Source organism: Catharus ustulatus, chromosome 3 (genome assembly GCF_009819885.2).
Source record: "Catharus ustulatus isolate bCatUst1 chromosome 3, bCatUst1.pri.v2, whole genome shotgun sequence".
NCBI classification, from domain to species: Eukaryota; Metazoa; Chordata; class Aves; order Passeriformes; family Turdidae; genus Catharus; species Catharus ustulatus.
The window spans coordinates 19,021,875-19,129,509 of NC_046223.1; the positions used below are offsets into that span (position 1 = coordinate 19,021,875).

Below are 107,635 nucleotides of genomic sequence, written 5' to 3' on the forward strand. Positions count from 1 at the left end.
AACATTGTGTTGCATTCATTAGTATTTCTGATAATATATGTCTGTATTCAGACATGTAATTAGGAAAATAAAAAAAAAAAAAGAGAAGTAATACAAAAATCCAATCTATTCCATTATAATAATTTTATTAAATGTGCCTGGTGTTGCTCTATGCTGTTTAAAAAATGGAATCAAATGAAATGAAAATAAGTATTTCCTTGTGACATTATGAAGACTCTTCATTAATACTGAAGTGATAATTATGCTATAGATAGCATGACTTACTGAATTACAGCAGTGTGGAATTTTCTATACTGTGTTTAAGACTGCATCAGATCTCTCCATGGTAGATTTCTATTTTGAGAAACTACAGAATATTCCATGAAAGACTGATTCATAAGCTCCTCCATGAATATGCTTGCCTGAAATTTCTTCCACCAAATTAGTCGTGTGTTGTGCCTGTGTGTGCTATTACAGAAATACACCATTTTCTCAGCTTCTTCTAAGTGAAATAAGTGAGAAAATAAGAAAACACCATTAAAAAGAAAATCTCACCAACAAAACCAGCTTCTAAGTAGTAAGGGATTAAAATAGCAACAGGCAGAGAACCTGTGAAATAGATGCTGAAATCTTACATCTGCCTGGTTCTCCCAGCCTGCCCCTTCTCATAAAAATCTTTGTGCTTCACACCCGATTCGTGCAATTGGTTCATTCTCAGCTTCTGTGGCAGGGAGTGTCCTGCAGCCTTCCTGCTACATCAGGGAAGCATCAGCAGGGGTCAGGAATGTGATTTATGGTCATGAAAAATAAATCTAATTTGATGTCACTTCAGTCGGACAGGATACATGTTTGTCACTGGGTTTGGATAACTGCTGTAGTTGCAGGCCTCATCATGCTGGGACAATTCATATTTAATAGTAACATCAAAGTCTACAAGATTTTGTAATCCAAAATAAAAAAAAAAGGATGACCAAAATGTTCATATTTTACAGAAAATAGGCATAAGGGTGAGAACAATTGCTGTCAGTACCTGGATGATGAAGAGGTATTGTTCATACAGACATGTACATTAAAATATCTTTTCAGTGGAAAAAGAGCAGCAACAGCTCCTGCTGAAGATTTTTGCTTCCTAAACAGAATTAATAGGTGTGTATGGAATTTAACAGTGGGCCCCATTGTCCGGCTCTTGGCCAAGGTAGCATGTATGGATTAAGTGATGAATTGCAAAAAGGGCCTAAAAGCCAAGCTGTAACTTCACAAAAAGGCCATTAAAGCTTATATCTAACTAAATATTTATTTTAAATGAATCATGATATAAAAGCATTAATTCAGGCTTCTAATTAATTTTCCAAAGAAACTGTAATATACTCCCAAAAATCAGCTGCTTCGACCCTGTGGAGCATCTCTCATGAACCAGGTGAGCAGGACTTTGTCTGAATCTCTCTTTGCATTTCCAGATGTTCACATGAATTATTTACTGAGGTCCTGAGACAGCACCCTTGGGGCCTGGCCTGCTCCCCAAATACCTTGCAGGGCCGGCCTGGGATGCTGTTTCATGTAGAACAGAAAGATATTAGAGGCTCTTTCTCCCAGGGTTGGTATTCTGCTTTATTCTTAGGCTTCCATGTGGTCAGAGCAGGAGAAGGGGATAAAGAGAGCGAGTCCACACGTGGGCTCAGGGTTTTCTCTGGGTCAGGAAAGGGGAGGGGTCAGCCTTGGCTTCAGGCCAATCCCACCGCAGGGGTCAGTCCATTGGTCTTGCAGGGGTTACAGGGTTAAAGGCATGTACCATTCTTAAAGCAGTAGGGTATTGGGTTACAACAAGGTCCCACCTTTCCATTGGAAATAAACCAGATCTGGAGCTGTGTTGAAAACAACTTTTCACTTTTACACTCTTTCTTTTCCAACAGTTTCACTTTTTGGGAGGTTTTACCTCTCTAGCTGGTCAGCCCCAGATCCCAGCACACTGACAGGGATGTTCTGTTCCAGCTGGTCCGCAAGTACCGCATGCTGGCCGCGGACAGGGAGCCGGTGGAGACGCTGCACTCGGAATCCTCATCCCCAGCCGGGCGCTGCCCATCGCCTTCCAGCCTCGAGCAGGGTGGTGCAGCTGCTTTGGGACCTGCTCTGGGGTTTTTATTCTTAGGGGGAGTGTAAGACAACACATGTTTATCTGCTCTTGGTTCTCATCGTGGGTCTCCAGCAGCGACTGGGACACACAGGGGGTCACCACGGTGTCCCGCAGGCTGCCACGCGACCGCCACGCGAGCCCCCCCCACAAGCCCCCCCCAACGCGAGCCCCCTAAAATAAAACTGATAAAAGACACCGAAACAACCAATCAATCAAACTACAAAAATAAAAATAGCACAAATAAACCTAACTTAACAACACAAAACTAAAATTACTCCTAACTCAATGAACTCGTTACGCCTCAAACCATCAAAACAAAAATACCACTGATATATAAACACAACATCAAAAGATAAATTTAACCATAAAGAGTATCTCCCAAATTATCCATAACTATAAAACATGTATTACAATCAAACAAACCAAATAAATAAAACCCCTATGATATAATAATAACCAACATCAACATACAATAACATCCCATACATAATGTTCCAATTATATTATCAAAAAAAGCCTAATAAATTAGCTATTGCATGACCTCAAACCCACCAAAACAAACCACTACATACTCACAATAATAAAAGCTGTCACAAAATAATTAAAAACCCATCCTCCGCCTTATGCTACAGCCCATCACACCATCATAAACCTTATAAACATATCCTTTAAAAACAACACCCCACCAAAAAAACACCAACAGTAAAACACAATTCAAAGAAAACCTTATCAACACCAAAACTAAGACCTTACCATACACCATGTATAAACAAAACAAAACTATACATTATATTATGGAAAACCATCTTAAAAGCACTACATTAAAAAAAACTTTCAAATATTAAAAACTGCACCTAACAAAAGCAGTCTAATAAATTCACAGCCAAAACTCCACCCGCAGAGCCAGTCCTACCCAAAATCCCCATCATACATATCAAAAGTCTATTTTAAAAACCTACTTCAATTCATCCTACCTCAAATACAAAGCCATCCATAAAGTGACCTTCATTCAAACCCAAAATTGCACATAGTCAATAACACCAAAAAATAAAACAACACACTATATACCACCAAAAAATAAAAACACTGAATTAAAACCAAATATAAATACCACTATTTATTAAAGAGCACAGTCACCATCTATACTTCACTGGAACTAAAACTAAATGTATATATACAATTAAAATGCATTACTTTCGGCATATACCTGATTATATAAAATAAGAAAGTGTACTAGAAGGATATTATAATATAATATCCTCTAGCATCCTACAATAAACTCTCTCTCAACTATATAGGCTAACACACACACAAAAAAAAAAACTGAAAAAAAATCTCGTCTTTACTTCTCATTCATTAGCTGTTACAGATAACAACCAAATCAAGCCGAATTAAATAAATTGTCTTTGCTGCCCGCCCCCCCCGCTCTGGAAGTGGAGGACACAGGGGACTCGCAGCTGTCCAACCCTCTTCTCCAAATCTCTATGCAATAATGGATTAATTTTTCTTTAGACTTATTTCTCTTATTGGGACTCCCCTCCCCGTGTTCTATCATTTAACCCAGTGGGCTGTCCCTTGTTGTTTCGGGCAACTTACCTTTTTTTTAAATCTTTTTCGGTTTCTCCGGGGTTTTCCTGGGGTTTGTTTTTTTTCTGTATTATTTCTTCAAAAAAAAAAAAAAAATCCCAAGCTACTGTTATAGATAATAACCAAATCAAGCCGAATTAAATAGTAAATAGCAACCAAAAATACGGTCTTGGGAAACCACAAACTAAACAGGACAGCACCGAGGCCGGGAATTCGGTGCCGGCTGGTCACACAGGCTGGCATCAGATCACCCTGTGTTCTTACTGCCATCCCAGGGAGTCCAGTTTTTATACAGATTTTTCTGGCCTGAGGCGAGAGTTCCCTTTGTTTCTGCTGAGGATTCTCATATCAGATTAAACCTTTTCTTGGTGCTACCCGGGACAAAAGTCCTTCCTGCGCCTTGATGAGGGCTATGTCTGCTCCCTATTCATGTGTAATTTCCTTGGCAGTGCTGGTTTCTCGCTTTCGGGTGGAGGTGATCGGCTCTGATATGGGGTACTTGACGAGTCCTTTATCGATTATCTTTCCCCGTCTGGTTGTTTCAGGATCCTTGAGCTAGGTTTGTTGAGATGCTAATTAAGGTCTTTGTCTATGGCTTCGGGTGTGGGTGGCAGTGGCTGAAAAGTTCTCTTACTTTATTTATTTTATACAACTTTCTTATATATAAACACGAATTATAACAACATATATCACAATCCCTGCCCTTCCATATAACCAAATTAATTTGTGTTCCCTTTTTAATTTTCTTCGGATTTATCACTGCTATTCCATCCCTTCATTGACTCTTCTTGATAATTTATGTAAGGGAGATTATTTTTTCCTATTTGTTCTTCAAATTTTGTAAGTGCCTTTACTGCACTGGTATTTACCTTTCCTTCTCCCGATTTCAGTAATTTGGATGCTTTACTATTCACTCTTCCAGATGTAAGTTCTGGGTCCATGGGCATAGCGGCTATTTGCATGCCCTGCGCCACTAAGTGTATTAATTTGATGAAACAAGGTATCAAGCATGGTAGGAAGATGACTTCAGGACAAAGAATACAATTTTTTTCCACTATGCTCCCGAGAATAACTGTTCTCACCAAGATGCCTGGAGAATGGAATTCCACTTTTAGACTGGGACATGTGCCACCCTTTTTATTTCTGTAGTAAGATCCCTTATAGTTTTTCTATAATCAATTTCAACACAACATTCTGTTCTAAGGCTATTTGTTCTATTTTACTTTCAGGATCCATGCCTTCCTTGTTTCTGGAGAAACAAAAAGTGTTATTGAATTGGGCACAAACCCGTTTGTAATTTTCTTCAAGTAGGTCGATGATGATTGGTTTACCATCCGAGATTAACCCATTCTCAAACTTAAGATTTTTGCCCACCCAATATATTTTTCCTTCTATGACACACATATTTAATCGGGTATTGTCATAACATAACTCATTCACCTGAAAATAAGCTACATATACCGACTTTTGTTTTCCCCCTACCCACACCGAGCGATTGCATTGTCCACAAGTGGGAAGAGGTGTGCGATTGGCATTTCTCTTCTGGATATTGAGAGCAAATGTCTCTGACTGCCCTTTCTCGTGTCTTGCCTCGAGATCATAGTATATCATTTTCTTTCCCCATTTACACCTCACATACTGAGTGCCGTTAAATGTTCAGTACTCCTCCTTTTCTTTAGGGTACAGTTGGCCAGGACAGAGTGAGTCAGGGTGCTGATTAATGGGCATCCCCCACACACATTGTTACGGCTTTGTGCCGCAGAGCTTGGCAGAATTCCTTGGGTGTGCGTTAATGGGTGGGAACATGGCTAGGCTCAGGCTCACCAGGATTACCCACAGGCGTACCTCTCTGCCTCTGCCTACACCCACTAGTTTGCTGCTAGCGGCAAGGGAAACTTCTTGGCAGCAGAGGTATTCTTCAGGGGACCAGCGCAAAGTCCGAGCTGCATATCGTCTCTTAAAGATCCCACCTCGATATTTTTATCGTGTCCGTCCAACAAGGTACTTTATTTGTTCTCTGGCACTCTACTCTTAAAATTTCAGCCCTGCAATTTAGTTTCCCACTAACCCCGTGTTGATATAAGAGAAAGTCATAGTAAGCAGGGAAAGCACATACCTAATTCACACATCTTAAAAACCACCCCTAGGAGCAAACCACAACTTCAAAACTCAAATAACCCAGGCTGTTACACCTGAGACAGAAGACGTTCTGAACAAGAACAAAGAATGATGATGGAAGTGGAGGAGGCAGAGCAGCTTAATGACTGTTCCTGAGATGTTATAAATGTTATAAATGTTATAAATGTTATACCCAAAAAACAAGTGACACAGGAAAATCCATGCCATCCATCAACCTCAATGACCAAATTAACTGCACCTGAAGTTGTTAGAAGAATGTTGATATGATGGAGCAGTAAACAAAGAAAACTTGTAAAACCTTGTATTTCTTTCCCGATCTGATTCTTGTTAGAGGGGTAAAAGAATTGCTTCTAGCAAGGCTGCAGATGGTGTTGTTTTTATTTTAGACTAAGTGGAAATATACAGAGGTCTTAGATTCTATTTAAAATACCCAACATTCCTAAAAATAATAAAACTCTTTTTAAAAGTACACATTAATTCCTATGAATTTCAAAACGGAGGAACTTCAGCTATTTCATCTTTGCCAGCTTTTCAGAAAAATGGTGTCAGGAAGAGCTGAACAACAGAAATGCCAGGAGATCTTAGTTTTCACACACAGGGCTTCCTGCAGTACTATTTTTGACAGAAGTTAACTTCCTCTGTAATAACAAGTCTTGACTTCACCTTCAATATCATTTCAATATTATGGAAAATTTTAAAGTGAAACCTTAGGAGAATCTCAATTGATAAAATCATGTCTTGTTTGAAAGAAAATAATTTGATATTTCTATTTGTACTGATTATTTTCTTATTAGCAGGTGGTTTTTTTTTTTCCCCTAAAGAACTCCCTTCACTCTTTTTTATTTTTGTTTGTAGGACTTTGTTCCATTTGTCAAGCTCTTTCTGAAATCTGGAAGCAGTTGTCTTCTGTTTTTGAAAAAGGGGTCTTGTCACAGTAATGTGAATTTTTCTGGTTAAGTTCCCATTAACAGAGGACTCGGTGAACCAGCTCAGAAGTGAGAATAGTATCCAATGGTTAAAGATTTTTTTGTCAGATTTCTGACAGTAGCCTTGCAAGTAGGCAGACTGCTATGAAACACTGTTTAATAGAAATACAGTTTAATAGAAATACAGTTTAATAAAAATACAGTTTTCTTGTGTTTATTCATCTGAATTATGTTCCTTGTAGAATAATCCCTCTTGGTTAACAAGGGAGGAAGAAACATGGTCAGCAAAACAGAGTTTAGCACTGATTCCATAGAAAAGAACAAATGCTGAGATGGAGCAGAGTGAGGCTGATTGTGGCACTACAGGGGCACAGTGACCAATTAAGGGCTGGAAATGCCCAGTTATGAACTGGAGCAGTCACTATAAATAACAGCACTCTGCTAATCACCTGTGGGGAGATTATAAAGGCTGAAACGACTCTCCCCACATTTTTTAAGAAGAACAGTCAGAGGCAAGAGAGCTCTGAGATCCCAAAGGATGTCCTGGTGGCTTTTATCATCAGCTGCTAAAGGGTCCTTGGTGAGCTGCCCTTCACATCAGCCAGGCCAGAGGAGATTTACAGACCTTGAACATGAAAGGCAGCAAGGGAGATGGCTGGAACACCAGCACTGCTTTGCTTTTGACATCCCTGATTTACTTTGTTGTCTAAAGGTTTTAATTTTTTAAAATTTTTTTTAAAGTGAAGGACAGTTTCTTAATGCTTATGAAAATCCTTAAGGAGTTAAATATAGAACTTTTTCCTAGAGGCACAGTCTTATGTTCTATCTTAGCAAGTCCAGTTAACTGCTAAGTATTTGGTCTTTCCTGGAATATTTGTTTTCTTTTAATTTTACATAAGATTCCTTTAAACTCTCTTTGCTCTTTGAAAATAATTTATGTAAATCTCAGACAATTTTGTCTGTATTAATATAACCACTTGTTCAATGGCATAAAATAACTGGAACCAACAGTAATCCAAAAGCTGAGAATTTAGGACAACTGAAACAATGGCAGAAATTCCTGTGTTTTACAGATAATTCCTTTAAAATAACACCATTAAAATGTGTCACACTAAGTGGCAGGAGGGACTAAGATGATGAGGTTTTGTGCCTTTGCTAGTGGCACTGGGGTATCCAGAGGGAGATTTTCCCCTCAGGAGATGCTCTGCTAACTAAATCTTCAGCTCAGGTTCTGTGGGGGAATGTACACCATAAAAATACAAGTGGGTTAAGACCACAACCTCTTGGTTTTTATTACAAAGCCATGACATGGTCTCCAAACCAAAACACTCCTTTTGGGGTTGTGATTTGTGTGTGCACCTTGGTGGAGGAGAGAGAAGACAGTAAACAGCCAACATCCAATTCAAATGTGTTTGCCTTGAATTACCTGTGTTTGAAGTGGTCTTGTTAATGACTTTAAAATGAGGATTAGCACAACCAAACGTTATTTATTGCATAAATTAACTTCAAAGAGCTCACCTCAACATGACATTTAAGAAATATAAAGAACAAGTCCAATGAAAAAAACGTTAAAATTGCTTTCCTTAACACATAGAGATATAGAAGGGTTAACATCTAAGGTCACATGATTTCAGGACATTAAAACATTTCAAAAGACAAGTCTGGTTTTGATTGAACATCCTAAAAATATCCTGCAGTCAGATCATTTAAAGTGCCCCAACTAAATTTTGATGAACTTGTCACCAGCAAAAAATCTGTTATTAGGGAAAACACTTTGTACCTGCTAAGCATTAATGCATGAATTAATAAAAATGGCTCTGACTAATGCCAAGCAAAGACAAAAAATTATTTTTTTCAGAAGCTGACACATCATCTATTACTTTTAATGATACATTCCATAAATGTCAGGTTTTCAGACTTTATGCAATTAAAAGCTCTGTTTACTCAAATACTTTTCATATTTCACTAACTTTAAAATCAGGCAGACAGAGCCTGACAGTTTATACCTTTTCCTCTTGTCTGTTCAAGTGGAAGAAGAAGTCCAGCAGCCTTTTCCAGTCCCTTACCCCTAGATACAAGTGGAATCTAACCCATATTCTGTCAGCACAACCCAAACCCACAGCAAGGAATCTCTTCCCAACACAAGGACTAATTAAAAACGTATCAGAATGATATCAACTACAGGACACATTTCCACTAAAGGGGAAAGCAGACTCTTGTGAAAAGTTAAAAGTGTCTTTTTCATCATCAAACCTACACAACATAAATACTATTTACATGCTAATAAAGAATGATCCTAATAGCTGAAGTGTGATGGGACTTTGTTAACTCATTTCAAAATATTGATTTTATTCCATCTTCTCATTCTGCCCATATTCATCCTGGATTTAGTGCAACCACTCTCATTTTACAGTGGGACACTGTATTAATTATTATTTTCATCTTATTCACAGCAAAAATCCCTAGTCATAAATCAGAATCTATGTGTTTGGCACTAGACAAACATAAAAATAAAACTCAGGCTTCCCCAGATTAAAATTCTAGGCTCCTACACAGCAAGATGACAGGACCTTAAAAATTCATCAAAGTAAGTCTTCCATGCTGCTATCAACAGGTAGTACTCTGGCATTTGTATGATGGTCATTGTTGGTTTATAAAGGGAAATAAGACAAAAACTGATAAAGTGTACAGCAGAAGATCAAGCAATCTTTGATTGTTTACCCAGGAAAAAGCTACATTCAAAGTGATTTGGTGTTGTTCATCTTGCTCCCCCTAACTTTGGTTTTCCAGACTAGAAAGTATTTTTTCATCCCAGGTGTAGCAGGAACAATTATCTATGCATGTCATAAATAATCTTATTTGATTGTTCAGTAAGATGCAGTTCACATCCAGAGGGCAGGGGTTTGACTGAGGTGGGTGTGAATTAAGTATAGTTAAAGAATGAGAGTCAAATAAAATTTTGTTTAAAAGTTTAAAATTGGCTTATCTGTCTTCTAAACATTCCCATCACAGCAATCATTAATTCCCTAATTGACACATATACACACATACTCAGTAACAACAAATGTTCCCAGAACTTTGTGGAGCAATGTAATGAAACAAGATCATGATTTCTTCTGCTAATTTTTATAAAGTGGAGCATGGAACTGGGGAACATAAAGTACAGTTTCAAATATGTGTGAAATTCGAACCAGATTCAGCCAGAAAGAAGCAGCTCCCTCTAAAAAGTAATGAAAAAATATTGAAATGAATGTGTAGGAGAATACTGTTGTATATTTATCTAAGCAAGAGGTCAAACTTCAGCTACCAAGTTGTTACTGATGTTTCCAAAACAGCCAGAAGGATGTGATAAATTCACCACTAAATATTTCCTTCTGTTTATCACTACATAATTTTCTGGAATGCATTCTATATAATTTGAGCAGTAATAGCTATTTCATGCAGTCTTGGTAGCAAGAAAAAGAAAAAATTGAAGAATTAATTTGCCTCCTAAAATTCAGTGCATAGGAAGGTAGTAAGAAGATGGAACAAGAGATAGTTTTACTTTTTCTAAGGTTAAATAAATGAGAAGAAACAAAAAATATCAGAAGAAAAGAAGAAGATTTTTCGTTCCTTTAGTAATTTAGACATAAGAAAAAACACTTTTGTGTTATCTTTAGATTTTGTAATTCTCTAAATTCTTGAATGCCTGTGCAGGAGTCAACACAGTATTAAGATGGCATTTTATCAAATAGAGGTATTGAAAAATTATTACTCTGATTGGTAATTTCAATTAATTTTTCATTTCCTTACATGAAATTGGAAAATAAATTAAAATTGAGTAACTTATAATGCAGCTGTCTTTCACACAGCCATTTTGGCACCAGCATTAATTCCATTTCTCCTAAATTATGGCCTGCAGAAAACTAGTGAAAGAATCAAGAAAAAAAATAGCAATCACTTTCAAAAAGAATTTGTCAAGCATTTCCAAACCTTCATTACCAAAGACTAAAAATATGAATACTGATGGCCTCAGTGGTGGCAAAAAATCACTGTTTTATTTTGTCTGCCAATGCAGTTTTTGTTTAATTTTGAACAAGCTTACAGCTGCTACACCCAGAGGGTGGTCACCTTAACACCTTCTGGCAGCAGACTCCAAAAAACCTTTTCTTGAACCTCTGCCAGATCTTGCAAGGCAGGCAAACAGCATCTGAGAACAAAATCAACAACAGGGTAAGCAAATCGAGTTTAATTATCCAAAGGGAATCTTCACACCTTCCTGTTCCTGTGAAAGGAGATTAAAATGACAAATTGAAGTAGCATAATTTTCAAATTATGGACTGGAGCTTGCCTGGCAAGAATACAGTAAAGCAGCAATGGGTAGATGGACTTTTGTAGAAATCTTTCTTCTCTTTCGTGGCAGAATGAGAGAAGACTGGATACTAAGCACTAATTTATTATTTTGTATGAACTATTCTGTTGTTTGGCCAAAACAAATAGCAGATATTTTATTGCAGACATTTTGGAAGCACAGCCCTTTGTACTTAAATTAAGGCTGTACATAAAATTCCTGTATTACAGTAAGCATTCTTAAGGCAAAGAAACAAGACTGTAGTCTTTTTCCACTCCCCCCATTCAAATCCCCAACTTTTATTCATTTTTACCCATTCAGTTTTATAAAAGCTTAGTATCTCCACTGGTGGAAATTAAGCTTTCTCCTTTCTAACAACAGTAATTGCAGGGATTTCTAAGCTATACTTGTGATTTTCTGACTTTTAAATCAAGTATCTTGTACATACCAAGAAGTTTAGCATCCAGCAACAATGCAGTTGTGTAAATGATGCAATTATCACTTAATCCATGCAAGTTTAGTGTCATGCTAATTCCAAAATACATTGATGGACTTCAAAGTTGACTTGTCCTCAAAGACATGAGATCTGATGAAATATCATGGAATGTGGTGTTCATATTCTCAACAGGCATTATTTTTATTGGTTTTTTTAGGACTATCACGACTCTGAGCTTCTGGTGAGATGCCTTAGCTCTCTAATCTGACTGAAAATTAACCTGACAAGGAGATAAATACACTCATAAAGTATTTTAATTAATTTTCAGCTAAATTACTGAGATGGTCTAAGATGCTCGCCATGACAGAGAGGGTGTCTTACAGTCTGTTGTGTTCAAGGTATAGAAATTTGTCAGACCTGAAATCCCCCTGTGCTCCAGCTGGTTTTCAGAGATCAGTGAGTTGTGATTTCTGATCACAGCCAATTCAGCACCAAAACCCTGCTCAGTAAGGACCTCCACAAGCCAGATTCACAAACAGCTCAGATTATTGAAGGAACAGAAAAGCATGCTCAGAATTGCTGCTGATAAATGCACTGACCACAGAGATTGCTAGAGAAAGTATGGTAACAGAGATCTACTAGCAAAATAAATATAAAAATCAGTATTTCCACCTCTGCTCCAATGCAGTTGGAAGGGCAAAGTTCACCTAAAAGTGTCCCTTCAGGAGAGGAAGAAGGGCACCGTCTGTCAACTAATCCCAAGCAAAGGTGTTTTCCCCCTCTCTTCTTTTTGCCCCAAATTCCCCCTTTTATACAATAAATTTTGACTCTTGCCAGTGAGGTGGAACAATCACATCTGACAGCTGGAGTTTTGAGGACTTTGGTCGCACAAGTGTCACATGTCCCTTTTTTTTCACTTGTACTCTTAGGGGTGTGAAACTTAGTATGGAAACAGAGCTTTAAGGAGGGTCTTGGTTAATTTCTGTCAGAATTGATACTTGACAGAGAGGGTAGAATGAACATTTTGGCCCTCTTCCACATGCTGAGGTGGCAGTAAAAGCTGTCTGACCTTCACCAGAGAGCCTTTGTGCACATCCTTATCTCCTTGTTGGACCAGATTTACAAAAGTGAAGGGCTTGGTACAGATGTGCAGGTGCTCTCCTGTGCCTCACATTCCAGGCATCCTGCAGTCCTCAGCCTTTGCTCAAGCCCTGCCAAGATAAGGAAGGGGCTCAGCTCAATTTCCCTCAACCAGTCTCCTCAATTCTTCACCAACTTAGAGTAGACAGTAGAATTCTGCCCATTTAGCACAGCAGGAAAAGCTGAAGGTCCTTATGCAGCCACTGTCCCATGCAGCCATTCATCCATCCATGCATGCATCCATCAATTCATCCATCATCCATCCATCATCCATCCATCCATCCATCCATCCATCCATCTATCCATCCATCCATCCATCCATCATCCATCATCCATCCATTCATGCATCCATCCATCATCAATCCATTCATCCATCCATCCATCCATCCATCCATCCATCCATCCATCCATCCATCCATCATCCATCCATCTATCCATCATCCATCATCCATCATCCATCCATCCATCATCATCCATCCATTCATGCATGCATGCATGCATCCATCTATCCATCTATCCATCCATCCATCCATCCATCCATCCATCCATCCATCCATCCATCCATCATCTATCCATCCATCCACCATCCATCCATCCATCCATCCATCCATCCATCCATCCATCCATCCATCTCCATCCATCCATCATCCATCCATGTATCCATCCATCCATCCATCCATCCATCCATCCATCCATCCATCCATCCATCCATCCATCCTCCTTGCACACTGGTTTGGGGCAGTTTCTTCAGAGCCTTCTAACTCATGGTAGTGGAAATTATTACCTTTCACTCAGAGCAGTGGAAATGTGTCAGCTCACTCGAAAAGCTTTTGAAACAGCTCCAACAGCAGCCAGAGTGCTCAGGCTTTGTGCCTGCCAGTGGGACGCAGGGGATGCCCACAGTCTGAGGGAGGAGAGAGGAAGGATGAGCAATCTCACAGCTGCTTTGCTCAGAGGGGCACGAGTTACAGACCATGGGCTGAGAGTTATGAATTAGAGAACTTCTCACTTAGAAAGAGGATGAACTAAGTGGTGAATTCACTTGCAAAGAGCCTTTGTTGTGTTCTTCTTTTCCAGCGAGCTGATGAGAAAAGTTCAGTTTACAGAGTATCTTGCCCTGCAGATCTGAGAGCTCCAAAGGGATCATGACATATGGGCCTTTAATCTTTTCTGTTGGAAAAGGAGGCTTCATTTTGCTGTGTAACAGAGGATCTGTTGGGGAACAACCTCTGTGTCACAGCCATGAAGAGCTAAATTAATGCAACCTGAGCAGTGTCACTGCCATTAATGTGAAAGCATGCCAGCATGCTGCACCAGGCTGCACTCCCGACAGGAAAAGAACCACCTGGAAAAAAGCAAAGCCAGAGAACATGGCATTCAGAGGGCACAGGTGTGGCATGTGAAGATTCAGCAAGATGTGAAGGTGTAGAGGTGCAGCCATGTAGCAAACCCAAGGGGTGTTTGGGCTGGGACACTCACAGAGGCTGCAGGAAAACAAAATCATCCATCACTTCTGTCCTGAAAATCAGTGTACACTTGTTATTGCTAATGTCTCTGCAACAACCACTCACAAAGGTTTCTTCAAGAAATCTCTTCACTGGAGAAGAGAGGCACTGGAGAAGGAGTTTTGGAATGCCTTCGCCTCAGAAGTCAGGCCTGTGCTTGCACAGCCTTTGCTGTTCAGGACCATACTTTGGTACTTATCACCACTACTGGCTTTGCTGTAAACACACACAGGATTTTAGAAATATCTTCATTTTGTGACAGTGAGGAAAACTTTGCTCCATCAGTTCCTATAGTAGCTGGCTCATAACTCATATAAATCCATAGATGTTTATCTGTGCTATTCTTGGGATTACCAACACAATGGGATGTTCATGAGTTACAGATATTCCTTCACATGAGCACAATACAAAAAATTCAGTGAAAATCTGTAGGATTCAGGTCAATCAAACAGATTTGTAACTAAGTGTGTTTTAGTTTTTGTTCTAGCAGTGCATTCAGTGTAAAGACTTTTATTTAAATATATTTGAACTTATATTTCCAGACATACTGGAAAACTGTCATTCCTCTTGACATTCCCCAGCCAGTTCAGAGTGGCCTAAGATTAGATTTGCAATGTTCTAGGGTCAAAATTCTTTTAGAGACATTACTTTATGTGCCCTTACACAATACATTACTTTAGGAAACTGTGCATGTGTCCTAGAATAATACTGAAAGTCTCAGTTTTCAGGAGCCATCCTTTGTACATGTTTCATAAACCCAAAACTATCATAAGCATAAAAATCTGCAGGTCTAATTTAAGACATAGATCTTAATGGCTGGAAAATGCTGCTTTTTTCCCCCTAGCATTTCAATTTTCTGTGTTTTTGTAAGTGTTTAATGTTAATTACAAGCAGCTTCAATTCAAGCTTTGCATGTAAATTTCCTCTGGGTAAGTGGGAAAACAGATGAGGTTCCTGCAAGGACTTAATTATTTTTATGTCACTTGAGATTCCATTTTCTTAGTATGGCACTTGCAACTGATTCACCAAGACAGATTTAGACATATTAATGTGTTTGAAGAAATAATATTTTATTTGAGTGTAAGAATTTCAGATTAACAAATAAAGGTTTAGTCACCATTTGCATCTTCAGGGAAAGCCGTCCATGTTCAAATTAAGCACAGATGAGTTAGTCTTGAGCAAAGTTTTATTTTCCTTTTCAGATTTCTGGCAGTCTGGCAGTTCTGATAAAATAACCCCCATTCCTTAAAGTACATTATGTTCTTTTAATGATGAAAAAATATGATGATTAATAAGAAACAAGTTGAAGGCTATAAACTATATACACTGCTGACTCAAGAAAATGAATTAACAGATTGACTTGAAGACACTCAAGTACCAAATATTTACCTTTAAAAAATCCACTTTAGTGGATCATCACTTAGGTGAGGGGGTAGTAACATCTGATTATTGCAACTTAGTTCTTGCTTTATTAATGGCATCTTGAACTTCCTGTGGCTTGAAGAGTCTCCCCACAAGGGAGACACATACTACAGACATTTTTGAAAGAAGTTAATGGACTCATTTACTGTTGACTTTACTCAGCATTGCTATGGAACAGTTTTCACAAAAAATTTACATTTACCTCTCAACTGCAAGGTTACAATGCTGCAATGATCACCCTCCAGTCATGAGCCCAGGAAATAACAAGAATTTGATGTCTTTGATGTCATGTCCCGCTTCATTACAGCTCCAAAGGTGCATGTTTGATTATGCTTATTTTTAAATTTTGACCTGCACAAAAACCAAGGTATTTACAATGCAGGTAGAGACTAACAAATCATACATTTTTCAAGCAGACATGCATTTTATTAGTGTCTCCATATTTTTTTGTTGGCAATTAAAAATTGAAGCGTTTTGATTGACCATCGGCTGGATTTCTTATAGTGATTCCTTATAGTAGTTGGTCAGTTAAGTCCTCAATAAATTATTGATTGTTTTCTAGACTTTGGCCAGTCACTTTTGATCCTTGTGCCTAAACAATAGGCAGGTTTTAATGATGTTTCTAGTCAAGAAAAATGAATGGTGTCTTCAGTCTTCTTTGGTTTTCCTTCCTATTTAACTCTCCCATCTTGCTACGCTCTCAAAGTTAATGAAACGAGCGAGTCAGAGTCATCCCCTTTGTATTTCCCAATGATGTTGCACCTCAGGTTTTAGCAGAATGGGCTTGGGGTGTAGCTGGAATCTGTCCAGATCTGTAATAACTGATTCTTAGCAGAGACGTGAGCTATCACTGTTAGAAGTACTAATTACTTCTGCATGGCTACTGACACTAGAGCTGCTTCTGTACAAGAATTTGTTTTACACATTCAAAATTATTAGTGAATTTACCCCCGCTCAGTACGACTGAAGTATTTTTTGATCTGGCTGGTGTGGGAAAAGAGTTCATTACTTCTCATTTGGATCTTGACACTTTCCCAGCTGAGCTAACTCTCCCCTGATCAATTCTAGTTGGTTGTTGGATTGGTTTGAACCATCTGTTCTGTACTAAACAGAGTGAAGAAGATGCAGGTGATGTCTGAAACGGTGTTGATTGTGGGAATATTACTCCTGTTGGAGTGGCAAGAAGTGGCGAGGAAAGAGCAGCACATTGGTCTCTCAGGATGTGAATGGATCAAGGAGAGGTTTGAAGGGTCGGCACTGCTCCCAGCTGTCTCAACAGCCAATTCTCAAAGCACTTCCCTGCAGAAGCTGCTTCAGACTGTTAGAAACTCAGTTTATGAAGTAATACTACAGGAAGGGAATGTGCCTCTAAACAGGACATGGGTGTCAAAAAAAGTAATGTTACCAACCCTTCAGAAACAGGCCAAACTTCCACATCAATGCTAGACCAGGATTCAGCAAAACTAAACTTCCACGTTAATGCTGCATCAGGATTTAGCAAACCTCTTCAGCACAGCGTGAAATTTAAGGTAAGGGTGTGCTTGTGTATCTTGCACTTCATCTTTAATCCAGTGAGCACAGGGACCTGCTGCCACTGTGGGTATACCCACATCTGAAGAAGACTCTGTGGGTTTGGAAGACACCCCAGCCACTGGGAGAAGACAAGTCCTGTCTCCTTCCATTTGCTAATTCCAAGTGCACAAATTGTGGATCCTAGGGAAATAGGATAAGGAAACTGAGCTCAAGGGATCAGCTAAGTTTACAGCCTCATAAAATTATATTCAGCTGTTGTTTCCTTAACTCACACAGGAATGAGAATGAGTACACTGAGTTCCAAATCCCAGACAAAAGACTGCAGCCAGTGATTAAGCCTTTTGCAATCTGAATGTGACACAAGGTAAGGTCTTCACCCCTATTTTCTCTACATCATACTTTCTTTTTACATAATATACAATAACATATACAAAATACATACATACACAATATACAATAACAATAGCAACTAACACATCAGGTAGATTTATTCTTCTACATATTTTGTTAACATTACTGAAAATGTAATATGCAACACAATTTCAGTGGTCCATTCTGAATTTAAGTTTGTCTTGGTTTGAAAGACAGGAATCTTTCAAAAGAAAGGCAGAAGCCTTAAAATGGACAGTGTAAACTCCCTCCCTCCAAATTATTAAAAATTTGAAATTAAGGAGCTCTTAGGCAAAGATATAGGAACAGGAATAACAGTTTTTTACTAGGAAAAAATTAAAATAAAAGTACAGTAACACAAAAGAAAAAAAACAAACAAACCACAAAACACTGACAGAGCCAGAGTACAACCTGACACCTCATCAATCAGGGTGTTGGTAGCAGTCCTATTAAATGGTGTCTGCATCCTCCTGCAGTGACAGATGTGGTTCAGTTGAAGCAGTGATCCTGTAGAAGGTGCAGTTTCCCTCCAAATGTCCAGTGATGATGTACAAGGGTCTGGTTTTCCTCTGGAATCCAGTGGAAAAAGGCTGTTCTGACGTTCCAAATCTCAGATTTTATCTAGGTAGGAAATGTTCGGCTTCTCCCCCTGGCTGGAGCATCTCCCAATGGGATGCAGTAATTTTATCAGTCATGCAGTGGGACTCAATGGCCATGAGCAGAAGATACGTCCCTGGAGGAAGGATGGGTTGTGGGAAAGATAAGGATCATTGCCCCACCTGGTTTAACAGATGGTGATAGAATACAGACTTTTGGTTACATCCTGCTTTGCAAGCCAAGACAAAGTTTTTGCCTTCAATAGCCCCTAAGATTTAGAATGGAAAGCAAATGAATATTTTTTCCTTTTTCCCTAGAGAGAAGCTACTGGGACATCAGTCCCTTTTTTAGTAGGAAGTGGGAATATTTAATTTCTTGAGACATGGGCTGGAAGCGGGTAAGGTGAAATGAAGATGATGGAGCTGGAAATCCTGTCAGGCCACTTTTTCCTATTTCACATCTGTCTCTTGTCCACCACAGAGACCAAATCAGAGGAAGGAGAGAGAAGGGCTTCCTTGACACTTTTAACCAGATGTCAGCAGAGAGCAGCATTTGCAAGTGGTGGATACAGAACAGGCTGGGTTTTGCACTGAGGTAGCACATACTGAGCCAGGTCCTACCCCTACTTTTGCACATGCTGATTTGCAGTAATCCATTTTGATCTATTGTTTAAAATATTATATATATTTTCAGTTCATAATGAAGTACATAACACTTGACAGTTTAACCAGGTTATCCATTATCATGGCTGGGTGGGCTTAGGTGATGCTGTGATTTTGAAGCATGTTAAGGAAATGGAAAAGGGGAACCTAAACAGGGAAACTAAGCAAATCTTATAGCTCAGTGATACTTGCAAATCAGGATTGAAAACCTCTGCTCTTTCTTGGCTTTCAATGCTTTTTCCCCTCTGTATTAATATTCTGGTGGTTAAAAAATACAATGGTCTTGCTAAACTGGATTTTTTAGATTACTATTTTTGTCTGGATTTAGGGTTTTAAAAAATCATCAAAATATCTTTTCAGACTCCTTTATACTTTCCACAGGTACTGTATATAAAATACAAGGATTAAAATACTCAGAAATTCTTGGTTTTTTTCTTGTTTGACCTCCTTACAAAAATGTATGTTCTTTTATCTGAATTGTGCTTATTACAGTAAGTGCACTTGCCCTTATATTTCCCACTATTAATTTTTTCAGAGCAGATAAATGCTTAATTTGCCACTTAGTGCACAATTAACTGTTTCTAATTTGTCAACTACTTTTAATTTGCAACGCTGCAGAAGCAGATACCCAGACACCACCTGATTTCTAATGAGACATGCTGATCTCGAGGATGCAGCTCACACTGGGGGCATAGTGGGGACACATTGCTGCAGATTTAATTCAAGAATTACTTTTTACTGTTAGGATGTCACAAATTAAAGGAAGTGCTGGTGCAGTTCAGGGCAGATCTCTGGGCCTGGGCAGCTGTGGCTGTTGGAAATGCAGTACCAGTGAGAGGTTAGAGACTTCTCTTTTGGGTTTTGTCCATACCCAGAATACTGCAGTAGAATATAGGAGCTTATAGAGACTCTCTTCAAGTGTTTATGTTAAAGTAGTTTTTGCATAACTTTCTTTTTTGCCAGTGAGGCTTTGTGGAAATTGGGATATTTTGTAAGACTGAGAAGTTCATGTTGGCCTTACATGCAGGCAGGCAACCTCTGGTTGGATGACTTTGGTATATATATAGGATAATCCTAGATTTACAGTATTTTTATGTAGGGCATTTTAATTTTTTGTTGGTTTTTTTTTAGGCTGGCTTCTGCCTGGAAAAGTGTTATATGTGTACATTTTGATTACATATTTAATGCTTGTTGTGGGAGTGAAAGTCTTCCTCCTAGGAACCTTGTAAGTCCTGGATTTTTTAGATTGGGTTAAAAACCACATGTAGGGTATTTTAGTCTAAATACTTCATTTAAATGTTTGAGGTTTCTGCTTAATGAATTTTGAACTAATTGATCCCTTGCATCTAAACTTATATGAAATCTGCGGATGTGAATTTCTCAGCTTGTGAAAAGTCAGGTTTTGTGTAATGGAACCTCAATTTTTACCTGTCCTGAGCCATGAGAATGGTCTGCATCCCATATACCATAAAGTATTTGACCAGTAAGGACCTGCATTCCAGCTTGCAGCACAATACTTGTTGCTAATAGTCTTGTTTAATTAATAGGTGACTTCAGAGGAAGCTGAGAGGAGGAATTCAAGCATGGAAATTGAAGATGGAAGTATTTCTGAGGAGTGATTAAGGAGTATTTAAGCACAGTTTAGGAAACTGACAGTCTTCATTAGTATCAATACAACTTACTTTGCATTTGTGTATTTTGCTCTCTCACCTCTTTTCAGACAGCAAAGCTCGTTTTAGCACAGAACTGTACCATCCACTTTTACAGTCTCATTCTCCACTCCTTTTTTAGATTTTTCTGACAAGTTTCTGTATGAACTCTAACTGTGAGACTGTGAAGAAAGGGTTTATGGAATAGTTAGCTCCTACTCCCAAAACCAACCTACATATTTGAAGATAAAGTCTCCATTCATAGACTCAAATACAAGATAATTGTTAAATACCACAGTCCTTCTTTCCAGGTTTGCAGCTGTATTATATTTTGGAATATGTTTTCATATTGGATTACATGTTATCACACAGGAAATATAATTCATAGTGAATGAGGGCTGTTACTGAGGAAGAGTCTACTGATCTGCTGGGCTAAGAAAGATGACAGCAATTGTGCAGTGCTATGTTTGAGGCTGAGAATAGATTAGTTAAATAAAAGCAAAAAAAGCAGTCCAGTCTTGACCCAGGGAAGGGTAAACATGCAAACATCAAGCTTTATTCTAGTGCAAAAAATTGTAATATATAGGACCACGTTAACATTTGGAAAATTTATATTTCCTCCAAGAATTCCAGATTTGAGTTTCTCAATGTGACAGATGGAGATGAGGACTTGCTTGTCTATTCTGGGCCATGTTGTTTCCTGCATCTATGAACTGTTGTGGGACAAATTTGTCCCAGATATGTGCAAGGAAATTACTGTGGTGTCTGCCAGATAATCAGTAAAGGTATTGATATTTAGATAATAATTGTACATTGTTATCTAGGCAGTGGGTAATCACTGCTCTGTTATCAGCTCCTCTCTCACTTTCTCTCATCTTCCTGAAAAGTGGCTGCTGGTCCTGTTCTTTCTGATTAGACCCTGAATAAAAACATGGAACATTCATGGAGAGCTTTGATGCTGAAGGTCTCTGAAAGAGCCGTCCTGAGAATGCTGAGGTTGCTGTGACATCTGGCTCAGACTACGGGCATGTCAGGAAAACTGCTTTTGTTTTGGTCAAAGACCTGAAATCACCCTTCAAGGAACAGGCTGCTAAATGTGCATGTATCAGGAGAAAAAAGTTATGGCAAATAAATGCCAGGAGAAGAAGGAAGAAGGACGATAAGGAATAGAGTGACTTTTCTATAACCGGGGCTCCCCCTGTCCTTCCTTTTGTGCAATGAAGTTCTGGCCTGGAAGAGAGACTTCATGAATTGTCTATTGATCTTTCCTGCTCCTGTAGGAAGTGCATTCATACCCTGTGTCTGCTGCTAGAGCAAAAAGAGGGTGGCAGAGATACAGAAACTTGTGAACAAAACTCTAAACCTGCATCAGAACTCACAAGACAGCATATCAGGCTGTTTCCTGATCAAAGTATTTGCCCTTATGGAAGTTTGGCAGTACTGTTGTGCATTCTTTTTCATTTTCACTAAATGCCATTATCATTCCTTTATTAAAGCTTTAGTCAAATTTCAGTGTGTCAGTGTGAAACTCATATAAATTAATTTATTTCTCAGTTTGCAGGTGCCAGCAGCACAGAAAATGCTCTCAGAACTGGGCAACCTTGTCAACCTTGTGGTCAGCTGGCAGACCATTCTCCATGGGGGAAGCCATGTAGACTGTGATTTTCAAATAAGCAGCATTAAGTGATGTTAAAAATTTATATTACAATTTTCTATTTTATGAGAGTTGAGCTTTTGCCCTAAAAGGCAAAAAATCCCAGTTCTTTTAAAATAAACTGTTATGGCTGTTGATGGCCTTGCCTCGTGCAGGATTAATTTTGTCTTCTGAGTTTTGTTTAAGATGTACCCACAAATGCTGATGTGCATCAGCTCTACAGAAACTGAATTTCTGCTGATCTGCAGGGCTAATCTAGAAGACACACAGGGAAGTCTTAGGATATACTTCAAACAGTACTAATAGAAGATGAGTTTTATTTTGTTCAAAAGCATGGATTCCACATACTTTGTTACACAAGCTACTGATGTTGGACTCCACTGAAATGTTCTGTGTTGGAATTTTTGAAAAAGCCAGAAGAAGCACATACTGGCAACAAATCTGCAGTCAGGTCCCTGGTACAGCTCTTGAGATTTTTTGCTTCAGAAAATGAATGTGTTCCATGTAACACGCTGAAATTCTTCACGGGAAAGTGTTTTGCCAACATATTGGGAAAATGTTGTTGGTCCACAGCTGACTAGGGCTATCTTTAATACTGAAGCATGCTTAAAAGAGCAAATAAAACCGGACAGCTTTCTTTCCACAGAACTTCAAGAGGTTCTGAAAGAGCAAAACTAGGAAAAATATTCCTAGAGAAGAGGAAAATTTAATAAGTTGTTATCCCAAGATTTTATTTTGACAAGACAGTATTGTAATCCTCCCATGGATGGTTATGGAGCTATTTGCCTCTATCTCTCAGCAACTCCAGGGAAATCAATAGCTGTCAGAAAATGCCCTTTGCCATCTGTCATTACAGGTTATTCATAAACCTGATGCTATGCTGAAGAAGAGTCTGGGCAATCAGATTACTAAATGCCTGGTGCCTTGAATAGAAATATTAAAGAATAATTAAAACTGTCAGCCATTGATGCATAAATACAAACATGCTCACAGAATTTTTTTTTCTCATTTTCATTTCCAGATTGCTGAAAAAATATTGAGCTGACAAAGATATATACCACTGATTGATTATTCATGCCCATCAATGTCCTCATTTCTCTGGGCTGGAAGACTCAAGCTGAAAGCAATATCATGAATAATTTTTATATTCATAGAGCAAACTGTGTATTTGCAATCCAGTAAAAGGTTGCTGCTGTTGGCATAGATCATCCATAGAAAAAGGGAAGGACCCAAGTCTATCTTGCTTTTATCATCCACACATTTGCCTCAGCTCTGGTTCCTCTCCCCCACAGTACCCAGGGGAGCTGACAAACAGGAAAGTTCACCTTAAGAGTAGCTGGGAGATACCAGCAACTTTTCTCACGCAGGGTGATGACAAATAAACACCCACATAAGTTCCCTCAGACAGAAACACTCATGGCATGCACAGGATAGCACCAGCAGCCTCACCCTGCTCCCCTCTCTGGATGGTCAGGAGGAAGATCCATTAAAAACATGCAAGTACATCATGGCCCTTTGATCTTTCCAGTCCTGTTTTCCCCAGAGACAGAGAAACAAACTGGTGTCAGTCAAGCCCCTTGCCCTACTTGATAGCTGTTGGTGACCACACCTGGCACATGCACCCAGACAGTAGCCATGGACCCCTGTCCATCGTGTCATTGTGGCCCCTGCTGTGACCCACGGTCCCTACCTCAGCCTCTGGCACTGAAACACACACACAAACACAGAACGAAGTGCCCTCCTTCAGGACAACAGTCAGAAATGGAGTTTAGTGTCTGCAATATGTCACACACTCCCAGGCAATAATCCCTGAGTTCTCTGGGCTTCCCCCATCTGCCATGGTGCTTTGTTGTGCCATGGAGATGAGCCTTGGACCACATAACTTAAGACAACATGTTTAAAAACACCTCAAAAGTTAATTATGATTAATGTATTGAGTAAACTCTTATTAGATAGTAAATGATTTATAGCTGCTTCCTCTAGAAGATGTATATAAAGGTCACTGTCTGAGATACAGCTATTTTTATGTAGAAATCTGACAGGTTCTCACTAATATTACAGGTATATTCTTAGAGGATTTCACCATTTGAAACCATATAGAGGACAAGGAAAGAGGGATTTTAATTTTAATATCAGGAAATAATCCTTGAAATAGCATGACAGACCAGTTCTGCATAAAATCACCCAGTGAGAGATCAGGGACTCACTTTTCTCCCAGGAACACTGAATGGTAATTTAATTTATTTTGCTGCAATTTTTTAGTTAAATCCTGTCTGGGTTGCTTCTTTTCCAGTCTTGATAATTACTATGGGCATTTCTAATATACATTACATCCCAAATTGTTGAATGCAATGCCAAACTGTTGCTAATTAAGGAGCTTCAGACTCACAAAACATTAATTAATCATGAAGTATCTGGGCAGTGTGTGTGTGTGTGCGTGTGTTCATGCTCAAAACAAAGCAGCTAGAAAATCTTCCCTTGGTAGCTGAACATTTTAGGCAATTCATTATAAACATCACTAGTTCCTGAGTGTTTTCCTGGCAAGTTTGCCCAGACAAAAAAACACACCCAAGTGCTCTGCAGCATCTCCTTCACATTGCCAAGAGCCAGCAGGAGAGTAGCTTTGTTAGGTGGGAGAGCTTTGTTCCTCACCCACTGCATGGCTTCACACACACACACATGGTGTCAAACACAGCAGGACGTGCTGTGCCTGTCCTCTTCCCCTTCTTCAGCAGAACAACAACTCTCATCTCCCTGCAATCCTGGGAATATGGGAATTCTTTGCTCTGACTGCATCACAGCACCCTGCAAGTACAAATTTCTCCAAAGACTAAGGGTTGTCTCGTCAGCAGCATACACCAGAAAAAGCAAAATGGCAAGAAAAATTATGAACTATAATGCTGGGGGAAAATAGATTGGGTATGGAAAACTGCCTCTGGGCTAAGTTAAGCAGAAAAACAGGAGTGCTTTTTGGGAATTAGAAATAGAAAAGTAAATTTTCTAGGCTTGACCTGGACACATTTAACAAAGCCACAGTGCTAACTGGAGAAGAGTACAGGAGATGTGGCCAAGCTGAGAGGGAAGTTAGAGATAAAACTGAACTTGTGCCTAATTTTGTCATTTAGTGTTGTTATTCATTGAAAATGATAGGTTTCTTATCCAAAATCTCACCCTTGTTTTATTGTGATTTTGCTCACGAAGACGACAACATATTACTGCAATTATGCAATTAATCTTCATTATAAGATGATTAAACGGGTTCAACAGCATGTTTTTCTTTAAAAACAAGAAAGTTGAGTCCAAGCTATAACAAATACTTTGTTTTATGAACACTAGCTAGACAGACTACATTAATTAAAACAATGCAGAGTCCTGTACTCACATCTTATCTATAAACTGGTTTTAGCCAACTGAAATTGATACCTCAGTGCAGTTAAATTATTATTAAATCTCAGTGCCAATTAAAATATGAACATGTAGAGCTGTAGCAGAGGTGTGACAGTCTCTGTGCTTCCGGGTGTTAATGAATTCCAAGAACAAAGGTTATTTTTACTTGAAGGACCCTTTGTAGTTAAGAGAGAATGTATCAAATGAAACCCATAAAATATGCCAGACCACTGTGAAACCACTGTGTATTTCTCACAGACCATCATAAATTCTTACCAGCCTTTCTCCAATCAAACAGCTTTTGATAACAAACAGTACCAAATTCAGGGTAAGGAATTGCAGACCTGGACTTAGGAACAGGACAAGGGGGAATGTTTTTAAACTGAAAGAAGGTAGGTTTAGGTGAGATATCAGGATGAAATTCTTTGCTGTGAGGGTGGTGAGGCCCTGGCACAGGCTTCCCAGAGGAGCTGTGGATGCCCCATCCCTAGAAGTGTTCAGGGCCAGGTTGGATGGGGCTTTGAGCAATCTGGTCTGGTAAAAATGCTCCTGCCCGTGGCAGGGGGATTGGAACTGGATGATCTTAAGGGTTCATTTCAATACAAACCATCCTATGATTAATATTAGGAAACAGTTTTTACCACAAATGATCATTATGTAAAACTAATTTCAATTATTTGATGTGTCAGTATATATTTTGCTGGTAAAAGAAAAAAAAGGGAGTTTTATGAAGCTATGTAAACATCATCAGTTGATAGTTTGCATTTCGTGTTAGGGAAAAAAGATGTCAAAACTATAAGAAGAATAAAACAATTCTAAGTCAGTCTGGGCAAAAGAACAATAACTTGCAAAAGGTGCATTTATTATTTTAAAGAAAAATGTTGGCTGAACACTGCCTCTAGGGACATAATTTTGGATTTTTAACAAAAGGGAAATCTGGGATGCTAAGGCTTCTCCTCAAGAAGGTAAGAAATCTAGTGGTCACTGATGTATGGAAGCCCAAACCCCTCAAAGAAGTGACCACTGTTGAGTCCCTTCAATTCTCTATGTAAAATTCAGGCCATGTTGAAGTTAATGAACATGAAAACAAAGGGAGGAAAAAGGGAATTCCAAAAAAACCCCAGAGGCCCAAGTCTGAGCAGTGGCAGAGCTGAGCCTAATTCAGTTCTCTGAACTGTTCTTCTGCCCCAAATTTCCATCTACAGATCTTTCTCAAGCAGGGAAATTTGTGAGGTGCTTGTACATGCACGATTTCTCTACAGCCTCTGAGCTGTTAAATCTGAAATCAGAAATACAATCCCCTAAGGCTGGAAATCCTGATAATTTTGGTACTGTTGCAGGTATTCAGATGCTCTGCACCACTGGCTGTATGATTGCCTCCATAAATAGCTAATCAGACCCATTACACTTAATAAAAACAAGTCAAAGTTTAAGTCACCATGGAATACTCAGCCTTTGGCTTCAATGCATGAATGAGTTTGAAAGGAGCAGGCTGTTGCATTAAAAATAACAGATTTAGCTACTAGCTGGTTTTTCCAGGGAAGAAAGCATGACGGAGCAGTTTGGGCCTGGAAGTTTGGATGGATTAAAAGAACAACTTTGGGTCTTATCTTCAATGTCACATAATGTGGATTTTATAAGCAAATTCAATTAAATAACAGATACAGAATGATCAGACTTCAGTCGTGACAGCAACAAGCTCATGCAGTGCTTATAATTATCATTTATTCTATGCCATGCACAGGTCTGATTAGAAATTGAAATGAGCAAGCTCCAATTCAGGATTATACTTGTAACGATTATTTCGCCCTGTGCTCTGAATAATTGCATTTTTCCCAGTCTCCACAATTGGAATTGTGTTTTCTCGGAACTCAGATGAGCAGCAAGAAACATATAATGGACAGTCAGAACAGATTTATTTATAATTTCAAATTCCCCTTGCTATCAGTCAGTCCTTCTCCATTGTCAAGTGGCGTTTTGCCTCTCTTCCATCAATTAATTTTGCCTGATTACCTGCCTGCTTCTCTCACCACCTTTATTCTTTCCTCCTGATTCCAGAGCACAGATGCTGAATAAATGCCTTTATCACCAGGTCCTTCTGGTTCAGTGAGACAATATGAAGACCCACCAAATATTTATGGGTTCTACTCAGCTCTGGTGGTAATACATAAGTGTGACAGCAGCTCTTGGAAGCAGCAGCTGCTGACCCTTGCCAGGCAACTCCAAATTCCACTTACATGGTTTTACATGCCAAGAAATAAGCCACAGTCTGGTGCACACGTTGGTTTGTGAACAGATTTTGCCATTCACACAAGTGTTTTATCAAACACTTAACTCCCTGTATCCATCACTGTGCAGCTGCATTAAGGTACCCACTTAATATAGATCACAAACTTAAATTTCATCTTTGGTGTTTCCTAAATAACAAAAAAACCCCGACAAACTCTGATGTTTTGTTAAACATGTTTCCTCTTATTTGATTTACATTATAATAAAGCTGTCAGTGTTAGTGCAGCACTTAAAAGGTTTTCTGATCCCTCCTCCTCCTGGAAGCCTCAGCCAGGAATATGAAACACAGGATCTGCATTAGTATTCACCGCGTGCATGGCAACATTGACCTTGTGCCTCAAGTGGTTTTAATATTTCAGAGACATGAGGATTAAACTCCATGGGAACACAGAATGGAATAGTGGCAGGGCAAGAAGTGATGAATTAAAAGAGGAAAAAAAAAATTTAAAAAAAAAAATCATGTCCTATGTAATCAGACATCTAAATGAAAGTAATTTTACTGTCAAAACAATCAGTTAGCTACGCAACAAGTAATTAGGCAAATAGTGTTCATTATTCTTTAAGTCTCTCTGAGAATGTTTGATGTGCTTAGTGGATAGCTGATAGTGGCAGAGTGATAGTGATAGCTCAGGGGATAGCTGATGGCTTTGTTTAGCTCCTGCACTACCCGCTGTTTAATGCACCGTGTGCCAAATGTCACAGTCCTCAAGCAGGCAACAAATATCTAATCAGCAAGGTGGAACTTTTAAAGAAGTTGGAGTGTCATATTTTGAAGTCCAGAGTTTGTCCTTCACCCCTCTGACTTCTTGAATCTCCATCCTGACACAGGGGTAAGACTCAATGTGGTGTGGCAGAGACCAGCACTGCTCCTGGGTGTCACATCTCTGGTGCAGCACCAACCCAAGCTGGAAGGCCCTGAGATTCTATGAAGTCATGTACATAGCATGGTGTGTTCTGGTGTTGTAAGCAACTTTTTATGTTTTAGTGGGTTTTAGCATGTTTTATCAGGTTTATCAGAGCATCTATAGCTTTGTTGTGTTTGGGGGTTCTTTTGTCCGTATGTGGTTTTCCACCTTTTTTCCCATTTTTCAGTGGTTTTAGCAGTACAGTTTCTTCCTTTTGCCTTTTCCAAGCTTCTCAGAGGCAATAAAAACAGCAGGGAAGTGAAACTGTCCTCTGGCTGCATCAGGCTAATCATCAATTAATTCCTATGTGAAAATGAGCCAGCGTATTTTCCCCAAGATACGACCAAAGCAACAGAAAATAGTACAGAAAACATTTTTAAGAACAGCGTATTTTTTAAATTTATAAACAGAAATTAACATTTGTTTTGTATTTTTCACCTCTTGTCTCTAGCAAGTGTTTATAAACCTTTCCCTCTTCAAACAACTGGAAGGAACTTGGAAACAAGAAAGCCAAATTAGGACCTAGGTAGGATATACTCAAATTACAAATAACCCAATGAAGAGTTTGATCTCATTGTGAAACCAAATTTGTTTTCTCTGAGAACAGAGATATAAAATTGAGTTGTTTGTGATCCATCACAGCTTAGGTTCAGACAGTAAATTTAATGTAGAAAATTAAGAGTAATTCTACACTTACAACTGTGTCAGAGAACAAGATAAGTTAAAATTCATAGATATTGCTTTTGAAATACTTGCTGCTATGGAGACAGGGACTTGCAATTCCTACAATAAATGAAATCCAAACCAAATCAACTTTAACTCAATTATGTTCTTTACCCCAGGATTTTAAAGAGTTCTGGAAATTCATGCCTGAGCACATCACTGGTGAGAATCACCCAGTCCTACCCTGGGAGCTGAGGTTCAAAATTCAGAGAACAGAATTAGAACATCTTATGGACTTGTCAAGAGTTAAGCCAAACTTTCTGACAGCATAATAAATAGCCAGTATGTCATGGGCATTTTGTTTTTAACTGCAATTTTTAAAGTGAGAAATATAATGGAATTGCTATCCCAGTGTGCAAGCCCAACTTGTCTAATAAATTAAATACTCCAAATGAAAATTAATGGATTTTTGATCCACTATAAAAAATTGTTTATGTAAGTCACAACTCAACCTGCTGTGCTGCTGAGAGCAAAAAGTGCACTTTGGTAATTGAGATGAGTGATCACTTGTCAGACTCCAATATTGGATATGTGAGTTTTCATTCTCAGATTCTCCAGGGAATTGATTCCACCAACCTGAATTACAGGATTACACAAGCACTATTTTGCAGAGGGTCTTTGTCTCCCCCTTCACTTGATGAACATGAATAAAACTAGGTAATTCTGAGAACAGTCAGCTGAATATTATAACCCTGGAGCCATCCTGCAGTCAGACCTGGAAATCTTCCACACTCTGTGTCACAACCCATGTGTCTGTGGATTGCTCAGAGAGCCAAAAAAATGCATTGGTTTTCTTGCAAGCAGGATCTGAACAGATGAACTTGCTGGGCTATTATGCAAATAAGGACTTACAATTTCTTAAAAACAATGCCATCATTTTCACAGTGTCATTTTTAAAACTTCTGCTGCCAAGGCAGTTTTCATAAGAAGACATGCAATTTGTTAACCATTCAAAATCCTTTGAAGGGTACACAGCACTTATGAGCTGTGATAATGTGCTTTCCTCGCTGGTATTTTCCATCTGGAAATTTCCTTGTGCATTACAAAACAGGATGTTTGAACATTCAATCAAATTTGGAGAGAAGGGGAAATCAGTGCTCTTAAAAATGAAGTGATGCCTCATTGACAATAAGTCATTAGGGTAATCAGAAATAAACCGAGCCTGCCCTGTCAAGTATTTGAAATATTAAAATATGCTGCCTCTCTTCATTAGAAAAGGATTTCTTTTACTAGTGAAATGTGTCAGACCTGATGCATTCAAATTATTTTACAAGCTATAGCTAAACCTGACAATGTGGTGTCGAGACAGTATTTTAATCTCCATGGCAGGGATGAAATAACAGCAGCGTAGAAATTTCAGGCCAGTTGTCCATGATCACACACTGAGCCTGTGTCAGAGTACAATAGTTCATCTGCTTCTCATGTTTGCAGCAATGACACAAAAAAAATTACCCCAAAAAAAGGTCTGGTGGGCCTGCTCAGATGATCACCTACCCATAACACTGATTATTAAAACAAAGGAGCCTCCTAGACTGGAGGAACAGAACTGGCTGTTCCAGAAGAACAGATGTTTTGTTTTTGTCATACCGCCCTGCTTCCCTTCAAGGCTAATTTTCTTCATCCACTTCTCTCTTCCCTCTCTCCTCTCCCTCTTACAAATCTGCTTGAGAAATTGGGATGAACAATATTTCCATTTGGGAGTGTTCTAGTCTGCTTCTGCAGAATCACAGGCCAGAGCAGAAGCTGTAAGGTATTTCAGTTTTAGAAGTAGCTGGTTTGGATTCCACATTCGAGTAAGGAATTGGTCCAACTGGACATCTCAGCTCAATCTGCCCAGCTGGATATCTGCCCAGCTGGAGTTGGAGAGCTCAGGCAACACTCCTGCATGGCAGCTGCAATTTAAACATAAAAAAAGAGAAAACCACACACAGTTGCATGTGAAGTAGAACAATGAATGACACAGAGAATACAAAAATGTTGTTCATATCACCCCAGCTAAAAATATACGCAGCTATGGCATCTCAGAAAGGGAGATGAGGCATAGAAAAATAGGTGTATAAGCACACAGAATTCTGGTATTACTCACAAAGAAGAGATGTTGTTGTTCATCACAGAATTTGATAATGGATATTGTAAAGGTGATACATCAGGATCTTCTGTTTTGCCAATCTCATAGCCAGATTCCAAAGACCAACTGTGAGAGTTTTCTGAACATTCTGGAGAAACTGCAGACTCAAAGTCTGGCTTAAAAGAGAACAAAACACTTCCAGTATCATTTGGTCACCTCTTGCACCCACTACTGATGAAGAAGTTTCCCCAATATATTAACTTCTGCCCATACAGCCTTGTTAATTCACCAATGACTGAAACCGAAATATTCTTATTTGGGCAGAATAGATGAATACCTGTCTGCCCTGAGAGGATTGAAGGAGTCTTTAGGCTCCCCACCAACCAGCAGAGACCCACTAAACAACCTGTGTATTTTTGTTGCCCCTCTCCAGTGTTATTCTATCCCTTTGATGTATAGCTGAACGGAAACACTGGAGAAACAGAGCTAGAACTGGCAGAGTAGCCCATCATTTAACACGCCTGGGCCAGCAGCTCCACTTGGGAACCACTCCAGCAGTCAGGATCAGCAAGGCAGGATGGAGCCTATCAAAAGCACATTGCCCTCAGCCATTGGCAAGGACATGACAAAACAGCTCCGCTCCGTTAGGGCTATGCAGAGTGCCAGGAATCTTTTGTAGATTGGTTGCTCTGTCTTTTTGAAAGGCTTGGAATGTGGCAGCCACACAGATGTGCCTTAATTCACGAGTTTCTGCAAGTCAAAAAGTTCCAGGACAAGTTTCTTTTAAAAGGACAAGTTATTTTTGTAGCCAACAATACTGGTGACTGCAAAGGTTGTGTTAACAGTAAACAAATTTCCAGGTCTTTGAGTGCTCAGTAGTTCCGACTCTAGCCTCTAGCACAGCAAGGCACAAAAACAGGATGACAAAACAAGAAATGACAAAAGTAATGTCCTCATTTGAGAGCACACTGTTTATCTCTGATAAAATCTGTACCCTTATCTGCTGGAGATGGAAGCTGTTTCATGGGTGTCAAAACATGCTGCAGAGAGAAAACAGAGCCCTACAATCGAATGAAAAGAATCATCATCAATTCATAATTGCACCCAGTGCTCCAGGATAAGAGATTGTCTATAGATACTGTCAGTAGATTTACTAAATATATATGTATATATATATATATGTATATTTAAAAGGATCTCTGTGGTCTGGCAGCTTTTATTGGGATTTCTCTGGAAGATAAACTTGTAATATATGGTACATAGGTTTTCATTTACCCCAGAAACACAGGGATGAGACTTTCTAACCCAGTGATGTATCAGTTCTGGGCTGAGTGCTCACAGATTCTAAAAAAGTAGATACAGTCTTAGCAAACTACTTCTGAACTTCTCTGAAGCTTATAAAACTGCTATTACAACTGGAAGGAAGCATGACAAGGTTCATCAAAGATTCATCGCTTGTTGTTGTAGACTTCAAATGATGAATGAGAGAGGGCACATTAAAATTCTGCTGCTGCCACTACCACTTCAGGAAGCTCTTGAAGGATAAATACTGCTTCTATTTAAAGGCAACAGGTTTTGAAAGAGTGAATCACATTTTCCAATACAATTAACAATCTTATTTAATAATTAACATAAAGGGGCACTGGTTGGTCTCATAAGGAAAACACACGCAAGAAAATACAACAGATTCCTCCACAGAATATTCAAAGCCAAAGCACTGCATGCTGCTGGGATTATGACAGTGCTCTGGGTGACAGGCAGGACTGATAAGCTTTTGTTTCCTCCTGCAGACCTTGCTAACTGCATCTTGGTTTTCAAGGCCAAAGAGTCAGAGAAGGAGCACATTCATGGAATATCTTTGACATCCCTTGAAAAAAGGCTCTCAAATGACCTGAGGTGGCATGGCTTACAATGACCCCACAGCAGCAACTCTGAACCAGCCAGCAGCACTTGTCAAAAATGTACTCTCAATTAACATCCTAGAAATACAGCTTCCTTTTCTTGTTCAGTATAACCCCATAAGAAATGTTATTGTTTGGACCTGCTTCATGTGGCAGATAAGACACAAAGATAACAGAAGAGCACTTCCTTTGTTCATTATATTAACAGACAAGAATTTATTTAGCTATTAGATGGCCTGTGTGGGTATGTGCATATCAAGGAGGACATAATTAAATACGGAAATATTTAAAAGCCTATAAACAGATAATAAAGGGGATATAAAATCCACTTTGTATTCCTTTAAAGTTCATCTCATGCAACGTCTCAGACAATATAAATATGTATCAATATGCATTAAAAAAAGTCTGCTTCAGGGTTGAACTTGAGATCTAGAATCAAAATGTTAGGTGGCAAAATTCAAGGGTGATCTAATCTGTAGTGGAGGAAACAAGGGTTAAAAGAGGCCAAATGCCCCCCAGCAACCTGCAGGACTCCACACCATGGAAGTTTACACCAGTGCCTGTAAATGGGACATGCTCCCCTCTGCGAGCACAGCTCTGCTGCTCTGCAGCTGGGTTATGCCTACAAAAATACATCATCCTTTGCCAGACTGAGGCAACTTCTGTGCTGTTGATCTAGGCTAATAACAAATTTGTGTTAATGCACATTTAAACATACAACTGCTGCATGAATGTGGCTTTATTCACTTTCCAGGATGGAAAGGATGTCTATCAAAACAGCTAATTTCCATTCGCACCTAGTTACAAACCAAACTAGGATAATTCTATTCTCAAATAAATGTCCACATGTAGATGAAGAATTTGGACTAGAACCAGTGCCACTGCTTTAGTCTGAGCTTGCACTGGGTTTGCTTTAAATGCAGCACTGAAAGATGAGTGAAATAGGATCCACTGTGTGATAAAGGAAGAGGATAAATGGGTAAAGTCAAAACAAATTAGAAAGGTGCGAAATACTAAAATGGGGAGCAGTTCTGATCACTATTCTTTACATTTTAGTGCTTTCTGGCAGCATCAAATTACAGCACATAGGCATTCAGAGGCTGAAGCACACTGCAGTTTGTCAGGAGGCCCTGAGGCACAGCAACAGCCCTGGTCAGGTACTCATCTTGGTGGCAGTGGAAAAAATGCATTCTGACTAATTTCACTGAATTCTCCACTCCCATGAGAGAAAATATACATTATTTAGGATTATAATATCACCTAGAGGTGTAATTCCCAATTTCAGCTGTGCAGTACCAGGGAGAAGTGCCTCCATCTCATAAGAACTCATCGAACACAGAGAGAAATCCTGCTTTGCCTGTTCTACAAGACTTGTACTATGCATTACCTTTAATATTAAGTGCTTGGTACTTATATAACTATAAAAGTAATATAGCAATATAAGTAATAAAAGTAATAGTTTACAGGTGAGAGGTATTCCATAAGACTGGATGACTTCTGTGTTATTTAAGATGTTTCCATAAATCTTGGGGTGGTCTGTAAAAGTTGTTCTTTCCAGTCAGTGCTTCCCATTAATGATCAAGTGCTTCCCATTAATGATCAGTGGCTGCAAATCTGTTTAAAAAGACTGAAACTGGCAGAACAGTGCGATAGGCAGATTTCTTCAGGTCTGTCAGAAGACTGGTGATATTAGGAATGATTTATAGGAAAAAAAAGGAGTAACATCTCTTCAAGATTTAGACTAAACAGATATTTTGGCTTTTAATGCTTTATTCCATTGCCATAATATATTACTTACATATGGCGGTCTCATAATTAGAAAAAAAAATTAAAAGCACTTTACATTCCTCAGACTTTTACTGAGAGTTTGACTATGCAGAAAGTAATGGAGTTGGGCCACAGAAGTGTATTTTCTCTTACATGGGATGTTGGCCAGCAAGTAGAGGTAGTAAAATAACTACTTCAAGTGTGCAGGCACTAAAAAATATTTCTAGACCTGTGGTTTATTAAATTGCATCAGAATATTGTCTGCAGCAAAGAACTTCATTCTTTGGTTGAGGTGTACCACTGAAACACATCAGAATTTTGTTACAGCATGTTCACATGTTTGCTGGGAGAAAAGAGGAGGAATATGGTATTTCATGGGAGAAATTTCCCTCCTTCCCACCTACAACCGTGTTACTGAGCAGAACAAAAATAAATCAGAACAATGTGTTCATGAGCAATGGATGATCAAAAAACTCACCAGAGCAGGAATCTGGACTGAGATCACCAATGTAAAGTTCAGTGCAGCATGGATGGCAGCCCAATATTCATTGCTTCCAAAGAATAAAAAACCCAGTTTTTGGTTTATTTTGACCTTTTCATCTCCTGCTCTATTTGTAGCAACCCAAACTTTATCTAACATCCAATAACATCTTTAATGAACTAAACTTATTGTATTTGTTTGGGTTTTTTTCTATTTTAAATTTTTCACCAACCTCATGGTAGAAATTGTGATTATTAAGTGGGGTTCACATGAAACAAAAGGTATGATTTCCATCAACTTCCATGTAGCCAGATTTTTACCAAGTTGGTATAACTTTCTGTTGCAGTTTGACATGAACATTGAAATGTTACCCTTATCCCTCAAAAATGCAGGTTCTCTTTCCATTAACATAATTCAGTTAAATGGATGTGGTATCAAGATCTAAAGGATGGAATCCCTACCAATAAAAGTCTAGAGACTTTACAGTGTGAACCTATTCCAATTGTAGAGGGAATGGGCCTTAAATGGAAACATTTTGTTTGTTTCCTATTGGAAACAAATAACCTGCAGTAAATTCAAGGATTTTGGATCGTGCGCTGTGATTTTAAATTTTTTTTTTTGTCAGAAGTATCTGTGTGGAGATGGAACGGAGAAAGGAAGAGCAATAGATTGGTAATACCCTTGCTAATAATGTGGGACTACTCAAGACCCCAACAGCAGTGCCAGATGATAACAACCTCAGAGCAGTTTCTGTAAGGTGTAGGTTGAAGAACTTTTTCTTTCTTTTTCAGGGGCTTAGTGCAAAAGGAAGAGTATGGCTCAAGGAAGCAGATGGAAAAACACTTCTGACAGCTTAAGTACAGTTAATTATTTGTAGGCGAAGCATTCTGCTATCAGCACTGATTTGCTGTACTTGAAACTGAAACAGTCAGAGCAGCAACAATTTTATTCAGCATCACTGCAATTACCTGACTATAAATAGGAGACTTTGCCTTTCATCCCTTCCAGGAACAAGCAGCTAAAGGTCAGCATGCTGTGTAGATGCCTCTTTGGTAAGCAGCTCATGCAGGTCTCATCCTCTCCCACCTTTTTCCACCTCTTACCTTTTTCCTTTAAGCAGATTCAAGTTACTGGGAAAAAAAAAAAAAGGTACAACATGTATGGGAAGAGTTCAAAAGGTAAGTATCGCCTCTTTCATATCACAGAAGGTGCAAACTAATCAGTTTGAGGAAATTATTTAAGAATGTGCTTATTTCACACCTGCTTCTGAAGGAGCAAAGAGTGATGATGTGTTTTCTTATGTCTTCTGGGATTTGTCTATAGCATCAGACATGTAAGAGAAGAGAACTCTGCTCCTAAATAATGACATTCGCCTTTCTGGGAAAAGAGACAGGAAGAAAGCAGGAAATTGCAGAGGAAATCTCCAGTCTCCACTAACCAACAGAGGAACTGGAGACAGAAAGGATAGCATAGGTTATTTCTCCCTCAAAAGTGTGACATGGGGAAGACACTCCTTGTGACCAAAGATCACAGTATTTTTTTCTATTCTTCAGCAAAACTACACAGTTTACCTCTCTTGCTTTGGTTAAAGCAGAATCTCCTGAGCTGGAAGAGACCCACAAGGATTGAGTCCAACTCCTGGACCTGCAGACTAAATTCAATGAAAGGGAAAGTACCCTAATATTAATCAGTTTTTCCATCAACTTTAAGATTGATTTCGAAGAGAAACAAAATGCTATTCAGAGCTGTGTGGTTGCTTTTTTGAATAAGTACTATTGGACAGAACTGAGACTGTTAGCTGTCATTGTCCATCCACAGCAAGGACTAATTAGAGCAAGATATTCTCCAGAATACTCTGAACAGCTGTGATTATCCACTCTTAAGAAAGATTAATTTGACGGGAAAGAATGGAGAAACCCTTTAAAGAAGACATGGGGAACAGTTTTCTATGGGAGGACACAAGACAGCTCACTTTTAACAGGATGGAGGGTGAAAAGGACTTCTTTCTCTACATATTGAAATCTTAAGTGGCCTGAGAGAAAGAGTACTTAGGCAAGTGGAATAAATTACCTAAGAATAAATTTACTCTGGAAATACAAAAAAAAAAAAAAAAAAAAAAAATCTAGTACCAGAGCAGTGAAATCCTGGAAACACTAGCTCAAAGCAGCAGTAGGATCAAATGGAGTGTTCTGCTTTCCAGTGGAGTTTGGGAAGTGTATCGATAAAGTTGCCTGAAATAGAGAACTTCTTTCAAATGACCAAGTCCTTGAAGTCCCCTGAGGATGCATTCAGAAGACCCACATACACAATTGCTTTTTGTGCAAAGTCAGGAATTACAGACCAGTGCCAGTTACAAAAACTCAGAGTTTCTACTCATCCCTGCAGGCAAACAATTGACCTGCTAGCAGTCCAGCTCACCCCTAAACCTTAGCATTTGAAAACTGTGTGTTTTCAGGTGAGAAGCGATCATACTTTTACCCATTCAACCTCACAAAATTCCAAGCCTTTCAATGAAACTGACTTTAAAGCATGTATTTGGAATACAGGGAACCTGAATTAATTTCTTTTCATCTCCTACAAAATCCTAGAAGATGCATGGAAAGATTCAGTCACCTGCTCAGAGATGAAGGTTTTATGAGGTAGCAAGGCATCTAGAAGTTATTCACTGTGATTTGTTCCTGTGAATCTAGTTCCTACACTGTTGTAGAACTAGATGCTTTAGTTAGGATGCAGAGAAGAAATTCAGTTACAGACAATCACCAGCTTTTCATGGGTTGTGCATTACTTATTCCACTGCAGCAGAGCTTTATCAGTTAGGTTTGCAATGATCCAGTGAAGTTTCTTAGCTCAGGCTCACTCCAAGGGAACATATCTGTACTGTCTGCAAGGCCAGTGTAATTTCAAGAACACTTCAGCCACCTCTGTGGCATGTGCAATCAAAACCCACAAATCATCAGAGTCCAGATCATCTTCCCAACATCTGATTTAGCAGTCTGATGCTTCTAGAACTGGGTGTACTACATTGTATGAAGACAAAATGCATCCAATAAAAACTACTGAAAATGAATGAAACTTGTGTAAATTAAAGAATGTCAACCCTTGGGACAACTTCATATAAATGTTGTTAGGCCAGCTAGTCCCATTCCAAGCAATGCCCAGGCAGGATTTGGGAGCCAAGGCACGGGCAGAGTGTTAGCATGCAGCCACCGTGCTTTGCTGGTTAACAGGATTTAATGTCCATGTAGCCAGACCAAAGCAGAGTCCTGGCACTGCAGGCACACAGCAACTCCAGCTCCATAAGGAACCAGGGATGGGGTGACTCAGCAGCCATTGTGAGACTGCATCTCTCCTGCTGGAGTGCTGTGCCCAGCCTAACACCACCTCAGAGCCTGGTACAGGATCCGTCTGGAGCCAGACCAAACGTGGTGAGCAGCGAGCTCGTGCTACCAGGACCAGCTGAGAACAAGCCAGGGCACAGATGGGCCTCTCCACGCTCTTCTCTGCCAATCTCTGGTAGAAACACACCTTATTAGCTCATTCCAATGCAAGAGCCAAGCAGTGCCTGTGAAGGCTCCGGTGTTAGTCTCGAGTTTACAGCCTTGCTGCTACCCACAGCACCAGTGACTTTGAGGGAATGAGTCTGGGTTCAGCACTGAAATATATTTATTTCAGAAGCAGCAGTTCTGGACACTTCATACCTTTGCCCTGTCAAACTGATTAACCTAAAATGTAAATAGATTGTGGGTATTTATGTAGATGTGTATTTGTATATACATACATATGTATAAAGATATGCACCCCATATAAATGAATCTGAATGAAAACCCTATGACAAAATTTTAAAACTTTTAAATTATAAAAAACTGAACATCTTTCAAGAGGAACCTCATACAAGACAAAGACATTTTTTGTATTTGTTCCAGCTTAAATTTTACAGCAGAAGTAAAACTGCAAAGCAGAATTACAAACCACAATCAGCTGGTCCAGTATTTGCTATCCAGCACTGTGAGGAATATAATAGCTACATTAAAATCCTCTTTAAATATATGCAAGTTTTTACCTGGTTTGGTTTTTTTTCAGTCAGAGGAACACTATTCTGATAAGCTTGATTAGGTTAAACCCACTGTATTTCTACATCTCACTGTATGGTGATATTTGGTGCATCACAAATGAAGTACAGAAATATACTGGATGTTCACCTGCAGGAAGAGCATATAGTTAGAATACAGACCACTGAAACTGCAAACTCTTTTGTTAATGTTGTTTTGGTTGGATTAAAAGAACCCAACAAACCAAAACCACTGAAGCAGTTCCATGATATTTGACATCCCTGTTTGACTAGTGTCATGAGAACAGCCCTGCAGGACAGTCACACATCTGTTCTGAAGTCCACTCAGTGCTCATTTTCAGCTCTTCCTCCTGTGTAAGATCATCTTGTCCTGTGCTTCCTCAGTCCAGAATAGTCCTTAAGAAAAGAAATGCTGCTTCCTGGAAGACAGCAGGGACTACAGGGATTGCAGTTTTAATGAGTCCACTAAACCAAGCAGCATTATCCCTGCAGAGGTGAAAAGTTGTATAATTTGGCCCATGTTGTTGCAATTTTTTTTGTTTGCTTGGGTTTTGAAAATCATTTGTTGCAATACATTGAGAAACAGGAGACAAACACAATTAACTCAGCCATTCTCCCATGGTATTCTGCTTCTCTTTGCTGGATCTCTCTTTCATGTACCGTATTTACTGCTTGGGTTCAAAGTTCTTCTCTTTGCTTTTTTTTAATCATGCATCCCTTGGTTCACTCGTCCTTGCACCTCCAGCCTTTGCTGTTTTCAGTCTTTAGCGATGATCTTTCAGTTAAGAGCTCACCAGAGTGTAGATCATGCTGAATGTAAAAGAAAGACACAAAATGAAAGCATCCCTTTGAAGCATGCAGAGCACTTTGATTTTTATAACCCTTTGCTGTCTGTTCCTCAGGTCTGACTGTATGGCCTGTGCTTCCCTTTGCATTCTTTCTATCTCTCTCAAGCATCTTAATTATGGTGTATTCAAGATGGGTATCAAAAGGCACTCGAGAAATAACAAATTCATTATCGACATCCTACTGCACCACAAGCTGTGTTTGAGCTTTTTAAAGCTCAGTCTGATGTCTGGATTTGAACACTGAAGAAACAAAACCATTTTGCTTTAGCGTGTTTGATCTTTTAAACTTCAACCAGCAACTCTCGGCAAGGCAGGCAAGGTTTTTCCCATGAAATTGCATTGTTTTGATTCCTTTGGAAAAAACTCTGTGCACTAGAAGAAAGATAAAATGCAGCCACCAGCTGGACTGAATGCATACATTAAATGCATCTCTGGAAAGCAGAGAAAACAGAGTATATTGCCACAGCTCCATTTTGCTGCAATTCTAAGTCTGCCAATACCCAGGAAAGCATTGAAAAAATGTCTGTAATTTATACCATTTTATCTAGCACCAGGCAGTGGGTTTTGGATGGTGGCCATGTCTCAGAATGAAGAGCTCAGAGGAAGCTGCACAGCAGTAAAGTCTCAGGAGAAATGCTACACCACACTACAGACCTGACTCTGATCCCAATACAAAAATGCAGAGATAAAAAATGCTATTCACCACAAACCTCAATAGCATTTAAAAGGAATATTGAGAAACAGGAATGTGCAGCAGTGACTCCTCAAGGTGTGGGGAACAGCAGAACTGGTAAGACAGCAGTCAACAGAGGACACCAGAGGACAAAAACACACTTTTCTTCCACCAGCACACAAAACCTGCCTTGCAGAGGCATGACTACATGCAGGATTGGCTTGAAGAGGCAACTCTCTGCCAGTGCATCACGGAGGAAGGAGTAGAAGAAAGACAGCTGAAGCATCAGCTCCATTTAAAGTGTGTTAGAGTTTGCTGTCCACTGGTTTTATGGTGTGATTACAGGGGTGACTAAAAGCACTGGGATCCTGGCAAGGCCTTATCTTAAATGATCCTACATATTTTTGCACTTGGCATTTGTGCCCGTGCACTGAGAACATATGACAGCTGAAAGGGGCAGGGGGACAATGCCCAATCAGTGTGCATATCTTCACAAAATGTACTTTAATTAGGGGTTTGGATCATGCACATGTGAAAGGGAGCCTGTAGGAATGACTGCAGGCATGGTGCATCCCATGTTCCCACCCCACACCTACCTACCCATTTATTTACCATCTTGGCAATTACTACACCAGGGGTATTGTATTTTTCTTATGATTCTCTTGAATCATAAGGAATTACAGTTTTTTATTTAATGTAATGCCACTAGCATAACATTCACTATTTCATCCATCCTAATAGACCATACAGAGAAGAAGCTAAAGTAATTTCCTTTGGTTGGTGCTGGGGCCTGGCTCAGGCCTTAGGTAAACCCCAAATATTCTGTACTCAAGTGCCAGCAGTCAGTGGGAGTGATCCCCTAAATCAACATCAACAACAGAAAAAGCAGGATTTTATGAGACTAAGGAAATCGTCCAACTGGTTCCAAGCATTCCTAAATGCAATTTCACAAGTGAAATGAAAAGCAGCTACTATTCGCTTAGTGAAATGCCAGACTTACCAGTAGAGATAGTAGAAGAAGGAAAGGAGGTAGAAGGCCAGCTTACACCAGGCCTCTTTTTGGCAGTAACTCAAGGTATCTGCGTTCATGACTGCAGGTGGATCATACGCCAGCTCTGAGCTATCTGCTGGGCAGCGAAAATACCTGAAAGAGCAGGAGAAGACACCTGGAATTACTCTGTAATAATCTGTATTAAGTATGTGCAGATATACACCTGACTATCACCTTCCATGATATAGGAGGAGTTCCCCTTTCTTTCTCATGCCTCTGTCTCCAGACATTGTAAAAATGAGGATGCTAGTCTAAGCACTTCTTCCTTACAGAACCAAGAAATTAGTGAATGTGGATTTTCTATGTTCTATCAAGTCTTCAGATCAAAACATTTCCCCTTCCTACAGAGTTATTTCTGGCCTATCCACTAGTAACTTACACATTGTGAGTGACAGTACACGGTGGTTTGCGATCACAGACTGCAGGAAGGATCACTGGGCTTTTACTGCACCTACACAACTGATTTCAGACATGATCAAAGGTGACAGTCCCAACCAACTGCTAACTAAGTTCCTCCAACTCTGAAAAGGGAAAATGCCAACATGGAGTAATGTAAGAAGTGGCTGACTAATGTTTTCTACATGTGGCACTGCTCAAGAATTTATCATCAAAATAATTTTCTTCAGAAAATATTTTCCTTCTTGCATAGGATAAATTTATAATTATTGTCAGCAAATGACTGAATGTTTGAGAAAATATTTTTATGAAAAGTTTTGTCATGTGACAAAAGATCTTCTTTGGCAAAGGAGTTTTTGTCTCAGTTACTTTGCAGTCAAAAGAAAAAGTCCTCAACAAAGTTAAGTTAATAAACTGCTCTAAGACCAGTACAAATTAGAGGAAATATTATTTCTGCTGCATTGACAAAGTAAGCAGAAGATTGCTGATTTCTTACATATGGATAAACAGATATATAGAAAGATATAAAAACACCAAGCAAGTGACCAGTAGCAAACTTTGAAAGGAGATGTTCTCAAAATAACTTTGCCTTTCTCCCTTCCAGCATCAGTCATAGCCACTTACAATCTCTAATAAGATCACAAGTTCTTTTATGGAGAACCACAGGTGAAATCTTGTTTAATTCTCTTGGATGGAGACATTACACAGTGTCTTCCTGTGGTTCTGGGCAGACCTTTGCACAATGAACCCAAACCTGCCTGTGGTTAAGGCAGGAGTAATTATGGAGTACTTAAAGTAAAGCATATGAAGAATCAAAGAAGATAAAAAAAGAATCAAAATTTCTCTCCAAAGGTAGATATCATTACTTAGAATCTGACCATTTTTCTCTTGAATATATTTGTTTCTAGAAATTTTTAAAATGGGTCTCATTGTCATACTAAGGACTGTTAACTCTTAGCAAAAGAGCAGCATAAAACATCATTTTTATTGCAGCAGAACAGTGGGGAGCAAAGCACTTGTAGCTTCACTTCATTTAGCTTTCTGAGAACTATACCGGCACTCTAACTTCTGAATAATACACTTTATCATATGACTCTGCATTACTACCAAGCTTTTGCAGAAAAAAATGTGTTAAAAAGCTACTGCTTTTTAGTTCCTGGTTGAGATGATGATTTTGACTTCTTTACAGAATTATTCTTCTGCTACCATATGTACCTTTGTAACACAAAGAGACCCTGACAGACAAAAATCATCTGTGCTTTTACAAACATTGTGAAAATGCAAAACTAGGGAAGTCTCCAGACTGACAACCACTGATGTCTCTTGGTTATTTTCAGAAGCAACAGAAGGCTGATCCTCCACTAAAATGCAGAGGAAGATGCAGCAGCAGCAGCAGCACTGCCTGTCTGGAAAACAACAGCAGGTTTTATGTGATCAGTGCTGGAAGCCCCTTGGTGAATATAAACACAATTCAGAGATCCAGAGTGGGAACACACCCACTTTTTCATATGGGCAGCGTGCAGAAACAGCTCCTCACCTACTCCAATCCCTACTCCACGAGTCTCTAAAAGAGAATTCCCTTACAGAACAGAAATTCCCTAATGTACTACTGTAAAAAAAAAACTTACTTTACACTGCAAAATAAAAAGCCAAAAAAATGTTGCCAAAGAAGATGAGACACAAAAATCCATCAACCTTCCCAGACTCTATTTCACAACTACAATGGAAACATTTCCTTGTTAGAACTGAATGAAGAGATCCAAGCTCTTTCAGATATGAACTGTCTTACAACTCCCCATCTGTGAAGTATTTAGAGCCTCACCAAGTTCCACATTCAGATTCCAGCCTATTTCACTTCCACATTTCCATTCACTTGCAGTGAGTGCATCCTGACACCCTTCAGAATATTCATCTAAGTAACTGAAAGCCATAGTTGTATTGTTATATGTTTTCCTTAGCCATTCTAAATCATGAAAAAATTTCCTTTTTCTCTGGAAATAAAATTTTCAGCTGCTTACAGGCAAGAGCCTCGAGGCAAGAGATACTCATCTACACTGTCCTTCATTTTTATACAATCTGCATGTGTGCTGAGCTGGCAGTCAGCATATAAAAGAAGGACTTACCTCCATAAGTGATAAAAAAGCAAAGGAACATTCAGCCCCAGTGTGAGCCACTCCTGAGCACATAAAAACATTATGCAGAAAAGACTGTGGATGGAGTACTCCGGCAGCACCAGCTAAAAGGAAAGGAACAGAAATAACAAAAGTCAGTAAAACAAACATTTCTTTGATTTTAGTCACCTAGGTAGTTTTTCAGAGAACAAATCAACTCTGCAAGTCTTGCAAGTGTCTCGTGTGTCTGTCCCTAGACACACCTCAGCTGGCAGACAGTGTGGCTGTGAGCAAGAAGCACAAGACCCAGGGCCAGGTTTGTTGAGGTCCTACCCAAGTTTGTACTCCAAGGGCTTGTTGAGAAACATGGGACAAATCACTTGCTGTCTTATCTGGTGTTCCAGATTTATGTCTACAAAACACACATTATATTCATGCCTCCCTCACAAAAACATTTTGAGACTAAATGAATGTCAGTAAAAGAGCTTTCAAAGAACTAAGTTTTATTACTGAATCATTCAGAAAGGAAACCAAGCTTTGCTTCTATATTGGAGGAGTGTCTTTGGAAAAACAAAGTGCTGTTTCTACCATTTTGATATGTTATATACACCATAAAGAGATCAAATCTATTACCAAGTCAGTCTTGCAAGCACAAACCCACTAAGACAGGAAACTCACTTCCTAAGAAAATCCATAGCTCCCTACACTACTTGTTTCAGAACCATGATGATTCTTTCTATTAAAAGAGAAAATGAGTGGGCAGCTGGCAGAAGCAGAAATTTATGTGATGTTGATTCAGAGCAGTTATTTCAAAAGGCACTTTGCTTTCTTCACTGCTTTCCCATTTCTTAGCTGTCTTTCTTCTCTTGTTTTCTTCTCGTGTCTTTTCTGAGCAATCTCTGTTTCTTTTCTTCAAGTCATAGAAAAGACTAATTTCCAGCAGTGCATATTTTTCAAAGCTAGACAAACTCATACACAACTCATCTGCATCCACTGCTTCATCTTGGAGATACATCAAGCAAAATTAAATCACAAAAGGCATTTGGGGGCTTTTTTTGATGTCAATTCATTACCATCTGTCAAAATGAGCCCTATTTTTTTTTAAACAAGGTAAAATTTACTGTACAGCTTCTCCAAATACCTACTGCCATACAGTTGTGCTCCAAGGAATTCCATCATCTTGGTTCTAGGAGACTTTCCACCTCACATGGAACATACTGTTTTAATTCATTTCACCTCAGTACTTGAAGAAGTCAACAGATTTGGGTACCTCTGTGACAGTGCCTTCAACTTCAACATTCTCAAGGGCTTCTCTTACGTGGATGACAAATCATAATACAATTATATAGTTCAGATTCCAGATGGTACTTATTTATCACTGCTGGATCTTTTTTTTTCAGTTTTAGAATGCGATTTACAACATGACTATAACCTTTTCCCAAAGAATGATTCATCTTCATAACAAATCGTAGACAAGAAAGGTCTTCATGATGTACGTCTGCCCACTAAACACCACAATGCTTAACAGCATATTACATTCATTTTCACAGATTTGATTTCTGATTCCAACACAATACACAAACTTAGCGAGACTGCAAGCCTGATGCCTGATCAGTGGGCTGGCTGGTAATAACAGGGAAGGAAACCCACAGTGAATATTTATGCAGAGCTTGAAAAACAACACAAAAATCTGCAGTGAAACTAGAAAGGAAACAAAGGAAGCAGAGGACTCTCAGAAGCAGGCTCACTTTCCAGTCACAATTTCTGGTGTAAATTAAATCTATCTGCACTTTTAGTAGAACTGCAAATGGGTAATTTATGTCTCTTCACCCTTTTTGTGGAATGGTATTTTCCTGCAAACATAAATAAAGGATCATTGCTGATCACTGCTTCTGGAGGGAATTCATGCAAAGAAGCAAACAAAGCCCAGCCTGCAAAGCCAGTTACATTCAGCTGATGTACTTCAGAGACCAAATCTAAAAGGAGGTGAGAGACTTTGAAGCATAAAGTACAGAAAGGCACTAACTAACAGCAAGGCTTATGAGGTCAAGTAAACAACAAAAATAAAACACTGCCTCAGTTCTTGGCTGTAAGAATCATCTTGCAATTTGACACTACATCCTCTGGGAACAATGGAAACTTGAAATCAACTTTAGCAAACATGGGATTCAGCTCCTGGAGAGAAGAAATTTGGCTGAGAAACAAGCAGCAGTCAATCCTTGTTGTTCCCACTGAGGTACTCAACTGAAGAGCAACTTCAGTGATACAGATAACTGCAACAGGAATTAAACCAACGTCTTTAATTCATTCCTGTGAGAGCATAGGAAGCTGTCAGATGGTAAACATGTTAGGATATAAATAGTACACTTCTATTTTGAACCAGGAACATCCTGATTCAAATAACGACCTCTGCTTTCTGACACAGCTCAAGATGAAGCCTGTAATGGTTACGAAACATGGAGAAGGAGAAACTGGCATAGCAGCAGAATTCTTAAGGGACACAGTTTGGTCACTTTGAGTCCCAAACTCAAATGGCACTACAAATTTACCACCAGAAATTCAGCTGGCTGATATTTCTCTGTGGAAAACCACAGGAAAGCCTGAAAAGGAAGTTAGCTTCTAGACAAAAAATATTGCTGCTAATAAAAAATGTGTTTTGCTACAACATAAGCAAGGGAAAAAGAAACCACTGTAGCTTTCTTAGTTTTGCTCTGATATAACTGTGTAGTTAAGTAAATGTCCACATCAGTAAACCCTTATTCACAAGTCATCATTCACATTTAAAATGTAAAACCTTAGGTGGGTATCATACTCATGACCATCTCACCACAAGAATTCATTCTTATACAAAGTAGTACACACACACTGCACATGTAGACTGATCCTTCTCTAATTCCAAAGAAAATCAGGCAGGCTTTGCTATGGATAGACATCCAGATTTGGCTGAACTAAGGAGCAGGGAAACAAGCACTGAATTTAAGCACCTATCAGCAGCTTCTTTCTGTTTATAGGAATACGAAGATCTCTTTAGAGAAGCTCAGTACTAAATAATGTTATTCTGTTTCCTATTTCCTAAATCCATTCTGTTGTTCTTATACAAAAGATAAATATGTCTTTTTCTGTCTTTATCTTCCCTCCTTATTCTGTTTATTATATATGGATTCCTCCTTCTCAAATGCAATTTTGATTTTACAGGACACTGCATCATTTTTACATGGAATGGCTCTGACAGTTTGTCTCACCAGTGAACAGGGCACATAAAATACCTCACAGAAAACAGAACTGGGAAAATATTACAGTAGGAATAATAACATCCCTTCATCAGTGCTATTAAGTTCTCACAGTTAGAAAATCAATTGCAACAAGTGAATCAAACAGATTTCCCACTCTGAAGCCACTGAAATGTCAAGATGCTTCTTTCCAGCATTTTGCTTAGACCAGTGCTCCTGAGTGCTACACAATAATAATAATAATTCTCACAGAATTGCTTCTCCTTCCCCCAAAACACTCTAGAGTCTACATCAGTCTCCATCTGTGCATGTCAACCTCCGCACTGCAACCGCGAATTTTACACTGTACCCTGAAATTGCCAGCCATTACACACTCTACCCTACCAGAGCTTCTGAGAGTTCATTACACTGCTAGAGGCTGAAACAACTTCTTAATGCATGCCTTCTCCTCCTACAGATGGCAGGAAAATCCTTGAGGGAAGTGGGGGTTGAATCTCCTTCACGTAACTTGAAGAACTCTGGTCATTACCGCAGAGGAAACAAGTTGTTCACCTTAAAAACACACAAAGCCCTTTCCATCCACCTGAAAGCAACAAAAAACCTGAAAGCATCGTGCATGTGTGGAATCGCTCCCAGGTCCCACACTAGGTCTGGTCTAAGTGCACGCTGCTTTATTGCAGTGGTTATTGCCACTGCATCTGCTTGCACTAGAGGATGACTGCAGCTTGTCACTACAGCGCTCATTTGCTGCGTTTTCCAGCTCATCCCTCAAAAAAGCTGACAGAAAAAAATCCTCCTCAGTAGCAGGGAAAGAGGGGGTGGAGGTGTGCCCAAGGTTTTCAGGACACAGGAGTTATTTCAATAACACTTTAAAGCCCATCCCTACAGAGCCTGCCAGAGCTACCCTGGGTTGCTGGGGAGTGTCAGCTGAGTTAAAGACATTGTGAGATCAAAGGGAGATTATTTCATTACTCCAAAATTCCCCTAACTGAACAGAAGTGTAGTGCAACCAAATGGAAAAAAGAAAGCAAAACCACAGAAAAAATAGTAGTAGCATGTGCCTTAGACTGAATGTGTATGTGGAATGTACATACTCTGAAACAAATAATCTGTTTCCTCCTGCTGGGGCACGAACCAAAGAAGGAGGGTCAACTGTGTGTAATTTAAACAGTTTTAAACATACTCTTTGCACTGATCAAACACACAAAACACTAAATTTACTCTTGAAATACACTTTTCTAGTGTATCTTTCTAATCTACTTTAAATTATTTGGGTTACTTGACTTCCAAAACCTCTTCTGAAAGGCTGCCCTAGAGCCCAATACAATGCTGTCACAGTAAATAAACTAAGGTTTTCTGTCCAAATATTCAGGTCCAATTTATTTCAATTCTCCCATTAAAATCCACACTTGCTTGTGTCTCCACAGACTGTTTGCTAGTTGCTAATTCAGTAGCATCAAATTCTTGTAACACAAACATGTAACAAAACCATTTCAAGTAATTCAAAATCGTGTTATCCAAACCTCTAGAAGTATTTAGCAGTTTGGTAGGTAGATTTGTGCAATTCAAAAGAAAATGCCTGGGAAATGGATTCCAGATCATCAAAAGGACAATGTGCAGTTGAACCTACTAAGTTCATATATACAACTTTATATTTTATCTGGGGGAGAGCAGCAGCACACACATGCAAGACTTAATGTTACAAACCAAATGCAGGGCACAAATTTAAAAATAAAGGGATATAACATCTGTGTTTTCACCCCTTCACCCACTGCTCAGGGTCACAATGAAAGCAGCAAAAAGCTTTGTGAAGGTAATTTAATTATTCTAAAGAGCTATTGGAATTTCTTTACACATTTCTTTTAAGTGGATGTGAACGTAAGTCACTCCACAGCACAAATACCAGACAATGAAATGACTAACAAAAAGAGCCTAATTACTATTCTCACTCCATATCCATCTGTGACACAGTAGCAGATCTAATATTAAAATACAGGATTTCTGGATGCTCTTTCCATCTCAGCTACTAAACACATTTATATTTAGGCCTATCATTTCACTTCTCATTGTCTCTTTCTCTCTTCTGCAACATGGGGATAATTATATTCCATTCTATATATTCCACTGGAGCTAGTTTATGACTGGAATATTTAAGCTTTTTCTTAAGATCAGTAATAACTTCAACAGGAGTGACAGATGAGAATCAGGTCTTTACAGGACACTCATCAGGAATATCTATAAATATTTCGGTATTGCAGAGCCCATGGGAGGTCACAGCAGCCAACAGGTAAAAAGGTTATGAAACAGATTTAAAAAAAGACTGAAAGGTCTGCAGGGCACTGGCACAATTCAAGAAGTGCCCCATCCTTGGAAGGCACGTCATTAGGGCAGATGTGCTGTGATCTTACAAGTGTATCTCCTCTGCAAACTGTTCTTTTCCACTCAGCAGGGATCAGGAGACATCTCTACGACCTTCCTTTTTCTAAGCTAATTCCGAACCAGTAACAGAAGCTGGGTTAGCAACCCTGGAGTGCCAACTCCTCTAATTTCCACAGCACTGGCAGAAAACAGGGTAATAAACCCCTTCTTGCCCTGCCTCACTTTAGCATTTCAGGCACAACCAGCCAGGACACCCCACAGCTGGGCTGTTCCAAGAGCTCCTGCTGCCTTTGTCTGCTCTCCCAACGCCGGGGAGAGCGGCAATTAGCGCAGCAGCTGTTCATTAGGAGCTACAAAACCAGCCCCCAGTTCACAGGCAGGGCTATGAATGCAGAAACCTCAGGGATGATCAAAATGAGCTTCAGCCATCTGCACGGCTCAGGAAGGGCCCTCAGGCCTTCTCCTGGGGGTCTGCCCAAGACTGACACTTCCATAAATGCTGAAAACCAAGGGTTCGCTGCAGGGCTGTTTCCGTGTCGGGTGTGCAGTCCGAGGAAGCGGATTTGGTGCAGTGCAGACGTGGCAAAGACATTTCCTTCCCTGGCACTACAACTAGAAATTTCTATGATTTCTTTATAGAAAATATCAGCAATGAGAGGCAAGGTAGGACATTTAACTCGCAGCAGAAAAAAATGGCATCCATAAACAGATACGGTGTAAAATAATCGTGCTCTACATTTAGGAATGATATTGCTTTTTGTAATTGCACAGTAGCTTTATAGGGTGTGATCCCAACTTAAACACGGAACATTCTGCCAAACATAACAGTGACCTTTGGTTTAACTTCCTTTGTTTTATTAAAATGCAAGTACTTTATTGCATACTGAATTAGAGCAAATATAGGCCATTAGCAAGTCAAATTCTGTCAATATTTCAACACAGCTCTGAGGAACAGATGCATAAATCGCATCACCCCAAGTGGCTGAGAAGTACACTGCTCTCAGGAGCACAGCACAGACAACATTACTCATCTACATTTTTGCTGCTGCATTTTCAGCTTATTCCACTGCTACTTGCGATGTTCTCCCACTGTAAGGAGTTATATTTAAAAATCCTCCAGGACAGCATTGGGAGAAGCTGAATTGTAGAGCAAGAGGTCATCAGTTAGAGAGTGACACTTTGTTTGGCACTTTGATTATTGACTAAACACTCAGAGATGAGGCTAGCGGCAAAATACACTCAGTTAAGCTGAAATAGTTTTATACATAAATATTTTCATGAGTAATAACACTATGAATATCTCCCTTCAAAGGATATTCCAGTTTTCATCAGGCATCACTCTGGTAAATTCTACTTCTCCCCCACCCCAGAGTAAAAGAGGGATAAAGACCAAACCGTGTCTGAGTCACAAGTCTGAACTCTTGCAATAGTTTTCATGACTTCTCCCCTTAGAAGCTCCCCCTGCTAAGAGCACCTGGCAGACACAGCAGGATCTATCTTCTCATTATCCCTACGTAAGCACACAGACATCCTTAGGCAATTATTCCTAAAAATAACAATTGTTATGTTCAAACTTTTTAAAAGTTTCAGGAACTTGTAAAATTGACTAAAAATAGCCTTGGCACAATTCGCTTAATCAATGAGTGTCAGCAGTGAATGAATTGCCTGCCAGAAATACTACACTTACCCTCAGTTCTTTAGTCCTATTTTAAAGACTTTCTTTCCAGATTTGATACTGTACCCAAAGAAAGGACAAAAGGGATTCTATTCAGTATTTTTGCTGCAATAGCAATACTTTATTAGTAAATATTCATGCAATCTCTTTAAAATAAAACAGAAAGTGTGAAGAAATGCACTACGTCTAGTCAAGCACCATTTATGGGATAATTTGTGTACAAATAGTGCCATCTCTTTGATCCCAATTCTATTATTAGTTCTGCAAAATAGTTCCTGTGCCAAGTTCTACTCTTTCTGATGAAATTCAAACTATGTGAGCGCCCAAAAGACTGTCTGAATAGGGAATGCCCCATTTATCCCATTCCACATTTCACAGACACCAGATGTAACAAAGCAGGCAGAAAATACTTAAGAGAGGGAGAGAGAGAAGCTTTTAGATGATCTGTACTGAATTTCCTGTCAGAGTGCAGAATTGAAAAAGGCAGCTCGGTAACAAAGGTACTGAAGGCCCAGGTTTTGTCTGCACTGGAAATCTATTACAAGATTCAAGGAAAATCATTATGTCCTTCATCCTTCTGGTGCAAACAAAACCTCTACCAAGTGTGAATCACTGTGAATATATTAACTCCCTCCTCATTTAGGCACTCTGCAAAAACAATTAAACCAACACAGAGCTAGTGAAAGTGTGTCATATTTCAGTTACAAATATTTTACTTCCTTTTCTTGTATCTGCACTTCTCCAGTCATCATTCTTTTTTCTTCCCCTTGTCAAACCTAAGGATAGCCCCATTATTTACATGAACAGGAGATTCAGAATTTATCTCCTGTCTCTTTTGACTAACGAGGGATGCTGTGTGAAAGTTGTCTCAAAGAACTCCGCCATAAGCAATGGTTTTCATAAACTTTAAATGGTGTACTAATATATTCTTAGCTAACTTCAAATTTTATCCCTGCAATGTTAAAAGTACTCTTTCCTAATGTAAAAATATCTTGTCAGAGCCACTCTGAAGGCCAGAATAAAGTTGGCATTATCATGCAATAGAAGTTTAGCAGTACCTTTCACGTAAGGATGGAGTACTGAAATAGAGACCAGTTTTGGGTTTCTCACATGTGCTCAGAGTCTAATGTATTTTAAAAACTTTTGGGGTTCTTCAAACAAAGGAGAACTTCATTGAATTTAGTTTTATGAAGCTTGATGCAATCAAGTCCAAATCCTAATTGCACAGGATGGCAAGCTTACATCCTCCAAAATCTGCAGGTATAATTAATGCCTTGGAAACAGCAACATCTTTTATTCCAGTGGCTGCATGCAAACTCTGGAATTTCTTCTGAGTCAGTTTGGAAGCTAATTTTGTGTGTGGATGTATAGCAGAAGGGTGTAGCTCATACTCAGTGTGATGCTGACAGTGATCTATCTCACCTTATTGCCTCTGTTTATCATTATTTCTGCAGAGCAAACATCCCAAGCCTCTAAGCACACAATACCAGATAATTTCACTCCCAGCAACCATCAATGTGACCACGGCCTTTTGAGTCTGACTCCAAACTGGGCTGGATTTGAACAGCTGCTGTAGAGATTCAAGATCCCATGCAATTATTTCACACAACAAAACATCAGATCCCTCAAAAACAGCAAACAAATTTTTTACCTTCAGTTAAAAATAAAAGATTCAAGCTCTGCCTGCTAACAACAAGCTAACACAAAACTAAGCAGGTCTCCAAAAACAAGATTTCTATCATCAGAACAACTGTGCAACCTTTCCTTTCCTGTTGTGTACGTCTTGCGAGTGTAAACAAATGTTCTTCATATTTATTACCATGTGGTTTTTGCAGTATCTGGCACAACAAGGCTTTATTCCTTACCTGAGACCAAAAGGGCTGCTGTAACACAAACACCAAAGCAAACATTATGGAAAAGGAGAGCCAAGTCTTGCTGAAAGTCATCTTGGCTGAAGCACAACACAACCTTTAAAAGATCACAGTATCCAACTAAGAGAACAGAATGCAAAATTCAAAAAGTGGCAAAATGTGAGACAACAGAACATCCACCTAAAGACAACAAAGGAGAATTGCTTCTCTATTATATTTTCTTCCAGAAAGACAGATGAAACAGCCTAAAGCTATCCTTTTGACTTAATACAGTTTTAAAACATGAAGTTTTCATTGATAATGTTAATTCAGAATATCACTGTAGTCCCAATAACAGATCCTATGTTTAAACCTCTACAAAAAAGGATTAATGAACACCTGTTTCAGATTCACTTTGCTTATCAGGCCAGTTAATAGCAAGTTCAGATCTTGACAAAACTCTCTAATGTGATCCAATCAAAAGGATTCAACTCTGTTCTGAAATTGCAGTGCAAAGACTGAGGAGAAAAAAAAATAAAGGCATTTGAGATGATAAAAATAAACTTTAAAATATATAGGATTTATTTAAATAGTTTTATGCACTGCCTGGGTATAACCTTCTGTATTGCACTGAGTCACAGGGAGACACTGAATAGCAGCCTTGGTATCTGCAGTATTTTTTCTACACACAGAATTTTATATTCACTCTTCAGAAGAAATCCACATTGCCTCTTGCTTGGGGTTTATGCTCCCAGTCACTCTGTGGGAAGGGTCTCCTGACAATTTTCCTACTGCCCAGAAGCTCAAAGCTCAGCAGTTTCATCACACTGATGAGGTGTGAAGAGAGAGAGATTAGATACATCAAGAAACATGACATGTACTGAGAAGCCAGTAACAATGATGAACTCTTTGGTCTCTAACGAGAGTGGACAAAGTTCATGTGCTCCATCATTGTAACAATCACTATTAACAGGAAAAATGTCACACAATGCCATTTTTTGTTCCCTTTAGTGAGCTTTGTTTGAGCAGCAGTTTATCAGAACTCTGGAAGCATCAGCCTCTTTCTCCTGCAAGGCAGAACATCACTGCCATTTCCACAGCCCAAAAATGCCTTATGATTAGACTGCAAATTCTGTTTTCCTCTTAGATAGCATAAACACCTAAGCTTCAAAGGCTAAGTGTCCACTACCAGTTAAGAGGAAACCTGGGATATATAAACCCTGCAGACTTAACCCTCCAAGTGTGGCCATGCTGCAACATTATCTTTTTCTGTTAAGTCCAACTTAATGAGGAATTAAACCATTTTTATTACGGTTGTAAAAACTGTATAACACTACCAAGGTAAAACCATTGCTTCCATTCCCAGTTTAACAACAAACTAATTGTCTTGCTGCTGTATCTTCCACCTGGGAGAATTCTCAGCCCCAGGGAGAAAGTACGATTCCTTACAATACGGATGGTTGTACACCACTTTCAAAATTCCTTGTGATTATGCATCACATTTGCTAATTTGCTTATATAACCTCACATTAAGCATTTTAATGAGCCATGCTATAGGCTTACAGAAGTGCTCTGCTAATGACTATCAGCCTGCAGACTGGGTAAAAGAATGTCACACATCCATAAATCCCTAAATGCCCGATGAAGCAATCAACAGACAGACCCAAAGCCACACTCCTAAAATCCATCACATCATCTCAGTCTTGCCAGTGACTATGAAGCAGAACAGCAGAGAGAGTGATACCTGCAATAACCAGCAAATCTATCAGGAAGGAAAGAATATGATCACTCAGTTGAAATGAGCTATGGGGACACCTGACACTCCTCAAAGGAGAGTGGCCACTGTAGCTGCTGCAAGCCGGGAATGGTAGGAGCCACTGGAAGCTGAAGGTCTGGAGCCTATCCAGGTCCCAGTTTCATATGGCAATTACCGTAGTGCATATTGGTCAGTCTCCTTCATCCAAAATATAGGAGAAAAAAAAAAGTCAGCTGGATAAGGGTAAACAAGGAAAGATAAGGCTTTTTAACAAGGTTGGTTTCACACAGTATTTAGATACATATAAAGAAAAAGAACCTCCATACTCATATAATTGTCTTCTGCTATTAAGCAAAAGCCTAAAAGCTAACTCGTTCCCTGTTAGCTGATCCAACGAGCTCAGTAGTGTTTCACTGAACATATTGTGAAGTTCTGTTCAAACTTTGAGAGTTTCTATTCAGTGCTGGCAAACAGGCATGACACAGACACGGGATCAAGATTTATCTTCATCCTCAGACTGTTCTGTCCACAGCTGAACCTGTGGTGTTAACCCATAACCCTTCAAGCTCCTGTTTGCTCATGTCTCTGGATTACTGTTACTTGCACACATGTGAGTAATATTAACTTTGTTCACATTGAAATGTACCAAAACAAAACTGTACAGACACTCTGTGTCTGGAATTCTGTATTACGCTCACTAGGTTTTACATTTTATTTACACTATCTCAGTCTGAATGGAATGGCTTCTACAATCACTCTTTGAGCTAGTATGAATTTTTGTTATTTACCAAAACCTGTAAATACAGTAAAACATAACTATCACGGGTATAAGGGCATACATAATGAAATATAAATTTTAAATAGACACTTATTTTACTTCTGTAAAGTGGTAAAAAGCAGAATTGAACTTTGTAAACACCAGAATTACTGAATACAGAATAAATTTCCACCATTACTACAGCTGATCCAGCTCCATTGGAAACCACAGTCACAGAGGTACAAGACCAGACCAAGCACTGGCACTGCCCAACTACCTACCTAAAACATTAAAACTTAAAAAAATATTAGGTGAAGAGGCTTTTAGGTTTTTTGTTTTGTTTTAAACACCCCAGCTCCTGATTCACTATCTACTATACTACTGCTAGCACTGGAGTGCTGAACTGGCTGAGTTTGGTTACTCAAATACAATCTCTGCAGGGGTTTTCGTCTGCATATTTGTTTGCATTTTTCAAGACAGTTCAAGTTCATCTGGAACATCTTTGAGATTAATGTCACCTTGCCTGTGGTTAGAATTCTTGCTGAATTTACTCTCTTCCCATCATCCCCTCAGGAGTTGTTTAAAAAAAATAAAGAGCCAAAAACCTCAAACAAAATCAAGAAAAAGGATTGAGTTCTGGTACAGTGTTTTTTTACATTTGCAGTTTCAGGAATTTTAGGTATAACTTAACTAAAATGCTGCACTACATTAGAAAAATGAGTAAAAGCCCATCTTGTATTTACCTCAACTCCCTCTCAGTTATGTTTCAGTTGTGATGTTCAGAAATCACTCTTACTTTAGCTTAATGGGCTTTGTAAACAAATATTTGCTGATAATTGGAGAAGGGTTACTTAAATTGTTGAGCAGTGTCTGGCATGAGCAAACTGAAAACTGAAATGTGTTCACTGAGCAAGAAGTTCAATCAACTCTCCTCCTTTGTAAGGATTTATTGAATTAATTCAAAAATTATGATGAATAATCTAATCAAAATTTAATTTAAATTTGCTCCAAGGTAAAGTAATAATATTACAGTGCTTGATTAATGAATTTGACTGTATTTTAATCTAGGAAATTCCTAATTGTCCTTAGTGTTAATGTAAGTATCAATTAGGTATTAAAAAATAAGGAATCAGTCAGATAGATTTCTTGAAATACAACTGCAATTACAATTAAATAATATTGCTGTCATCAGTAACTGAATCTATTTTAACACCCCCACCAAAATATTTGACTGTAAAAATCCTGGTAGACCTCACAGGCACATCTTGCCTATTGCACCCCTCAGCAGGGCTGGTAAGCACAAAAAGCCTGAGCTGCTCTGTGCTGCTCTGCTCCCACCCACCTCTAGTTTGTGTCCAGCACTGCAGTGAGCCATGGAATCACATCCTCAGGGAAACAAAGGCAATCTATAGCAAAAAAGGCTCCACAGCATTTGCTCATACTGGTGTGTTCTGTGTGAATCAGCTGGCACCTGTGTGGCACTTGTATGTCTGCATGACGGGATGTGTGACAGCACATGGACACAAATCCATCCTGGAAAGCCCCACAGCCCTGAATGAAATGAGGCACCTCTAGCTGGAGAGGACCTCACATGGTGCTGGGTTCAAAAAAGAGGCTTTCTCTCTTTTACTTCAGGGCAGGAGAGATCTGATTGTGGCCATAAAATGTTCACAGCTTTTTTATGCCGAATCGATCATTCTCCAGCAACCAGAAAATTTGGGTTTATCTAATCCTACAGCACCATAGAAACAAGGACTGATGTGTTCCTGCATGCCAGGATCATATATATCCATCTCACACAAACCCTGCTTGTTTCAATGATATAGAAACATTTTCCCCAAACCAAACATCAGAAAATGCCTGGCTGCACAACAGTTGCATCCTCCATTCTATCTTGGAAATAAGTTAGAGAAGTTATATAATATCTGGTGAAATATCACACACCTGGTCACAGTTTCTCAATAAACTTCCCTGGGTATTTTGGAGATAAACTCAAAAATACATCCTTAAAAAAGTCTTTGTTCACTGGGATCAGATTTCTATGACATATTTAACAATTTAACAATTCCCAAGAACTCCTTCTAAACCCCGCATATAATGAAATTGAGCATTCTTTTATAGCCCGCCTATAACCTCTTCAAAATAACAAATTTACATCAGCTCTTAAGCATTAAGTTCTAATGTCATAAATAGCAAGATATCTCTGTTTTCAAAGCCCTATAAAAGAACTTCCTGACTTCAAAACAGGTATGATGTTGTTTCAGAGAAATAGAAACAGGCCCTAAAGCCACACAATATTGAAGGATATATTTAGTACTTGCTGGAAGAATCTCAACAGCTATTTTCCTGTATCAATATAGCTGGCACTCAATTCTTTACTGTTTTTTCCTCAATTTTCCTCTACACTACAAAAAAACCCAGCTATTTTTAGTGGTTGTCAGATTTGAAGGCTACAAATCTCTGTAGTTATTGCACCCTCCTCTTCTTGCATATAATCTCTCAATTAAAACAAATGTGTCCCCAAAGAACTTTGAAGAAGAGGCTGAATTAACAAACCATTTAAGTGAACCAGAAGCAAGCCAATCCCTTATGAATACAGAGTCTGCAATTAGCCAAAACACTCCATTTTACCATTCACAACAAGGCTGAGGCGCAATAAAAATTAAACATTGATGCAGGCAAGGCATTCCCACGGGGCTCACACATATTAAACCATTACCACTCAAGAGCTGCTTTATGTCCAAGAAACTGGGGCACAGTTCGAGACTGGCTGGCTGCCTATTTGATAAACTGGGAAGCTATTGGTGGTAAGAATTTCCCCTTATTTTTGTATCCCAAGTGGCATGAGCAGGCTCAGGAAGAACTTAAATGTGGCTCCTGGCAGTCACATGCTCACAGTGGTGACTCAGGTTCTGACTGAGCAGAGGATGGCAGCCCATAGGTTCTGCATGAAGTCGCAGCCCTGCCTTTGGGTCAGCCCAAAGTGATAATCCCCAGCCCTGGCTTTCCCAAAACCTCTGAGGATGATGCCACCAGTTTCTTAAAACCTCATCTGAATTTAGGTCTTAGCTTGATTAGGGTGTGTTCAGCAGCCCACACCGCAGTGATGACCTTTTCAAGGAAAAATGCAGGATTTAGGTGGCTTTGTTACCACTCTGCAGAACACAATGTATAGAAACTTGAACACAGAATAAAATAATTTGGAACCATGATTATTTTTACTTCAACGAGACACAGTCAGGAAAAACAAAGATTGCTTATGAAAATCCTATTTGAAGCCACAAACAAGTAACCCACAATCTATCAGCTCCTTTGAATCTCTCAGAAGCTGAGGCACTCAGCATCTCACCTGTGCCAAGCTAAAATGTATACTGTTATCAACTTGAATCAACCATAAACCTTGAACATTAGATATGTAACTAATAAAAATGTTCAGCATGTCAAATAGTAAGCCACTGTTTAAAAAAAGGGTATTTTAAAAGCCTATACTACAACAATAACAGCAATTTTATAGGACTATAAAAGAACCTCCAGCTGCAACTGTAAAAGGACTCACCATCTTGGAAAAGCTTGTTCCTAAATAAATGGGCTGATGTTCTGAAGTTCACTTTTTATCCAGACACCCTCTATTAAGTCAACCTTTTATAATTTGTCTTACTCTGTCCTTACAAGGTCATCCTGACTTTCACTTCTCAGTAGAATCCAGCTTTCCATCAACAGAGTATATGAGGATCACAGAGAAAATAAATGCACATTGCCACTGGATGGCTTTAATTCCCATAAACTGCACAAATCCTTGGCTGGTTCACACTCACCTTTCGCAGGAGGAAGCAAATCCTCTCAATATTCCTCAGCCGCTCCCTCTGTCAAGAGAAAGTGGGGGAAAGGCAGGAGATTAGCTGGTGTTACAAATGAAGACAATAAATTACAATTACAAGGGGTCAATGTTTTAATTAATGGCTGCAGTGAAGCAGCCCATATCATTAATCTGAATCGACACCATTCACTTCTCACCTACTGCTTGCAAACCCAATAATTCTCCCATTTTTTATTTCCCAATAAGTTATTTTTCATTTGTTACTGGGCATAACAATATCAGTTGGGTATTCAAGTCTGTGTTAGCCTTCAGCCAGAGGCTGCAACTCTTTTTTAAGTCAGCATTTGTGGCTCTATTCAATTGTGCCAATTTATACCACAGAGACTTGGTCTTGCATTTTCAGGTACCCAACCTCTGGCTTCAAGATAAATCTGAATGGGAAAAACAACAATGAAGTTTACGTGGCAGCTCTTCCTCTATCACTAAGATGGTGCCTGAACATGTGATACTAAAATTTAGCACATTAGTGAAAAATATCTGAGATGGCCTAGAAATGCTGCTTTAAACAACAGATGCATTCACAAATACTGAAAATCACTGCAATTAAGCATTGTGACTCAAAAATGTTCTAAACTCAACTCAGAGAAAGAAGTCAAATCAAAGCCAGGCTTTCTTCTCAAAGGCTCATAATGAGAAGCTCACCAGCAAAACCAAATTTCACTGCATAACCCCATGACTGGAGTTACTGTGAAAAATTCTGCTGTTAATTACACTGCAGGAGGCGGAGTGGGTTTGCTGTCCTCAGATGACTACCTGATACTTTTGCTTAGATATGGTAGAAATATTCCAAACAATGAACTTTTTAAAACTAAACTACTATAACAATGTGAGAAGCAAACTTTCAGTAAGCTTTTTGCTTTTCAAATGTTTTAAAATGTTTTTTGTGGCAAATTTAATTCTAGCCTCCAAATAAATGCCTTTTTTTTGCTTTCCTGACCCCAGGTTTTAGCCATTAAAAAAAAATGTACCACCTTGGAAAGACAATGAGGCAGAAAACAGAAAAATACTGTGCCTCTTTTTGTAGTCTCCGAGCTACAAGAGAGTCAGAAATTTCAGACTCAGAGTTGTGAACATGAGAATGGATGTGTGCAGATGTGCCTGAGAAGCTGCAGAAAGCTCCCCTGCCTTTCAAAGTGGAGAGGGAAAGACAGATGCCAACTGCAGCTGGCCTTGGACAAGTAGGAAGCCTATCTCTGAACTGAAGGTAATAGAGAGCAAATCAGGAAATTTAAATTAAATTCTCAGTACTGACATTGTTTTGCCTCTGATTTGTCTTTAATTCAGCCTCCTCTTGTCAAAAAGGCTCTACCTTCTGTCATGAAACCTTTGTAGAGGACACATGGGTACACTTCATACACTCTTACAGTGCAATAGAGAAAACTAGCCCACCAAATAAACGGAATATGGGCACAAGCAATGGTGCAGAGGGAAAAAAGAAAATACACTTGACCAAAGATATAAGAAATAATTTCTAAAAAACTCCCTTTTACAATAATATGAAAGGCATAGACTGTATACTGTACAGAAAAAAGCAATCTGAGATTATTGCTTGAATTACCACAGAAGGTTTCATGGAAGTCAAGTACATGAATCAACCACAGAATATTCTGCTGTGCTTTTCTGTATGATTCACTTTTTGATTCCTTGACTAATATGACTGAAAAAGGGACTTTGTTAACTTTTTCTTTATCATGGAGACCAATTCCATCACTGTTTTCAAATAAAATGAGATTATCTCCATAGATCATCTCAAGTTTTAGTAAGTGAACAATTTCCTGGAATTTGGTACCTATAAATTCAGTGTGCAGTTCTCAGATAGGAAGTAAAAACAGATTAAGTGGACTGGAAATCAGATTACTTCCACTGATGTCCTCTATAGGATTCTTTAATATAATTTCTTTCTTCTCTTCTCATTCTTTGCTTATGTACTAGTGAACAGTTAAAAAAAATATTTTTATTCTAGGATTATAAAGTTTATACTTAAAATCATCAGTGGTCTAAGCAGTAAAAGTTATGAAACAAGGTTAAATGGCAAAGTACTAGCTACTGAATCTCGTTATCAATTGCAGGCAATTAAAAAACGTGATGCTCTGCAGAGATCAAATTCAGCACCTGTCACAGTCATTGTCATTGCCAGTGATGGGAGCCAAGTTCTGCTCTCAGTTCTGGTAGTACAAACTGGCACGTGTAGCTGTAGTCAGCTAAATCACCCTAGATTACAGCTTTAATTAACAGAGGAATTTGGATAGGCTTAAATCTAGACTGCCTTTCTGGTTGATTAGTTAAAACTGAGTTTACAGCCCAGGTATTTAATGCTCTCCTACAGCAGATGCAGCAGAAAATGATATTTACTCCTAAAGCATTGGAGAATCCAGAGTCCTGACACAGGACAGAGAGGTCAAGCCATGCACTTCTTAACAAATTCTTTCAAGTTTTTGGCTCATTGATACAGATAGTATGGGAGAAGGTGACCATTGTGCCACAGAAGGAAAAATAAAAAATAAAGCATAAGCATTGCATGACATCCTTCAGTTTTTGAATTTCCAAATTACTTCCCTGCCTCCTTCAGCAAAGAGGAAAGCCATTAACATAAAAATCACCATCTGGCTTCCTTAGACTGCCCAATAAATCAGTTTTCCAAACCACAGCTGACTTCACAAGAGACTCCCTGCTCATTTCCACGCTCACTCCTCACGGACAGCTCGGCGCTCCCCGTTTGTGCCGCAGCCCCTGGCTGTACTCACTGCGTGCGCCGGGTTGCACTGGTCGATGGGGCTCTTGAAGTCTGTCCGAAGCTCATCAAAGGCAATTATCTGAAAAACAATTTTTTCAAGTCCTGTCATGAATGCTCCTTCAAACCCTTATTTTCCTTAAGGGACTAATTAGATGCATTGCCTGCCTTCCTCGCTTTCCAGGGAAAAACAGCTTCCCCGACAAAGTCCCTTTAGAATGAAGTAGTTAAAACAAAACTTGGGATACTCCTACGTATGACACCTAGAACTCATTAATCTGTCACTCTGCAAAATCATATCTATAGCCTTTTCAGTGTTGCTACTTTCCATATTTCTTCCCTCATATCGGCAAGATCTCTGTTCTCGGATTTCTACATGAACACAAAACTACTTCACAAATGAACACATCTCCAAATTTTATGGAAAAAGTCATTAGCTGCCTAAAACACAGAGATGCATCTGATGTTCCAGGTTTAGTACATAAACAGTCCATTTTTATTAGCTGTTAAACCTATCTCAGTTACTAATTCTGAATTAGTATCAGCTTCACCATTAAGCTGCTATTCATTAATAAGGACACCCCTCAAGAGGTAAAGCACTCTAGAATAAACATGCCCTTCCTAAATTCTGGCAGGTTTTAGAACTTTAGACCTCATTAATGGAGAGATGTCTTTTGCTCAGGTCCTTCAGTTTCCTCCATTAACAGATGGATTGAGACAACCTGGTAATTTCTGGTGCTTTTAAAGTACAGTAGATAAATTGTCTATAAAAATAATAGCATTTGGTAGCATTTTCTTGGAAGATCTTCTGTTAGATCTAGTGAAGAGCTAGCATTTTCTTGGAAGACTGTTTTCTTGGAAAGAAAACAGCTGTAACAATCCTCAACACACTTCTTTCAAAGATCTCAAAGTACATTCTTAACTTTGTGTTTGCATTCTAGCAATACCTTTTCTGTTGCTTTTGTCTTTCTTCACCCAAGGAAGGAAAGCTCACTGACAGGCATCACAGAGGTGTTAAAACAATGATTCCTTTTTAGGCACTTTACAAACCAGTGTATCTGTTTTTAATAAAAGATGATGGGAGCACGAGGTAGCAGTCTGGTAATTAGTAGATGAGAGCAACAGCCATTCCTTGATGCCAAATAGCGTGCCTGCAGCCTGGCTGCTCAGTAAAGAACTGGGTATTGGTCAGCACAGATCTGCTGCATAGCTAGAACACATCCATTTACCAGAGATGGAAAGCAGGAGCAGAAAACCTGAAAATGACCTGCTCCTGAATCATAATAATCTGGTGAGAGGCTCGAGAATAAAACCCAGAGGTGCAATCCACGAATGCCAGCACCACTCCTCATCCCACTCTAATGCTGCATTCATGCCACCGAAGCACACTTAAAAATCAAAAGTGTGGCATTTTACAAGAGCACTCCACAGAATTAAATTTATTCAACTATGACAAGTCAAAGTGGCTGAATAAACCACAAAGGGAACTATAAAATGTGATTACAAGTGAAGCATTTCTCCCAATGGATGCAATATGTCTCCAAGTTAGGAATTAGATCTGCAATGGTAAAAGAGCAACTAACAGAAGCTGTGAGGGTCTTGCAGTACATTTGTGAAGAATAAGGCTCAGGACACCTCTGTAGCTAATATTTCCTGGTCAGGTCTTCATATCCTCCAGCTGGACTGCTAAGAGGGTTACACATGAGTCACAAATAGAATTGAGTATCTCTCTGCAACTGGATATCAGCATCAGCATTAACAGAAATGGGAAGGATGGAAAAAAGGTTAGCCTCAAATATACTGCACATTTATGTTTACTTGTATTTTTCTTTCTTTTTCCTCTTTTTTTTTCTTTTCTTTTTTTTTTTTTTTTCTTCTTTACTTCACTTTTACTGTACCTAAACCTCTACTCTTTATTTCCTGGCACATAATTTATATTATGCTTGCATTATATGTAAGTGCATTGAAACAGGTATTTAAGCACATGGTTTTCACAGAACCAGTAAGTGTAAATGCACCTGTCTCACAGACAAACCTTTTGAGAGGTCTGAAAGTTATGACAGTGTTAAGAGACATTCCTGCTCCACCTGAAAGAGACTGAGGTCTGGTTTCCAGCACACATGACTGGAGGAAAGTTTCTTCTATAAAAGTTTCAGTGTCTCTCTGGAATGAGGCTGACAAAAATAATTCCTCCTCAATTTATTTCAAAAAATAGTTTATATTTTGTTAAATCTTCAGAAATAAAAGTCTAGTGATGACATGACAATATCTATTTTAATTTATGAAAAAGCACATTCCTATTTCCAATTTCTCAGTCACAGTGAAAAAATTTGAAGCATAGGCAGGCTCAGAATTAGAGGAACATAAAGAAAGTCCCAAAGCATTGTGGGGGCATGGTTTTCTTCTGTTTTCTTGTTAGGAGTGGGGTGTGTTGGGGTTTTCTTGTTGTTTTTAAATCTTACAATGTTGTTTGTTCTAAATCTAAAGCACAACTGAGTAAAACTGCAGCTTCTTAAGATTAGCAGTTGCTCACAACACACTGAGTAACTGTGCAACAAATGATAGTATTACTGAAAATACAGCTGGGCCATGCTGCAGCAGGGTTTACATAATTAATTAGGAAACATTTTCCTCTTTCAATTATAACTCGCCTTCTGTGGCAGTTTAATGCCCTGGGGTGTTGAGTGGCTGGAGCTGCCATTTTTCCGTCCAGACCCCAAATAACCAAGTGCTCGTCTCCATGAGGCGTTTCACAAAGCTCTCAGGGGAGCTGCAGTGCTCTGAGTAAAACCAGAGGAAGAACCTCCTGCCTGTTCCCTTTTCAGCTGGACGCAGTTCAGCTGCCTGATCCCCACACATCTGCTGAGCAGAGCTGCTGAGTGTCCTGGGACAGCACCTGGACATGCTCACGGGCTGTTTCACTGCAGAAACTGCCTCATTTCTCAGCATCTTGAGCTGAGCACTTCATCTCATCTCGAGACAATGTGATAGACCCCAGTCAGGGCACTTCATAAGAAATTATATCCTTTCCCCTCTGTAAATGAATGTACAGTAATTTCATCATTACAAGCCGCACCTGATTATAAGCCGCACGTTACAATACAGGATGTGATAAAAGGTGTCTATTCTATCATCATCTGTTGAGGGTGGGGGCAGTGATCCTTATCTCTGTGGGAGATATTCTGCTAATGGGCCATCCATTGAAACCAGGCAGGGCATTGTTCTTTATCTTTTCACAACCCATCCTTCCTCCAGCCAGTCATTTTCTGCTAATGGCCCATTGAGTCCCACTGTGGGACTGATAAAATTACTTCATCCCATTGGAAGTTGCTCCAGCCAGGGGGAAGAGCCCAACATTTCTTACCAAGATAAAATCAGAGGATTTGGGACACTAAGGGAGCCCCTTTCTCCACTGGATTCCAGAGGAAAACCGGATTTCTCCACATCACCACTGGACCTCCAGAGGGAAACTGCACCTTCTGCAGGAGCACTGCTCCAACTGAATCACATCTGTCACTGCAGGAGGATGCAGCCACCATGGAATGGGACTGCTGCCAACACCCTGCCTGACAGGGTGTCAGGTTGTACTCTGACTTTGTCAGGGTTTGGAGTTTGTTTCTTTGTAGTACTGTATTTCTATTTTAATTTCCCTAGAAAAGAACTGTTATTCCTAATTCCCATATCTTTGCCTGAGAGCCCCTTGATTTCAAAATTATAATAATTTGGAGGGAGGGGGTTTACATTCTCCATTTCAAAGAGAAGCTCCTGCCTTTCTCAGCAGACACCTGTCCTCCAAACTAAAACAGCAACTTTTCATTCTTTGTCCATATAAAAGCCGCACCTGATTATAAGCCGCACTTTGGGTTCGGACCAAAATTTTAGTCAAAATGGTGTGGCTTATAATCATGAAATTACTGTATTTTATAAAGCATTCCTCATCTTTTAGTTATCCAATCTAATTCGATGGGGTAGTGGCAATCAAGACTACAAATCATGCACATGCATGGACATCAGCAACCCAGCCTCTCTGAAGGCCACACAACAAACACACTGCTCCCAAGAAAAATGATCAGCTCCTGGTCAAAAAGATGAACAGAATTTGGAAATGTGCTAGTGACTGGACAAAAAGGAGAAATTTATTTCTCTTAGAAAATATTAATGTTGTACACAGCCTCGGAGACAAGAGAGTAAGGACCATCTGACATTTATTCAGAAACTTGAAGGAAAAAATCCAAATCATCAAGTTATCTGTTGACTTGCAAAGCCTTATGAGGAAAAGAAAAAGTGCATCACGTTTAGCAATATTTTTTATAATTACTGCCAGGGAAACAGGCCAGGGATGGAATGGACATTCTGTCCTGGGGAATTTTCCCTGTGAATTCACATTGAAAATCACTGCAGGAACTTTGTTCTGCCTCTGCCCTCTCACCTTTTTCCTGGTGAGAGAAGTGTACTTGTGTGTGTTTTCCGCCTAATAAAACTAAAGTTCTATAAAAATACTGCTTGCAGTCTATGGTGATTCACACCATATGCAAATCTCAAAACTCCCAGTATAAGTCAGCAAGGAGTTTGCCCCAGTTTATACACTAATGCATCAATGAGATCGTGATGACAATACATGTTTCAATTGCAAATATATTTATAAAATTTGTTTTAATTACCTGCACTCTCTCTGCTTATCAGAGAGACCATAACAGCTTTGAATAAGGAAGTATTCACATAAGATTAAACATTAATATTGCTTTCTTTCTGTGCTTATGTACCCATCAAAATGAAAATTTCACTTGATGCTAGAAATTAGCTATGATATCTCATTTTTAGGGTATATATATTTTTTTTAAAATCACTGAGCTCTTACAGAAACATATTTTAATTGAGAATGTGGTGGTTTAAGGTGGCAGTGAAGTTGGTGTAGGTGTGAATGCAGTGACAGCAAAGAAGTTGGATATTATTGCCTACTGGCATCTCAGGAAAGTTAAGATAAAACAGAACTTGATGACAACCACGCCAACCACAGAACAGAACAGTAACACCTAACATATGCTTCCTTGCCACCACCCTGTCAATGCACCACCATCCCATATTGGAGGAACAGTCTTTAATGGTTCATTTAGACAATTTGTCTCCCCCTCCCCTCTCCCAGGCAGCCCTCACAGCACTCAGGACTGCAGTTCCCAGGCTGGGCTGTGACTGCAAGCAAGCACAGGGACAGAAGGCAGGAGCAGGCTGTGCTCCTAAAGGCCATGCCTGCCCAGCAGCTGAGGCACGGACATATTAACTGTGTCAGGAAAATGTGTTTGAGCCATGAGCTGATCCATTCTGGTGCAAATTGGCTGAGGTACTTTGCTGGGTTTTGGTGGGAAGAAGCAGCTACTGAAAAAATGTCAGTCAGGTAAGAATCAGTCAGTCAGGAATGAAAAAGGACCTGGAAGGGAAGATACGTCCCTGCCTTGACATGAGGGAGTGAGGGAGCCCATAAAGAGCTACAGGGAACAGGGACAACAAACAAGTGACAAACAAGATTGAGAGAACTTTTTTTTTGCTACCCAATTCTTATCATGATAGGAAATGAACCTGAACAAGAAATTTAATTATGAGTTGTTCTTCATCCCTCTTTGTTCTCTGGTTGAAATGATCTGCTTAATGCTACCAAGCATGAAAGATAATTCAAAATTGTATGAATGGAGGGGTGACCTGCCTCAAATTCCAGTGAATTTTATGCTTTTTATCATGTTGCATTTCCTGCCTATATCCATTTGTGAAGCATCTCCTATTAAAAAAGGAAAGAAGTCTCAAGTCTTGGTTTTCATCACACCTCTGCATGCAACACAGTTGCTTCCCAGTCCAGTGGATCTGAAATGCTGGTGATAAGAGCCTGAGCAATAGAGCCAAATCAAGGGCAAAGAAAAAAGTGAGATGGAAAGCATTTCTTTCTTTTATTTTCTCTCCCCAAATTATTTCATTTCAAAGTTATTAATTCACCACATACTAATAAAAGTAAACAACAATAACAATGCTTTGCAGTTAAAAATCTGCCTCCGAGGCAATGAAGGTCTTAACGAAGGAAAATATAATTTCCATTTTTTTATACAAGGGAAAAAATAAAGCTCAAAGAAATTAAATTATTTACAGAATCAGTGGCAGAAGAACCAAAGCCTCTGGATTGTTGCACCCTCTCAATTTTAGGGGAAACAGAGAATACTGTCAGTACATTAATAACATGAGAAGTGAAACCATGCACTTCTGTCTAGATTGTTTTGCTGTTGTTCATCTCCAGAGCAGAACACTGCTTTAAGCAGAGCCTTTTTGGATTAAGGTTGCAAATGGTTTTAAGTCACTCAAGGGTAGAAAATTGTCCTATTTGTCAGATTTCACACTAACAATTGTATGGCATTTCCTTGCTCTACTTAGCTTGAACTTCAGATGCTGCCACCATCAAACAACCCTCCACACAGAAATCCAAAATGTGGCTCCATCCAGGGCTGCAAAACACCTGATCACTCAGTCTATATCTCTTTACTGGAGTTCTTTTGTCTGTAAAAGGATGCTACATTTAGGACAACATGATTTTAATTTTTTAGGCTCTAACTGGAAGCTTGAGCTAACTAAAGTCATGAAAACCTTAGTGTAATTTCTTAAGTATTTAAGCCCTATCCTAAGGCTTTTCCAATAGTAAGTCCAATATGCAAATTTAAAAATGCATAATTCTGTAAACATGACTCAAAATTATTTCCTACCTACCTATGGAAATATGGAGGTGTAATTATACTTCTCCAAGTAAATACTGACAAAAATCCATAGGGGAAGGCTCTTTTGCTGAGAGCATGTGTGCACAAACATGCCAGCCTGCACTGCTATATTTATACCTCTGCATTTATTCCCCTGCATAGATAAAAACTGTACAAGTGAAAATGTAACAATTTAAAACCATGCCAATCCTATACAGATGGACAAAAGCAATATTACTGCATCAGCTACACGAAATCAGATTTCCAAGCCTGCAGAGGGGTGCAGGGGAAACCACTAAGAATTAAGAATAACTATTTGGTAGCTGCCCAAAACAGTCCACACCTATTAGAACAAGCATGAAAAACTACATCTACAGCATGAAAAACACAGAAATTTGTCTTCAGGAATACAATCACACTGTGCAGAGCTTTGAGTGCCTTGATTGGAATGTTGCTACATCCATGGTACCTGTCATTATTGCAATACTGCAGATCACAGTTTGGAAAAGCACCCTGATTCCTGAATGCAAAGAATTCATATTATTGACAAAACCACTAAAAACCCACAGCAACTGCAAAATTCTGTTGTGCACGCAACGTTTCCAGAAGGATGATATGACAAGCATCTACTGACAGATTTCTACAACTGCTATGAAATGGGCTTTTAAAAATAATTTCATCTAACTGCAAGGTGAAACAGTTCTTACTGGCTAACAACAGGATTCTGGTCACAGATTTCAGTCGCTCACCACAGATACTGAAATATCTTCCCTAGTCATCCTGAAACTGAGATGTCAACCCCCTCCTGCAGCAGAGAGACAAATGTCCCACTGATTGACCACAGACAGAGATGACCTGTGCTTTTATCACAACTTTATACCCACTCACTGTCTTCCAGTCTACACCAGCTGAAATCCAGCCAGACAAAAATCAGCTGTGCACATATAAAGTGCATTTTGTTAAGAGAAGGAAGACAAGCAGCAAGCTGTGCAGGAGGGATGATGCTAATATAGCTGTACAGAGCCTGTTTCTAAATAGGTTAATAGTTTTGCTCCCTGCAGCTAGAACACATTTCCAAACAGACCACAAGCGGAGGAGGAATTTTTAAGGTAAGTCCAGACTCCCATCCTTCCTTCCTTCCCTCCCAAAGGATTTCTCCCAAAGGATTTCATCATTTTGTTGTCACGACTGCTCTTCTTCTTCTTATTTTTTTTTTTTTTTTAAAAAAACCCTTTACTTTACTGCATTCACCACAGGGGAGCAGTTCAGAAACCAGCAGTGTTCTGTGAATCAAACACACCCCACAAGTCACCCCTCAGTGGGACACAAACACTTGCTACCAACATGAAGAAAAAAACCCCACATTTTCAATTAGCACCTCAACTGGTGAGTACACCACATGGTTCTGAACAGAATGGAAATGTTTTTCTACAAAGAGATGCAATACTTCAGTTTAATTACATTTAGTATGGTAGAAACAATTCTTCTACCTCAGTTGACTGAAGACTCCATGGGTCAGTGGTGAAGTTATTGTCCGGGTCTGAAACAAAGGTAGCAGGTATGGTTGGCATTCCCAAGTGCTTGTACGTGTGGTCTTCTCTTTTTTCCATTAAAATCTTAACAGAATTTGACAGTGTTTCCCACCAGCCCCAAAGGAAAAAAAATCTATGCATCCTTGTAGGCTGGGGGAAATATGGGTGGAATCTCTGCAGCAATAGGGAACAGAGTATAAATCTCCCACACTCCTTGTACTTCTGACACAAGTACGCCGCCAATATTCTCTTCCTGCATATGGTCTCCTCCTCCTACATGCAATGGGGTATTTAATCTGGATTCCTTATAAAACAAACAGGTTTTTTGATTTGCACAACAAGATCAAAACCTTTTAAACATTTCAGTATCTAACCTCTTCTGATCTCTTTGGTTCAGCACCAAAACCCCAGGACCAGTTATTGACAGAGCACCAGTGACATCAAACTGACACATCATTACTGGGAACGCTGTCACTTCTCAGTTAGGTATTAACTTCATTGGATGGTCAGGACTTGAATAGCAAACAATCTGTTACAACAATGTGAGGATTCCCAGTCACAGCCTCACATTCAGCAAACTAAGAAAAGGCATCACAGAATCACAGAATGGGTCAGATTGGAAGGGACCACAGTGTGTCCACCCTCCCTGCTCAAGCAGGATCATCCCAGAGCACACAGCACAGGACTGTGTCCACATGGAATATCTCCAGTGAGGGACACTCCACACCTCCTCTGGGCAATCTGTTCCAGTGCTCAGTCACTGCACATGAAACAAGTCCTTCCTCATGTCCAGGTGGAGTTTCCTGTGCATCAGTTTCTGCCCATTGCCTCTTGTCCTATTGCCTGGCACCACGAGAAGAGCCTGGCTCTGTCCTCTTGGCCCCCTCCCTTCAGATACTGACTGACATTGATGAATTCCCTTCTCAGTCATCCCTTGGCCCAGCTCCCTCAGTCTTTCCTCATAAGGGAGATCCTCCAGTCCCTTGATCGAAGCAAAGGTCATAGTAACAAAGTCACACAGATTCTTGCATCAGCTTTTTCTCCTGTCCTGGAAAGGACCAGATAAACTGAACAAGCATGTGTATAAAGTTAGGCCAAGACTTCACCCCTAGTCTTGATCTCTTCAATGGACCAAGAGGAAATGAGGGGAATTTGGATCCAAGCTTTACAGCTGAGGGGTCAAACTCAGATCTGTGGCTCTGATTCAGAAAATAACCAGTGCAGATGAATTGGTTTGCAGATCTCCCAGCCAAGCAGGGGGAGATGAAAGCAGTATTATTTTCTGTCCATGCCCAGGAGAGGCTGGGGAACTCTGCTTTCAGCACAAGAGATAGCACTGCTTTGCCCTTGCTTCTCCTCATACTAAATTCCATATCAAGTAAGAAAACACAGTAAGAAATTAAACAACTCTGATGTCTTTCTCACTGCCTCTACATCACAGATGCATCACTACAGATTTGTACATCTGCTACTTGCATAGGCCAAATTCTTCACTGTCCAGTTTTTTCCACATCAGACTGGGGACAGGCTAGACACGAGCTGGTGAAACACAGAGGTTGTACAAGAGGTTGGCCAGGTGCAGATGGTAGGAGGAATGGTGGTCTGATTACAGTGGACCAATAGCTGGTTTAGTCTGTCTGGAAGCAAGACAACTGCCTACCTATAGATGTGGGAGGGTTTATTTTTCTGCCCTTGTCTTCCCTCAAAATTACAAATAATTTCCTATTTATTTCACCTTAAATTCAGTGTGCTCCCATGCAATGTTTCTACTTGTCTTTTTATTCTCATCAGAATTACAGTATATGCAAGGAGAAACACACAGATGCATTACAGTCACAAAGCTCCATCTTCATAAATTATTCTCAAAATGAACTGAAGCACTTCTTCTATTACTTAACAGTCCAAAGCTGATAATCCAAAGCTAGGAATAAACAGGCAGCTTCTGCAGAATAAATTCAGGGAAAGGGTAGTAAACAGATGGGAGAATGCACCAAAATAGGTACAACTAGAAAAAATATTTGTCCCAAAGAAGATGGTAAGAGCATGAGATCAAAAGAGAAGATTCTTTTCAGTATCAGTAGATAAAAGTCATGGGTGAAAGACTGGCCAGCTGGCTGGTGCTGTCTCTAAGCAAGTATCCAATCTTATCACCACAACACAATTTGTTCTTTTCTTGAGCTTCCAAAGACTCCTACATATTGCTACAAGTTATTATTTTGATATTTTAAAGTTCTGTTATGCTGATACATGCTTGGGAGAAGCATTACCTTCCTTTCCCCCACACAGTCCTTAGTTTTCCTCTCAGGTTTCTCATTGCTGCTGAGACTTTTTCCCCCTCTCCCTTGTTCTCTATTCGTACCAGAAGCAATTTGTGCACATTCACCAAAACCTAGAAGTCACATAAAGGAATCTGGGTTCTGTCACTAAAATATCTGTTCAAGCATGTCACACATTGCATACCCACACACAAGACTCATGACACAGGCTGTCCAAAAACATCCACCACCTGAATTAACAATACCTTCTGGATTCAGGCAGCCTCTTCTGCTCAAATAATTGCCTCCCAAATAAGAATGAGAACACAGCAATCTTCCCTCTTGTTACTCCCTTGTTCACAGACAGATTTTCTTCCTCTCACTTCCTCTTTCCTTCACATCTTTCTCCCTGAAGTCCTCCCTCCCACAGCTCCATTTTCCCCTTTTCCACGTCATTTTTATTCCCCATTACCCACTCAGCAGTGGGGGTTCTACTAATGCTGTCTCAGAAGCCCGTGGCAGGCAGAAATTCTGCTGGATCTGTGCTTCCTGACTTTCAGTGGCACAGCAGGAACCCAGCTGGACCAGCAAGAGGCAGGACAATGGAACAGGGGCTCTTCTAATGCAGGCAGCATCAGGCAGGGATGACCACATTAAAGACCTTCCCAAGTTTTCTTTCTTTGCCAAAAAGAGGCCAGGCAGAACTTGGAGGAAATAACTCCAAGGCTGAGACACACACACACACACACACACATGTGAAATAGCTTTCAGCCACACAGCTGTGTTTGCAGGGCTAAGGCAAGGGGAAGCAATAAAGCAGCACTGGAGCTGTGGCTGCAGAAAAGAAGAAAGGGAAAGGGACACAGCAATGTGTAGAAGTGACCAAAAATTGAGATTAAAGTAAGAACAACCCAAAAAGCATCCTCATCTGTTCAGCCAGGAACAGATACACTCCTTAGTTTAACTACAGGAGTATGATTAAGCATAAGGATACATTTCAGCATAGCTCCAAACAGGCCTGTCACTTGGATGATCAGCAAATCAATTTTCTAAAGGATCTGCTAATAGTGTTTATATAATACTGGGGGAAGAACGACTCTGAAGTACATGCAATCAAATTGATTTCAGTGGAGCCTTCTTTATATTTGCTCATAAATGCCCATTCTGTGAATGTATAAAGAAGTTTCTTGTTAGATGGTGATACAATGTAAACTATTTAGCCCAAACTCATAGCGTGATAAAATAATAATGCAACAGAAGATTGACTAAACAATTACACACTTGAAACTGTGACTCACCCACAGCGTGAAGATGGTTGGCATTTAAACGCATTTTAAAAATCAAATGTCATTCTATTAAAAAAAAATTGTGCTTGTATCAACAATGCCTGGCACTTGCACACTATCTGGTATGAGATAATTGCAAAGCCTATAAGTTACTAATTATCACTATTTAAACCATTTAAGATTTCCTTAATTGTTTAACCTTTGGTTTCTCCAGCAATGTGCTTAGCCTTCTGGATGTATTTCAAAAAACCCAATCTATATTTGACAGCTAGAATATGACATGACCTGCAAAAGCATAGAAATACAAAAGGACCAAAAACCAATTCAGATTTTTCATGACCTGTTATATTGGTGAGGGAGTTGTAAGCCATGTACAATGGAAGAATTCAGTGATGGCACAACTTCTTCATCTCCCTTATGTTCTGCTTCATGTGTTCACATTTTTAAAACTGGAGCCACAAGTTCAGCACTCCTGCAGTATCTTGCTGAGAAAACCTACTTCCTTTGTAAATGTTTTGTGATTTTAATGTAACTTTCCACAATGACATTCCTAAAATAAATCCTTACTTTATAGCAATAGCTTTTCAATGGGAAGCAGAAAAAACATGAAGACTTTTGTCCTGCCTTCACAAGGTGCACTGATGCCTCTCTGAATTTAAACCTACCCTCTCTTTATGGCCATTCCCTCTTGTTCTTTCACTACATGCCTTAGGAAAAAGTCCCTCTCCAGCTCTCTTGTAGGCCCTGTTCCAGTACTGGAAGGTGCTGTAAGGTCTCCCTGGAGCCTCTCTTCTCCAGGCTGAACAATTCCAATTCTTTCAGCCTTCTCAGGGTGCTCCAGGCTGCTGAGCATCTTTGTGGAAGTACACTGGACTCACTCCAACAGCCATGTAGTTCTTACACTGATGGCCCCAGAGCTGGACACAGCACTCCAAGTGTGGTGTCATAAGAGCACAGCAGAGGGGGAGAATCCCCTCCCTTGACCTGCTGGTCCTGCCTCCTTTGATGCAGCCCAGGTCACGTTTGGTTTCCTGGGCTGTGAGCACACGTTGCCAGGTTATGCTGAGCTTGTCACCAACCAGCGTCCCTGAGTCCTTCTCCTGGGCTGCTCTCCATCCATTCTTCACCCTGGCTGTGTCTGTGCTTGGGATTACCCTGACACAGGTGCAGGATCTGGTCCTTGGCCGTGTTCAATGTCACGAGGCTCACACAGGCCCTGGTGGCCAAGAGGGTCAATGGCCCCTGGCCTGGATCAGGAATGGTGTGGCCAGCAGGAGCAGGGAGGTCATTCTTCCCCTCTGCTCAGTACTGGTGAGGCCACACCTTGAGTGCTGTGTCCAGTTCTGGCCCCTCAGTTCAGGGAGGACGTGGAGACACTTGAGCACATCCAGAGGAGGCAATGAGGCTGGGGAGGGGCTGGGAACACAAACCCTGTGAGGAACGGCTGAGGGAGCTGGGGCTGTTCAGCCTGGAGAAAAGAAGACTCAGAGGTGACCTTATCACTCTCTAAAACTCCCTGAAAGGTGGTTGTGCTCAGGTGGGGTTGGTCTCTTTCTGCAGGCAGAACCAACAGAACCAGAGGGCACAGTCTCAAGCTGCACCAAGGGAGATATGGGTTGGATATTAGGAAAAAGTTTTTCACTGAACGAGTGATAAAGTACTGGAATAGTCTGCCCAGGGAGGTGGTGGAGTCACCATCCCTGGATGTGTTTAAAAAAAGACTGAATGTGGCACTTGGTGCCATGGTCTAGTTGAGGTATTAGGGCATGGCTTGGACTCGATGACCTTGAAGGTCTCTTCCAACCCAGTCATCCTTTGAATTCTGTGAATCTCTCCAGCTGCCAAGGTCCCTCTGGATGGCATCCCTTCTCTCCCATATGCTGACCACACCCCACAGCCTGGTGTCATTAAACCCACTGAGGGTGACCTTGGTCCCACTTTCTGTTTCACCAGAGAGGTTTAACAGCACTGGTTCTAATTCCAACCCCTGAGGAACAACATTTGTCACTGGTCTCAACAATCGAGCTGTTGGTCACAGCTCTGAAATTGCAACTATCCAGCCAATTCCTTATCCACTGAGTTACTCATCTTTCTAATTCATGTCTCTCCCGTTTAGAGGCAAGGATGTCATTCAGGACAGGGTCAAATGCTTTGCACAAGCCCAGGCAGATGACACCTATTGCTCCTCCCTCATCCACCAACACTGTAATCCTGTTGTTAAAGGTCACCAAATTTCTCAGTGTGATCTGCCCTTAGTGAGGCCGTGTTGGCTGTCACCAACCATTTTGTTCTTTTCCATGTGCCTTAGCATGGCATCTAGGAGGATTTGCTCCATAATCTTGCATTCAGTTTCCTGGGGTGGGTTCCACAGAATTCAGCACAAAACTTTTCTCAGAGGAATGTACCATGAGGATGACATAAAAGTCAGAAGCTGCACCACAGAAATTCCGGTCATGTGTAAGAAAACAAAGTTCACAGTGCAATGAGTAAAGTACTGGAACAAGTTCTCAGTCTTGCAGAATCACAGAGTGGATCAGGTTGGAAGGGACCACAGCAGATCATGTGGTCCAACCTCCTGCTCAAGCAGGGTCAAACCAGAGCACACGGCACAGGATTGTGTCCACGTGGTTCTGGTATCTCTTCAGTGAGGGACACTCCACAGCTCTGTACTGAGGAGCCCAGGACTGGACACAGCTCTCCAGATGTGCCTCACCAGGGCTGAGCAGGGGGGCAGGATCACCTCTCTTGACCTGCTGACAACAGTTTTCCTAGTGCATCCCTGAATACCATTGGTCTTCTTGGCCACAAGGACACACTGCTGGCTCAGGGACACTTGTTGTCAAACCAGACCCCCAGGTCCTTCTCCACAGAGCTGCTTTCCAGCAGGTTGACCCTCAGCCTGTGCAGGTGCCTGGGGTTATTCCTCCACAAGTGCAGGACCTTGCATTTGCCCTTGCTGAACTCCAGGCAGTTTTTCTCTGCCTTTTTCTCCATCCTGTCAAGGTCCTTCTGAAGGGCTGCACAGCACTGAGGGGTGTTGGCCACCCCGTCCAGCTTGGTGTCATCAGTGAACCTGTTGAAGACACATCTGCCCCTTCCTCCAAGTCATGGATGGGAAAGTTAAACCAACTCTGGGCCCAGTATCAACCCTTAGGGGACACCACTTGTGACAGGCCTGTCCCGTGCCATGGATTACAGCCCTCTGAGATCTGCCATTCAGCCAGCTCCAAATCCACCTCACTGTCCACTCATGCAGTCCACATTTCCTGAGTCTGCCTACAAGGATGTTGTGAGAGACAGTGAAGTCCAGGTGGACAATATCCACTGTTCTCCCCTCATCCATCTGGCAGTGTTTCATCTCTCTGCCCATGGAGAATTCGTAAGTGATCTGGACAGGACCTTGAGCAGCCTGGCCTATCCTTCAAATTAGGTCTGCCTTGAAGAAGAGATTTGACTAGATGATTTCCTAGATTCCTTCCAATCAAAATTATTCTATGAACCTTTTATGATTTCTTTAAACAGGAACAGGACATTTCTGAAGTTGTAATTACTATCCAGGAACCGTTCTGTTAATAAAATTTCTTCTTGCTCTCTGCACACCATCACAGTCACAAGTCGAATTTTTAAAGGGGAACTTCCAACTGTGAAATACAGGAAGGTGACCTAGTAAATCAAACTGCATTTGACATTCTTCTGCCTTTACCCTATCAGCTGACTCTACCCTGTGACTTTAAGTGACTCTTTTCAGAGTGAAATAACAATAATTCTTACCTGTTTCATGTGGGAAAGACACCTAGTTTCCACAGAAATTGGAAATGTTTTCCAAACTACCATCACCAGAAGAGGAAGCCTCCCAGTATCCCCAGTTTATAACTTAAGTGAGACCTAGCCAGCTGTCAGCAGCCACACTGGTTATAAATGAGGGGCATGTCACAGGCACTGACAAAGAGGAATGGGCCAAAGAGATGTTTGTTATCTGTATGGAGAACATCCTCTGCTGAGCATCTCTTTCTCCTTCTGAAAAATACTTTGCTAAAATGGTATTTATGTTGGGGTGAGGGTAAACCACTAAGCCAGAGGTCTGAGGGCTGAATTCAATGTTTTAAATGTGATTTATGTAGTATGTGGTGGCTGAATAAACAAACACACGTAATGAGCTATAAACTCGTGTCTCCAACTCAATCTGAGAGTTTTACTCATGGTCTAATAAAATATGACAGCTATATTGCCTTGCTTATTAACAAGCACAGCAGTTATCTAAAGGCACTAGAAATACATTATTTACCAATTTGGATACAAATCCTTTTAGTAAGTAGATTTTACAACTAATCCTAAGACCAAAAACCCCTCAGATATGTGACAACCAAATAACATTTAAATAGCTCTCTGCACATATTGTGGGAGGCACGAGACTCCACAGAATAATTTATTTCACACAGATAATGGAGTCACTGTGACTTGTGAGGCATCCAGAATTACAGCCAGTGGCAAACACACACAATTTAAAATCTTTCTCCAAATATATCTCATTGTGACAGTACAAGCATACACAGAGATCCTTTCCACAGTATTTAAGTTTGTGTTGGAGCCCACAGACTTCTATGATCTTTTAAATGATTATTTGAGCATGGCAAGGTTACTAAACTGAGATATACCTCCTTCCCAATATATAAGATAACAATTTGCTCCATAGCCTGTGTTGCCCAGCCTAATATCTGTCTGTCAGCATTAATGTGACAAACTTCTGAAAGAAAAGTTGTAAGGGAATTGTCAAGCTGTGTTATAGCCAGAGCAATCTGTGCTCTGTCTTTAAAAAAAGTGGAAATATCAAACTCATTCCTTAAACTGTCCTGACTATAAACCCTTCAGGGACAATGTGCTTAGCTGCTTAGGCAAAAAAAGACATTTTCAAGAATTAAGTAAAACTTACAGCAACAGCATCTGCGCTCCCCCTCATCAAGCCTTAATCTGATTTTATTTTTAAGCACATAATTATCCAACATTCTCAGAGAAATGTATTAATGACTCATTAAAGAACAGAACTTCAATATCTGAAAGAAATTCAGGCTTGACCACAAGTCTGCAAGGAAATTTCTTTCTAAAATTTCTTTCTAAAGCATTGCAAGCAGGTTTAATTGAGATGAGTGGTAGCTTTCACCAGGTTAGGTGGAAGTTGGATCATAGATCTCTTTACAGGTTTCAGGTACGGCAGAGCTCTCCTCCAAACCTCAGTTACAGAAACAGTAAGACATACATACACAGAGAACATTGATAGACCTGTGCACGATTTGTGACCAAAGCATTTTGCTCAATTGAATTTGCTATCAAGCCAAGCTTATGTGCTTTTTATGTACATTCAAAATTAAGGCTGTACAATTTATCAAAAATTAGGCTAGGAATTTTATGAGGAAGCCTAAGTCAAAAACCAAACACTCACCTAATTGCACATCCATAACACTTTGAGAGCTTTTGAATTTTTTACTTGAGCCATTGCAACTTGAGTGCTAATAAAACACAGTCCACATCACCAGGACAGCACAGTGACAAAAAACAGAAGTGGTAACATGTTATATTGTATAGCACCTTCTGTCAGAAAGCAAAGACATTTTAGGAATAGCTCTTAAATAAAGTGACAGGCAGTACTCGCAGTTTAGTTCCATTATTCAAACTTAGCAAATGAGAAAACAAGGCATAGGTAACTCAAGGTGTCTGATAAATATAACATACAAAGCCATTAGCAGAAACAACACTGAATACAGATTCCAATGGCTTCCTTCCCTGCTGTTTGCAAAAAAAAAGGATGCTATGATTAAAACTACAAGTCAATCTTACCCTATATTACTCTGTTCAGTCACTGCCTACCACTGTTTTTAATTATACTTGTGAACTTGTAACTGTGAAGTGAAGCCAAAGTTATCTTCAGGTAGTTTAACAAGATTAATACTATCCTCACACTTCAAAAGAAAAATAAGGTGGTGTAGGGGGCATAAACCAAAAAAGCTCCATCTTCTGCTGCTTTATTCTCCTTTATGCTTGGCTCAAGTAGCTGCCATCACTTTCAACACACACTGTTCTTGCTATGCGAAAGAGCTGTTCCTGGATTCATCTGCATTCACAACTACATCAAAATACTCCAAAATGCATCCAGTGTGGTACCACTTCTCAGGCTGGCACTGCCATTTTTTTCACTGGCACGATGCCTCTGATACTTTCTGGCAATCCTTAGGTTATGAAGCAGTAACATGAGAAGATATACTTGTACAACTTGAAAAAGAGATGGTGCACCATGGAAATTGTTTTCTTTTTAACAGTAGTGTTCTCGCTATTCATGAATTGTTTTGCCATAGTATTAGAAGATGGACCACTTTGGAAAGCTCTTTTCTTAAAGCTTTCCTTTAAATAACAAATCTCAAAGCAAGCATTTTCATCTTAAAATATCACCAGAAGGGAAGGACTCAGATTACTCAAAACCAATATGCTGAAAGATAATATAGTGCTGCAGGACTCAACACAAGCATATCCCTTTTTAACTGAGAACAAATAAGGCACAACTTGGTCAACTTTAGTTAACTTCACTTGAGACACAACCTTAGTGGAGCTCTGCTAGAAATGAATGTGGTGTGTCAAGCCTTGTTGGGACCTCAAACAGACTTGACACGGCTCAGCCAAAATCTTAGTTCGAGATCGTTCAGGAATGGAATAAAACTGTTCAGCAAAAAGCTGCATATAAAGAAGAACAAGAGCTGAGGACAGCAAAACGAAGTGTCTGTGATAGTTTGTAGGAGCATACAACAAGACCAGAGGATATCAAATTAGGTAGTTCCTAGACCAAATTCTGCTGTTAGTTGCACCACACACTTCTAGATGGTGTTTCTAACACTGTGGCATTACAGCTAGAGGTAATGTGGTCACTGAAAAACCTAAATGCTTTAAAAATTAGTCTACCACAGTGCCACATTGGTTTAATGTAGTACATGGAGATTTTCAAGTCCTTTTCTTCCATTTAATATATATGAGTGAAATTACAGCAATAATACATGAAGATAATTCTTGTGCAGAGTCTAAAGAAACGTTTCTGATAATATTTAATTTAGTTTTGTTGGGAGGTTTTTTATGACAGACACCTTTGGCTACCTATACAACAAGATAACCCAGAGGCAGGAAAAAAATTACAATATATTCCAGAATGCTGGAGGACTGTGTGCATTTTGTTTACAATTCCTTTAAAATGCTCTGACTGGCTTCATTCTATCTGCTTCCAAAGAACAAGAAGCACAGTCTTTAACTTTCTAGAGGAAAGGTACCAGATAAGCAGTGTCCAAAAATAAAAATCCTCATCTTACTCTCTTGTTTTGATTGTACAGTTTTTATTGAACCTATGAGATCAATATGAACAAAAAAAATATAATTCATCTGACTTGGCAGCAGGAAGAAAATGAAGTTTTATTTGACCTGCTGTTAAATCATTCCAGATATATGTCCAAACTTCACTCAGCTTCAGGTTTGAACAATATCAAGACCAAATGCGACAGTTTTTTCTTATCCTTTAAAATAATTTACAAAATATAAATTCTCATTCTCAGAAATCTGCCAAAGTGATGGGACGTTCAGATTATTCACCAACTTATACTTAGCAGCAGAATGTCTTTTTAAAAAAGTAAACAGGAAAAAAAAATTATTGAAACAGTACTCTGCCATTATTAGAACCTATGTACAGTATATTTAACATCCCTTACCAGGATATTATAGTGGAAGAAAAATCAGGTCACAGGAATGGAGTAGGAGTTTTGTTTCTTGGGAAGATTTTCACAACTGAGATGCTTAAGGTAAAAGAAACTCCTATGACTCAATACATAACTTACAGAAGAAACCAGACTGTACCAGTTCTTATAGAAAGGATAATAAAAATCCTTGTGTTCTGTCTACGTGGATAGCATGTACGCCTAAAATTTTATTTTGGCAGGGTGTTAAATCTGTTATTCTATGATTTTCCTTCCCAAACCATGTATTTTAATAGATTTTTTTCCTATTTACTAGGAAAGATAGTGCCAATTCTTCCTCTCTTACAACAGAAAAGCATTTCCAGCCATTTTCCATTTCAATCCCTCAACAGTTTTTTAACAGATGTAAGAAACATGCAGCATAGACATATGTGTATTGAGAAAAGGTTTTCCTTCTGCCTTTACAGAGCTCTCGTACTGGAGGGATTGCTCTTCATGAGTTTATAGACTGCAAGTTTAAAAAATGTTTCACTAAGAGTAAATTTGCAGTAACTGCAATTATTTATGGGAGAATAATTTGCCAGATTTGCTACAAATCCTTTATGAATTCACATGATGACCACTCCAGACCCAGAAAAAGAGGACACAGTGACAGACTTCAAATATATAAAGCAACCATTAAAATTGCTGCAGTTTAATTTGTAGCTAGAGATTCAAAAGAGAGCACACTTCTGAGTCTAAGCCCCTTGAGGAAGCTGTGGAATTCTCACTTTCAGAGACCTAAAGGTTTGCAGAAGAGGAGGAGAGAAAACATGAGTAATAATCTAAATTTTACTACTCCTTTTTTCAGAGTAGTGCAGTAGCTGGCTGCACTAGAGATCCTTTCCAGCTTTGCAGTACTTGACATCACAACAGCACCTGGCACTATCATCACACACCTTTGTGGTTTGCTTCATTTAAAAACAAACAAACAAAAAACAAACTTGTAACAGTCCCACAAAGAGTACAAAATAATTAAATTTCAAAGCACTCTCACAACAGAAAGATTTCTCTCATAGAGCTAATACAACTAAGCTAGCAGCTTTACTTTAATTTCAATAAAAATAAATTCTGCATCTCCCTTGCTTGTTAGTCAAGGAGGGTTTTTCTTTTAATCATACTCCATCAGGTAGCTGTAGAAGCATCCATGAGACTTGCTCTATTTTCCAACTTATCCTATTCCATCCTGAATGCTTACAGCGTGGAGTTACCGTGTAGCACACATAAAGTGGAATTCATTCTCAAATATGTAACAGTTCAAAAGAATCGCAAGTTATGCATTAGAATGATCTCACATCTCCTGAGTTACACACACCTAGCACAGACACCCAGTGAACAGCAAGGAACGAGCACCAGCCCTGTGGAGTTCAATTAATGAGGGTGGACAGCAGTATGCGGGTCACGCATCAGAAGGATGAGTTTCCCACTCAACTCCGACTTTTTTAGGAAGCAATTAATGTAGCAATTACTGAAAGGAAAACACCGTATGTGCTCCATCAGACACGGGGCGCTTTCCCCGGCACAGCGCTCTGTTGGCAGGCGAGAGCAGCAGCTGCGCTTCCCGGGAGAGCTCCGCCGGGCACGGCTGAGGAGCCGCGGGCAGCGCCGAGCCCGCAGCAGCGCGGGGCTGGGCAGCGCTCAGCCTGCGAGCGCTCCGGCACGGGGACCGGGCTGCCACGGAGCCCAGGGTCACTGAGTTCAGGTGTCACAGTGCCCAGGTGTCACAGAGCTCAGGGTCACTGAGCCCAAGGGTCACAGAGCTCAGGTGCCACAGAGCTCTGGTGTCACGGAGCCCAGGGTCACTGAGCCCAAGTGTCACAGTGCCCAGGTGTCACAGAGCTCAGGGTCACTGAGCCCAAGGGTCACAGAGCTCAGGTGCCACAGAGCTCTGGTGTCACGGAGCCCAGGGGTCCCGGAGCCCAGAGGTCACAGAGCCCAGGGGTCACGGAGTCCAGGTGCCAGAGAGCCCAGGGTCACTGAGCTCAGGTGCCACAGAGCCCAGGGGTCACAGAGCCCAGGTGCCAGAGAGCCCAGGGTGCCACAGACGCCAAGTGTCACTGAACCTAGGCTGCCACACGCCCCAAGTGTCACAAAGCCCAGGTGCCACAGAGCCCAGGCTGCCACCCACCCCAGGCCGCCACCGACCCCAAGTGTCACAGAGCCTAAGTGTCACAGAACCCAAGTGTCACAGAGTCCAAGCCGTCACACACCCGCAGCAATGTACCCAACACCGTCCCCCACGCAGAGGTCTCACAAGCTCCGTCTGCCCCGGCACCGCCGCGGGATGCTGCGCCCAAGCTGCCCGGGCGAGGGGCTGCTGGCCCCCGCCTCAGCCCCGCTCCCTCACGGCAGGACCCTGCACACCGGGACTGGAGCCGCCCCGCTCCCTCACGGCAGGACGCTCCCCACCGGGGCTGGAGCCGCCCGCAGCGCGGGGGCCGCGGGGCCGGGGTACTCACATGCCAGATGGCGAAGAAGATGAGGGCGGCGCAGAGGACCAGCGACAGCATGTAGCAGAAGGCGGCGAAGGTGAAGGCCATGGCGGGGAGAGCGCTCCTCGCCCCCCTCCGCCGGGCGGGATGTGCCAGCGGGCGAGCGGCGGCGAGCGGGGCGGGCAGCGCCGCACGCACCCGGGGCCGGGCCCGCCCCGACCCCCGCAACGCCCCCGGCCCGGCCCGGCCCGGCCCCTCCGCCGCGATCCCCTCCCCGCCGAGGCGCCGCGGTGGGCGGCCGCCAGGGGCGGGTCCCCTCGGTGCGGGGCGGGATGCGCTGGGGGTCCGGATGCGCTGGGGGTTCCGATGCGCTGGGGGTTCGGATGCGCTGGGGTTCGGATGCGCTGGGGTCCGGATGCGCTGGGGGTACAGATGCGCTGGGGGTCGGGATGCGCTGGGATTCGGATGCGCTGGAGTTCGGATGCGCTGGGATCCGGATGCGCTGGGGTCCGGAGCTCGGCGGTGCGGGGCTCCTGCCGCCGCTCGAGCGTCTGCAGCCCGCGGGAGCCGCGTGTTCCTGACTGAAATCCTGTCACGACAGCGTGAGAGGAAGGAGCGTAGGCTGGGATCAGTTCAGGCCAAATCTTGAGAAGATAATTATGTGCCTAAACTTGAAGCGCTTTGATGGGGTTTTTAAAAAGTTTTTGTTTTATTTTTTTTTTCCTTTCAGGGTCAGTTAAATCGGGTGGAACACCCCCCAGGCTCAGTGAGTGGACCAGCGGTGGAGTGTCCATCCTCTGCTAGAGAAGGGACAGGAACCCAGCCCAAGAGCTCATGAAGTAAAGCAGAGTAGTTTAGCAAAGCAGGATCAGTCTGCCTATTCCCATCAGGTGAAAAAGACATTTACTGTTGGAGTGTATAAATAAAGCCTTTCTTATAACAGCTACTGCTTCCAGGTATATGCAATATCAAACTGCTGAAGTACATATATAAAATAACAAAGGAAGAGCAAGCTCCTGCCTTATCTTTAATGCATGGATCCCTGCGTACCTTGTCTTGAAGAGCACCCACAGTGTCTCCAGATACAATTTAGCCATTTCTGCAGACCTGGTTTAGATTTACGGTCAAAAGTTCTTCCGCTTCTTTGGAGACCATCAGCTGGCACAGTACAGCAGGTTTGCAAGCAAAAAGTTTTCATGAAAAAATACCAGAGAACCATCAGAAGTCCCATTTAAAAATATCTTGAAAAACACGGATGAAAGTTATGTATTTGAAACAGCCTCATAAAACTGAGACAGAATTTCAGCTCACAGCATTTTTTCATTCCTTTTATGGATTAAAGGAATTCAGTAACAGCACTGTTTAGAAATTTGCCAGTGGTCACCTGCGAAAGTCAGACTTCATGGCACAAGAGAACATAATTCCATCAAAGCCAAGTCCAATGGAAGCTTCCTTTGTAAATGTTTCCATTATATTTTTGTTTAAAAGTACAGTGTATTATTTGTAACATAATATGCACTTTTATCCTGAGACAAGAGTGTTGACTTGAATCAAGAGTCAAGGCCAGTAATTAATAAACCAATCAGGAATAAACTGATGGATCTAACCTTTCATAATTGAGCTGCTCCAGACTGTACGTGTGGTCTGATGTTTTAATTAAGAAGGACAGAACATGGCAAATAGAAATGAGATTCATGTTATACAGGGATGCAGTAAACCTATTTATTGTAATTCTCTGACCTTTTAAATTTTTTTTCGTATCTGAAATCCTGCAGGGCATATACTTGTGGAAGTAAATGGTTTATTCATAACCACTCATTTTGAAAAGAGCAGTAAATGAGGTACAGGAGTCATCTTTGGGAATATTAATTTATTTATTTTGCCATAGTTATTTTAATATCGAGATATATATTGCCTATGTCAAGATTCAACACAGAAAACACCTGATGCTTCTAATAAAATGAAAATAAAATATTTCTTTCTGGAGCATTTATATGTACACACCCCCGCAAATATAGATGCATACCTATGAAAAATACAAATCTAGTGTAGCTATCATAAATGACTGGAACAGAAACAACCCTTAAATCTCAGTTTAGCACCACACTCCAAGGTAAATACTCCCCTGTTTTTCACTCTCATCTTCATTAATATTCCAGCTATTTATTTGGAGCTCTTCAAGGAGCACACAGGCAAAACACCTGTTTCTGATTTTGGCTCCACAGCCAAAGACTTCCCAGATCAGAGAGGCTTTCCTGATGCTGACTTTGAAACATACATTGCCCCTAGCCATGTTGCTAGCCATTAATCACTGCTAGTGGCTGTCAAATTACAAAAGTTTCTGACATACAGCAAAGGCAAAAAATCCATAAAGATACATTTAGGACATTTTTGTCTTACTGAGCTCTTCTTACATAATACCATGAGAATACCTTAAGTATCCTCAGATGTTTAAACCTTGGAGGGTGATGGAAAGATATACCCCTCTGATTTGCACTCAGAGATTTGTCTGAGTAATCGCTAAAAATCTTCCTTATCTCCATCTCGTTACAAACTCATTACAGCTCTCTGTGGTATGAGGACCTCACAGCAGGGAGCTGTTTCTTTGTCATTTATGAATGAGACTACTGCAAATCAGGAAGCACAAGGCGAAATAATATGGATGTGCCTGACTATTTTCTCCCTGGTTTAAGCCCCTGTGAACACAACAGGAACACCAGTCTGTCTATTAGCTCCTCATGCACTTCTATGGTCTTCAAATAAACTAATGGACCTGATCTGAGCTGCATGAGAAATTACAGTCCAGCACCCAGCTGTGCTGCTTTGAAATAATGTACAGCACAGCAGCCAGGATGGAGGGTGAGGGAGCTGAGGGTGGAGGGTGAGGGAGCTGAGGATGCAGCATTATCTGCTCAGGGGACCTGGAATGGGCAAACCAGATAAACATAGAGCACAGGGTACATATTATATATATAAAAAATAGATTTTTGCCTTTATGACAAACTGTTGCTTTCAAAAACTGTTATTTTAACATTTCTTGAGACCCACGTGGATTTCTATTACTAGAAATAAAAGGCTCAGAGGTTCTGCAGGAACCACAGGTCTCTTAGGAAATGCAGTAATTCCTGCTCTCTGATGTTCCGCAGCTCATTTTAGCAGCCACAGTCTCAGATTTAGCACCTCATCTTTCACTCCTCTGTCTTAAAAATCTTACCAATGCTCCTGCTTCCTCCATGGTATTCCCAAGCCATTTACGGAAGGGATTGCTGTTCTCTCTCTGTGGCTCCCACCTGTAACCCAGAAATGCAACAGAAAAAAATAGTCAAAAAGCTAAACCATGAGATGAATTGCAGACTAAGTAAAAAGTCAGCAAGAAATGGAAAGTAAATTCTGTTCAGACTGATTAAAATAGGGTTAGAATTCTCTCCTCTCATATTTAATTCTCTCCTCTCGTATTTATTTAGACTCTTTCTTTTAAATATATTTGATGTTGGGTATGCAAGGCATTTCAAGCTTGACAACAGTTCCTAGCACAATGAGCCGGCTTTGTCCCACAGTACCCACAAACAGATCGTGACGGTGCATTTGTAAACCCTGAGGAGAAAAGGGTTTTACAAAACATTGTGAGGGCTCTTGGTTTCCTTGAGCAGATTAAATTTTGGAATGCTAGTTATCCCTCCTTGGATTTGGTGCTTGTAAAGAGAAATAATTTCTCTTTACTTTGCATATTTGTTGGAAAATATGATTGCAGTACAGTCTGATCCCAATTTCACAGAGAGTCATCACAAGAGGCTAGATGGTGGTGCTGAATTTGTACAAGAAGTACTGAGATGCTGATTTTCAAAGCTATCACTCTGCAAATAAGACCATATCTCAAAACACAAACAGGATCTGGATTTTTTTTTACTTAAGGATGGGTTTTTACTTTGTGAAGACGTCTATGAAGGGACCACAAAAATTCAGTCACTAGGTAAATAATAACAAGAGTATATCTGGTGAGCAGCAGACAGCCCTCAAAAACAGACAACATCCAGTTGTGAAAACAGATTGTGAAAATAGATTTAATAGATTCATGAGTTCAGGATGTCCTTAGATTAGCAGTTCTCAGAGCACTTGATTTTATGTGAAATGACCTTTTGTGCTAGATAATGAAAGAATTTGAAGGTACTTAAATTTCCAGTGGCTAATTTACAGAATGGCATCAGAGATGAGAAGGGACTGCTAATGAGTCTTTCAACTCCCAAATAATTATCACAACTGGATAAACCTAAAGGAGAAGTCTTTATGAGGCTTGTAGTCCCTGAAGTGGGAGGCTAAAATCACCATAAATCCACCCTCAAGGTGATACAATCTCAGTCAAATTAGTTCATAGTTTTAAGATTTATATATTATTGCAACATTCTTGTTGTTTAAGTGTAACACGAGTGTAACATGCATACTGAGTGCCTGTTAGAGTAAAAGCCATTATATTAATTATAGTAGAGAAGTCTCATTCATAGATTATTTTTTAATAATACACGTGACTCTCTCTTTTGTGAACCTTAAGTAATACTAAATTATTAACAATGCTTATATAAAAATTGCCATTATTGGGCTTTACTGCTAATATCCCACAGAGATTAATAGAAGCATTTCATACCCTTGTGCATTATTATTTCAGATTATCTGCAGATTCTAGATTAAATTACTCTATTATTTCATGGTCAGTTCATTTTCAAAAGGTTACCTTTGCAATAATAAAGGCGAGTGACATTTTGTTAATGAAGTCTCATTTTCAGATACCAAGAATAAGATAGTTCCCAAACCCACTGACAATAATCTCATTTTACTGCCAGCTGTTCCCACCTTTTTTTGTAGGATCTGGATGAATAAATTTTAGGTATATTATCATAAGATCACAGGAAAGTTTAAGTCAGAAGGGACTTCAGGCGTCTCTAGTCCAAACTCCTGCGCAATGCAGTGGCAAACACAAGATCAGGCTTATTGCTCAAGGCTCCATCTGGACAAGTCTTGAAAGCCTCCATGGACAGAGACAGACCAGCCTCTCTGGGCAGCCTGTTCCACTGCCTGTCTCAGGTCATCTTCACCGGAATTATCAGGTCCCAGCCTGTTTCATTGCCAGGGCTCATTCCCTGCTTACAGCCCTGCTTTACATTTGTCACTGGTGCAGTTTGTAAGGTTCCTGTCAGGCTATAGACTCCACATTATTGAAATCCACTTTTAAAAGCATGGATTAATATGCAATTCAGAAATGTTCCTAAAGAGCAAAGTAAGACTTTGCAAAGTTCAGGGCATGACACTATACTGTTTTGCTTCTACTGTTCTCTTGCCAGCCCATATTAGAATCATACAGAATGCCACTCGTGTCTGTAACGGCCACTGGCAAAACTGGGGTTCAGGTCTGCAGCTCAGATCGCTCTCCTGAACCCAGCGAGCTCAGTACTGTTCTGTGTTGTGCTGTGATAACCAGCATCACAGAGGCAGGACACACATGCTGATTCTTCATGTCACCAATGATCTGCTAGCAAACAGAAGAGGTTTTGTCATCAGGGAATCTGTGGCTTTTCCCATTACCTGCAGGGTTAGTGGAGCAACTCAGTGAGCATAGCTATCATTCCATCTCTTAATTCTTAACATATGCTTTTCTCCTGTATTGCTCCAGCTGCCTCTGTCTCTCTACTGCATAGTTCTTTCCCATTAGCCCATTTTCCCCTTATCTTCTCGTTAGCTCATAGTCTCAGCCTGGTCCATCTACCACCTCTCACTTCCATACCTCCTCCAAATCCAGGTTTTATCTCCTGGGAGCTCATCAAGACTAATTCCTCACCAGTGATGAAATATCTGACAGGATATTAATCCTCCCAGAAAGACAGGATCTGTGTCCTCGGTTCCAGGACAGAGTAAAAAAAAGCAAGTGGAGAAAGCAATTGCAGGGGAGGCCCTGCTTAAAAGTGAAATGGATTGGGAAAGGATTTGCTTAATTACAACACGTCTCTAATAACTATGTGTGGAATTTTCAGAAGGATTAGACAAAACCATAATTATTCATGGCAACAGTAGAAGTCATCTTCATTGTACAAAAGTTAACCCCCTCCAGATGTGAAATCCTTCCAATACAGGGCAAGGCAGGAACCTTCCATAAATTAGTTATGAGATTTTCAGCATTGGCAAAATAGCATCTGTGTGTTTTTTCCAAGAAGATTTTTCTGAACTGGTCAAGACCTTCAGTCTGAAAGGGAAACCCAATGTAGAAATGGGAGCCCATGAAGGGAATAGAAAGTAAGCTCTTAACGTGGAATATCTGAAACAGTCTCTATTGCCTATTTTACTTCAAATCAATACATGGAAAACATAAAGAAGTAATTTTTGCTAACATTGCTTAATCCTGCCAAGAAGGAATTAAATTTGTGTCTATGCTGGGGCGAGAGTGGGTTACAACTTCATCAGTTCTGAATAACTGAATTCCACCAAATAAATTAAAAAGGAATAAAAAATTTTCTGAATAAGCTTTCTCATAAGAAATCCTTCATTAGTCACTGAAGACCCTGCAGACATCTAATAAGACAATTTGCATAAAATATGCCTTTGTCCAAACTCTGAAATAACATTCTGGACTAGATTCCTCTGATTTTGACAATGTTTAATTTTTTTTCCACCCTGTAATACTCTGCTAATCTCCAGGACCTGCTGGTGCTCCCACCCACTGCAGGCTGTATCAGATCACACTCCATGGCTCCATCATTCTGAACAAAGTCAAACATGTGATGCCCTTCAAAAGTTCTCCTGCTCAGAGGATGATTAAATTATCTCCTATTAAACCAAATGCTCTTCCTCCTTGTCTTTCTGTACTGCGACTGATACTGAATGCTCATCCCTGCTGTCCCAAAAACAACAATCTGTTGCAGAAAACCTAGACCTGGTGTCTTTGCTATAATTTGGGGAAAAAAATCAGTATTTCACCAAACTGACATATGTGTTCTCAGTGAATTAATGGTCTTAGTCATTTTTAACTTGCACGCATAACGGAATAGCTACAATATGGTCTGCATAGCTAACAGTGTTGACTAATGAATACATAAACATTCAATTATGGCTTTATTTATTCAGAAAAGTTGTTTTTGATGCAGTTGTATGAGAGGTGGGCTCATCTGTGGTACAAAAGGAAGGAGAGGCCATGCAGGTAGAGTAGCATGTGTTGCAGTAACAGTAGGAATGATCTGGCTGTGATCAGCTCAGGACCCCTATAGCTCTGTCTCCTTGTCCTCTTATTAAATCAGTACCAGGTTTGACTGACCTCTATTTAAATGGAATAAATAAATCAGTTGCCAAAAAAACATGACTTGTATTATTAGCACATCAGCAATGCAACTCTCTATCAAGCACTGAATTTAAACCCTCTCCAAACTGACTCCCTAAGCTTTTGTAACTTTGAAACATTTTCCTCATGTTAAATCAGGGAAAACAGAAAACCCATAAATAGGAATATTTTTAACTGTAGGAGTAAAACTAATGATTTATGGCACTCTGTATCACTTAGATTTTCTAGTCACTTCAGCTAAAATCCCTTATAAAAACTATTTTAGCATTTGACAACAAGTACTGAAGAATTCATATTGTAAATTGGAAAAATACCAGAAGAAAAGGTTGGAGGTGGCAATGGAGGAGTTGGGAACACGTTTAGCAAGAAATCTCATGAGAACACTGTGCTGAAAGATCATTTTTATTCTAAATATAAATCTTTAATACATTAGCAATCCTGGCTTTAACATCCTAATATATTTTTATTGCCAGTCTGAAGAAGAAAAAGCTAGACAAGGTGATTCTCTGCAATTTAACTATCTCTTACAAAGAAGAGAAGGTTTGAAACCCTGGTTGAAGGTTCCAGTGCATTTGTATTGCAAGTACTTAAATTTCTGTTCTGCCTTCTACTGGTGCCAAGCAATAGGACAAGAGGCAGAAGCTGGTACACAGGAAGGCCCCCTGCACATGAGGAAGAACTTCCTTACTGTACAAGTGACAGAGCGCTGTAACAGGTCACTCAAGGAGGCTGTGGAGTCTCCTCCTCTGGAAATTCAAAAGCCATCTGGACACAGTCCACCTGCTCTAGGCTGAGCCCGCCTGAACAGGGAGGTTGGAGCAGATGACCCACTGTGGTCCTTTCCAACCTGACCCACTCTGTGATTCTTCTTCTTTCTGTAATCTTGAAATGCCCAGATAAACTTGCCTAATCCAAAAGATAAATTTGAATCTAGATCGTTAATATATTCAGCATGCCCTCTGAAATACTCAGTTTAGGAATAGTGAGGAGAAAGAGTTTGTGATGTCATAAGTAAAAAACCTGCCTTTGCTGTGCCTATTTTATTCTGTGTCATTCAAAGTCGCCTTTTTCCCACATTAAACACTTAGTACAAGCTTTCTTTTGTTAAACCAATTGTCACTTTTGTGACAAAAGTGGCTGAGCAGTGACAGGTTCCAACTCTAGTCATCTATGCCCTCCAAATGGAATGATCTGTGTTGTTTCATGAAGCTTTCACTTGTCACTGAGAGCTCTGAAGCAGCTGTTCACTGGAAGATCAATGAAACACAGATCTCAGAGATTACTAGAGAAATGGAAGAGCTAAATGTGATCTTAACTACTCATTACCTGGGAAGAGAACAATGACTCACATCAACTTAAGAAAGTTAAACAGCCTTTTAGAAATTACCATGACTCACAAGTACTGCACACACACGCACTCATACACACAGAATCTTCTTCTCTGTTCAAGGCATTTAGTTGTTCTATAGAGAAACTCAGCTCTCCTCTGCTTGAATCTACAACAGCCTTATAGCAATGTAATTACCTTGGCATCAGCCAGCTCTCTGAGTCAGAGAAGTAGATGCTATATGTGTGTTTCTTGCTGATTGGGCTACATAAATTGTTGACCTATAAACTTCTGTGAAATAACACAAAGCAGAAATTATTTTTCTTTTTTTCTTCCAAAAGAGATTTTGTACAAGTTTGCTTTGGATTGCAAGTAAAGCAACTCTTAAAATCAAATCAACTCCAGGAAGGTTTTCTTTGAGGACATAGTGTTCTAAAAGAAAAATATCTTTCAACAATTATTCCAGTGAGGGGTTACTTTGGCTTCTGAAGCATTCATTTTAGTGACAATAATTCCATGTCCATTGAAGGAATTAACACAAGCACAGCTATTGAGTTAATCAAAGCTAGCCAAGCTGGGGGACTCAAGCTTGAAATGGGAGCAAATATGACATTTTAGCAGTACTGGTGGTTTCCAATCCATCAGTTACTGTTGTAATTTACATGCATGCTGGGCTCTGAGAGGTACTTTGAACTTTCAGGTAACTGAAAATCAGAAAGCACTTTTGCTAATTTGAACTGCAAAAGGGTTTTCCACTCTGATGCTCGCAGTATGACCCACGTGCACTCGGAGATCATCCTGCAGGTAAAGGCAACACATTGGACAACCTTCTTAGTTTCTTCACATATTTGTTCTAGCCCGGATGGAGAAGCTAATTTGTGATAATTAGGGTGTAAATTTCCAAGCACTGCAGCTTAGCTGCCCTAGTTCCCACTAAGGCCACTTTGTCATGCTGGGAGAAAGTAATCTGGCTTTGAAAGTACTGTAAGCTATTTTTCCTTTAACACTGAAGTGTCCCCAGCAAGAATAGTGTGAATTAGTGAAATGGAAATTCACACCCAATGCGAGTTTCTATTAACTTCCTTCTGTTAAAATGCCCATAAATAGGGCAGGTGGCTGGAGCAGACTGACATAATAATAAATGCCCAGAAAGGAAAAAAAAAGTACATCACCAAAGTTGCATAAGTCACTAGGAAAATGAATTAAGATGAGCTATGCCCACAAATGGTGTTCCTGAGCTCATTTCACCTTGAAGAGGAGGAAGTAGTGCATCCCAAGGAAGGCAGGCAGAATTACTGCAAATGACCTGAAGTAGCTGAGTAAAGAGTTTGATGTGCTTGCTAACTAACTACTCACCTGAGGGGCCAGGAGAGCTGAGCAGGGCCAGGAGAGCTGAGCAGGGCAAGGTGTGCCCTCACTGCCGCGAGCCTGACACAGCGGCTGGCAGAAGCTGTCCTCTGATGGTTGTTTACCAGACTGACTGAAATGAGAAAATTCAATTCTTATCAGGAAAGTGTCTGCCTTGCAAAAACTCAGAAGCATGAGATTCCCCTGCTAATCATCCTGGTGCAAACAAAGAGGAACAAAAACTTAATTATCCTGCTGCTCCAACAAATGGTACCTCCACACTAAAATCCAGAGACTGCACCAGGGACTGCCTATGCCTTTACCCATTCCAGAATTATCCTGCATGGATTATTTCATCCTGCAGGGCTGCCAGCCTGAATTGAACCCAAGCACATTAGACTGTTTGCAGTTCTTTGCTTGTATTTATCAATATTCTTTGTTGTCAGCTGTAGGACTTTATTTTAAATCAATAAAAATATGCTCTTAACTACAAAACGACATGGAAATTGCATGAAATCTTCCATTGCTCCCCTCTACACAGCCAGGGTCTTCTTTAAAAAGATAACTTCGAGTTTAGGAATTCCAGTTGTAGGAACATTAATTTAACAGTGCTGCAAGGCAAAGATAAATTAAGCTTGTTTGAATTCCTAGGCAAGGTGTGAAACCAAACTGGAGGCAGTCTCCAGATAAACCAAGAGCAATTCCCTGACTGTATTTCAGTCCAAAGCTGCGCAGATCATAGTTGTATAAACTCATTTTATGCACAATTGCTTTTGTTAACTTAATTAGTGTCTTCTGTCTCTGGACATCATACATGAATTCTAAACCCTGCAAATCTGAGGCATGTAAATTTACTGTCATATTATGTTGTGAAAATGCATTGCCACACAATTTCATATCTGAATATTTCTCAAATTCACAAGTGCTAACACCAGCTATTCTCCCTTCTGTCCATACAACTCCTTGAATGAGATTCTGCTTCAATATGCAAGTTTTATGGCATTTCTATACACTGTGAAAACATGCTTCTCCACAAAAAGTAATATTTTACTATCTTTGACAGCAATAAAAATGCTTCTTACATACTATGGAACATTGTGAGGCAATTTGAGATATTCATGAAATGTGCCTCCAGGAAAACGAGTTTATTTAAGGAGACTGGCACATATTTCCAGTCTGGTTTATATTTCAGAAGTTACTGTAATCTCAGACTCACTACATATTTGAGAAATCCTGAAAGACAGATGAGGTTCCAGAAGACTGGTAAAGATAAAAACCATATTAAGAAAAAGGAATAGCCTTGGCATGGTCAACATTTTGGTGTGTTTAATTGTTTTTTCCATTATTTTTCTCCTGATTTAAATTAAACAAGTATCCAGAAGAGAGCAATAAAAAATAGCAAAGATCAATGATTAATCAAAGGAAAATTGTATGGAATGAAACAAAATTCTTTCTAAAACAAAGTAATAGGTCTTGGGAAAAAAGAATGAGCAATTAAAGCCATATATGCTAGCTCTGCAATCTGTTTCACAGTGCAGCCTGATTGTTCCCACTCTTACTATTGTGTATTTAATTATTCCTACATAAATGAAGTAGCTCTCATTTTAATTTTTTGAGTTGTGTATACTTTTCACACTGACTTATTGAACTCTCATGATGATTCTCAATTTACATCCCACTCTTTCATGGGCAGTTAAGGGATCCTCTGCAGCTGATGGTTGGATGCTATTTAATAATCCTCTACCGTGTTATCCAAAATATTAATGGAAGTCTTGACTAGTGCTAGACCTGAGGTAAGATCCTACACAATCCCATGTGCAGAAGCCTTTCATTTTGAAGATGAATCGTGGTTAGCAAAACCAGCTGCATTTTCCCAACATGATGCAGCAGCACTGAGAAAAATATCTGCATGTTTTATCACAAATAGAACAAATGGAATAATATCAATCCAGAGTGAAAACAGAAACATTGTACTGGGATGCACCAGCCAAAATGTAGCACTGAAGATGTGCAGAAGTGACATTTTGGGACATTACATTTTTGAAAGCTGCAGGCACATATTTGAGATAATTCAGGAGATATTAAAGCTATTGGCCCTGGAGACAAGACAGAAAGAACTGAGCTCATTCCACCAAAATAAAACTCTGGAGACACACATGAAAATATAAAGTAGTAATGAGTGTGGAAATATAATATTCTCTATCCACCACAGGCAGGGTAAAATGTAATGGTCTGAAACTACAAAAAGTGATTTAAATTAGGAGTTAGAAAGACTAGAAAGAAATGAGAGTGAGAATACATCACTAAACTTGCATGTTCCCAACACGGCATTAATGGTAATGTAAAAATGCCAACCAAACCATGCTTCCATAACCCGCCTTTGAAACTGTCATGCACACAGCATCCGAGGTCTAAGACTGCATGTTTAGCTAGATTTTGGTTATAAATTACAAACCAGAGATTCATTACCTCACCTAAGATATTTAAGTTATACAATAATAGAAAGGTTTAGGCTGGAAGAGTCTTTCAAAGATATCTAGCCCAATTCCCCTGCCAGGGGCAGGGATAACTTCTGCTTCATCAGGTTGTTCAAAAGCCCATCCAGCCTGATCTTGGACACCACCAGGAATGTTCTAGCTGACAAGGTGTAAGAGCTATGGAGACAGAAAAAACACAACAACCCTACAGATGATTAAGGAACCATCCAAATCTATTATTTAGAATCTTACACAGTTTTTGACAGGTGACTGTAAAATGTGGGTTTGAAATAATGATTTTAACCTGCTATTGTGAGAAGCCAAAAGTTCAGGGGTATAAATTTTCTCTAAAGAAATCAATGGTAATATAGAGTCTACCTACACAAGATATTTATGCAATCCTCATTATGGCAGTATTAGTACTCTTCCCAATATTTAATGTAGTTCTGTTGGGGTTGGTTTTTTTTCCTTTTCTCTTTGCCTGTGGAAATTTTTCCCATTGACATGCTAAGAAGTGCTGAGGCTAGGTCCTTGAAATGGAGAGGGGGAACCTCCCTGTTTTTTTGGGAGCTTCTCTTAGAGGGTGGGGAGCAACACCTTGAGTTTAGAGCAGGTAAAGGAGATTGGGGCAGTTGCTCTCTCTCACTCCCTCATGGCTTTGATGGAGGAAGGTCACTGCTAACACGGCCATCCCACACCAGGAGCTGCCTCTGCTGCTGTTGGACCCTGCACCCCTGCCCTGCCAGGACACCCTGCCATTTCAGCTTGCTGTTTCCGAGCAGCTGCTGGAGCACCGGCCCGACGCTGCCCCAGGGCTGGTGAGGCAAAGCCTCTCCCCATCCCAGCACCGGCCCGACGCTGCCCCAGGGCTGGTGAGGCAAAGCCTCTCCCCATCCCAGCACAGGCCCGACGCTGCCCCAGGGCTGGTGAGGCAAAGCCTCTCCCCATCCCAGCACGGGCCCGACGCTGCCCCAGGGCTGGTGAGGCAAAGCCTCTCCCCATCCCAGCACGGGCCCGACGCTGCCCCAGGGCTGGGGAAGCAAAGCCTCTCCCCATCCCCTCCCGTCCGGGCCCAGCCGCCATCACCGCGCTCCGAGCCCGCGGCACAGCTCCCCCTGCAGGCGCGGAGGAATCACCGCACCCGCCCTGCCCGGCCGGGAGCCACCAGCGCCCCTGCTGGCTGTGCCGGGAACTGCACCCAGGGAAAGCGCCCGCGGCCAGAAGGGCTGAGACTGGGTTCTGTTCTGCTGGGGGTTAATGCCAGAGCTGCTGCTGTGTGTCTGCCTTGCTGTACATACTAGAAAAGATCTGTCATCCCTACCCCTGTATCCTTCCCTGAGAGCCCCTTAATTTCAATATTATGCTGATTCAGAAGGTGGAGGTTTACTTTCTCCATTTCAAGAGAGGGCCCTGCTCTCCCTAGCAGACACCTGTCTTTCAAACCGGGACAACTTCTCTTCACAATAATGCTGTAAGGTCAACGAATCCATGGAACCATACAATTAAAAAGACAAGATTTGTGAACCAAAAGAGAAAATGCTCAGTAAACCAACCATAAGGAGCAATCCAGTGGTATTTCTTTGGAGGAAATCACACTTCTAGGTTCTGCTTTTAACATGTCAGGTCTGCCCAAATCACTGAGTTCCAACAGATTGGGCGGACTGTACATGCACAGATCAGTGGAGCATGTGCCATCAGTTCAGCATAGAGCAGGACAGGTGCTGCTAGACACTTACCAAGCTGTTAATATGCACATTAATTGTTCTCACCTGAGTCCTGGTCATCTGAAAAGATGTTTTTATCCTGCTGACTGAAACAATAGCGATTGCCTGTAAGAACATGCTGTTCTGGAAAGCTTAGCAGGTCTGTTGTTTGCCTATTTTATCCAATGCATTTAAAGTAGATAAATAAGCCTGGAAATGCTACTTATTTAGGCATGCACCTACTCATCCTAACTTACAATTCAAATAAACAAACTATTTTATGAATATGACACTAAAATTACTTACCAGAAGCTACAGTATGTGCAGTCATATCTCAGACCTAAGTTCAATTCTTAGTTGCATGACTCGTTCTCTCTCTTTATCGTCTGATTTTCCGAAGGAAGATTTTAAATACAGGAGAATAGCAATCCAAGACTGGGAATGGAGGGCAGAAAAAAAAGTCATGTGATGACCATCTCAGTAAGGCTTGAATGTGTTACAGAAATACACTACTAGTAGCTCACAAATAATAGAATTCTCGACATGTCTGTCAAACTGCAATGTTACCTTTCTTTGTATGTTATCAACTGAGGATCCAACCTTGAAGCACTTACAAAACACAAATAATACTTACATGTTGTATACACAAATAATAGGTTTTACTTCTTGAGTGTACCCACATCTGTTTCATGAGTGTGAACCAATCAATTTAGGAAGGCTTTTGAATCAGATCCATGCTCACAGATTCCTTTTAAACCACCACTCAAAGAACCATGAGAGAATATATTTTGTGTTTCATTTTTATTTTTCAGAGAATTTTTCTTAAACATCTGTAAGACAGTTGAGTTTCAGCTTCTCCAAAAGAACAGAGGCAGCTACATCACTTATTCTAGGCTTGAAAACATTTTGCATGAGATCCTTCAGGTAGTCCAACACCGATTTCAGCACAAAATCTTTTCACAATGCCAATATCAGGATACGTTGGAGCTGAAAAGCAAAGCCTTCAGCTAATCCAATTCTGCAAATACAAACAGCTTCCTGAATTAAGTATTAGAGAGAGTGTCGTTCTGGGCATGAACTCTGGAGCCTACAGCACTAAGTAAGGAAGGAAACGGGGTGACAACTGACAGGAGAAAAGTCTGCTATTTGCCCAAATGTATATTTTGTGGAAATTCAACCCCAGCTTCCACCACTGCAACTCTTGAGAAGCAAGGAGGTATCTTAGAAAATATCAGTGCTAATATCAGTGCTAGAATGAAATTACAGACATTAAACTGAAAGCATGCATAACAACTGTTAAACTGAAAGTATGCGTAATAAATTTTATGAGCGTGGACCTAAGATGTTGCAATTTTAACAGAATTATGCAGATTTGGTGCCCCCTGCTGTCTTTTACTACCAGAGTGACCCATGAAAAATATGAGTGATTAAATACACTGAACTGCACAAAACACCCCCAAAGGGCAAAGTAAGGATGCTGTTCAAAAAGACACATTTAAACTAGAGTGTGAGTTCACAGACTGCTTTGGTGAAGCACCCAGGAGCTGAGAGGAGCAGAGCTCAATGCTGGGAATGATCACAAAGAGGAAAAACATTGAGTGCACCATGGCCAACAGAAACCACACAGAGAGCTGAGCTTCAGCCTTGGCACATCTCCATTATCTCAAACCAGGACCACAGAAAAGAGTCAGTTTCTTGTGGGGATAAAACCACATGAAATCTCTGTGGTCTCTCTTCTTGCTCAACATCAGCTCTGCTGTAATCCTGCCTCTCACCCCCAAACAGGAAAGTTTAAACAGACTCTAAAAACTTACAACAGGAGCATCTCAAAATCTCAAAAAGTATGAGTACCAGTGGTGCCCCCAGGTATGCACTGGATGCATCTACACAAGTTTGTGTTATCAAATGAAGTGGAAGACGGGCTCCAGGAGCACACCCAGTACACAGGCTCCTGCATGGGACAAGTCCAGAGCTAACCTGAAGTACAATCCCTCCAACACACTCAGCAGCGCTGCTGGTGTGGCAGCACAACCTGCTTCTCTCTCCAGAGCAAGCCAGCATGCTAAAGGGACTTCAAATGAGACTCACCTGCTGAATCCCACTGCCTCAGAGGTGGTTTCTCACCTCTCCATCCTCCTAGCTGTTTGTTGCCAGTCCACCCATTTCATAAGCCCCAGCAACCTTCTGGCTTCTTGCTTAACCTTCTGACTTCAAAAAGTAATCTCTCCCTTTTTTCCCCCGCCAGTGTAGGTTTTCAGATGGATCAGTTTATTGCATGGTCATGTGGGTGTCTGGTCTGATGTAAGAGAGGGAGGAATGTCCCTTTGGCAGCAGTACAGTCTCAGCATAAGCGAATCATGGAACTTGTGTCCTAAATCAAATAAGGCCGTGAGGTACCAATGAGTGCAATGGCTTGTCCAAACTAACAGAGCACATATCCAGCACAGCTGGGTTGAAATCCTGCTATAATCAATGGCTGAGATATTATATAGTTTTAAAAATTTTCTCTGTTGGCCTGTTCTTCACACTCCTATAGGAATACCACACAATGTAAGCGATGATGAAGCAAAGCACACTGCTCCATCTGAGCTGCTTCAGAGCGGCAGACAGGACTTTTCCAGGAATAATATCTATTTAAGTACGTAATTTCCTACTGCAAATCAACAGGCTATCAAGTGATGATTTTGTCTACTTAAGCTCAAAGACATTTCTTTAAAGGGGCCTTCGTTCAGTAGTCACAAGTAATCAATCAGTCAGTTACTTCCTCCCTTGGCTATCTGTGCTTGAACATGGGAAAAAAAACAAACCAACAAACCAAACCCAAACAAAAAACTCCACAGAAAAGAGATAATCCTGTCTTGCCACAACAGAGGTGTTCAGTGACTTGAGACTGGTGTCTGTATTCCTGAAATCAGGGGTGCTCAAACAGCATTATGTGTACTTCAAGCAGATGTGCAGCAGAGGATGCTTCATCATTTCATATTCTCCTCAGGTTGGAAGGCTTTTAGGACTGACATTGAATCTGTGAGTCACTGACTGCTCTGGAAAGGCTTACTGGTGAATAAGATGAAATTTCTGTCATTTGTAGTGTCTGAGAAGGTTTTTCGACTTCAAGAGAAGAGAATTTATTCAGTTTCTCTAACATTTATTTATACACACAAGTTTTAAATGGTCATTTTTAACTTTTGAACTCCTGTGACTTAGTGAGATGGTATGATCTGTATTACATCTGCTGTAGCAGTATTTAAACAAACATCCTTAATAAAATCTTGCTCACTTCTACCATCTAGAAATCCTGCTTTGTATTTCATACATTTTATTTTCATACCACAGAATTCAAAACACCAGAAGGCAGGAGTTTGGTCTGGTAACTATTAATTTAGTTGCACCCTGATACAAAATCAACTTGCTTACTACATCCTTTGTACTTGTCAGTTTACTCAGTGAACTGGCTGCAGGGACTGTCCAAAAATTCACTTCTATCTCCACTAAACGTTGTTTAAGTCAGCAGCCTGTCCTCTATTCACCTCTTTGCAGCGTGAAACACAGCCACACACAGCCCTGTCAGGGGTTGTGCAAGGAGAAGATTATGAGGGTGGATCCACTTGTTTTGATCTCCCGACAGAGCACTGTGGCTCACCCTGCTGCCACCAAGCTGTGGGGCTGCTCCTGCAGCCACCTTCTTGCTCTTTTTCCACTCCTAAGCTCTCTTCTTTTCCCCCTTTTCTTGTTTCTCTCCCAGAAATTAATAAATTAATGTGCATGTCTAGCAGCCACCACTCGCAAAGAGCCAGACCTTGATGTTCTTGAGAGCAAGGAACCAAATTTTAACTATTGAAATGAACTTGAGTGCTGGAAGAGCTGCTTTGGCACAGAAGGGAGGCATGCAGAGGGATGAGTGGGGAGGTTTAAGTCAGATCTTATTATCACAGGACCTCAGGGCACTGGCTAATCAGCAGGGGTGTAGCTTTATTGGGAAAAGTGTCTTTTATGATATTCATGTCTGTATCTGAAATATTCCATTTCAGTGAGACACCAGAGACACTTCATGAGCCACTGGCGTGCAGCATCATAGCAATTAATAACAATTACTGGGAGACTCTCTTCCAGGGCATGCCAAGCCCCAGTGTGTGGGAAGGGATAAAGCACATCACTACTCACGTCTTTTAATCATGCTTTTCCCAATGCAGAAACTAAGGCAAATATCAACATACCTGCAGACTTCTTTCTTTCAGCATACTCTTTTTCCTGTAATCCAAGTATTGGGACACATTTCTTCCACCTACTACGTATCTTTTACCTAAAAATGCAGATTTGCACACTCTGAGTTGTAGTTTTCTCCTCATAGGATAACAAATCACTTTCAGGATAAAGAATCCAGAAGAGGGAAGCAAAAAACTCCAAACTCAGTTCACAGTGTAAACAAAAGACTGCATTTACTCCACTTGTTGGACATCCTGTATAAAATAGGATGGCAAATTGCCCTAGGCTTTGTTTATGCTCGCCAGCAAAATATGCTATAAACAAAGCAGAAGACAAACTGGTTTCTAACATGATTTGTCCAGTCTTTCGGGAATAAAACCAAACTTTTTAAGGCTAACCCAACATAATCAATCAGCCAACCTAGTGGAAGGATTAAAATGAGCTATGTATCATTCAAAAAACCAAAGCAAGAGTAGGCAACAATGACCCAGCGTCAGAATTCAAGTCACTTGAGTACAGAATAAACAGTGGAGGGACACCAAGCAAAACCAAATTTCTGCATATCCATATTTCAGGGTTAGGTTAAAGAGCAAAAGATCTGCACACCATCCCCTTCTGGACACTAAGCCAGAACTGAGCCAAGTGTATACATATGTTAGTATATCAGTAAGCACCAGTATATATTCTTATGTTAGAACAACATTTTATCACATACGTTTGTTCTTATGAGAAGCTAGAAGACAAAAGAACTCTTCATCCTGCAGTTACCAACAATGGGTGACAATCTGTTAGCAACAGAGTAAACAGCGCACTTGATCAAGCATTATTTCATTTTCACTTTTCTGTTTCCATCTTTTTGTGTCCTTGTAAAGACTGGAGCAGCAGGTGTGAAACAAGGACTACTAAATGTTACAGAATTCCAAATAATAACATCCAAACCCTGGTTTTTTTAATAATAAACAAGTTCAGCCCCAACACGTGTAGTTGTTTTAAGGTATTTTTCTCCTGAACTCAGCATTTAAGGATTTTAAGACAATTAGCTATTTCATGTGATCCTTTTAAATATGAAACACTGATGATCATAAAAATTAAAAAATAGTGTGAAATAGATAATATTGATGGTCTTGCAAAGTAATGCTGTAGCACAGCCATTCAGCTCTTGTTTCTGTGTGTGTGTATCTTGGTTCTCTCCTCACCCTGATATGACAGGACTTGCCAGAATGTCTCACTTCTCCCTTTCTGGCTGCAGTTTCCCTGCATGAAAATGGGGTAGGGTAGAGATGAATAAAGGGTGGGAGAACAGGTGTCACCCCAGTTCTGGATGAAGACAAAGCACACACAGGGAGCTGAAGAGCACTGCAGAGGCACGCAGTACAACCACAGCTAATGCAGCCAGGACAGGGCCTTAGGCAGCAAGTGACTTTGCAGCTCTGTCTAATCTCCAGGCTTATAAGTGGATGCCTTCTGACATTGCTCCTTTTGCTGTATAACTCTTCTTACCTGTAAGAAAAAGCTTCAGCAGTTCCCTGAGACACTCCCAAGCAATAGATACAGTAATCTATTTATAATGGGCACCTGCTGCTTGGTCCACTGCAATTAGATATTCTGAATTTTGATGGCATTCCTTTATTTTAAACATGCCACCAAGAGTAAATATTTAATGGTCAGTGATCCCTAAACAACAGGGTTTAATTTCTCATTTACCAGGTATATAGGAGTAAATCCATGTTCAGTGCTCTGTAATAAAACACAGCTCATAAAGTAATATTATGCTTTGGAATATAAATATGAGGCATTACACACAGCATGTAACTTAATCATTCTTGAGAATGGCATAAACGGTTGGAGGTGAATGCCACCTAGATTAATACTAATTACACCTTGCACCTTTGTGAACAGACTGACTGAAGCACTTATCAGCCATGCACACAAGCAATTTGTTCTAAGCCACACAATGAGTCAGTGGCAAACAAAGGAGAGGAAACAAGGTTCCTTTATCTCCAAGAGTTCTGAGCCAGCTTCACGCCAACAAGAAATAAAAGTCATTTCATACTTCATAGCTACTTTTTGTCAATGTTTCACCAGAGTTATAACCTCAGCCTCAAAATGTATTAAAAAGCTTTGTACAAGTAAATACATAAATATATGTATATATGTGTGTTTTAAATAAGGCAAAATGCAAACCTAATGGAATAAAGCCTCACAACTCCTAAAATGGCTTATATTTAGTATCTGTACAATTATCTAGGAAAAGAGTACTACTCTAAAAGCAGTATTTATTGTATAAACCTCAGTATTTTGTGCAGCCTTTAGGTTCACTGCAATCCTACTGTACCATATTTTTATGCTTCTTTAAATAACCACTGGGTGTCACAGTTATCAACAGAAAATGCTTGGGGGACTTTTCCAGTTTCATTCCAATTGGGATTCATATTATCAGAGAGAATACCTGTTCCTATACCTGTAATGTTAATACCCATCTCAAGATGAGAAAATGGCTTCCTCAAAAAAAAAAAATAAAAATCAGAGTTAATACAAAATACAAACTGTTCTTTTAGAAAATGTAGCAAAATGGAGATTTGCCTTTCAAATTTAGCCTACAAGTAAGATTTTGTCATACTGCACATTTGTGAGGTTCGCTACAGGAATGGAATGAGGCAATTCTAGACTTCATGAACTTGAGGAAAAAGTTCTATAGGCTTTCCCTTTCAAAAATTAAGTGACATGAGAAACAATTATTTCATCTCCGCTTCAGAAGAATCTCATTCACTGGAAATATTTTGGCATTATAAAATAGCACTATAGCTTTATGTTTCGGGTCCCAGCTCTAGGAATCACACACCTAGCAGAGGAACGTGAGTTTTCTTAATTTAAGAGTAAGTTTATGGTCTTCATCATGGAAGAGAAAATGTGACCCCACTGACTATTCAGGTTTGCAAACAACAGCTTTAAATCATGCAAACTGCTTTGTGTCTTTGTTCAGTTGTCAGTCCCAAAGCAACAAAGCACTCTTCTTTGGGAGTCTTGGAATCTGTCTGAGGGGCAGAAGCCTTCAGGTCCTGGAGAAAGAGGCCCTAGGCTGTTGGAAAGCCACTTAGGACATGGAAAACTACTTTCTCCCCAGAGTGCTTTGGGGTTTCATGTTAATGTAGCCCAGTTCTTTTCCCTGGTTGGCCCATTGGTCTCTCCACCCCTTTTTCCCCCTATAGGTATGTTCCCTAGAATGTTCTCCCTTCCCTGCTCACACATTGGCCCCATTTTGCTGCAGTGTCCCGCCCCCTTTTATCCTATTGGTTGTCACCCTTTGCCCCACCCCTGAGCCCTCAGCCCATTGGCCCTGATGCTTTGCTCCACCCCCTTCCCATATTTAAACCTGGACCCTCCACTGCTCCTTGTCTTTGTCCTTGGGCCCAGATTAATTCTGCCCTGTGGAGCCCCATACAAAGACCCTTCTTGCCTCTCCTTTGTTTGTTGCCTAGACTATCTGGAGTGTGTGGTTGTGTTTTCCCCTGTGAGCAGCTTTCCTCTTTTACTGGAGACGCTTGCAGAGGGCTGCAGCACCTCACCACCACTTCATGCCACAACACTGTTCCCACCACAAAATCCCAGTGAGATGAGGATTTCACCCACTCAGGTGTGTGCCTCATACCTGGAGAATAGGAGAGCTGCTCCATGCTTTCCCAGCATGGGCAGCACCAAGTAAACTTGCAGTTTTGGAGACTGTATCACCCCATACCTGATCCAAATAATTCATGAGGAAAGGCTGGCATGGCTGGGACACTTGAGAGAAAACTGAGTGGATAACCAAAGGATTGGTGCTCCTAAGAGCCTGGGAATGTCTGCAGGATACTTGGGAAATCTCTGTTGTACCCATGCTAAGGAATTCTGGTCTGGAGCAGATGCTAAGAGCAGTCAGGAATTCATGTTTGGAATAATTCTGGACAACAGAGAGAGTTTTGGGTATCTTTGCCAGGACCCTAAGATGTGAAGAAAGAAGGAGGAAGGTATTTCATATATTTCTCCTGTATCTTGGAGTATGACTTGAGGGCTGAATTAAGGAGTGTGGGTCAGTTACCAGCTGCCACATTTCTCATTCCCTACTTTTTCTTACTCAGGGATTCTGAGTTAAAAAATTGAGACAGCTAATGGAACTTACCTAATCCCTGAAAATTAGGCTCCACAGAGGCACCTACGTTCCTGGCCACAGTTCAGGTGACGGGTGAGAGATGCAGGCTGAGACATGGGCAGGTGAGACAGAAATGC

At 40.3% G+C, this 107,635-nt stretch overlaps 1 protein-coding gene across 1 annotated transcript; it reads right to left on the reverse strand.

Annotated features, from left to right (window-relative positions):
- Positions 1-27,925: 27,925 nt before the first annotated feature.
- CNIH3 (cornichon family AMPA receptor auxiliary protein 3) lies at positions 27,926-85,182 on the reverse strand. Its single transcript, XM_033055183.1, has 6 exons — positions 85,025-85,182; positions 63,018-63,086; positions 60,212-60,259; positions 44,762-44,874; positions 42,192-42,335; positions 27,926-40,480 (listed from the first exon to the last, which is right to left on the reverse strand). The coding sequence occupies exons 1-6, from the start codon at positions 85,103-85,105 to the stop codon at positions 40,453-40,455; spliced, it is 483 nt and encodes a 160-aa protein (XP_032911074.1). The 5' UTR covers positions 85,106-85,182; the 3' UTR covers positions 27,926-40,452.
- Between the last annotated feature and the right edge of the window lie 22,453 nt (positions 85,183-107,635).

Excerpts from the sequence above, each read along its gene's own strand:
- CNIH3 (XM_033055183.1), bottom strand. The coding sequence starts at position 85,105 with ATGGCCTTCACCTTCGCCGCCTTCTGCTACATGCTGTCGCTGGTCCTC. Across the intron at positions 60,260-63,017 it reads AGTGCAACCCGGCGCACGCA|AGGGAGCGGCTGAGGAATAT; the intron begins GTGAGTACAGCC and ends TTCTCTTGACAG. Across the intron at positions 42,336-44,761 it reads CTTTTTTATCACTTATGGAG|GTATTTTCGCTGCCCAGCAG; the intron begins GTAAGTCCTTCT and ends CTGCTCTTTCAG.